This window comes from Pleurodeles waltl, chromosome 2_1 (assembly GCF_031143425.1).
Source record: "Pleurodeles waltl isolate 20211129_DDA chromosome 2_1, aPleWal1.hap1.20221129, whole genome shotgun sequence".
NCBI lineage: Eukaryota > Metazoa > Chordata > Amphibia > Caudata > Salamandridae > Pleurodeles > Pleurodeles waltl.
In genome coordinates this window covers 40,389,320-40,533,498 of record NC_090438.1, presented here as the reverse complement: position 1 = coordinate 40,533,498, position 144,179 = coordinate 40,389,320, and the positions used below count along the sequence as shown (strand labels likewise).

The following is a 144,179-nucleotide window of genomic DNA, read 5'->3' as shown; positions in this document are numbered from 1 at the left end:
ATTTTGCATTTACATATTTGGTAATTGTGTGGGTATATTTTTGAACACACATAGGCGGTTGAGACGAGTAAAACGGTATCATAAAAAGGTTGTAGGACCAAGGAGGAGAACACAATAAAATTATGAAAATATATCCATTTGGCAGGACAAATATAACTTTAGAGAATAGGGAAGAGTGGCCTTATAACTATTTCTACAAAACAACAATGAAGTACCTAGTGACCCTTATGTTAATATGTATAATGTCCAGTGGTGTTGCATCATTGTTGCAAAATCCTACCTTACATCCATTGATAAAGGTTCATGGAAAATTAGCGGAGACATTAAGTCTCACTGACTGCTGGATTTGCCGGCACTTGTCTAGACACCCTGAGGATCCTATAGGCCTTTATGAAGTACCAGTATCACCAAGCGAATATGAAAGAGGGGAAGTGTGTCTTGTACCAAATACCACTTGGAGATGTGACCAACAAGAATATCAATGGTACCCTAGGTGTGCGGTGCTCCCTAATACCCAGGCAGAATACAAGCTCTCCCCGATGCCTGGAGAGAATGTCACACTTAAAATGTTTCCCATATGTTTTGGTACCTATTTTTATGGGCAAAACCCAGAGGCAAAATACATGGGAAAGATCCCTCCTGAACAGTGTGTTTACACTTTGTTATTTGATATAAAAACAGGGAATTGGGATCTTGAAGGAGAGGAGAAAATAGATAGAAATTGGACAGCGTTAATTAATGGGACTCATCAAAATTACACTGTAAATTATTGGAACCTGACTGTGGGAGAAAATGAGATTCTGGTAGATCCAGAAGGATTGTTATATGATCCCTCCAGAGAACAAGATATAAATGGGAAAAATTCACCTGTAATATTATCCCGGGTTTTCCTTGGCCCCCTTTGGACGGCTAGATGTTCATATGTTGCACCCTGGGCAAATGTATCATTGCTAAATACAATCTGGGAGGATTACAAGTATTGCAACAATTCTGAGCATGACACCCCAGAGGGTGTAGGATTGCCCCGAATAAAATACAGCATTATAAATTCACAAATCCAGGGAGGCATGTACTTCGTATGTGGAAGAACTGCATATAAAGTACTACCTCTAAACTGGGAAGGGATATGTTCACTGGCATATTTGGCACCCAACATTACTGTGATATCAAATATATAATCTTCCCAGCCCCTTAACATGGGGAGTTTTGCACATAGGTACAAACGAGGGACACCCATACTGGAGGAGCGAAAGAACTGGGTATTTCAAGTGCTACATGTTCTTATTCCAGGATTTGGAATTTTTGATTTACAACTGGCAATGATGAATATGTCAGCTGAATTAGCCATTGCATTTAATGCCACCAGGGAGGCCATAGGAAGTGTACAGATAGAGATAAACTCTGCAGCCCAATTGGCGATACAAAATCGGCTTGCCCTAGACTTGATTACAGTACAACAAGGAGGAGTATGTGTTTTAATCCAACATCAGTACCAGCAAAAGTGCTGTTATTTTGTCAACAAGTCATCAGAGATAGAATTGGATATTGGGAAAATAAAAGAAGCAGTACAGGTATTTGAAAAGGGGGGCCAATATGAAGGAGGCGATTTGAGTTTATCATGGTTATGGTCTTGGTTTGGGGGGTGGGGCTGGTTGTTTAAAGACATACTTTTTATAATAATAGCTATTGTATTAAGTTGTTTATTAGTACAGTGCTTACCTGCTCTCTGTTCCTGTTTAAAATTGTGTAAACTTCCGCCAGTGAAAATACTAGAAACAAATCGAGCTATGATGCAGAGAGAAGAGATAAATTCCCTAATGGCTATTGACCCCACTACCCTCACTACAGATACTGGTTGCTCATACCCATTGGTTGTTTATGTCCCCATGAATGCAAATTTCAAGGAAGTAGGAGTAAAATTCAACATATATGAGGAAATTTAGAACTATTCAAACGTTTATTATGTTCAGAAGAAAAAAAACTCAAAAAGGGTCGATTGTTAGAATCCATTTTGAATTGCTTCGTTTCTTTTACACGTGTAAGTTTGAGCTTTTGTTGTCTCTGAACGCACTGTCTATCACATATGTTATCTTATGTATATTTGTTTAAGTAAAATAAGCCTGGTTCCACGCCATAGGCTTGCAGCTGGTTTCTTTCCCTAACTGGGGCACTGTACTCATTATAATTGTGTGTTCAAAATAACTAACTGACCTCGGCTGTGGTATTTTGGGGAGGGAAAGGCTGATATCTATACCTTTGAACCACGTAATCCTTTGAAGGGTCTCAAGAATGTGGGGAGTCAGGCAGCTGCAGAGGGGAGGCAAGGACAAAGCTGGGAATGGAACCGGTGTGTGGAAACTGATTAACTCCTTAAAATATCTGTATGACGTACTGTATATCATTATTTACACATTTTATGTATCCTTTGATGTATGAGTATAAATATCACTGTTAAACGCTTCATGCTAGCACACTTTACTTCGGGCCTGGGATGCCAGTGGTAAACCTGTCCTCTTTGCTGCAGCAAAAATAAACAGACCTTTGGTCATTGATTTTTCACTCCGGCTCTCCGTGTCAAAAACTCCTTTGTAAATGCTTTTGTAAGTATCTGCAAATATGTGCATTTGACAGGAGAGGTCAGATCTGAGTCCACCAAGTACTGGTGCAACAAATCAGACACACAATTATTAAGAATATGCTCTCTCAGGATCAAGTTATACAGGCTGTCATAATCAGTAACTTTACTGCCATGTAACCACCCCTCCAAGGCCTTCACTGAATGGTCAATGAAATCAACCCAGTCTTGTGAAGACTCCTTTTTGGTCTCTCTGAACTTTATCCTGTATTGTTCACTGGTTAAGCCATAACCATCCAGGAGTGCATTCTTAAGAACTTTGTAATCATTAGCTTTATTTTCTTTTACAGTAAGGAGCCTATCCCTACCTTTTCCACTAAATGATAGCCATAGGATAGCAGCCCACTGCCTTTGAGGGACATCCTATACAGCACAGGCCCTCTCAAGTGCAGCAAACCACTTGTTAATGTCATCCCCCTCCTTATAAGGGGGAACTATCTTATGCAGATTCCTGGAATCATGCTCTTTTGCAGGATGACTATGGGGAATACTGCTGCTGCCACCATGGGTTTCTAAACCCAGTTTCTGTCTCTCCTTCTCTACTTCTAAAGTCTGTCTATCCAAATCCAGCTGTTGCTTTTTGAGCTTCAGTCTGGTTTGTTCCACTCTCAATCTATTGAGCTCCCTTTCTAACAATCTGTCATCAGGGTGGGTGGGAGGGACATGCCTTGAAACCGAAGTATGGTGAGAATGGACAGAAGGAGACCTGTCCCTTACAGAGGGCACCCTAACAGCTTGGCTAACAGAAACATCAGTACCACTGTGGTGAGAATAAATGCTTTTGCTATGATGTGAGACAACACTATTTGTATGGTGTGACTCCACATCATTACCAACTATGCTAGACTGTCTAGTAATGGGCAGGCTAGGAAGTTTCTTTCCTGAATCTTTTCCTGGGGGAGTCCCTGGATCAGATTGGGAACCATTAGCTACTTTTTCAACAGATGGGGCACTTTTTGCCTTATCTTGTTCTCTAAGCATGTTAAGTAACAATTCCAAGGAAGGATTCTTCCCTACACTCAAACCTCTCTCTACACAGAGACTCCTTGCTCCTTTCCAGCTAAGGTGGTCATATGCAAGTTTGGACAGATCAACATTTTGGCCTGTGCCAGACATTTTTAGAGAGAGTTAAAGTGATAGAAAAAGAGAAAAAAGTTTGTCAGAGCTTTTAGAAAGACAGAGAAAAAAACTTTTTTAACTTTTTAGAACTTTTTAGAAAGTGAGAAGTACTTTTCAGCACTTAGAAAAGAGTGAAAAGAGGAAATGCAAAACTTTTTGGCAATGTGTATATACACTGAACTTGTTTTGTATATTTTTCTCTTATGAAAAGTACAATGACAAGAGTGGTAAGTAGTCTCAAAGCACTTATCCCACCGCTTCACAACCAATGTAGGAGGCTGGACTGGCTTGTAGTGAGTACCTAGGGGTACTTGCACCTTGCACCAGGCCCAGTTATCCCTTATTAGTGTATAGGGTGTCTAGCAGCTTAGGCTGATAGATAATGGTAGCTTAGCAGAGCAGCTTAGGCTGAACTAGGAGACGTGTGAAGCTACTACAGTACCACTTAGTGTCATATGCACAATATCATAAGAAAACACAATACACAGTTATACTAAAAATAAAGGTACTTTATTTTTATGACAATATGCCAAAGTATCTCAGAGTGTACCCTCAGTGAGAGGATAGGAAATATACACAAGATATATATACACAATACCAGAAATATGCAGTATAGTCTTAGAAAACAGTGCAAACAATGTATAGTTACAATAGGATGCAATGGGGACACATAGGGATAGGGGCAACACAAACCATATACTCCAAAAGTGGAATGCGAACCACGAATGGACCCCAAACCTATGTGACCTCGTAGAGGGTCGCTGGGACTATTAGAAAATAGTGAGGGTTAGAAAAATAGCCCACCTCAAGACCCTGAAAAGTGAGTGCAAAGTGCACTAAAGTTCCCCAAAGGACAAAGAAGTCGTGATAGGGGAATAAGGCAGGAAAGACACAAACCAACAATGCAACAACGCTGGATTTCCAATCTGGGGTACCTGTGGAACAAGGGGACCAAGTCCAAAAGTCACAAGCAAGTCGGAGATGGGCAGATGCCCAGGAAATGCCAGCTGCGGGTGCAAAGAAGCTTCTACTGGACAGAAGAAGCTGCGGTCTCTGCAGGAACACAAAGGGCTAGAGACTTCCCCTTTGGAGGACGGATCCCTCTCGCCTTGTAGAGTCGTGCAGAAGTGTTTTCCCGCCGAAAGAACGCCAACAAGCCTTGCCAGCTGCAAATCGTGCGGTTAGCGTTTTTGGTCGCTGCTGTGGCCCAGGAGGGCCCAGGAGGGACCAGGAGGTCGCAAATTGGACCAGGAGGTAGAGGGGACGTCGAGCAAGACAAGGAGCCCTCTTAGCAGCAGGTAGCACCCGGAGAAGTGCCAGAAACAGGCACTACGAGGATGCGTGAAACGGTGCTCACCCAAAGTTACACAAAGGAGTCCCACGTCGCCGGAGACCAACTTAGAAAGTCGTGCAATGCAGGTTAGAGTGCCGCGGACCCAGGCTTGGCTGTGCACAAAGGATTTCCGCCGGAAGTGCACAGGGGCCGGAGTAGCTGCAAAAGTCGCGGTTCCCAGCAATGCAGTCTAGCGAGGTGAGGCAAGGACTTACCTCCACCAAACTTGGACTGAAGAGTCACTTGGACAGAGTTGCTGGATTCGAGGGACCTCGCTCGTCGTGCTGAGAGGAGACCCAAGGGACCGGTAATGCAGCTTTTTGGTGCCTGCAGTTGCAGGGGGAAGATTCCGTCGACCCACGGGAGATTTCTTCGGAGCTTCTAGTGCAGAGAGGAGGCAGACTACCCCCACAGCATGCACCACCAGGAAAACAGTCGAGAAGGCGGCAGGATCAGCGTTACAGAGTTGCAGTAGTCGTCTTAGCTACTATGTTGCAGTTTTGCAGGCTTCCAGCGCGGTCAGCAGTCGATTCCTTGGCAGAAGGTGAAGAGAGAGATGCAGAGGAACTCGGATGAGCTCTTGCATTCGTTATCTAAGGAATCCCTAGAGACAGAGACCCTAAATAGCCAGAAAAGAGGGTTTGGCTACCTAGGAGAGAGGATAGGCTAGCAACACCTGAAGGAGCCTTTCACAAGGAGTCTCTGACGTCACCTGGTGGCACTGGCCACTCAGAGCAGTCCAGTGTGCCAGCAGCACCTCTGTTTCCAAGATGGCAGAGGTCTGGAGCACACTGGAGGAGCTCTGGACACCTCCCAGGGGAGGTGCAGGTCAGGGGAGTGGTCACTCCCCTTTCCTTTGTCCAGTTTCGCGCCAAAGCAGGGCTAAGGGGTCCCCTGAACCGGTGTAGACTGGCTTATGCAGAATTGGGCACATCTGTGCCCAAGAAAGCATTTCCAGAGGCTGGGGGAGGCTACTCCTCCCATGCCTTCACACCATTTTCCAAAGGGAGAGGGTGTAACACCCTCTCTCAGAGGAAGTCCTTTGTTCTGCCATCCTGGGCCAGGCCTGGCTGGACCCCAGGAGGGCAGATGCCTGTCTGAGGGGTTGGCAGCAGCAGCAGCTGCAGTGAAACCCCGGGAAAGGCAGTTTGGCAGTACCAGGGTCTGTGCTACAGACCACTGGGATCATGGGATTGTGCCAACTATGCCAGGATGGTATAGAGGGGGCAATTCCATGATCATAGACATATTACATGGCCATATTCGGAGTTACCATTGTGAAGCTACATATAGGTAGTGACCTATATGTAGTGCACGCGTGTAATGGTGTCCCCGCACTCACAAAGTCCGGGGAATTGGCCCTGAACAATGTGGGGGCACCTTGGCTAGTGCCAGGGTGCCCACACACTAAGTAACTTAGCACCCAACCTTTACTAGGTAAAGGTTAGACATATAGGTGACTTATAAGTTACTTAAGTGCAGTGAAAAATGGCTGTGAAATAACGTGGACTTTATTTCACTCAGGCTGCAGTGGCAGGCCTGTGTAAGATTTGTCAGAGCTCCCTATGGGTGGCAAAAGAAATGCTGCAGCCCATAGGGATCTCCTGGAACCCCAATACCCTGGGTACCTCAGTACCATATACTAGGGAATTATAAGGGTGTTCCAGAAAGCCAATGTAAATTGGTAAAATTGGTCACTAGCCTGTCAGTGACAATTTGAAAGAAATGAGAGAGCATAACCACTGAGGTTCTGATTAGCAGAGCCTCAGTGAGACAGTTAGGGGGTGATTCTAATCCTGGCGGGCGGCGGAGGCCGCCCGCCAGAATTCTGCCCCCATAATACCGCTCCGCGGTCAGAAGACCGCGGAGGGTATTATGAGTTTTTCCCTGGGCTGGCGGGCGGTCTCCAAAAGACCGCCCGCCAGCCCAGGGAAAAACTCCCTTCCCACGAGGATGCCGGCTCGTAATCGAGCCGGCGGAGTGGGAAGGTGCGACGGGTGCAGTAGCACCCGTCGCGTATTTCAGTGTCTGCAAGGCAGACACTGAAATACCTTGCGGGGCCCTCTTACGGGGGCCCCTGCCGTGCCCATGCCATTGGCATGGGCACGGCAGGGGCCCCCAGGGGCCCCGCGACCCCCCCTACCGCCATCCTGTTCATGGCGGCTTTCCCGCCATGAACAGGATGGCGGTAGGGGGGGTCAGAATCCCCCATGGCGGCGCAGCAAGCTGCGCCGCCATGGGGGATTCTGAGGGCAGCGGTAAACCGGCGGGAGACCGCCGGTTTACCCTTTCTGACCGCGGCCAAAGCGCCGCGGTCAGAATGCCCTGCGGGGCACCGCCGGCCTGTCGGCGGTGCTCCCGCCGACCCTCGGCTCGGCGGTCGAAGACCGCCGGGGTTAGAATCAGGGCCTTAGTCACTACACAGGTAACACATTCAGGCACACTTATGAGCACTGGGGCCCTGGGATACCAGGGTCCAAGTGACACATACAACTAAAACAACATATATACAGTGAAAAATGGGGGTAACCTGCCAGGCAAGATGGTACTTTCCTACAGGGAGGGCTCACGCAATGATGGGATGTGGAGAGTTGAGTGGCAGGGCCTGGCAGGAGCGAACCCGGTGTGCACTCTGTAGTTTAAGGGGGGCCGGCAGGTAGAGGTGTAGCAGGCCTGGCAGAAGCAATGTGAGGTAACCAATCATATCGTCCTTCTCTGACCCCTTCGGCACACCATAAATCCGAAAGTTATCCCTCTGAGACTGATCCTCCAAATCTGTCATATTATGCAGCAAGAAACCAATGTCCTGTGCCCAGCCTGGCACGCTGTTGTAACAACCCTCCAAGTCATCCAGCCGCCATGTCCAGGCGGGTATGAAGGACCTCTTCTGGCAGACCAAATTAACTTAAGCCATAGGAGTCATCATTGTGGCATCCAGGGCAGTGAGGGTAGAGCCAAAGGCCGGAATTTTCTTGGTGAGGGCTTCCATGCCAGGATCAGATGCAACCGTGGGAGGGTGCACAGATGATGGAGCGCAGCGCACCGCCCCAGAAAAGAGGAGTTGTAGGGCTGGTTTTCTCTGCATCAACATGCAGCCCGGCTGGTGAGAAGGGAGGTGCCAGGCTAACCCTACAAGCAAAGAAGGGCTTCCCGAGTGGCAGGAGGGGAGGAAGAGGCCCAGTGGGCAACCACAGAGATGGATGAAACAGCCACGGGTAACTCAGTTCGACAGTACGCACGGATCCTCTCAGCCCTAGAGCAGGTGATGCGCATGATCCACCAGCCGGGGCGGGGACCGGACATTGAGTGCGGGACCATGGCAGATGCAATTTGGCCCCATCAGCAGGGGTGCCAAGTGTCGGGGGGACACTCACCAACGTAGCGCTAAGATGTCGTCCAACAGGGGGGTAAGTCAGTGCCAAACGAGGGTAAACAAGAGGCATGGTGCACTTCAGGGGAGCAGGGGGGATGGGTCAGGTTCTCCCTAGCTGCAGTGGGCCCTCACCTTCGCAGTCCAGTCGGCGTGCTCCTGGTCTCCCAGCGAGATGGCCCAGTCACTCTGCGGTGCCCCTGTAAGCAGAGGGGTCCCTCGGGGTGCTGCCGACCCAGGACCCGTGCACCCGACCAGCACAAGCTGTCCAGGGTCAGACAGGAAGCGGGCAGAAGAGAGAGGGCCACGCTAGTCCTGGCCTCATCGGGTCGCCAGCAGGGCTGCCAAGGTTTCAGATCGCTATGTGTGACATTTTCATAATTTCAGTGTAATTATGAGTGACATTTCAACGACTGAGTGACACTTTATTAAAAGCAAAATCAAGCAACGAAGAGGAGGGAAACATGAAACATTTAATATTAGGAACATTGAATGGAATGGAGAGGCAGTTTAGTAGTGAGTGGGGCGGGAAGGTTAGATGTTACTGGGAGAGTTGCGGATTGGGGTATGAGAATAATCAAAGTATTCTTCATTCAGACACCTTGATCTAGAACCACAATATACTCAATGACGTAATCACCTCCTGGCCCCCATGAGGGACAAAATAAGGAAGATGAGACATTACTTACCGCAGGGCAGAGCCTCAAGCAGGTGCGAGGGGTCAGGACCGGGATACCCAAAAGAGAACAACACCAAATGTATTCTGCAGTAGGGGACAATGGATGCTCTCTGCACGGTGTGTTTGCCCCACTGAAATGCAATAAAAATGGCTTTTCAAAAGGCAAATAAGCACATCCGCATGTCCTGTCTGAAACTCTGAAATGCGCGCTCACACTGTGTGAAGTTTGACCTCTGGTCCACATGTGGCCACACTGTGAAATATAAGACCACCTGTGTCCACCAATAATGTGTGTGCTTAAAATGCAAACTCATGGTTCCATGTGCACATACCGCATCGCATACAAATGTACAGGATTAGATGGCTACAATTTAGGGAGAGTGGAGATACAAAAGCACCATATAGTAGCAAATAAATAAACATTTTACAAACTTGCAAATCAGGACAGCAACAAATCTGCACTCTAGCCTCCTCCACACCTGCACTTGACCACCCTCTTGTCCTTAACCTCTCCAGTGCCGGATGGCAGCAGAATCCCTGGGGCCTGGCCGTGGGGGCAGGATATTGAAACTAAGCATCCAGCCACAGCCTGCACCGACCGGACACCCCAGTGGCATCGAGTTGATTTAGTCCAGGTGGGACCCGTGCCAGGCGCCATTCTCCGGCGTCTATGGCACTCTTCAGAATGTGAGAGCCACCAAATTAAAGGAAAGATCACTGGGGGTGGTGGCATCAGTTGTGGCCAGAAAATCAGCAACAGCCTGGAGGCCAAGTGCCAGCACCAGATGATGCAGTTAGTGGGATCAAGCAATGCAGGCCACAGGACAGACCGAGGCAGCCATGGCGGGGTTCAGCTGAGCACACACCTGAGGATGAAACCAACGGGAGCTCTTCTTCCAGGCTGCAAGAAATTAAATTATATTAGTTGGTGTGTTGATTTAGTTAATAAACCAGTGCTGCAGATCTGACTTGCAGCCAGCAGCACAGGCATCCAGAGCAGTGACAGAGTGACAGGCATCCAGAGCAGTGCCAGGCCCCCGCAGCAGTGCCAGAGTGACAGGCAGCTGTAGGCGACGAGGCCAGCTCACACCCCTACTCCTGTCATCCCTTCAGAGCCCCCCTGCCGCAGGAGCCGGCTGTGAACCCCCCCACGCAACTGCCACCCCTCAGTGAGCACTCGGACACTGGGCGTCTGTAAATAAACATATCGGTCACCTTGTTTCACCCGGACTCAGCGCACAGGTGGATAAGGCGCTAAAAATGTGAGATTAATGCCTTTTAATGCAGTGATGTGGACCATCACATTAAAATGCGTTAGTTTAACGCCTGAAGTGTGGTACTTTGTAGAACTGCATCAGGGATGGCTGCGTCAGCACTGCAGTGCTCGATGTAGTGTGGTGGGCACGACAAGCACCGCACTCCGTCAATGGCAGCAAAGGGGCCATAACAGGCCTCGAGGTGGGCTGGGTTGTGGCTCCCAAGTGTTTGCAGCCGTTGGCGCTGTACCACAGAGCAGTCAAAGGCCCCTCCCTCCCCCACTCTGGGCACAGCCCAGCGATGATGCCGCGGCACCCGCCGCCCCTCAGAACCAGCCACGGTCATACCTCTGGCCATGGTCACACAGAGGTTGCAGTAGTCAAGTTTTGGGGGCTCCCCAACTACGGACCCCCAGCCCCAGACAGGCGATGGTGGAGTCTCCAGGCCTTCACCTGCAGCCTCGGACGGCTGCCCACTGGGGCTGGTGCTGCTGGCGGCGGGGCAGGTGGTGGTGCTGGCCACGGTGCAGGTGGCGGTGGTGGCTGCGGTACAGGGGGCAGTGCTGGGAGTGGTAGTGGTAGCCTCCAGGCCTTCACCTGCAGCCTCGGACGCCTGAAGTGCCATGGCTGGTATTCTGTGCCCCTTCTTGCCCTTGGCAGATGGTGGTGCCTCCTTGCTTCTGCCAGCTGGAGTCTTTCTCTTGCCCTTGCTGGCTGGTTGTGTCTCCTTCCCCGTGCTGGCTGTTGTCCTCTTCTTGCCCTTGCTAGGTGGCGGATCCTTCTTGGCCTTGGCAGGTGTTGCTGGCAAACTGGCTGGGATGACGGGTTCCTCTTTGGAGTCTCTGATACCTGCAGTAGCTGCAGAAACCACAGTGGCCATGGACTGGGTGGCTGAGGTGCTCGGCTGGGTTTTGGCCACCCTGGGCCGAGGTGAAGGATGGGGGTGGAGGGGTAGGGAATAGGTCAATGTTGGCGAGGGAAAGCTTCTTAGGGACACTGGGGTGGGAAGACAGTGAAGGTTTGGGAGAGGGAGTGATTGTAGGAGGTGTCAGTCTGCTGTGTTTGGGTGGAGGTGCATGGGCTGAATGCTGTTGTGAGGTGGATGGCTGTTGGGCGTGTGTGTGCTTGCGTTTGTGTACTTTGGGAGGAGGGGTCACAGACACAGTGGGAGAGGACACAGGGGACGTGTGCATGGATGTGGGGGTGGTGACTGCCAGTGAGGGACGTGTGGTGATAGGTGTGGTGGTGATGGAGGTAGTGGATGAGGATGTAGTCCATGCAGGTGTGAGTGGAGACGCTACTGGAGGAGGAGGAGGAGGGGGACACAGTGGAGGCAGTGGATGTTGGGGTGTCTGCATGTGGATGGTGCTTGTGTGAGTGCATGTGAGATGAAGTGTGGTGCTTGTGTTTGCCTGAACCACTTCTGTGTGTTGATTTGGGTGATTGCTGATCTGAAGGTGTGCTTGGGATAGGCTTGGGTTGTGGGGATCAGGACTGGGTAGTGGAAGTTGGAGGGGGAGGCTGGAGACAGGGACAATGGCTGCCATCAGTGCGGAGGCCAGAGTCTGGAATGCTCTCTGTTGGGACGCCACGCCAGAGTGAATGCCCTCCAGATATGCATTTGTTTGTTGCAAATGCCCTGCTACACCTTGGGTGCCATTCAGTATGGTTGACTGCCCAACATAGAGGGATCTCAGGAGGTCAATAGCCTCCTGACTGAGGGCATCAGGGCTGACTGTGGCAGGGCCTGAGGTGCCTGGGGCCAAGAAGATGTCCACCCTCCTGGGTGAGCGGGCACGGGAAACATGCTGAGGGGCTGCTGGGATGGCGGTGTTGGTACGGGGTGGAGGCTGTACCAGTTGTTGGGGTGGGCACAGAGGTGTCCGCCACCGCCAGGGAGCTTCCATCAGAGGAGGAGTCGCTGTCGGTAGTGTCCATCCTGTCTCCGTCCTGGTGCTCCCTTCGCCCTCCATCCCACTGGTGCCCTCACCGTCGGTGGATTCGGCCTCTAGGCCCATGTGGGATGCAGCTCCCTCCGTTGCCGGTGTAGGAAAGTAGTCTCTTTCTAGCCTTGTTACCCCCACTTTTGGCCTGTTTGTGAGTATATGTCAGGGTGTTTTCACTGTCTCACTGGCATCCTGCTAGCCAGGGCCCAGTGCTCATAGTGAAAACCCTATGTAGTCAGTGTGTTTGTTATGTGTCACTGGGATCCTGCTAGCCAGGACGCCAGTGCTCATAAGTTTGTGGCCTATATGTGTTCTCTGTGTGATGCCTAACTGTCTCACTGAGGCTCTGCAAACCAGAACCTCAGTGGTTATGCTCTCTCTGCTTTCCAAATTTGTCACTAACAGGCTAGTGACTAAATTTACCAATTCACACTGGCACACCCATATAATTCCCTTGTATATGGTACTGAGGTACACAGGGTATTGGGGTTCTAGGAGATCCCTATGGGCTGCAGCATTTCTTTTGCCACCCATAAGGAGCTCTGACAATTCTTACACAGGCCTGCCACTGCAGCCTGCGTGAAATAACGTCCACGTTATTTCACAGCCATTTACCACTGCACATAAGTAACTTATAAGTCACCTATATGTCTAACTTTCACCTGGTGAAGGTTGGGTGCAAAGTTATTTAGTGTGTGGGCACCGTGGCACTAGCCAAGGTGCCCCCACATTGTTCAGAGCAAATTCCCCGGACTTTGTGAGTGCAGGGACACCATTACACGCGTGCACTATACATAGGGCACTACCTATGTATAGCGTCACAATGGTAACTCCGAACATGGCCATGTAATATGTCTAAGATCATGGAATTGTCACCCCAATACCATTCTGGTATTGGGGTGACAATTCCATGATCCCCCGGGTCTCTAGCACAGAACCCGGGTACTGCCAAATTGCCTTTCCGGGGTCTCCACTGCAGCTGCTGCCAGCCCCTCAGACAGGTTTCTGCCCTCCTGGAGTCCAGGCAGCCCTGGCACAGGAAGGCAGAACAAAGGATTTCCTCTGAGAGAGGGTGTTACACCCTCTCCCTTTGGAAATAGGTGTGAAGGGCTGGGAAGGAGTAGCCTCCCCCAGCCTCTGGAATGCTTTGATGGGCACAGATGGTTCCCATCGCTGCATAATCCAGTCTACACCGGTTCAGGGATCCCCCAGCCCTACTCTGGCACGAAACTGGACAAAGGAAAGGGGAGTGACCACTCCCCTGACCAGTACCTCCCAGGGGAGGTGCCCAGAGCTCCTCCAGTGCGTCCCAGACCACTGCCATCTTGGAAACAGAGGTGTTGGGGGCACACTGGACTGCTCTGAGTGGCCAGTGCCAGCAGGTGACGTCAGAGGCTCCTTCTGATAGGCTCTTATCTCTCTTGGTAGCCACTCCTCCTAACTTGGTAGCCAAACCTCCTTTTCTGGCTATTTAGGGTCTCTGCTTTGGGGAATTCTTCAGATAACGAATGCAAGAGCTCACCAGAGTTCCTCTGCAACTCCCTCTTCACCTTCTACCAAAGGATCGACCGATGACTGCTCCAGCACGCCTGCAAAACTGCAACAAAGTAGCAAGACGACTACCAGCAACATTGTAGCGCTTAATCCTGCCGGCTTTCTCGACTGCTTCCAGGTGGTGCATTCTCTGGGGGTAGCCTGCCTTCACCCTGCACAGAAGCTCCGAAGAAATCTGCTGTGGGTCGACGGAATCTTCCCCCTGCTAACGCAGGCACCAAAAGACCGCAACACTGGTCCTCTGGGTCCCCTCTCATCCTGACGAGCGTGGTCCCTGGAACACAGCAACTCTCTCCAAGTGACTTCCACAGTCCAGTGACTCTTCAGTCCAAGTTTGGTGGAGGTAAGTCCTTGCCTCCCCATGCTAGACTGCAAAGCTGTGTACCGCGTGATTTGCAGCTGCTCCGGCTCCTGTGCACTCTTCCAGGATTTCCTTTGTGCACAGCCAAGCCTGGGTCTCCAGCACTCCATCGTGCAGTGCACAACCTTCTGAGTTGTCCTCCGGCGTCGTGGGACTCCCTTTTGTGACTTCGCGTGGACTCCGGTTCACTTTTCTTCTAAGTGCCTGTTGGGGTACTTCTGCAGGTGCTGCCTGCTTCTGTGAGGGCTTTCTGAGTTGCTGAGCGCCCCCTCTGTCTCCTCCTCCAAAAGGCGACATCCTGGTCCCTCCTGGGCCACAGCAGCACCCACAAATCTCTACCACGACCCTTGCAGCTAGCAAGGCTTGTTTGTGGTCTTTCTGCGTGGGAACACCTCTGCAAGCTTAATTGCGACGTGGGACATCAGTCTTCCAAAGGAGAAGTCCCTAGTCCTCTTCTTTCTTGCAGAAGTCCAAGCTTCTTCCAACCAGTGGCAGCTTCTTTGCACCTTCAGCTGGGGTTTCCTGGGCTTCTGCCCCCCCCCAGACACTGTCGCAACTACTGGACTTGGTCCCCTTGTCTTACAGGTAATCAGGTCCAGAAATCCGTTGTCAGTGCACTGCTGGTGTTTGTTCTTCCTGCAGAATCCCACTGTCACGACTTCTGTGTTCTCTGGTGGTAGTAGGTGCACTTTACTCCTACTTTTCAGGGTCTTGGGGTGGGGTATTTTTCTAACCCTCACTGTTTTCTTACAGTCCCAGCGACCCTCTACAAGCTCACATAGGTCTGGGGTCCATTCGTGGTTCCCATTCCACTACTGGAGTATATGGTTTGTGTTGCCCCTATCTCTATGTGCTCCTATTGTAACCTATTCTAATTCTACACTATTTGCATTACTTTTCTTGCTCTTACTTACCTAATTTTGGTTTGTGTACATATAACTTGTGTATAGAACTTACCTTCTTACTGAGGGTACTCACTGAGATACTTTTGGCATATTGTCATAAAAATAAAGTACCTTTATTTTTAGTAACTGTGTATTGTGTTTTCTTATGATATTGTGCATATGATATAAGTGGTATAGTAGGAGCTTTGCATGTCTCCTAGTTCTTTGCCATAGCTACCTTCTATCAGTCTGAGCTGCTAGAAACACCTCTTCTACACTAATAAGGGATAACTGGACCTGGCACAAGGTGTAAGTACCTCTGGTACCCACTACAAGCCAGGCCAGCCTCCTACAGCCGGTGCCTCTGCTACTCCACCAGATGATGCTAATGCACACAAGGACAGGGTGACAAAACAAAAGGGGGGGGGGAGAGACAGAGAATACACTAGGTCAATGCCAGCAACAACACTACCGTTGGCGTACACAACACACAGGGAACAGCCCTATGCACTAGGCCATGCACTACCAGTTACACTGCTAGTCACCAGCCCATGGGGTACAATGCCTAACGCCATTAGCTGCACACCTGAAACCCACAGGACCCTGCCCCGTAGTAGATGCCCACTAACACTATTGGGGTTGGAGTGCATCTGATCTTGCCCATCATTGAACATACCCTGCCATGTTCGCCCTGGCCTAGGGGCACCCACAGCCCACATCCCCCACCCAGGTAATGCCTTAATCCGCGCAAAGTCATGATTCTGAATCTGTACTCACCCCATTGTGGCTGCTGTGATGCCTTCGAGCGCCTATCCAACTCCGGATAGGCCACCACCAGGATGCGGAACATCAGGGGGGTCAGGGTACGACGGGTACCCCTTCCTTGTTGGGAGGCCAGCCCCAGCTGGGCGTCCGCCGTCTTCCTTGCCCAGTGGCCCAGGTCCTCCCACCGTTTGCGGCAGTGGGTGCTCCGCCTGTCAAATACCCCCAGGGTCCGCACCTCCTTGGCGATGGCACGCCAAATACCCTTTTTCTGATGGGCGCTGACCTGCAGAAAAAATACAGCAGAAAAGGGATTAGTCATACCGTCCGGACCGTCATACTCATGGCCCACCATATCCCCCCCATCCACTTACGCACATACATTGCCCAACATATATGCAGCACTCTGCCCAGGACCCCTCAGACCACCCCCCTACACGAGGCTTACACACACAGCTATCCCTACATTCGTGGCCCACGCATCATGCTCACAGTGTACTCACCTGTTTGTCTGGAGGACCATAGAGTAATGTGTACTGGGGTAGGACCCCATCCACTAGTCTCTCCAACTCCTCGGAAGTGAAGGCAGGGGCCCTTTCCCCCAGACACTCGAGCCATTGTCGCTTCCAGACACAGGTCACAACAGCACCTGCAGTGTAGGTCCTCTCCTGTTGAAGGTCGATACTGAGTGCACAGATAGAAAATGGTGGTCACATCCGCAGCGGTGCGTACCGTCACCGCTGGCGTACATTGCCATTGGCTCCTCGGACCCATAGGGCCCAATGATAACCAATGTGATGTTGCGTTGCGCAACGGCGCACAACGCCAGCGGAATTACCTCATTTCCACTTGTCTCTCCTCACAGGTCAGGCAGCCACCATTTCAGGGGGCACAGGTCATGGCACCTAACTGTGTCACAGCAGACATAGGCACATCAACTGACTTACAAGTTCACATACTGTTTTTGTAAAACAAACATAGCATATTAATCTGAGTATATGTTTGAATATGACCTTCTGCTCACCGTTTTTCACCCTAGAGTTCAACCGCTGAGGATGAATAGGAGATGGAGACATCCCCCCCTGTAGAGACCCCTGGTGGACCTGGCGACAATGGAGGACAGGCACATTACCCTGACCTACAGACTTGATAGGGCCACAATCCAAGAACTGTGTGCCCAATTGGAGCCAGACCTGATTTGAAGGCTGACTTCTATGCACTGGGACATATCCCCAACATCATTGGTGCCATTGATGGTACACATATTGCATTTGTCCCCCCCTCCCCCACCCGGAGAAATGAACAAGTGTTCAGAAATAGAAAAAGCTTTCACTCTCTGAATGAGCAGATGGTGTGTTTGGCGGACCAGTACATCTCTCATGTGAATGCCAAGTATCCTGGCTCTGTGCATGATGCCTTTATCTTGAGGAATAGCAGCATCCCATATGTGATGTCTCAACTCCAGAGGCACCGGGTGTGGCTAATAGGTGAGCCCATGGTCCCCACCCAGTTGATGTAGGTATATGGGTGTGGGTTTGGCCTTAAGGGTGAGTATGTGGCTAACAGGTATCCCTCGAATATTTGCAGGTGACTCTGGTTTCCTCAACCTCTCCTGGCTACTGACCCCAGTGAGGAATGCCAGGACAAGGGCAGAGGAACGCTACAATGAGGCAAATGGGCGAACAAGGAGGATCATTGAGAGAACATTTGGCCTCCTGAAGGCCAGATTCCGGTGCCTCCATCTGACAGGTGGATCCCTGTACTACTCACTCAAGAAGGTGTGACAGATCATCGTTGCATGTTGCACAGCCTGGCCTTGAGACGCCAGGTGCCTTTTCTGCAGGAGTATGAGCCTGGGGATGGTCGTGTGGCAGCAGTGGAGCCTGTGGACAGTGACGAAGAGGAGGTCGAGGAAGAAGATGTGGACAACAGAAGTACACTAATTCAACAGTACTTCCAGTGACACACAGGTAAGACACTAACTTCACCTTTCATTGCAGTTTAGTGTTTGACATTGAACATGGCAGCCTGATTTCCCTATTTCTAAGGCCACTTACTGTCCACTTTGGCATCTCTATTTTCAGATCTCTGTGCCCTACTCTGCCTCCTGTTGTGCTTACTGCTGCCCACTACAGGTCATGCCTATGTAAATATTACAGTAGATTTGAATTGCAATGTTTACAGTTTGTGAAACTAATATATTTGTCAAAGAATTCACAGACTCCATACTTGAATTTGTTTCAAGGGTGTTTATGTAGGTGCTAATAAGTGGAGGGGGTATTGCAATAGGCTGGGTTGCTGATGGAGGAAAGTCCATGGTAGAGTCCAGTCTATTTGTATCACAGGTGCATTGTCCAAGGGGGGCATAGGAAGTGGAGCAATGGAAGTTCAAGTGGACAGGGTGACAGAGTGGGACAGAAGGGTGACAATCAGGAGAGTCGTATTTCATGGTGGGGGTCTTGGCAATGTTCTCTGGCTTCTGCCTGGATCGCAGGGACCGTTTGCGGGGTGGTTCTCCTTCTGCAGGGGGTGGGGTGCTGGTGGCCTGTTGGCCTCCTGTCCACTAACGCTGGCGGAGGTGGAGGGCTGTTCTTCGGTTTGGCTAGTGTCAGGGGCCCGTTTGTGTGGGACTGCCTCCCTCATGGTGTTGGCCATGTCTGCCAGCACCCTTGCAATGGTGACCAGGGTGGTGTGGATGTCCCTCAGGTCCTCCCTGATCCCCAGCTACTGTCCCTCCTGCAGCTGCTGGGTCTCCTACAGCTTGCCCAGTATCTGGTCTGGTCTCCCAGGAATGGTGGTATGCTCCCAGGATGTTGGTGAGTGCCTCGTGGAGAGTCGGTTCCCTGGGCCTGTCCTCCCCCTGTCACACAGCAGTCCTCCCAACTTCCCTGTTGTTCTGTGCCTCTGTCCCCTGAACCGTGTGCCCACTGCCACTGACCCCAGATCCCTGATCGTCCAGTGTTTGTGGGGTTGCCTGGGGTCCCTGTAGTGGTGGACACACTGCTGATTGACGTGTCCTGGGGACAGAGGGATGGGCCCGCTGGGTGGGTGCTGTGCTGGTGTTTTCTGAGGGGGGAGACTCTGTGGTGGGTTGGGACTGTGGCTGGGTCACCGACTGTCCAGAGGTCCCTAATGGGCCAGGTTGGTCATCGTGATCCAGACGTGCAGAGCTGCTGTCATCACTGTGGGCCTCTTCGGGGGGGGGCTGGATGTGGCTGACACCTCCTCTCCGGTGACGTTGAGTGGGGGTGGTGTGGGGATGTAAATGCAGTGTTATTGTATCTGGGTGTGCCATCTTGTGCATGGATTTGTTTACCTCTATGGTTGTTATTAGCAAAGCCGCTTTGGCTTGTGTGAGTTGTGCATGGTTTGGCTAAGTGATTGTCACTAATGTGGATACTGTGGTGATGGGTGTCCATGCAGATCTGTGATGGGGTCCATGCATTGGTGTTGCATGCAGGGCTTGGTATTGGGATGGGTGGGTTGTGATGGTGGGGTATATGTGAGGTGCTGGGGTGATGGGGGTGAGGGTAGGGGTTGTTGTTTGTGATGGCATGCAGGTAGGGTGGGGGATAAAGTAGTAAAGATTTGACTTACCAGAGTCCAGTCCTCATGCTACTCCTGTGAGGCCCTCAGGATGCATGATCGCCAAGACTTGCTCCTCCCATGTTGTTAGTTGTGGGGGAGGAGGTGGTGGGTCCACCGCCAGTCCTCTGTACAGCTACCTGGTGTCTTGCTACCACGGAACGCACCTTCCCCCATAGGTCGTTCCACTTCTTCCTGATGTCATCCATTGTTCTTGGGTGCTGTCCCACGGCGTTGACCCTGTCCACGACTCTCTGCCATAGCTCCATCTTCCTTGCAATAGATGTCTGCTGCACCTGTGATCCAAACAGCTGTGGCTCTACCTGGATGATTTCCTCCACCATGACCCTTAGCTCCTCCTCAGAGAACCTGGGTGTCTTTGGGGTGCCATGGGTGTAGTGTGAGTGGTATGTGTGAGGGTGTGTGGGGTGATGTGTTGGGGTGTGTGCTGTGAGGTGCGTGTGTATGAGTGATAGTGTTTTGTGGCTCAGATTCAGTGGGTGCTCCTGGCTTGTCTCTCTCTCACTTGCCAAAATGTTTGGGTTGTAAAGGGTTGTGGGTGTGTGTTTTATAGTGTTGTGGGTGTGTGGGTGTGGTGTGTGTATGTGTGTCAGGTGTGTGTAGTTTGAATTGTCCAATGTAGTATAGTTTTGTTAGTGTGTGTGTATTTTGAGCGCGGCGGTCTGTACCGCCCATGGTTTACCGCGTTGAATGTCCGCTGCCGTGATTCATTTGTCATGATGCTGTAGGCGTATTTCTGTTGCCGTAACGGTGTGGGTTTTGCTACCGCCAGTTTATCAATAACTTTTGGGCTGGCGGACTTGTGTGGGTGTCTGTATAGTGGCGATTTTCTATGTGTGGGTCATAATACGGGTAAAGTATACCGCTGCAGTCATGGTATGCTGGCGGCAGTCAGCATGGTGGTAAGTGGCACTCACTGCCAATGTTGTAATGAGGGCCTTAATGTTTTAGCGATATCAATGTGGGAGAAAATGTGCTTGATTCAAAGGCATTTGGTGTGTAGCAGTAACTTGAGAATCTAAGATCATAAATTGCAAATGCATTGGCTCTGACATTGAGGGTTAGGCTGCCAGTGTCTGGCAAAGAAAGGAACCACCTGTCTTGGAGCTTAGATCTGTCAAGTCAAAATGCTTTCACAGAGAGGTTGTTTTTAAGAGACCCAGATAAAGTGCAAGTGCAATTGTGCTTCTCTCAGTGGTAGCATTCAGTGCTTGGGGCAGATTAAGAAACTCAAATCATTAAGTGCAAAATGCGTTTGTTCTACTCTTGAGGGTTAGGCTCCCATTGTCTGCCACACAAAAGGATCAACTAACTTGGTAATTAGGACCATGAAGACAAAGTGCTCTCGTAGAGAGGTAATCTTTAAGAGATCCAGATAAAGTGCAAATGGAAATATGCTTCTGTCGGTGATAGCCCTACAGCCAGTCAACGCAAGGTCACTAGATTCTATCAGAAGAAAAGGCTTTCTTCCCTAAAGTAATTCATAAGGGCCATAAATTTCATTTTAAAGCAATGCACTAAGGTTGTAAAGTGCAAAAGCAAATAAATACTCCTGCAGAGTGTTCCCCATGGCGATCAATAGAATATTGCACTAAGTATCCATAAAGGAGCTGGCATTCTACTGCGGGGCTCGGGTACAGTAGAGCTATCCTTGATGTTATCCCCCAGTATAGCTGCCCGCATTGCTCTACGTAACATGAGTTTATCCCCTTTAGGGATGCCTTCGCCATTAACTTGTCTCTACGATTATTAGCACTATGCACATAGGCGGCAGAATGGATTTGTCAACTTGGGATTTGACCTTCTCTATTAAGGTGCTAATGCTTGGTATTCCCCCAATTATTTTTCTTTTATGTGGCTATCATAGCTTATGGAAAGTATAGAAAGGCCAGATACATTTTGGCTATTTTCTCGGTCCTCTCCAGGGAAATCCACAAACCCTGAGTACCTTTAGAGTCCCCAGGATGTTAGAAACAAGCATTGGAAATGACAATAGGTCTTGCATTTGTGAAAGTTAGAGCTATTGTCATTGTAAATGACAATGTCTTTTATCTATGAGTTTTGGTTTGGAGTGGAGTGTATGCATGTGGTTTTGAGTAGAATTATGTGGATTGATTTGGAATTGTTAGTTCTGGAATTTGTGGGGTGGAATTGTGTGGTGTGCAGTGTATTTGTGTAGTGGAATTATTTCACATGGGGAATAGATAGAGATGGGAGTGTGGGAGCTGTGGGAAGCTGTGCGGGTTTTGTAGTGAGACAGTGGGTGGAGTTGGGGGCGTGTGGAGAAAAAGTAAGATAACGTGGAGCATGTGCAGTGTGAGGAGGCCTGGAGAGAGACTGCAATGAAAATGGAACACATGGAGAGGCTGTTCATGTGAGTGGAGCTATGAGCACTCAGACAGACCATGTCATGAGCTGGGAGCTTATGTACAGTGTTAGGAGCCCGAATTGTCATTATAGCTTTTAGCCTCCAGGCCGCAAACACTATCATATTTTGTGGCTACCAGGGCCCAAGCGCCAAGAAACAAATGTGTTCAAAGAGTGCGCTACACTCTATTACTCTTATTCGAGCCCTTTTAACCTCGATAGATCCATAACATCACTAATTGCTAATGACAGTGTACAGTGAAATAAATATAATATATATTAAAAAAAGTTTATCATCATTAAACCACACTTGAGTGGATTTTACAGCATAAATGTCATGAGCACATGTAGGTTTGTGAGGCATGTGTGTGTACAGTGGGCTCTATGGGGATGGGGGAGTACATTTGTGAATGTCAGGTAATTCCAGAGACAAACAAAATTATGTGGAGAAGACCTCGGTTTCCATGGTAACTGGTAGTGTGAACTCACATGTCTGGAAGTGCTTATATATGCAATAATGAAGAACCAGACTGAACTTTAAAAGACATGTAAGTGGCACAAATATTATTAGTGCATCTGTACTTATAGACTTGTGCGTTTTATCCAGAAAAAAACTGCTTGCCCTCCACACAGCTGTGCTCATTTTGTTTAACAAGTTGCCTGAGTTTGGATTTCCAAGGGCACAGACATTGTACTGTAATGCTATTAAAATATCTTAGATAACTAGAAAATGGTTGTCGTTTTTCTCTACCAGATGAACAGATGGAAAGGGGGCAGTCACTAAGTTGCACGGATGTTAGGTCTGGTTTAACACTGCCACGGTCATCTAACCTTTTACCCTACACCAACATTATTCTTCAGTTCTTTGCTTCCACACAACTACAGCTACATTCCCATTTTGTTTACGGGTAAAGTGTCACATTCATTTAAAGCCAGACCTATTGGCATTGCCAATGCTTGATTTTTCATTCCACTCCTTTTCTTCACAACTGGAGCTTACATTAGGACAGACTCTCCATACCTGTCTGTTCCTGTGGGTCTCTTGTGGAAGAAGGAACACCCGCACACACGCTCCCAGCAAGGGGAACATGATGTGTTTCAGTCAATAACAGCAGAGACAGCTGGCTATGTGTACTCAAACTTTTGTTTAAAAAACATCCTAAGGGCTCCCAGCCAGCGCGCGCGACTATGTCAGCATGAAGAAAAACAGTTGATTTGTTTATTATTATTGAGTGCTCGCGATATCTCAAGCTTCCGTGAGTTGAACAATGCTTGAGGGTCACAGGTGTGTCGCAACACAAACTGTAAAATGTCTTTAAAGTCTGGTAGTCCGACTGTTGTTTTCTATGTTTTGGCATGATTGTTTGAAACACTAGAAATGTTCATATCACACAGGAACATGTTACAGAAATTAAATGTAATCAGAAATAGACCAGGCATTCCTTTTATTACTTTTCGACTTTAAAGTTAAATAAAAGCTTTCTCTGAACTGGCAGATTGTCCTCTGACCCAGCAGATAAAGGAGCCTGGTTATTCCAGCGGTGGGTTTGTCACTAAAGGTTTATATCATGGCCCTTCCCCTCTTTCTCTCCACTCTTGCACTCTCTTTACTGTCTTTATAATTCTTTACTGTATTTCACTATGTCAAGTACCACTAAATAACCAGGGAATTTTCTACTTATATTTATGTGATATAGCTTTCAGGATGCTTTTTTGATATGTGCTCCAATATTTTATATGTGCTGTCAAACAAAATAGGTATGAAGACAAAAATGAGGACATTCGCCGTCCCAAACTGGCATCTGTGGCGGCGTTGTCGATTCCGCATTTCTCTGGTGAGATAACTGTCTCATTCAAAGCAGCATCCACACAATGGTTTATTTTTTAGAAGTTTATAACACAAGGACAATTGTGTTCGACATAAGTGATATCCAATAGAGCGCCTAAATATAGATTTCATTGTGTGCTATAAAAGCACAGGCAAAAGTATTTCTGTACGAATGGGCAGTTTATGATGTTAGAAATCAGCATTGTGTGCTTACCACAACTTCAGAACTGCGCAAATGCATGAATTTCGGATGTTGTGATGCTCACTAAAATAGAAAAGAGCTTTTGTCATTGTTACCAGGTTCTTTTTTGTAGAGGCATCATGCAATACATATTCCTTCCTCCTAAGAAGCATTGCTGAACTAAAATGTAACGTCACTTTTAGCAAAGAGGCTCCAGAGTAAGTAAACAGTGAGGCACCAAATTTACTGTTTTTCCACACTTAACAACAACATACAACACATTTACATGCACCAGAACCTCAAAACAGAGTGGGAGTTGAACATTCCACCCACTGGGTGTGTACTTGGGGGCAAGGGAGCGTGGTGGCAAGCGTTTGCCTATGTGAAGAGCTGGTTAATGGAAAACAAGATAAGTGACAAGCACCTCACCTCACTCACCACCTGGAGGAAATATTTTACAAAGCAATCACTAAAGTTTACCAAACCTTAGGCTATCCTTCAATAACACGAACAGCAGTTTCACCATGTGAAACAAACTGGAAGTTACTGTTGAAAACAAGACAAAGAGAACATGGGTGGTTTCAAGGGTCCCGTTAAAGCGGCAATGCCAGTTATATCCTTGTAGGGCCCAGAGCTGCTGTTGCAGTGTTTTTGTGTAGGTTTGTGTACCTATTTCTCGTTTTCACAAAAAATAGGTCTCTAAATAAACTGAGAGTTGCATTCAGGCTTGTGGCATCATGCTGATACAAACATCGCACCAGCAATCACTATGCAGGAGAGCACCCCCCTTGAAGCAGCTCCGATAGGTACACAGCATTTGGTCTTTTCCAGCTACCGATGCAATGAGGAAATTAAAAGGGGCAGGGTTAAAGCCACACAATTTGCCGAACTTGGGAGGTGCCTTCAATACACAAGAATGTCAGCCACATGGGAGGGAGGAATACTACAATAAAATGGAAGCTAGGGGCCATCTATGGAAGTGAGCACCCACAGTGTAACACAAGGTGGTAAAAATAATAAAATACCCCCCCCCCATGAACAGATAAAGACTACAAAGAGGAATGTAACTGTACTTAGTACTTGCCCCTGGTGTGGAATGTAACAGAAAATGAGGGACAAAGAGGCAGGACTGACACTACGAAGCAGGGTGTTATGATGTGTTATGTTGTCATGGCGCCGTGGGGATTCGATATGGAATGTGGGGAGCGAGGGCGGCGGTTGGATTGAGGACAGTGGGATGTGACTGGCGTAGAGGAAGGAGACGTTCTTGTTCGCTACAATAAATCTTACGGATTACCTTTAAATAATCAATATTGCGAGTCAGTCCCGTTACTACATTTTTGGCGACGAGGATGGGATTTTGTTTCAGTCACATCTGTGACGCGTGGACGAACAAGACGTACTCCGAGTTGCGGTCAGCTGATGGGAAGAACCGGAGTTTACGAGCGACGAATTTGAATAAAGAACTCGTTTGGAGTCCCAGTGGGTGAGGCCGGAGACTGTGCCACTTTTGGTGAAAGAGATTTGGACGGAGCGGCTCGTTGGGAGAGCGCGCAGGCGCAGTTGTTGCGCTTATCACCAGGCAACGGATCTCGGCTGCATTTTGACGGAGTGGCTTGTTGGGAGAGCGCGCAGGCGCAGTTGTTGTGCCTGTCACCTGGATACGGATCTTGGCTGCATTGGGTTTTGTTGGCGGCTCGTTTGGAGAGCATGCAGGCACTGTCAATACGCCTGTTACCTAGCAACAGAACTCGGCTGCAGTGAGATTTGTTTCATCTGTCATAAGAACCTCTGGGTAGTGGAAAGTACCGGAGCAGCTATTCTTCTGCGTATGTGTAAGAATTAATAGTGGATTATACAACAAGTGCATTTACAGTGGTGCAGTTGTGCTTGCTATTTGTAATATGGCTATGGCTTCCTCCATCAATCTACCTCCTACTTTGTTAGATTTGCATGGACAACTAGCCATTCAGTGGGAAGAGTGGATAGATTTTTTTGATAATTATCTATTAGCCTTGGATGGTCAAAATTTTTCACCTTTGAGGAAAAAAGCTTTATTATTAAGTACTATTGGTAAAGAAGCTCATCACATTTTTAAGTATTTACCTGAAATTTGCGATGATGATGGTCAACCTTTGCAGAATGTTTTTGATGAAGCAAAATTACGCTTGGAGAAGAGATTCTCTAAAGAGGAGAACATCGTCATGTCACGATATAAATTCTACACCAGACCTCAGAGAGAAGGAGAGTCACTAGATGATTTTATTTCAAGTGTACAAGAGCTTTCGGTGAAGTGCAAGTTTGGTGCCATGACGGATGAACTGATTCGAGACCATCTTATAGTTCATTGTTGGAGCAAGAAAACTCAAGAGCGCTTATGGGCGGCGAAAAACCCGTCTCTCAAGGATGCAATTGGCATAGCCAAAATTGTTGAAGAATCGGAACAATGCATGAAGGAAATTAGTAAAAAGGACATCATCTTGGGAGAGGGGGAGGTAGCACTTGTTTCAAAGAAAAATTTGGCTTCTAAGAATAGTAGCGTTGTTAGTAAACAATATGTATATGAGAGTAAACCAGCCAAAACAAAAGGATGCTCTAGGTGTGGGAGTTCTGCTCACAATAATGATGCCAAGTGGTGTTATGCACTAAACAAGGAGTGCAGGAAGTGTGGTCGCAAAGGGCATTTTGCGCGAATGTGCAAGGATATATATAAAATGAGAGTGGCTACGACTGAATCTTTTGCAGAGGAGAACGTGTTAGAGGATCGTGTACTTATGGTGTGCTCAGATGAAACTGATGTACAGCGAGAAATGAGACCGAGGAGTAATTTTCTTATTTTGGGCAGAGATGTAGAGTTGATGGTAGATTCAGGCTCATTATATACCATTGTACCAAAGTCAATGTGGTTGGAGAATTGGTCTGAGGTGCCGTTGTTACCCAAACATATCAACCCTAGAGGGTATCAGGGATCAAAGATCAACGTATTAGGATATTTTGTTTCACCTATTCTCTTTAAGTCAAGGAGCATTGAAGGGAAAGTTTATGTAGCTGATAGTGGTCCTCCCATATTAGCTTGGACTCATCAATATGATTTACATATTGTTATTGATCCCCATTCTGTGGAGAAGGTATTGATGGTGAGTGATGCTGGTCTGGATGAAATTTTAAATGATGCGAAAGATGTTTTTGGAGAAAAGTTAGGCGAGTTGAAGGGGTATGTACACAAAATAATTTTACAAAAAGGAGCTGTGCCTGTGAAACACAAGGTTAGGAGGGTGCCCATAGTAGTAAGGAGTGAAGTAAAGAAAATGCTAGATGACATGATGAGAGAGGGGATTATTGAACCTGTAGAGGCGTCTTCCTGGATTTCTCCAGTTGTTATAACCAAGAAATGTGATGGAAAACTTCGTTTCTGTGTGGATTTGAGAAGTGTGAACCAATTTGTGGTGACTGATGTGTTTCCTCTACCTAATATAAACGAACTCTTGTTATTGCTTAAGGGAGGTAAATTATTTTCTAAGTTAGATCTCAAGAGTGCATACCATCAAATTAGGTTGCATGAAGATTCCAGGCAGTTTACAGCTTTTATAACTATGGAAGGCACTTTCCAATTCACTAGGATGCCTTTTGGACTGTCTTCAGCTGCCAGTGTCTTCCAACGAGCAATGTCACATGTCTTTAGAGGGGTACGAAATATAATATTTTTTCAGGATGACATCTTGATTTTTGGGCAAACTGAAACTGAGCACAATTTAGTTCTCAGAGATGTGTTGTGCTTACTCAGAGAAGCAGGGTTAACATTGAGGAAAGATAAATGTAAATTTTTGGTTGAGGAAATAGAATACTTGGGACACACAATTTCTGGTGAAGGGGTTAAACCCAAGGAAGACTTATTAAAGGCTATTAAGTCTGTACCTATTCTGTGTGACAAAGAACAATTGCGTTCTTTTATGGGGCTCATTGAATATTACAGCAAATTTGTAGAAAACTTTGCGATGAAAACGGAGTGCCTGCGGAAAGTTTTACGTAAAGGTATTAGCTTTAATTGGGAGCCTGATCAACAGGTTGCGTTTGACATGGTGAAACAAGAGATTTGTGCTGCAGGGATATTAACACCTTTTGACACACTTCGCAAGACGATTTTAACAGTGGATGCTAGTGCGTGTGGCGTTGGAGCAGTGTTGTCGCAAGTGAGTGGCAAGAGAGAAGTAACAGTAGCTTTTGCTTCGCGCTCCCTAACGGAGAGTGAACGTAACTATTCTGTGATTGAGCATGAGGCGTTAGCTGCTACTTGGTCGGTGGAGCATTTTAGAACCTTTCTATGGGGTATAAAGTTTACGTTGCGTTCCGATCACAAACCTCTGCTGAAAATTTTAAGTCCAGGTGGGGCTGGTAAGGGCTCTGCCAGATTAGCTAGATTAGCCTCCAAGTTGCAGGAGTATAAATTTGTGATTGAACACATTCCTGGATGGAAGAATTCGCAAGCGGACTGTTTATCTAGGTTGCCGGTGGAGTGTGGAGATGTCAATGACAAACAAGTGGTATGTGGAGAGGAGGAAGGTGCTGTAGCTTGGCTGTCCGATGTGGTAGACTGTGGGGCTGGTACCTTTGGGGCTGAAGATTGGGAACGGTGTATGGAGAAGGATACTATATTGAGTGAAGTGGTACATATGGTTTTAAGAGGAAAAAGGAGAGAGAGTGCAGTCAGTATAGCAGTACGACCTTATGTAAAATTAGTTGATGAATTGACATTAATTAATGGGAAGGTATTAATGAGGAATGACAAATTTGTACCTCCAGAGGGTATCAGAAGAAAGATTTTTGCATTGGCCCATGAGGGTCATCTGGGACAGACCTTGACGAAAAAAAGAGTGAGAGAATTTTTGGTGGCCTGGTATGGACGATATGATTTCGCAATGGGTGGATGAGTGTATGGTTTGCAAGGAAAGTGAAAAGAGATTAAAAACTGGAGCCACGAGTGTGTCTGGGCACATAGAAGACCCAGGTTCTTCTTGGAGTACTGTTTGCTTAGACTTTATTGGTCCTATTCATGACTTGAGGAACAATGTTCAAAATGCCCTAGTCATGGTTGATGTTCATTCAAGATGGATCATAGTCAAATTCTTGCGGGACATCACGACGAGAAGTACCATTGATACTTTAAATGGAGTTTTTCTTGAAGAGGGTCTGCCACGTATTTTGATAACTGACAATGGGACCCAACTTACATCAAGGGAGATGAGGGATTTTCTGGACAGTCAGGGGATTATTCATCACCGCACGGCTTTATACAATCCTCGGGCAAATGGTATGGTCGAAAGAATAAATCGTTTGGTGAAAGGTACCATTCTTATGGCCATTCAAAGTGAGAAAGAGGTGACGAAAATGGTGGAGGATATGGTTTGGGCTCATCGTACCACCATTAACAAAGCAACAGGTTGTTCTCTGTTTGAAATGATGAGAGGCAGAAAACCTGGTTCGAAATTAACCCCTGCTTGGATGTTGTATGGTAATTCCAAGTCTTTTGAAGTTAAAAGTGAAATGAAAAAAAAGTGACGTAGTCGTAGGGGATTGGGTAAAAATTAAACGAGGGAGGCTATCTAGTGGTCTTTCTAAATTTATGGGTCCATTCAAAGTCAGGCAAGCGTGTAAAGGGTATGTGGTGTTAGAGAATGGTAACAAATGGAATAGACGGAGAGTAGCACTATATCAAAAAGGGAGTGATAGAGATGTGAAACTGATGCGTGAAGTGTCGGATGGCAACAATTTTATGATGATGAGTGATGAAGAATTGGGCTGTACATCCAAGGGTAGAGTGTTTGAAGACCATTCTGGAAGCAATCGCTCTCAAAGCGGTGATGGTAATCCTGGTGATTGCAACCCAGGTTTAAGTGGGAACTATCGAAGTCAAAGGTCTCGGAAACCACCTAGTTATTTGGAAGACTATGTTCAATTCAAATGAATGTATTGCTTTACTCAAAACTTATTTATTTGTATATATACACTTTATAGAGTATAGATTCTGTACTAGTATATTTGTTTTAGTTTTGTTAGTTTTTTAGAAAGGAGGGAGATGTGTTATGATGTGTTATGTTGTCATGGCGCCATGGGGATTCGATATGGAATGTGGGGAGCGAGGGCGGCGGTTGGATTGAGGATAGTGGGATGTGACTGGTGTAGAGGAAGGAGACGTTCTTGTTCGCTACAATAAATCTTACGGATTACCTTTAAATAATCAATATTGCGAGTCAGTCCCGTTACTACACAGGGATTTTTAAAGGACACAGAAACAAGCAAATGATACGTGGGGGGGGGGGGGTTAAGCCCATAGAGATGTATAGTAAAGTATTCATGCAGGAGAGCACCACCATTGAAGCAGCTCCAATAGGTACACAGCATTTGGGCTTTTCCAGCTACAGATGCAATGAGGAAATTAAAAGGGGCAGGGTTAAAGCCACACAATTTGCCGAACTTGGGAGGTGCCTTCAATACACAAGAATGTCAGCCACATGGGAGGGACGAATACTACAATAAAATGGAAGCTATGGGCCACCTATGGAAGTGAGCACCCACAGTGTAACACAAGGTGGTAAAAATAATAAAATAGCCCCCCCCATGAACAGATAAAGACTACGAAGAGGAATGTAACTGTACTTAGTACTGCTCCCTGGTGTGGAATGTAAGAGAAAAGGAGGGACAAAGGGGAAGGACTGACACTACGAAGCAGGGATTTTTAAAGGACACAGAAACAAGCAAATGATACAGGGGGGGGGGGGGGTTTAAGCCCATAGAGATGTATAGTAAAGTATACCTGAGCTCGTATGCTTAAGCTAGCCTTAAAAAAGGAAGGAGGATGGAAATTAGGTGGTAATTCCTTATGTGGAAAAAAGAGTTAAGAAGCCCTAAGCACAATTACCACAATAAGCCAAAGTAGGGCCCATATGGGGAAGAGGCAGCATAAGAGGGGTTGATCAAGAAGCACTTCTCCTGAGGACGCCTTTCTGTGGCTTTGTTCCTCCAGTTGAACCCGGTGACTTACTACCGCAGGGGGGAGGTTGGTTTACACACGAGTCACGCGTCAGCCCCGGAGCATGCCGGGACTGTGTTATATCACAGGGCTGAAGCTTGACTCCGGGACGCCGGGAGTTGTAGTTCCCTCCGTCACGTGCTCCTGCTTCTCCCGCTTCCTAGTGCCAGCAGGGAGGCTCGCGGCTCGTCATTTCCCAGCGATCCCTTCCGGGATTTGTAGTTCAGCGCGTTCAGATCCCCTTTCGGCGTTCCATGCTGAGGAGGCCGGTAAACTACGTCTCCCGTCAAGCCCCGCGACGTCAGTGAGCGGAAGTGCGTCATCACGCGAGCGTGGCGAGGCACTCGCGACCTCCTTAGTAAACAGAGACGTCAGCCAGCGGCTCAGGGAGCAAAACAAAAGGGAAAGTTCGCTCGGGAGCCGGGGAACGAGGGCGGGGAGCGGAGCTCGGGAGCAGGGAGGCCGCGGGGAAGGGGGGGCTGCCGTCAAGGTTGCGGATATTTCGTGCCCCGTGGACGCCTGTGACGTCACAAGGACGGGGCCGGCCCCTGGACCCGGGGTTCGCCCGTGCGGGGTACCCAGGGGTGCACCTGGGCTCGGTGAGGGCCACGGGTGCCTCGTCTGAGGGGTGGTGTGCAGCTACAGCGCCTGGTGAAGCCCCCAGCCTCTCAGGGCGCTAGATCGGACCTGGTCACCCTGGCTCCCGAACCCGAGCAGCTGTCAGAGCAGCGTCGACAACCGGTGCCCGAGCAGCAGCCAGAGTGTCCCCAGCGCCTGCAAGAGCACTTCACTCAACCTAAGCACTTAACCCGCCCGGGGCCTATCAGAGCCTCCGCCTGCATCCAGCACTTAACGGAAGCACTTTAGCAGAGCTGCAGCTCCCTGTCAGAAGCTAAGCACCGCCTGCCGTGCGCGGAAGCAGAGCACCAGTGGAACTCGTACATCGCAGCTGCGGCCAGGGCCTGGGCTCTAACCCCCTCTCTCCAGGGGTGTCACCTGAAGATCAGCTCCACCACCACCCGGGCCCTCGGAGGTCTGACCAGTGGACGTGACTCCAGGCCGCGCTGAACGAAAACAGAGGCACTTGCATGATAGCTCACAGCCCACCATTGTATGGGGTTTACAGCACCTGACGCTGCACACGCCTTTGGGTCACCCCGTCGCACAGATCTGGAGCTCTCCAGGCTGCTCCGCTGTTCTGCACCTTTAAAAACAGGGCCCTGAGATACTCCGTTCCTCTGTCTACCTTGTTAGCCGCGCGTTTTCACCGATCTCACTTGGTTCAAGCAAGATTCCTTTTGCCCCCGCAGGGCTAATACGATTCCTCTGTGCTGGCCATGGTGGGACCAGCCACCTACCATCGGTTAGGTTAACGAGGTGAGCTGAAAACAAGCACTTGGTCTCTCAGGCGTTATTGCAGGAGGTTCCGCCGAGATGGAGGAAGCCCTGGAGCAGGGCGGGGTGGACATTGACCCAGACTTCGAGCCCCAGAGCCGGCCCAGGTCCTGTACCTGGCCCCTACCCAGGCCGGACTTGTCAATCGTGAAGCAGGAGCCTCCGTCCGAAGGAATCCCAGTGGACGAAGCGCGGTGCGAGGGCCAAGAAGCTGTTCATTGCCCGCAGAATGATTTGGAAAGCAGGGTCGTGGCAGAGGGCATGGCAGGGGTCGGAGGAACGACCCCTCGGAAGGGCGGCTCTCGGCGCAACGCCTGGGGCAATCAGTCGTATGCAGAGCTGATCAGCCAGGCCATTGAGAGCTCCCCAGAGAAGCGGCTCACCCTGTCCCAGATCTACGAGTGGATGGTGAAATCAGTGCCCTTCTTCAAAGATAAAGGTGACAGCAACAGCTCCGCCGGCTGGAAGGTACAATTTCCCATCTTTCCTTATTTAAAAACTTGTAGTTGCTGCAGTTCTGGGTCACTGCTTTCCATTGAGGTTTCCTTGCTAAAATGTGTCTACATTTATGTCAAGTTTTAATCCCTGCTGGCCCTCTCCTGGCTTTGATACATGTTTGGTTTCCTTCAAGTGTTTTCCCTTTCGCGTGGGGCAGCAATGCTGGGACCAGGGGGTAAATCCCGTGTATTACATGGATTGGGGTCTACCAAAGCGAATCCTTTTTGGTATGTGATAGTTGAGTGTTGGAGATAAGGGGTTCTGTAGGAGGGCGCAAAAAGCAGAAACCGCCTGATGTTCAGGACACTCATTAAATCCCCTTCGCTGCTAGGCTGTGCTCTGCCTCGGTAAGGCTGGCAACCTGTACTGTGTGCTTAGCCCCAGAGCACATCACAGATATTCATGCCAGAGGGCTGTTGGCGCGGGGAAGGTAACAATTCTTCAGCACGTATGAGAACAAGCCATAAGTGGATTCCTTTATTCGGGTGATAACCGGCTAAGTGTGGCAGATTATGACCCCAAAAGGAGCACGTCACCTGCACCTCCAGGTGCCTTCAGAACCATTCATCCTTGGCATGTGAACCTCGCTAGGGAACTAGGGAGCAAGAGTGATCGAGCGCATAGTACATGAGACCACACATAACTCATCCCTCCCTTCACTGCAACAATGGGGAGGACCCCACCCCCAGGAAGTGCTCTGAGCTTGTTGCCCGGCGGATTACCGTGCCTTCTATTTACAGACGGGCCACGCACACAATTATTCCACGGTAGGGAGCGGTAATGCAAAGTTATGGCCTCACCGATGTGTAAATAAGATAAAACCAACTCTTCACATAAAAAAAGTATCTTTTTTTTAGCCATAAATCATTTCACTTTGTAGCATTAGATTGTAACATTGTGTTGAGTGGCATTTATTGGAAGTGGCTGTCTAAGCTCATGTTTATGAACCGTCCCTGTATGTGGCCTAGGTTCTTAGTCTAGATGGAACAGCGTTATGGTCTATTACAACTTACACAGCTTTGATTTTTTTTGTACAGCACACATCCTGGACTGGTGTATTTCAAGGTGCTGTCAAATGTGGCAATAAACTAAAACGAGATTTGCCAAGTTTGGCATTGGCTGTCAGCGTTTTGGGTTTGTCAATGCTTGTTTTATTCTGACATTGTATTTGTTAAACTTTATTTGGCGTGTGGGAGAGGTGGATTGCTGGACCTTGCCAATACATTTAAGAAATAATGCTAAAAGCAAAACATATTTTGGTCTAAAAAAAACACTGTCTGCTGTACCGGTCCAAGGTACTGACGGGAACCCCTTTTGTGTGCCTTGTGAAAGAGCGGAATGCTGTCACTCAAGTGGACTGACCCATTACTGCATGCTGTAGTGGAGGGAAGCACAATCTGTTTGACCCAGTAGCAGACCAGTGGGTGAAGAACGTTGTCTGATTGCCCCTATAAGTTTTTATTAGGTATTGGTGAAATCAAAAGGTCTTGCTTAACTCTAGACGTAGAAAGGCAGTGAAATTGGTGAGGGCCTAGGATGACACATTTGGTCACGCGGGAAAAAGAGATTGTTTCCAGGTTTTCTAATTGCACAATTTAGCCACAGCATGAGTGTCTTTTTCACGTTCTGCCATTTTTTAAATCCAAGGATAATGCTTTGTCTTTAATGCTTTGAGGGTCTCCATCAATACGCTGTGTTAAGTACACGTGTAAAATGTTACATCGTTAAAACCAGAAAATTGTATAGAAATATTTGGTTGAGGGAAAGAGGAGGCAGGTACCACATGAAATCTCTGCTGGTTGTTGGCTTGATGTTCAAGAGGGCCTTGAGCTGAGCCAGGCACCTCGTTCTACTCTTCAGTGACTCGCCGCCTATACTTCTAGGCCGTTTTAGTCATTATTGTTGAGTCTTGATAAGTTGCCCTAAGTGGGAAGGGTATGCCCAGCCGTGGGTCCCTTGCTCACTGTGCCACTGGATTCAAGCTGGCCTGGCTGATGAAGGGTGATACCCTGAAACCGGTCCCAGGATGCTTGTTTCCGGTCCAGGGTGGACCTGGCTTGGCAGTTCGGTCTGGACTGTTCCATGAGGAACCGGGTCAAGACTGATTTGCGTATGGCTGGGTCCAAACTGGGGTGGCATGGTGAGCAGAAGAACGATGGATTAAACCCAGATCTGTGATTGGGGGTGAGTGTTTGCATTGTTCAGCACTCCGTCCATCATCTTTTTGTTTTGCTAGAGTCTTGATAAGTAACAGTGGTTCTGATAAGCCTACCACAGCCCTGTTGTGGCATCCGGTGACCACTTCCACGCACTGCAGGCTGTAAATACCATGGTTTGTAGTCGAGGCTCCAAACATCCCTCTGAAGTGACATGACTTCTCTACCTGGTGTTAGATCGGGATACTGAAACTTGTGAAACAAGGCTAAATAAAGCAATCCATTTAATGAGGCTGGAATGGGCCCGCACAGTACGTGGCTGCATTAAAGCTATTGTAAGCCCATGAAATTGTAGTGTCGTTCCAACATTTATCAGCACTTTGCCGCACCTCCGCAATCACCGACCTGCCCCCCTCAGACATGCCTGTTAGTCGCTTTCCATACCTCCGCCTCCGTGTGTTTCTTCGTACCCTCTACCTGTTCAGTACTTAATCAGACTATGCCCCATCCTACCCATCTCCTCGCGTCACCTTATGGAACTTCCTACAGGGGCCCTTTTCCGAGCCTTCTCGACAACATTTCATTGGCCCTCCCCCCCCCCCCCCCCCCCCTTGTATTCATGAATACTGTGTATTCTGGAAAGCAGGTTTTCCTGTTTGCAGAGTGTGATTCTACCAAGGGTCTTGTAATCCATTGCCTCTGGTTCTGTTGTTAATAAGTGGAATGTCTTTAGTTGGCTTTAATTGTAAGACTCCACTGGCAATCTTGGAGATCAGAGGAGGCGTCCGAATACCAGGCACACCCTTCTTGTATTTGCTTCGAAGCCAGCTGTGATGTGCTGGGTAGCATATCGGATATGGGGGTACCGGTTACTCTCTGTGCCCTGCTTTGTGTCAGCGCCACCCCGGGTAATTATACGGTTTGTGTTTTTTGCTTGTGTCCCTCTGGCTACCAAGTTAATTGTCTTGATAGCCACTTGATGTTTGTGTTGCAGCTGTGCCGTGGTCGTTTCCTAAGCCTTCCCCTGCCTCCGGTTCCATTTAATGTCTAATGAACATCCTTCATTCATGCCTTGGACAATAAATACTCCATTTGGGCGACACTGGTGTAACCCTTCCCTGAGTTGTAGGCACATCAACCCCCTTTTCTGCTTCCAGTTCACTTGGAATCTGAAATACTAAGTTATCTTTCCTCCAGGCTCACCCCTTTGCAGTTTATTCCATGCACTGAATACCTTAAGTGACCCCGATAAGCCCAGGAAGGCGCCTTCTCCTTCCCGGCCTCCGATGCCCACAATCTGCCCCGTTTAATTTTACGCTTGTCTGTTTTGGTTGGGCAGAGAGCCACACAGTGCTAAGTGAGCATGTTTGCCATGCATGTCGTGTGCATGGACTTCACCCTGTTCAAAGCAGGCCCTCGTGCCCCTCCCCAGGGTGGCACGCCTGGCAGCGCACACACCGAACTGCCACCCGGAGCCCCTCTGTGCACCTTTACGCGCCAGGGGCTCTTCGCACACGGGTGCGATTCTCCGCTCCTGCGGTGACTAAGCCCTTCTCGGGCCGCATTCCTTGGCTCCCTGGAGAAAGGGTGCTCTGTGCCCGGCTTGGCCGCGATTGCTCCGTCTCTGAGGACGCATTGTGCCGCTGAATGTAGAGGGAGGAACGTCCTGGAAGGGACTGCACGGTGAGCGCCCAGAGCAGAGCGTCACATGAAAGGGCGCCCAGTAATCCCTGCTGACTGGCCCGGTCACCGGCGCTGCCGCAAGGCTGGCAGTGTGGCACGGGTGCCATGGTAACGCTGGGCGCCCCGGGGCCCATGCAACATCTCTAGAAGCTGCCGCCTACTTTGTTGCCAAGTTCCCCTAACTTTGGCTAAGAAGCCGATTCCCAGGGAAATGGAAGTATTATTACCGGTATGTTTCCCAGTGTCCCAGGGTTTGTTGAAGTGAGGAGTCCTCCTGCTTGCTTGACTCTTCCTTTCGGTCACCTCCCCTTGCATTACTTGAAAACGAATAGCTAAAAGGGGAATTTCGTAGAGGAACCTCCCCTATTTATTTAAAAATCCATCCAATAAAGAATTACACAAGAGGTCCCCTTTCAATAGATGATGTCCATCCTTTTCAGACGCCTTCCCTCAACCCTACTAAGTTGTAGAACATTAGCCGTACTCCTCAGAACTTATATTCTAGAGTACACACCTCCGTGTTCATCATCTGTGCACCTTCAGGAGCACTGATGCAGCAGGTGCTGTCGGCGCTAATGTTATTGTCCAAACCGAGCATCCTTTCAATCAGTCGTTGCATCCAGACATCGCCACACCCAGAGCTGGACCGCCAGACTGTCGCGCGCAGAGCTGGACCGCCAGACTGTCGCGCGCAGAGCTGGACCGCCAGACTGTCGCGCGCAGAGCTGGACCGCCAGACTGTCGCGCGCAGAGCTGGACCGCCAGACTGTCGCGCGCAGAGCTGGACCGCCAGACTGTCGCGCGCAGAGCTGGACCGCCAGACTGTCGCGCGCAGAGCTGGACCGCCAGACTGTCGCGCGCAGAGCTGGACCGCCAGACTGTCGCGCGCAGAGCTGGACCGCCAGACTGTCGCGCGCAGAGCTGGACCGCCAGACTGTCGCGCGCAGAGCTGGACCGCCAGACTGTCGCGCGCAGAGCTGGACCGCCAGACTGTCGCGCGCAGAGCTGGACCGCCAGACTGTCGCGCGCAGAGCTGGACCGCCAGACTGTCGCGCGCAGAGCTGGACCGCCAGACTGTCGCGCGCAGAGCTGGACCGCCAGACTGTCGCGCGCAGAGCTGGACCGCCAGACTGTCGCGCGCAGAGCTGGACCGCCAGACTGTCGCGCGCAGAGCTGGACCGCCAGACTGTCGCGCGCAGAGCTGGACCGCCAGACTGTCGCGCGCAGAGCTGGACCGCCAGACTGTCGCGCGCAGAGCTGGACCGCCAGACTGTCGCGCGCAGAGCTGGACCGCCAGACTGTCGCGCGCAGAGCTGGACCGCCAGACTGTCGCGCGCAGAGCTGGACCGCCAGACTGTCGCGCGCAGAGCTGGACCGCCAGACTGTCGCGCGCAGAGCTGGACCGCCAGACTGTCGCGCGCAGAGCTGGACCGCCAGACTGTCGCGCGCAGAGCTGGACCGCCAGACTGTCGCGCGCAGAGCTGGACCGCCAGACTGTCGCGCGCAGAGCTGGACCGCCAGACTGTCGCGCGCAGAGCTGGACCGCCAGACTGTCGCGCGCAGAGCTGGACCGCCAGACTGTCGCGCGCAGAGCTGGACCGCCAGACTGTCGCGCGCAGAGCTGGACCGCCAGACTGTCGCGCGCAGAGCTGGACCGCCAGACTGTCGCGCGCAGAGCTGGACCGCCAGACTGTCGCGCGCAGAGCTGGACCGCCAGACTGTCGCGCGCAGAGCTGGACCGCCAGACTGTCGCGCGCAGAGCTGGACCGCCAGACTGTCGCGCGCAGAGCTGGACCGCCAGACTGTCGCGCGCAGAGCTGGACCGCCAGACTGTCGCGCGCAGAGCTGGACCGCCAGACTGTCGCGCGCAGAGCTGGACCGCCAGACTGTCGCGCGCAGAGCTGGACCGCCAGACTGTCGCGCGCAGAGCTGGACCGCCAGACTGTCGCGCGCAGAGCTGGACCGCCAGACTGTCGCGCGCAGAGCTGGACCGCCAGACTGTCGCGCGCAGAGCTGGACCGCCAGACTGTCGCGCGCAGAGCTGGACCGCCAGACTGTCGCGCGCAGAGCTGGACCGCCAGACTGTCGCGCGCAGAGCTGGACCGCCAGACTGTCGCGCGCAGAGCTGGACCGCCAGACTGTCGCGCGCAGAGCTGGACCGCCAGACTGTCGCGCGCAGAGCTGGACCGCCAGACTGTCGCGCGCAGAGCTGGACCGCCAGACTGTCGCGCGCAGAGCTGGACCGCCAGACTGTCGCGCGCAGAGCTGGACCGCCAGACTGTCGCGCGCAGAGCTGGACCGCCAGACTGTCGCGCGCAGAGCTGGACCGCCAGACTGTCGCGCGCAGAGCTGGACCGCCAGACTGTCGCGCGCAGAGCTGGACCGCCAGACTGTCGCGCGCAGAGCTGGACCGCCAGACTGTCGCGCGCAGAGCTGGACCGCCAGACTGTCGCGCGCAGAGCTGGACCGCCAGACTGTCGCGCGCAGAGCTGGACCGCCAGACTGTCGCGCGCAGAGCTGGACCGCCAGACTGTCGCGCGCAGAGCTGGACCGCCAGACTGTCGCGCGCAGAGCTGGACCGCCAGACTGTCGCGCGCAGAGCTGGACCGCCAGACTGTCGCGCGCAGAGCTGGACCGCCAGACTGTCGCGCGCAGAGCTGGACCGCCAGACTGTCGCGCGCAGAGCTGGACCGCCAGACTGTCGCGCGCAGAGCTGGACCGCCAGACTGTCGCGCGCAGAGCTGGACCGCCAGACTGTCGCGCGCAGAGCTGGACCGCCAGACTGTCGCGCGCAGAGCTGGACCGCCAGACTGTCGCGCGCAGAGCTGGACCGCCAGACTGTCGCGCGCAGAGCTGGACCGCCAGACTGTCGCGCGCAGAGCTGGACCGCCAGACTGTCGCGCGCAGAGCTGGACCGCCAGACTGTCGCGCGCAGAGCTGGACCGCCAGACTGTCGCGCGCAGAGCTGGACCGCCAGACTGTCGCGCGCAGAGCTGGACCGCCAGACATCTCGTCCGCCACGAGACGAACGCAGAGGCCTGAGAGGGTTTTTATTTAATGGGAATGTTGGGAGCGATCCCGATAGTACCATCTCCTGCTCTGTAGTTGATGTCTGGAAGAGTTCAAAACCACCAACGCGAGTCCACCCGGCACATCTGCCCATCTGTTCAGAGCATGGTCTTTTCAAACCTTGATAGTGCAGCACGAATAAACTACTTTTATTCGAAAACAGCTCCATCTTTATCTCAAATAACATTCTTGAGAAACTGAGCAATATTCAGACTAATATTCAAAGAACGAAGCAGGTGTTGGTCATTTTAAGGTGCTTTCCACCATTGGTGAGAAACACATGGCATGTGCTATGGGTTCACAGGAAGACTAGAGATAAACATGTCGGAAAACCCTAATTTTTAAAATCTTTTTTTAAAATATCCGGAACACAGCAACTTTGTGTAAAAAGGCTTCAGTGAGAGAGATTGAAAAACTGAAATGTAGGGTTCATATGTCTGAGGCTTTAACCTAAAAAGTGTGGTTTCTTTATCACAGTTGTGGTAAGCCAGTTTGTAAGCGCTTTAAAGCTTGGCGCCGGTAGGAACGATCACGGTCGTGGATTTCTGGCGATCATATAGTGCAGTCAGATGGTAGGCGATTAACCTGTCCCCTAAATCTCATGGTCTTACTTCATGGGGAGCAGAAAGAGGTCTATGCCTTTAGACATTCAGCTTGCCTTTTGATCCTTAGGGGAAGACACTTCATGGTCAGCGCTCCATCTCCTTTGGAATGACCTAGTGCTGGTTTTAGCGATAAAATAAGTGTCTTCACAGCTGGGAATCCATGCCCCTTTTTATTTCGAGGCCTTGAGTAGGTGGCTTCGGACAGCGGCACCTAGAAGTGCCTGGTCCAGATAAACTTCTTACTCCTGGTTTTACTGAGGACTAACGAGGGAGATGACGCACAAGGTACTGTTGCTTCCATGTTCACAAATACAGTACTCCCCTTATGCAAGCTGTTATTCGAATGGTTTATACAACTTCACTTGAGAAAGAGATGACAGCTGCGTTAAAGTAGACAACAAAAAAAACCTTTTGATGTAAAACAAGAAAAAAAAGGCGTTTTGTCTTGTCACTGCCGATTTAAACCCCGTTTTGATGTAGCTGGTAATACTAAAGAGCGCTCTTGTTTAACATGCTCCTTATTTTAGCTCGCATACACTGAGGAGATCAAGCGATGCACAGGAATTGAAATGTAAGTCACAGACTACCTTTTTGCTGTGCCCAGAGGTCCCGACCAACCTGCTACTGCTATAGATGCCCTTCCGGCATAAGGAGGCATTAATTTACTTCATCCATTGCCATCCTGCTTATCCAGTTGCTAATCCTTTCTGGTGCTTTGCCAAGTGGTTCCTCAGCACATAATCTACCTTTACCTAAGTCGTTTGTTTTCTTCACTTCATTGTTTTGCCTCGAGCTTCTGAACAGTTGTGGAACTCTACACTCTTCGACTGAGAGATAGAATGGATAGAGGTCTTAAAGAGGGATTGTCTATTGAGAAGTAGACTGGATGGAGTTAGTAAAGTGGGATTGTCTATTGAGAGGTAGCATGGATGAAGTTAGTAAAGAATGATTGTCTATTGAGAGGTAGAACGGATGAAGTTAGGAAAGTGGTATTGTCTATTGAGAGCTAGAATAAATGGAGTTTGTAAAAAGGGGTTGTCTGAGAGGTAGCATTGATGTAGGTAGTAATGCGGGGTTGTCTATTGAGAGGTAGGATGGATGGAGTTAGTAAAGAGGGATTGTCTATTGAGAGGATGGATGGAGTTAGTAAAGAATAATTGTCCATTAAGAAGTAGAATTGATGTAGTTAGTAAAGAGGGATTGTCTATTGAGAGGTAGTATGGATGGAGTTAGTAAAGAGTGTCTTGAAAGGTAGAATTGATGGAGTTAGTAATGTGGGATTATCTATTGAGAGGTAGAATGAATGAGTTAATAAAGAGGGATTGTCTATTGAGGGGTAAAATGGATAGCGTTAGTAAAGAATGATTGTCTATTGAGAGGTAGACTGGATGGAGTTAGTAAAGAGGGATTGTCTTGAGAGGTAGTATGGATGGAGTTAGTAAAGAGTGTCTTGAGAGGTAGAATTGATGGAATTAGTAATGTGGGATTATCTATTGAGGGGTAGAATGGACGAGTTAAAGAGGGATTGTCTATTGAGGGGTAGACTGGATGGATTTAGTAAAGTGGGATTATCTCTTGCAAAGGTAGCATGGATGGAGTTAGTAAAGAGGGATTGTCTATTGAGAGGTAGCATGGATGGAGTTAGCAAAGAGGGATTGTCTATTTGAGAGGTAGCATGGATGGAGTTAGTAAAGAGGGGATTGTCTATTGAGAGGTAGCATGGATGGAGTTAGTAAAGAGGGATTGTCTATTGAGAGGTGGAATGGATGGAATTAGTAAAGAGGGATTGTCTATTGAGAGGTAGCATGGATGGAGTTAGTAAAGAGCGATTGTCTATTGAGAGGTGGAATGGATGGAGTTAGTAAAGAGGGATTGTCTATTGAGAGGTAGCATGGGTGGAGTTTGTACAGAGGGATTGTCTGTTCAGAAGTAGAATGGATGGAGTTAGTATTGTTGGGTGGAGCATTAAGAGGAGAGTCAGTAAAGCAGGATGACTTGTGTAACGAGTATAGCTAGAAGGAAGGTAGTAAATAGAGGTTCAGTGTACGTAGAGCAGAGGTGGAGTGGGCAGTCTATAAAGATGCAGGGCAAACGCAGAGGGGAGCGGTAGAATGGTCTTGGTAACTGGGTTGGAGGGATCAGAGCTCCCTAGTGCATCCCTGCAAGTGACAGAGGGGTTCCTTCATTGAAGCAGGAGGCTTGAGAAGCTCTTGGGCGCTAGATTCAAAGCCTTCTAAATGGTACACAACTGAGAGCTGGGCTTTGTTGGAGCTCACACTTATTTTTTTATCCGTGACAATTTTCTGGTATTCACTTGTGACACCGGCACCTGCGAGCCTTCTCAAACTATGTGTTGCTGCTTCTCAGAGCCATACAGCAATTCTGAATTTTTTGGTGATATTCAGAGCTGTAGGACTGTAACAAGAGTTGCACCCGAGCAGATCAAGTTTTGAGTTAAACACCTGGTGTTGTCTGAGCGAGACTGGAGCTGTGGTAATTCCAGACCCCGGCTGTAGAGGTGCTTGCTGTAGATTCTGTGCCAGGATGTTGCATTGTATCCGCAACAATATGGCCGCCTCGGACCGGATGTTGTCAGTGCCCTCCGCCTCTGCCACTTAACCTCCACAGCACCCTTAGGACTGCTCGCATGGCTGCGCCTGTTCATTGTTCTTGGCAGGTAATCCATAGCCTGGAGCTCCCTGAAACCAGCAGGTGGAGTCTGTGTTTGCACCTGTTACCTTGGCATGTCCTGAAGAACTGCTCCGGTGTTTGTTTCTGTTGGTATGAGTCAAGGAGATCAGGGCGTGGGCTGGGGATTACAATCCTCTTCACCCTTTCAGGTGTTCATTCCAATACGAAAAGTAGAAATTACTGGACATTGTAGTACCAACTGCACACAGATTACTTTAAAAGATTCCACTGAGCTAAGACTAAAATAGTATTTTTTTGTTTTGGGTCCACGTTTGTGCACGTCGTGTACATGCTGAAAAAGTAAATTTGTTACTTCTGTTTGTTGCCTGTCTTGATAGCAATCTGTTGCCTCTTGTTTCTAGCCAGAATTTTAAAGGATAAATGCTAGTTCATTCGATCTAGAAGACGCGGATTGTGGAGGTTCTCTGGTTCTGCCTAGTGAATGTGAACAGAAGATGGAACAGACAACTTGGCTAAAATGGCTGTACTTGCTGGACAGGATGTTTGTGTTTTTTTTTTTTCGTTTTTTTTAAACTATAAGGGTGTTCCTCAGGTTTAGGGGGGAACTCTCTATTGGCCTCCAAGAGGATGACCTCTGGGTGAAACAAAAATACAATTCTAAGCAGCATTTCACCAGCTGAAGCACTAGGGTGACAGTCACCTTGAGTCAGGACAGACAGTTTCTTGAACCCATGGAGGGAGCTGCAAGTTTGATTGCCAGAAAGTGGCGTCCTTCAGTTTGCTAGGAGCGTGAGGAGGAAGTCCATCCTCCCCTCAGACAGTAAATGGTACACTATCCTACCCTTCGAGCCTCTGCAGTAGGGCTCTCTTGGGCCTGGTGTGGAGGAAGGCCCCCTGATTGTAATGCAGGTGGAGAACATCATGCCTTTGGCGGTAGCTGCTCTCGGAGGTTCTAAGGTGGGTAGATCCCTCTGGGTCATGGAAGCAGTTTCTCCTTTTCTAGGGCTTGAGCTCACAGGTAGAGCCTGCTTTTTTTTGTATTCCTTGTTGCTGTAAGCTGGGGCATAGCTGCCAGTACTGAAAGGAAGGACCCATGTGCTTCTGAAGTCTAGGCTAGCAGAACTGCTTCTGTACGTCGCAGGGTTCTGATGCCGGCCATAAGAGCCCAGAGCCCCAACATCTGCTGTACAAATCCGCACCCCTGTTCTTTGTTCGCTGTGAAGTAACCATCACCTGTTTCAGCTATTGAGCAGCTGTACCCACTTTAGAAGCATATTGTTGCTAACCAGAGCTGGTCTGCAGCTGCTGCTACATTGGGTTCTGAACTAAATTTTTGAAAAATTAAATCTAAGCCCCTGATAAGTGAAAGAAGATCTTAAAATACTGATGGTTTCGCTGCAGATGTCTGTGCGCCACCCCGGAGGAGACTGGGGACCAGCTTAGAATGTGTAGGTATGGCTAATTAGACCTGGACCTGTTCTCGCATCTGAGGATGATTAGGGCTCACATTTTCTACATAAATTTAGTAATTGGCTGAGACTTTGACATCTGCGTATTGGCTGCTCTAGACCAGCATGTCTAACATGTCACAGGAGATGTTCTCTAGCCCTTATTCAACATAAGACATAATGAAGATTGTCTTGGCTCACAAGGGATAGTGAGACACTGGCAGAAATTCAGGTCTAAAATGTCGAGTTTACATGACCGGGGCATTTTGATAATGTATGGAGGATATAGACCTAGGAGCTAAGATGAGTGCTGTATGCTTGGAACTATTATGGTACATTTCACAAGACGTGCTCTAGTGGCAACACATGGGTGAATTGAGATCAAATGTGCTCGTGGATTTTAAAATGAATTATTATCTGTAGGAAAGTACCATCTTTCTTGGCATTTTACCCCCAATTTCTTCCTGTTGTTTTGACTATGTCACTGGGATCCTGCTAGTCGGCACCCCAGTGCTTATGGTTTGTGGCCTACATGTCAGTATGTTTTACTGTTTTGTCAGTATGCTTGACTGTCACTGGAATCCTGCTAATCAGAACTCCAGTGCTTATACTCTTTCTGTTTCCAAATTTCTCATTGTAGTCTAGTGACTACTTAAGTCACTAGTATATGGTACGTAGGTACCCAGGGCATTGGGGTTCCAGGAGATCCATATGGGCTGCAGCATTTCTTTTGCCACCCATAAAGAGCTCATACAAACACTTCTTCAGGACTGCCATTGCAGGCTGAGTGAAATAGTGTAAGCACTATTTCACAGCCATTTTCACTGCGCCAGGTCACTTATAAGTCACCTACATATCTAACCTTCAGACCCTGAAGGCTAGGTGCTTAGTACCTATGTGTGAGGGCACCCCTATACTAGCAGAGGTGCCCCCACATCACCCAGGCCCATTTTCCGGGGCTTCGTGAGTGCGGGGACGCCATTACGAGAGTGCACTACATATAGGTCAATACATATATGTAGCTTCACAATGGTAACCCAGAATATGGCCATGTGCGGTGTCTAGGAACTGGAAATTGTATCCCCATTCTGATTCTGGTATAGGGGGGGGGGGCAAATCTATGCACCCTGGGGGCTCCACCATGGACCCCCAGTACTGCCAAACCAGCTCTCTGAGGTTTCCACTGCAGCCTCAGCTGCTGCCACCTCACAGACAGGCTTCTGCCCTCCTGGGGCTTGAGCAGCTCAATCCCAGGATGGCAGAACAATGCATTTACTTTAGGAGAGGGGTGTTCTACCCTCTCCCTTTGGAAATAGATGTTAAAGGCATGGGAGGGGTGTCCTCCCAGAGCCTCTGGAAATGCTTTGAAGGGCACATTTGGTGCCATCCTTGCATAATCCAGTCTACACCGGTTCAGGGCCCCCCAACCCCTGCTCTGCCGTGAAACTCGACAAAGGAAAGGGAAGTGACCACTCTCCTGTCAATCACCACCCCAAGGGTGGTGCCCAGAGCTCCTCCATAGTGTCCCTGTGTTCTGCCGTCTTGTTTTCAGGGTGGTCAGGGAACTCTGGGAGCATCTGAGTGGCCAGTGCCAAAAGGTGACGTCAGAGACCCCTACTGATAGGTACTTATCTGGTTAGGTGACCAATCCCCCTCTCAGGGCTATTTCGGGTCTCTCCTCCGGGTGTTTCCTCAGATTCGGATTGCAAGACTCCACCAGGAATCCTCTGCTTTACCTTCTATCATCGGGTCAACCCCAGAACTGCTCTAGGAACTCTACAATTGCAACGAAATATCCAAGAAGGCTACTGCAACTCTGTAACTTCAGCTCCTGTCAGCAACTGTAACAGTTTCCAGGTTGTGCATCCTCGGTGGACTGCCTGTCTTCATGCTGTACCAGAAGGACCGAAGGAATCTCCAGTGAAGTGATGGAGTCACTTCCTTGCTTCAGCAGGCAGCTCTCTGCAGCGACGACCGGTACTCTGGGTCCCCTCTCCTGACAAGCGTGGATCCTGGAACACAGGTGGTGGACCGAAGTCACCCTGACTGTCCAAATTTGGTGGAGGTAAGAGCTTGCCTCCCCGAGCCAGACAGTACCCCTGTGCACTGTGTGATCTGCAGCTCCTCGGGCTTCTTTGTGTAGTGCTGCGACTACCGCGATTTGAAACTCTTTTGTCTTTGTGTCCTGGGAGTCAAGGGGGTGCTGCCTGGTCTTCTGGGGGCTCTCTGAAGTGCTGAGAGCCCCCTCTGTCTTCTCAGCCTGAGTTGAGACCCCCAGGTCCTGCCTTTTCCCACCAAACGTGTCTTTTGTGTGAGCCAAGGCTTGATGGCGGAATCCAACGACGAAAACCAGTCTGCATACATCTACTCGACGTGGGACATCTCTTGCACCGAGCAGGAACCCACAGCTGTCTTCTTTGGTGCATTTCTGACTTTTCTTCTAACCAGCGAATCCACTCTTACACCTCATCCGGGTTAGCAGGGGCTCCTGTTACTCCTGGACTCCTCAGCGACTCTTGAACTTGGTCTGCTCTCTCCGCAGGTCTTCAGGTCCAAGAATCCGTTGTTGGTGTCTTGCAGCCTTGCTTGGTTTTTGCTTAATTCTTTATCACGACTTCTAGTGTGTTGTGCGGAAACTTGCTGTATGTTTACTCCTGTTTTCCTGGGCTCTGGGGTGGGGTACTTTACTTACCTTTGGTGTTTTCTTACACTCCCAGCGCCCCTCTACACACTACTCTTGCCTAGGTGAGAAACCGACATTAGCATTCCACTATTTTAGTATATGGTTTGTGTTCCCCCAGGCCCATTGCAACCTATGGTGATTTTCACTATTTGCACTATTCTGTGACTCCTTACTTGGCTGATTTTGGTTACTAGTGTATATTTTGTGTATAATACCTCCTAAAAGAGTATAGCATCTAAGATATATTTGGCATTGTATCCCTAAAATAAAGTACCCTTATTTTTTAGTAACGCTGAGTATTGTCTTTTTTGTGTGTGAGTACTGTGTGACTATAGTGGTATTGCAAGAGTTTGCATGTCTTCTAGTTCAGCCTTGGCTGCTCTGCCTACAGCTACCTCTAGACAGCATGGCTTCTAGACACTGACTGCATTTCACTAATAAGGGATAACTGGACCTGGTATAAGGTGTAAGTACCTTAGGTACCCACTACAAACCAGGCTAGCATCGTACACTATCTGTGATTCAGAGAGAAGCTAGTAATGGCATAACCTGAGTTGGGAGAAGTACACAATGACATTTCAGAGCTTTGAGTAAAGCGAGCTCTGTTATTTACCATTTTCACTTATGAGTTAGATGAGCGAGTAGGTAGATTTCCATTATTGCTCTTAATACTTATCTTGGTGGACACATACAATGTTGTTTGTGCAGATTAATGGCAGATGCCGTTTGCATTAGAGAGAAGTGGATTGATACCCTTATGACAAGGATCTATTGGAGGGAAATCTGAAAGTAGGAGTGGACTTTTACCTTGTTTTGAGTTAATCTTCTTTAAACATTTGTTTCTTTGGTTCTTTTGTAAACTGGAATAAGATTGACAATATTGTTGGATCGAGGAATGTTTTCGGTATCCTGGGTTGTGTAAGTGAGACCTGTTGTCATGTGTTTCATTATTTTTTGGTGCATATTCGTCTCTATTGTGCTGCCATGCTTATCTGTGTTCTGAGAGCCATCAGAGATGCTGAGCTTTTCAGCCAGGTACGTGGGGCTGGTGGTCGTGGTAGCTTTGTAGATGGTGCAGCTGGTTTTGAAGATGTTGAGTCTGGGAGCTAGTGGAGTTCCATCAGGGTGGAGGTGATATGATAATTTTTCTTTAGGTCCTTAGTATTGTTTTGCTGCAAGTATGCTGTCATGAGAAGCCGTGGAACAACTGACGTCAATGGGGAGCCTGGGAGGCCTTGAATGCTAAAAGCTCACCGAAGGCTCAGACACCCCATGTCAGATGTAGCGGTTCAAGAAACAAACGCAGGCATAAGGACTTGTAAAAGAATGACACTTCTTCAAAAAGCTGAATGATTGAACTGATCATGGAAGATGAACTGAGCCAGGGATCTGTGGGGCGAGACGGTTAAGAATGCATGAAGACCTAATCTGTGATGCAGGAATATGAAGCCACTGCAGAATGGTGCCAGCAGACAAGAGAACCACTGCATGTAGGACAGGATTCATATGATTCATAAATGGCAAGGCCGCAGGAAAGACATTCTTGCCTGGATAAGAGATTGAGCGGTAATGGATAGTGTGATATATAAAGAATGCAGAGTACGTCTTGGGACCCAGTGTTAATAAATGTACAGATGGAGTCCTTGCAGAATATTAAAGGACTGGGCATAAAAATAAGAAACACCAAGGCAGAAGCCGCAGCATTGATCGACTGATGAACAGTAACTGTGTTTGTCTTAAGCCAGCGGGGCGAGTGGTGGAGAGTAGAGATGGGAGATGTATCCCTCATGGTGGACCTGGGATAGACTGAAGAAGCTGTTGCAGCAGCGGTAGAGCGCCCGGCAGCAGGCACGTTTGTAAGTTCTGTACATAGACCTACGTTGAAGCACCATGTTTACTACAGCAATCTCTGGTACCGGTGATGCTGCAGCTACGGAAGAGAAGTAAACAAGCCAAGACCCCTAATGCTGCGATTCTGAGGGATTCTGAGGCTCAAGGCAGTGTTTTGAGGGGCTAACATGAGCTGGGAAGGATGAGGTGTACAAGGTACCCGCATGGAGGCCTCACCACTCCATCTGCATGTTCTGGTCTCCTTTATTACAACTTTTACCGGACTCGCTTTACCATAGCAGCCCTCTAACCATAGCCACGGGGAAATGGATATCCCATTTCCTTCTAGCTGCAGGTCTGGAAAGTACAGCCGGCCCCACAATTTAACATGTGGGGGGCTGAGTTATGGTCTATTCTTGCGATGGAGAAGCTGCCGGCTGCCGTCCACCAGCAAGTACAGACATTACAGAGAACCTGGAGTCCATTTCTCACCTAAAGGAAGACCTTGGATGATTGATGGTGACAGGCTGCGTGACATGTCTCCTAATGGGGGAAGAGGTGGCGATAATGGTTCCGTTCTCTCAATTATGAAGCGGACTTTGGCCAGCTAGTCGATTTACCCAATGATCAAAATAATCTTACTGGCATTCTGGTGTGTCTATAATTAGGACTTTAGCGTATGTCAGTGCTTCAAGTGCTGGTGTCCGTGTTGAAACATTTAAATAAAGTGGTTTAAAAATGACGAGGGGAGAAAGCGTTGAGCAGGATGGAGAACACATGAAAGACACAGATACTCCTTGGTGTAACCTGGGGCTGATACATTACATTTCTTTCAGTACACTGCTTCTTCCCTTTGTCACTAGATCGCCCTACAGGTACCCATAATACAAGCAGACCTAGGTTTCTGAGCCTGGGGCCGTGTCCTGGAAACAAGTAAGGACAAATTCTGCATTCTGGAGCCCTACAGTCATACTCTGAAAGAACAAGATGGATATCCATCTTGCCCTCTTTTATCGTTTAGATAAGGTCTGTGTTCTTGGTTTTGATGTCAGGCTTTTGATTTTAGCTTTTATTGCTGCTTTATTCCAAACACTAATGACGCTCACACCTACGATGTCACACAGAGTAGCGCCTTTTATGATTCCCCCCCGCCCCCCAAGCCAGAAGCACTAGTGATTTGCATCCCAGCCAATAGTTTCTCAAATGGATGCGCTTTCTCAGGACCAGGTATTTGTATTTATTCTTGGAAAAAAATAAAAAAAACAATGTGTATTCAGGCTTTTCATATTAGGCAAGCTGTTGAGTTGTATATAGAGGAGACCACCACTGTGAGCACCAGTGTAGCCTGGACTGCCCTACCAGGAATTCTGGCTTCAGGAAATATTTGGTGTGCTTAATTTGCAAAACTTAATTCTGTTTCTAAAAAAAATCTTAGCTGGAGCTTAGCTGAACCTATGTTATGGTTTGGGTGATGTAACAGACTCCTGGTTCCTTATGACAGAGCTATACATAACCTAAATTTTATCTGAAAGTAGTTTCTAAAAGGAGGAAATTGACGTCTAGTGTGGAAATGATTCTTAAATGGTCGGATTGTTTGTCTGTGTTCCAGTGAGGAGCTTTGATTAAAGAAGTCAGTCATGAAATCACCTGCCACAGTCCCTCCACACACACACCCAAGTCTCTTAAATTCAGGAACACATTTACAACATAGTCGTTCAGTAGATTGTCCTCTCCGTTCTTTACTTTAGTTATGCCCAAAGTTTTCTTATATCTGCCGTTGTGTTGCTATTCTTTGTCGTGAAGCGCTGGGCAAACTAACTTGGCCCTCTTCCTTTTGCAGCTCTTTTCTTTCTCTTTTTGTGTGTGACCCCTCAATTGGTGAAGCTCTATGATCCTGCACTGTAGGTAGTTGTCGAAGAATCCACATAATGTGCCTTCTGCGTCCAAGGGAGAGGAGTTACTTAGCTCCTGTGTACTGTGGATGTGGGTTACCCATCATTTATGTAGTCCCAGATAGACCCTAAGCATGCAGTCTCCATGAAATCAGACTGGAGTGTTTTGTTACTTTCACTGTCAGAAAATGTCCCTGGACCTTCTAATGGAAAAATCAGTTTGTCAACAGTATTACCATGTTCAGTACCTTCTGACTGAAGGAGCTCCTTATCACCACTGCTACCTTGTTCAGTACACTCTGAAGGTAGAAGCTTTTTGTCACCAATACTAACGTGCTCAGTACCTTCTGATAGAAGAAACTCTTTTCTAACCACTACTGACGCATTCAACACCTTCTGACAGAAGTAACTCTTCATCGCCACTACAGATGTCGTTCAGTACCTTCTGACACAAGTACCCCGTTGGCTCCGTTACTGATGTATTTCAGCACCTTGTGTCGGAAGAGCGCTTTGTCACCACAACAGGTGTGTTTCAGTACCTTCTGTCAGAAGTAACCGTTGGCCAGTATTAGACATATTTCATTACCTTCTGGTGGACTAAGCTCTTTGTCACTACTACTGACTTGATGTATTACGCTTCGTCACCACTACAGGCTTGCTTGAATACTGAAGGAAGTAACGCTTCGTCACTACTACAGATTTGTTTCAGTACTTTCTAACTGAAGAAGCAATTTGTATTTCAGTACCTTCTGATGAAAGAAGTTCTTTGTCACCACTATAGACATGTTCACTGCCATATGATGGAAGAGGCTCTTTCGCCAGTGGCTGATCCCACCGATCTGAGAGCTCTCATCACTAAATATGATCTTCCGCAGGAATCCGCCTTGTAACCGCTATTCTGTGAGTATTAAAGCTGTCCTTTGACCCACCGCATTGGTCCTCTCTGGAAAGCTTTATGTGCATCCTGATAGAGAACATCGTAATCAATTTAAGACATTTCAACGGATGCTCAACTCACTAGTTGATTGTGTCGAAAGATGCAGTGCGTGGAACAGGACCAGAGCCAACCTCCCTCGTCTACTCCCTGTGCAGCTCATAAGAATATCAATGACAACGCATTCTGTGCCTCTTAAAGCCTCTGCCCTTTGTACAAAGCATTGATTTGGGGTTGTAGAATTCTGCAAAGCAGCTTCCATGTTCTTCCTGTTCACTTAAATTCTAAACCAAAACAACAGATACTGTGATTCTTGTGGATATGACGCTCAGTGACAGCACATGTGTCGTAAGCTACACAAATAGGCGTTCTCTTATGACAATTGGCAAAACCTCGTTTGTAGGGCCCACTCCCTTCTCGCCCTAGCAGTAGTGCTTATTCCCATTCACTAAAGGCAGCATCCAGGGTAAGACTCACTAATAGTCAGTCAAAGGTGTTCCAGTACTGAGGTGCTATCTAGTAAGCAAGTTGCCCTGGGGCCACCCGAGTTCAATCTTCCCTGCACTTGCAGAGTTTGAGCAACTGGAGTTCCTGAGCTTGACCCTTCTGTGGGTGCTGGAGCAGCAGTGGCTACTTCAGGTGACTTCACTGCACACAGTCCAGATGGCTGCGTTCACTGGTCCTAGAGGTTCTGACACTGGTTGAGCAGCTGCAGCGACCCGAGGTTCTTCATGGCTCCTCGAAGATGGGTAAGTTCTTTGGTCTGTCCCTTGGTGCCTGGGGAGAGAGGGGTAGTGTGAAGGTCCTGTTGCTGATCCTCCTTCACGGTGCAGGGCCGCAGAGGTTCCCATTGCAGCCTTTTTCCTTCAGTGATGATCCCGACTAGGTCGCATTTCTTGCTTGGTCCTGATGACCCCCCTCTGGCATACAAAGTGAGTGTCTCTCCACTGCACAGGGGCTTGGACCTGATCGACACATCAGATTTCTTTATGGTGGCCCCTCCTGGCATACTGGGGCACTGGCTCAACAACATACACAGGCTATGGCTCACTCAGCACAGCAGTCTGTCCACTGCAACCCCATCCCCCCCCCCTTGCAAATGGGGTCGCCCAAACCTCACTGTGCACAGATGATGACCCCTTTGGCACAGCAACCATCACAGCTCACTTCGCAGCAGTCCTCCTCTAGTGTACGAGGGTCGCTGACTTTCCCCTGCACACTGCAACAACCTGATTGATGTTACAGTTTTACTCACAACTCACTAGGGGAGTCCACCTGGCAGGATTTCCACTGGACCTCGCTCCCTTCATCCAACGCTTTCCTCTTCCTCAAATGGCACAGTGGTCCTGGCAAATAGGCAAGTGCTGGTCCTCCAGGCTTTAGGGCAGGTGGTCTTGGATTCCCAGGTTGATGTCCTTTCACCCAGCAGAGAGACAAGCAGGACTTGGCCTGCAGTTTGGGTCTCTAGCAGAAGTCTTTCAGAGCTTCTGCTTGCACAGCCCGACTGGTGGCTTGACAGTGGACAATGTTTAGTTCTCAAGCTCTCCCTTCTGTAGCCCATTCCCAGACACCAAATGTGATTTAGAGTCTTTAAAGTTTATGTTGGGGGTCTGCTTCCTTTTGAAGTGCCCACTCCTCTTCCATTCCTCTAGAAAGGAGTCTGTCAACTGCAGGAGCGACTCTAAAGCTGATAGCCCCATAGCATCTGGATACCTCCACAGTGATTTCTGTTGAAAGGTTAGCCCAGCGCCTTAGCCCTACTCTTAATAATTCTCTTATCAGCCCAACCTCCTTCCTGAGATGCATCCAGGCCCCTTTCTTGTGGCCTTTCTATGAATCAAAGAGCACCCTTTGTGTAATAGAGGAGCCTGTCTCTCCCTTTGCCTGTGTCCCACCAGCTTACAGGAATGTAGCAGTGCACAAATATGGGGGGTGGATTACTCTACCTCCTCATGTTTCACCCTGCAGTCCGAAATGGAACCCAGTCAGCTGTACTGTTCACGTCCACCCAGCATGCGCATATACCGTGTATGCACTGCACAGCACTAAATCTTTCATGTATTGTACCACTTGCAGGCACACATACACACAGCACATGTACACCACACACGCACTACACAGCAAACCAATGTAGACTAAAGGTGAATTAAGGACACAGCAGCAGAACTTTAAATGAGCGAGCCTGAAGGCATCACTCCAGTGACACAGGTAAACATGACCTGTTCTCTCCTACTGATCACTATACTATACTATACGCTGCTGCTACCACTGCGCTTGTTTTGTTTAACTCCTGGTAAAGGCAGTTGGCTTTCAGCTCTAGGAGGGCAGCGCTTTGGGTGGCCCTCCCTTTCCAGCAAGACCACAACGTGTGAGACAGGCCTGTGTCAAGGCACACAAGCATGGTCCATATTTGCCTATGACAACAAAAATTAGCATTAAGGATCCAGACATAAGTACAGTTGGAGCATTCAGGGCAGAGGTGCACATCCATTACCTTACAGAGGACTTTTCTGTCCCAACAACACTTCATCTCCTCAGTAATGGAGGGGTGACAGATGTTCTGTGCACAGAAGTCTTTCTCTATAATAGCCGAAAACCCCCTCCAAGTTGCATTAGAAAGGTGTGGTATCGGAGTATTTATTGCGGGCAGAGAGTGTTTGTGGGCCCTGATGCTCTGGCTCGAGAGCAGTATGCCATGCATAGATGCCTGGTTAGCCACACTGGTGGACAGCCTGGCTGCAGCAGACATGGGGCCCGCCCGAGGGGCGGGGCCTGTGGTGTCAGGATGCACAGACACAGGTTGGTGCGCTATATTTCAAGGCCTCGCAGGATGTGGCCGCAGCCTGCTCTGAAGGGCTGTGTGCCGGGATGTATTTACATATCGAAACAGCGTGCTGTATTTTTAGCTACGAGTGGCCTCGTGGGGTTTGTTATTTCTCTCTTTTATGTTAGCGCCTTAGAGGGTCCAAACCGCATGGACCGGCAGCTGCTGCAGAGACTTGAGCCAGGCAGAAGGCGCGGAACCCGATCCACCAGCTCAGCTCGCAAGGCACAGAGGCCTCTTCGGTGCATTCTGCAGGCCCATGGCCAGCCCTAGACCCGGGTGGCTAGAGGGGGGGGTGTAGCTGTGCGTTGTACAAGTCTGCATCGGATCCCACACCTTGCCTCGCGTCTTCTGGGCTTTACTTAAACTGGACTTGGGCTGTTAGTTGTCTGAGATAGGATATATATCTTGCACTGCAGTCTGTATTCTACATCTCAGTAGAAGCTTGACTGATAAGATAGTTCAGCGGTTTGTGCGTTTTTTTGCAGAGGTGTGTATTTGGATTATTTGATTCCTTGTGGAGCTGGCTCAGCCTTTCATCTTTCTGAGGTTGAATAGTTGATTAAAGACATTTATTCATAGGCACCAAGATGCATTTCAGTAGTGGTGTGTGCTGTTAACATTAAAAGCATCAGTGTTTAATATCCGCCCTTTGTCTGTTTGCTCTTTTTAGGTATGGCTTGATAGCTGAGCTCTCGCTAAACGTAACGTGAAACTTTAAAAAAGAGCTTTCGGAGTATTCCAGTGGGAGCACCCCCAGCATGACATGTTGGTGCTCCGGAACATGTTCTGGTTGGGCACACGTTGTGTGCTTCCAGAGCTGTGATTAGAGTGAAGTATTGGCACTTAATTACACTTCTTTAAAGAGACCCATTTGCTCATGTATGCTTGTGGTGACAAAACGGGAATGATAGACAAATGGGTGCAGGAAATTATTATTATTATTTTTTTTTTTCCCTACAGCAGATTGCATTATGGAACTTGCAGTTTCACCTTTTTAACATTCGCAGTATGAACTAAAACATCCCTTCTATTGGGGATTTCTGGATAAAACAAGAGGCATGGATATGGGTGCCGTTGCATTTGTCACTTATGGCGCTGGTAGCCCTAATTTCCACCTCTCCAAGTGGAAGTGGGCACTAAACAATGCATGGCGGATATTGTAAACAAATGCACCAAGGTCAGACGATTCTAGTGAGCATATACCTTCGCTCTTTGTGTCTGTGATGAACGCGATTCCAGTTCTCGTGCGAAGCCTGGTGAGAGTCCACACTGGCGCTTTGACTGACCTGGCATCATTTCACGGCCGTTCCATGTTGTAATGTCACATGATTGGCAGTGGTGCCAGGTGACGTCATGTCATAGGTCACCTGCAACCCTCCTAGCCTTATTAGCCACAGTACCTTGGATTCTGCGACTTGTAGTTCTGATATTGAAATTGGACGTCCACTGTGCAAAGGACCCTTGGATGAAATTCCATCACCCACTGGCGGTGTCGTTCATGGCAGAGGCCGCCTGGCAGCCATCTGAGTGCAGGGTGTGGCATGTGTCTTGTAGTTGGACTGGAGAGTGACCTGCACTGCCCCCAGGCGGGCAGGATGTTAGTGAAATGAAGACCTCTCCATTTCCAGGCTGGGCCTCCGTTTGGAGCGGGGGCTCTTCTTGAACGGTAATCCTGGGCGGGGGGCACAGCTCTGCTGACCTGTTTGCTGTGTGTGGAGCTTGGCTTTGCTAACAGGCCATAAACATGAGAGAAGTGGGTTTATCCCTATGGGTGCGACTCATTCGTGGAAAGCAGTGGGTTTCTTTCTGGGGCAGGTGGGATGCTTCAGCTAATACATGATGCTCCCTGCCTCAGGTGCTCCTCCTACACTTATGTGGAGACAGCCCAGTAGTTAGTGACAGGGATACCCCTCCCGCTCCTTGCATGGAAGTGCCATGATGCGCACACTGCCAGTTGCATCATAGGACTTTTTTATTTTTTTGGAGGTAAGAAGTGGTGCGGAGAAAAAAGCACTGGGACCTGGCCAGCGGTGTTTGCATCTTAGCAGCTGTTTATTGCTGGCGGGGAGACAACAGTGTGGGTGGGGTAAAGCGCTGTGCTGTGGCCAGCTGGGTCCGCATAATCGCTTATGGTTTTTTTTATTTTATTTTTAAATGTCTGTCTGGCATATGCACCAGCGAGGGAGGGTGGGTAGTTCGAAGGGGCCAGAAACATGGACAGCAGCAGACAACGGAAGGAGAAAGGGCAGCAAGGGGAAGAAGGGGGTGGCGATGGTCAATCATCCCAGACCACATTGGAGAGAGGGTGGGGGGGCAAGAAGATGAACAGCAGAGGGGGAAGTATACGAGGAAGCCAGCGATAAAAACACCCTCTGGCAGAAGGCCGAAACAGAAGGAAGAAAGTAGCAGCTGCGAAAATGAGCACTGGAAGGAGGCAAGAAACATGGCAGTGTCTACCAGCGCTATTGAGCGTAACCTCTATGACCTCTTGAAACCTCCATGAAACCAGGCTGTGTCTACCAGCAGTATGGAGTGTGACCTGTATGAACCCCTGAAACCTGACCATGTCTGCCAGCGGTATAGAGTGTAACGTCTATGAACCCTTCAAACCTCCCTGAATCCTGGCAGTGTCTACCAGTGGTATAGAGCGTAACCTCTATGAACCCCTGGAGCCTGGCTATATCTACCAGCGGTATAGAGTGTAACGTCTACCAACCCTTGAAACCTGGCTGTATCTACTAGCGGTATAGAGCGTAACCTCTATGACCTCTTGAAACCTCCCTGAAACCTGGCTGTGTCTACCAGCGGTATGGAGTGTGACCTGTATGAACCCCTGAAACCTGACCATGTCTGCCAGCGGTATAGAGTGTAACGTCTATGAACCCTTCAAACCTCCCTGAATCCTGGCAGTGTCTACCAGTGGTATAGAGCGTAACCTCTATGAACCCCTGGAGCCTGGCTATATCTACCAGCGGTATAGAGTGTAACGTCTACCAACCCTTGAAACCTGGCTGTATCTACTAGCGGTATAGAGCGTAACCTCTATGACCTCTTGAAACCTCCCTGAAACCTGGCTGTGTCTACCAGCGGTATGGAGTGTGACCTGTATGAACCCCTGAAACCTGACCATGTCTGCCAGCGGTATAGAGTGTAACGTCTATGAACCCTTCAAACCTCCCTGAATCCTGGCTGTGTCTACCAGCGGTATGGAGTGTGACCTGTATGAACCCCTGAAACCTGGCTATATCTACCAGCGGTATAGAGTGTAACCTCTATGAACCACTGAAACTTGGCTGTGTCTACTAGTGGCATAGAGTGTGACCTCTATGAACCCCTGAAACCTGGCCCATGTATACCAGTGGCATAGAGTGTGACCTGGCCCTATTTTTCCTGTTTAGTGGTTGCTCATCTTTGTAAATGAGTTTTGCGGGCAGACTTGCATGAGGGGCTTTATCTCTTGTCTGCTCTTGCATTCTAGAAAGGAACTAGATGGAAGGTGATAAAATGTGGTTTGTCACAACCGTCTACGCACTGCTGTCACTGCGGAGGCAGGCACTAGGGCAAAGGGCTTGGTGTTCTGTATATTGCTCTGTGGTTAATTTCAGGCTAGGATCAGCCCAAGGTGCTTGAATGCATCATCCTTTCTTGAAGGCAAACTCGACTTATCAAAGCCACGGGGGGGAAACCATATTCAGTCCATCCCTTTTTTTTTTTTTTTAAGAGCTTTGTTCCACAATTCGATTGATGGCTCCATGCTAACAATGAGTCTTGATTTAGGCTATTTTGCTCTGGCCAGTATCTCTGGCCAGGTTTAAAATTAACCGTAGTCGCTTGAATTCCACGGAGAATCGAAGATTTTCTTTTAATGCTTTTTGTTGATTATGAAACTTCTACAGTGTAGGCCCTCAGACTTGTAGAGGCGGACAACTTCACATTTGATTCATGCTGTTGCAAACATTATGTCAAGTATTGTAGAAATACAGGTTCAGGGACACCTAAATTGGGACAGATAACCCTCCCTTCTTATTTGTATGTTGATCTACACTGAAGAGGTCGCCAGTGCATCAAGTGAGAGCCCTGGGATACATATTTGTATACATTCTAATTCTTCATTTAATGCCACATGCCGAAATATCGACTCGAGAGTGCTTTAAGATAGCCAACTTAATGAGTGAAAGGATGGTAGCTGAGAGGAGGCCAAATAAATCATGGTGAAGTAAAAGATGGAAAGGCTCTCTGGTGGCTGTAATAGAGCATAAAGAGCAGAGATACAGCCTCTAGAAGCCCCGACCTTTCAAACAAAGTGCTCCACTGGTAGTAAGTCCCTTGTAGCTGCCTACCGTAAGCTAGGTTGAGACAACCAATGTTTCAGCTGGGTATAATGTAAAAGCTTAGAGGCCTGTAACTTTAAAGTCCCGGCAGCAGTGCTCAAACATTAGGAGATCTGTCCATGGAACAAATCTGAGATCTCCCTCGCTCTACACATCAAATGGATCCAGGAGAAGGGCTGGGGGAAAGGCCAGATTGAAGTGGATAGGTGTACGTGGAGAGGGAAAAGTTGCCCACTGATATGCCTTATTCACTGTGTCCCAGACTCTAAGTGTGGTTGCTGTTGGTATACTTAGATACGCATTGCGTGAACAATCTTGCCGGGTCTTCCACAGCACATCCCCTATTGTTTTCCCTATCACAGCTCTGTCCATGTGAAGCCATAATTCATCTGACTCCCTGAGTGACCGTTCAGCTATTATTCGGAGTTGCGTTGCGCAATAGTAATTTTGAATATCTGGTAATGCTAGGCCCTTTGCCTCCCTGGGGTGAGTCAGAACTTTATAGGAGAGTTGCGCTCTACAGCCCAGCCACACGAACTTCGTTATCAGGGTGTATAGTGCCATAAAAAAAAAATCCCTAGATATTTCTATCGAGAGCCCTTGAAACAAATATAAAATGTGTGGTAATACTGTAATTTTGATTGCGTTTATGCGACCCATCTAGGCGTTTTATAGCCTTCAACTGTCAGACTACAGGAGGAAAGTTTGATTTACATAGGTTCTTTATTTTGGGGGTGAGCTTTACCCCCAAATATGTTATCTCTGTCTTGGCCCATTGGAAGGAGACCTGGGAGGCGATGGTCTCCATTTCCTGTGCGGGCATTGACAAGCTAAGCAAATAAGATTTATGGATATTAACTTGGAATCCTGAAACTTCCCCATAGGTTTGCAGCTCTTGTTGGAGAGCAGGAAATGAACAGCGGGGATACCGAAGAGCCAATAAAATGTCATCCGCGAAGAGGCAGAGTTTGTTAGTCAGCCCGAAAATGGATCCCTTACATTTCTGGATTGGTTCTGATCTTAGCTGCCAATGGTTCTATACTGAGCGCAAATAGCAAGGGGGTCAGAGGACATTCCTGTCCCATCCCCCGCATCAGCTGAAAGGGCCCGAGGCAGTACTGTTTACCATAACACGGGAGCTGGGGCATGAATATGCAGCCATTACCCTGTTGATGAACCGTTCCCCAAATCCAAACCGCCTTATTGTAGCCATCAGGAAAGACCAGTCCACCCAGTCATAGGCGATCTTGGTATCTAATGCCAATAAAATTGCAGGGATATTTTTTTTATTCACCTTGTCGATCAGGTGGGTCATACGTCTCAAATTGTCATGTGTTTGGTGGCCTTTGATAAAGCCTGACTGATCCAGATGGATCAAATCAGGCAAGAGAGATTCCAATCTTGTGGCCAGAATTTTGGTATAAATGTTAACATCTAGATAAAGAAGGGCAATTGGCTTATAAGAAGCACATCTTTAGGGGGTCTTTTCCCAGTTTCGGGAGGAACGTAACCAGAGCTTTGCTCATGGATGGAAATATTGCTACGCCTTCCCCTATGTGGTTGAACACAGTGGTTAAATATGGCATCAGTTCAGAGCTCAAGGTTTTATAAAAGTGAGCGTTCAGTCCATCAGGACATGGAGATTTATTAAGTGTGAGGGAATCTCTAGACTCCTGTACCTCCCCTCTCGTGACGGGGGTTGTTCAAGTCATCTACAACATCCTGAGTAACCAGCGGCAAATTACCTGAATTGAGATAAGTTTGTTCGCTCATCCCTGTTGACTGGGTCAGCGGTATAAAGTCCCTTATAGATCTCCCTAAATGTTTGGGCTGTCCCCTCCTCTTGGTACTGCAGCCTACCTCTTTCATCCCTGATCAGCCCTATATATTTCTTCTCCTGCTTTCTCCTTAATTGCCTCACCAACAGAGGACCTACCTTGTTGCCCTTTTTATAAGTAGTTTGCTTCAGGCATAACAGTGTGTGTGCTCTGCCCTATTGGCATAAATTACATAGAGTTTTGCAGAGGCAGTGACGGTGTAGTTTTATGGGCTTTATCAGCCAAGAATAATTCATTTTCTAAAGTTATCAGCTCAGTAGTCTTTTGTGTATGTAGTGTGGCCATCATCAAGATACATTTGCCCCGTATCCCCTCCTTGAAGGCATCTCAGGCTGTGTTATAAGAAATATCTCTGGGATCATTTAGACCAAAACTCCCTTACCGGCTTTCTAAGTTTGTGTCTGAATTGTCTGTCTCTCGTAAGAGCATTGGGAAAGTACCATCTAGTAAACTCTGATTTCAGATCCGGCCTTTCAAAGATAACCTCGAGGAGGGCATGATCAGATATGAAGATGGGGTGAATGGTGGCAGACTTGGCTGCAGGTTGGAGACGTTGGCTGGCAAATATGTAGTCAATCCTGGAATATTATCTATGCGTGTGGGAAACAGTTTAGTCCCTTATGGCAGGGTTGCAGGTGTGCCATATATCTAGAAGGCCTAATTCTTGTAGCACGGCCTTAAGGAGTTGGAAAAGCCCCTCCTGAAGATCTATGGGGATGTATGAAGTACAATGCCTGGTCCCCACTGACATTAAAATCCCACATTAAAATTATGTCCTCTTCTTAGAAAAAAAAAAATCCCTTCCTTCTTTGCTAAAAAGGGCCATAAGAATATGGACTGTCCAGTATAGTGTAGCTATTGTACATAACTTCCCTCTGAGAAAGACCTTGACTATGAGATACTGTCCCTCCTTGTCGATCTTGCTACCCTGAATCTGAAAGGGGACAGAGGTGTGGAAAAGTAGTGCCACCCCATTATATTTAGTGGTAGCCTAAGGACGGTAAAAGAGCTGATTCTCCTATGATGGAGGCGCCGGTCGTCCACTGGCTTAAGATGTGTTTCCTGGAGGGCCATGATGTAGAAATGATGATCGCCTATATATTTCCACATTTGGGAGCGTTTGGCGCATTCAACCCCTTTACATTCCACGTTAACATATTCAGGGCCATATTAGTGATCCGAAGTTATCAATTGTTGAGGCAGGCCTTTTAGTGAGCCAAATAAGATATTGAAAGGTATGTCTATTACTTTGTTTCTACTTTCCCACCTGCGGCCTCCCCTGTCACCTCCCCCCGGCACACACACATGCCCCCATCCCTCCCCGCCTCCATGCAGGAAACATCCATAACAGTGAAATTAATTTTAAAACTATTGAAAAACATAAAACTCTTAAATCTAATAATTGTGACATTGTCTAACATTTTAGTATAGTAACTAACTTTCTTCTAAGCGGACAGTGGACCATTTCCCGCTTATGTGCCCCACTAGTTGCCATAGGATTTCACCGGCCTGTTACCTATAACTGGTAGATTTAAAAAAATGTGCTCTCTTATTGTGAGCATGAGTACAGGTCCCCCCCCTAGAGGTCCCTGAGTTCAAACCTCCCAGATTTGAATAGTCCAGCATCAGCAGCTGGCTTGATAGGCTTCTCCAAGTGAACAAGAAAGTCTTAGCTCGTGCAGGTCCTCAGCGGCCCCCCCATCCAGACCAATTTCTAAGGTTCCACCGTCCCTGGGTCTCCCCAACTTGATGCTGCCTGCAAACATGGAGTGGTCAAGATATTTGCTAGTGGTCAGGTGTATGAATTAATTAATAACTAAAGTGGAATCTAAATTCCCTTCAGGGCTCCCATGCTCCTCCAATATTGAGCTTCTCAAAAGTAGGTTTATTTCCCCTACTTGGACATACTGAGAGTTTTCTGAAAGTAGTAATTGAAACCAGGTGAGCGCCATGCCAGAGACCCCATCAGCCAGAATTTCCTCATGAAATGTTCTCTGTCTAGTAAACAGTGCACTATCTTGTGACCAGTACTGTGCTCCAGTTAGGGGCACTGAGAGGGATAAGCATCAGCTCAGAGACATATCTGTCACATTAGTGATTGCCATCTTTGGAAATAGTTTGACATATGGAATGAGTCAAGATGTGCTGCAGGCCCTTTCATTTATATGTATGTTGGTTTAGTTCGAAGGGAACCTCTCGCCTGTGATTCTGATGTTGATCATCAGTGGCTGCACATACACCATATCCTAGCTAGGTCTGCTGGGTCTCAATACTGTACTCTATTCTTAACCTTTTCTTGGTGCTTGCAGTGGAAGTATAATACAGCCTGGGCATATAGGAGTGATTTGAGCCGTATAGTCATTGCTTTACTGGCTGATAAAGTTGGAGTGCTCTTGTCGTTTAAAGAGTGAAACTAAACTCATGCTTTGTACCCTACTGGGAATACAAGGATTTTTGTATGCCCTGTACATCGTGTTGGATTTGAGGACTCCCTATTTGGGAGGACTCTGTTTGTGATGTCAAGGCAGTGCCTTGTAGGTGCCTTTTCCACGGGCCTCCACATGAAATGGGTGCTATAGCCTTCTGGAATGTGGTTACAGCCATCTTATCCTGCAGCCAGGAAAGGAAGTAGAGACCTCCAATCTGAGGGAGAGAATTTCTGTTTAACCCCTTGCAGTAAGCTGATTTCTGTTTTGGACAGCTATAGGACACTTAGGGAGATGATGGCTATGTTAGGAAGGGTGCCACTACTGAGGTGTAATACCTTTGCTGAAAAGGCAGTGAAGTCTGGTGGTGTGGCAGCTTCGTTGGGCATGCATCAAAGGATTGGTGACATGTCAGCTATGCTTGGCGGTCGAAGGAATAATTGGAGCATAAACCCAGTTGGACGTCTAGTGCAGTCTTGAAGGCACAGTCTTCTGTGTTGGAGGCACTGAGGGCTTTTGAGTAGGACAGTTGTGCTGGGAAGACAGTGAGGGCTTGGTGCAGTGATACCTTTTGACATGGAGTGTTGGATGTGGGACAGCTGTGTTGGACAGGCTAGAAAAGCGTGTGGCATGAAGAATATGTTAAAGGCTAGGGCACGCAACAATTGCATTGCACATGTATTGGAGTGTTAGAAGCTTGACAGTTTGGTTGGGTGGCAATAAGGTTTGGGATGTGACTGCCAAGTTATGCAGTGATGGTCTTGGAGTGTGTCAGATATGTTTGACAGTGTGGATTCATTCATACAGTGGCCCTCTCCTCAGTGTTATCACAACTGTTAAGATTTTTTTTTAACTTAATGTGTCCTTACAGTGCACATACGGTGTTATGTCCATGTTATACGTACTGCTGATTAATACTTGTTTCCTTAGCATTTAGTGGCTTGAATCCTCCCTTAAATGAAGTGACCTCTTTGCCCAGCGTACCTTACTGTATACCTGGTTTATTCACGGTGCAGGCAAGCTTCAGCTTCCCTGCACCGACCCGCATGTTTAATGTTGGCAGACCTTTTAAAATCTCCCTCTATCAGTCTGTCTAGTGCTGACAGACCCCTATTTTACATTCCCGCTTTACTGGTCTGTTTAGTATTGACAGGCCCCTGTCCTAATTTTCCCCTATACTGGTCTGTTTAGTGTTGGCAGACCCAGTCTTACATTCTCCCCCCTCCCAGTGTGTGTAGTGTGGCTAGAACTGCAGATCTTGGAAGCTGGGAATGCAGGTTCAAATCCTGATCTCAGCGCTTGGCTCAGAATCCTGTGATTCTGGGCAAATCTCTTAATCTCCCTGTGCCCCCAAAAATACGAAAATGTATCTGTGTAATTTCCCCCGATGTGCACGATCTTGTAGATTTCCTCCCAAACCCCATGTGTTGTACAGCGCTCTGTTGCTTTCTCACTGGGTTCACACTATACAAATGCTAATACATACACATTACCTACTGGTGGTTGCCAGTAGGTGGTTTTAGTTAGGACCTAGTTTCCATAGAAGAGTTTCTTGTTTTGCCGATAACTTTGGTTTCGTTTGACGACGACTCCTGAAATTTAAAAACTAATTTGCTACTCACTTCAGATGCTGCCTTGAAAGTTCAGTGGTGTTCTGTCAAGCTGGGGCTGAGAAACATGAGGGGGTTCCCAAATTCTGTATCCCCCTTGGAATTTCCATTAGGGATTTTGAATATGGCTATAGTCTGAACTGCTGGACAGAATGACACCAAATTTGTCAGAAAGCTAGCTCTTGGTCCAGAAAGCGGGACATTTGTGATATATATTTTTTTTTTCGTGGTGTAAATCCTTTCAGTAGTTTTAGAGGAATTGAAGAATAACAACATTTTATATCTAGGGACACAGAGCCTCCGTGGATCTCCCATGCTGAGATCTCATTGTCTGCCTACACTTCAACTAGGAAGTGTTGGCAGCCATTTTGGGACTCTGACTAAATGGGGCCCCCTCCCCACGTGCCATATACAGCCTCTGGGACCACCACCTACCCCAGGCTTGCCCATGCAAAGTGAAAGGAGGGTGGCCGTGGGGCCCCCCTCCTGGAGCCACTTAAAGCTCTGGGGACTGCTCCCTATATCCCGAGGAGCCTACCCTCGGGAGATAGCAGTTTGCTTTCATTTGGTGAAAGCTTTGACAGCTTCCCCCAAGGGAGAGTAAACAGTATCTCTGCTCCCATCAAGCAGGAGCCAGAAAACTGCACCTGCTTGCCGGGAGTGGAGTTTTCATCTGTTTCTTTGCCCGCTGTCTAGCGGGCAGAAAAACAGATAAAAGGATTGCTCCCGCACACAGCTGCATATTTAGCTGGAGCAGTGCAGGATCCCCCAGGAGGCTGGGAGCTAGCAGGGACCAGGGAGCCTTGAGGCTCCCCCTGCGGTCCCTGGTCCATTCCGGACCATTTCAAATTTCGCCAAAATTAAACCTCATCAGGAAGCACTTACAAATATAAACATAGTAGATGCCCCAGTTGCTTCTGTAAAGGACAGATCCTTCCAACTGCTTGAACTCATCCGATGCAAAGCAAGGGTTTTCTCTGCAGTTTCACTTCGAAAAGCAATCTGAAATCCTTGATGGCAGTGAATGTTTTCTTGCTTTGTTTGAGCGCAGCCTCTTCTGTAGTGACTGTGATGAATGGGATCCTTCCTCTTCTCTCCTGGTGAGAGCAGAGTCCATCATTCATCCTTTTCATTAGTAAGGTTATGCAAATGTGCAAAACAACCTCAAAGGTCTGCCTGTTTGGCCCCGCCCCGTGTATGTTAGTGGTATGTAATGGTCTTCCCGCCTTTTCCAGCTTGTTGGCTAACTTACCAAAAGGCCCAAGAGTTCGGAATACAGAGAAATATGAGCCAGGGGTGTGGAATTTATTAAAATATCTACATGTCCATGGGACAGGTTGCTTCTTAAATCTACTTGTCCCTTTGGGGCCATGTAGTGCTGCGATATTATAGCAGCAATCTCATTATGTTAGAGCTCTGATAAAAGCCTGTCTGATTATGCTAGGGCTAATACTATTGTAGACCTTGAATACTAGCAATTTCAAGCCTTACTATAGTAATTTCTTTATTTTGCCACCTTTCTGCAGAGCTACATACTGGTGCTGGAGGAAGCATTAAGCAATAGTTCCAGGAGTGCAATGCCTTTAAGTCTGTGCGAACCTACCTTTAAGAATTCGCCCCTCATTAGGTCTAGTGTTAACCAAGGCATTTTGTTTTTATTAAAATTCTATTTCTCTCCATCCATCTATTGGCTGGCTTTACTGTTAGTGATAGCATTCTGCTCTTCCACAAGGAGCATATTGGCACACACAGTTCAGTGCCAATAACAACTGTGGCAATGTGAGCTTTTTGAGACCAAAAACATTTTTTGCTTTTTGCCAATGTTTGTTATAGATAGTGAGGGCCTGCCAGCTCCCACAACAGTCCAGTGTTACAAAAGCCATGTTAAAAGAAGACACACATTGACAAAACCAAAAGCCTGACAAACAGTGTTGAATCGGTTGGCTTTGCGAGTGCTTGTTTATTTTCATGTTTCCCATAATCTTGATGAAAATGGTTAGTGATTTTCGATTATTGAAATTTTTGTAAATAAACACATTTTACTAAGTGGTGCTTCAAAGAAATAGTACATAAAATGCCACAGTAATTTAGCAAAACGTTTTTTTTCCTACTTGGATTTTATTTCTGAACATTTTATTTTGAAACAAAGAATCCCCAATCTTGCTTACAAGTTTCTGCAAACATTTGCATCCAATCGGATAGCATTCTGGGAGCATTATACTTGGCTACATATTGTTAAACTTTTCCAACGTCTCTACAGGTTTTTTTTTTTTTTTTTTTTAACCGGGGCCACTGTCAGTAGTGCAGTGTGATCTTACAATGTTTATTTCGTGCCCTCAACCAAACAATAAAGGCTTTAATGAACCATAAATACAAGTTCGAACAGCATTAACATATGGTCCCAAATATTACCTCAACTGCAGACAGTTCCCTTGCCTGTAAACTGGCAGCCAAAATGCTTTTGGTTCAGGGGGTTGGGCCTACTTGTCCCAAGGACAAAATAAACATGAAAACCTGTTGTCCTTTACCCAAACAGTATGTCAAAGCGTCAGGCTATAGGAATTCCCCGCCCCTGATGAGCACATCTCCACCAAAAAAAAGCACTTCATATAATTAAGAGGAAGCACCCTTGTTTGATGGAGATTCAACTTTTTGTAGTCTTTCTGTCTTACGTATACAAGGCTTCATGTTGTCGCAGATTTAAATTTTAAGACTCTCAAGGCACAGTCACATTGCCAAAATTATAAACACAAAATTTGAAACGCACAAGGTCACTGGAGACATTACCTTGGGGTAATTAACACAGCTGTAGTGTGGAATATGCACTATACATTTACCAACTGAGTTAGAGCTTACAAATTAGCAAGTAGAAAGTACCTGTTTGGTAGAGATTTTGTGCAAAATTGTGGCCTCTTCTTGGATAAATAAGCAGGTAAGGGTGCATTCTGGCACCAGTGTTCATTTCACAGAAATTATACCTCAAACCCACTCCCCACCCGCTTCCCCCTCAATGCCTAGGAGGGGTTGCCCGCAGTCCCGGCCCTGTGACCATCCCCTGTTGTGCATGGCTAAAGGCCATGCATGGGGCAGAGTTAGATGCATGGTGGGGGGGGGTTGGCTGCAGGCCATGCATGGTGCATAGTTGGATGTCTATGGATGCCTACGGGGGTGTTGGGTGCAGGGCGCCTGTCTCCTAATTATGATTTCTGATCATGACAAGAATGATGTGTGGCACTCGGAATGAGTTTTAACATGTAATAATGTTTTATGGCCTTGTCATCTTGATTTATGACTGACCACTGTGATGTAACGTAAGCGTTCATGCATGTAGTAAAACTGTGGCCAAGTATTCCCACAGCAAAATGCAAACACATGGCTGCTGTAAGTTTATTCATAAATGTATGTGTGTAATTGCATGAATTGGAGTGGGCCAAGTGTTGGAGTTATGTGTTGGTAGACACCCTGTCTTAAATTCCTCATTTACTGGTCTCTTTGGTGCTGGCAGACCCCTGCTTTTGTCTCGCCTGCGACAGCTCATGCATTACATACGCTCGAACTTGCAACAGCTGTTGTATACAGCAATGGGCTTGCAGCCTGCTCATTGCTTAACATTTTTAGACTTCATTGTCACTCTTACTTGCTGCTTTGTAATTGGCAGGCGTTTGCTGGCTTCACATCCTCTTCTTTTGGCTGGAGCATCGACCGAGTACTGATTACTTCTTCTTAATTGCTATGCTTCCTCTTATTGTGTGTGTTTGAACCACTACTTTTATTTTTCTTTCATCCTTGTCATTCTTTTTAACTTCTTGCCATTTGTAGCTATGTTTTACTATGCCACATGCACTTCAAAGATGCCATTTTCTTTTTTTAAATGGATGTTTATTGTCACAACAGATCTTAGCTGTTTCCAAATGTATTCTCACTAAGACATGACATTGGTGCAGTTTCTCTTTTTATATAATGTAACTTCTTGCCAAATTACTTTTTTTTTCCGCACATGGGGAGGTTAATGGTTTTGCTCAAAATCACAGGGGTGTTGTGCCGAGACCTAACCAGCACTGGCAAAGCTAGTCTGTCTCACCTTTCAGACTATTGACTCTGCCATTGCCTTTTGTTCCTGCTGTACAGCATAGGCATTGCTGACTTTGGCAATGATTTTAGCCATGCGATATGGCAGTGTGGCTGCTGTGTAGCTTAGCTAAAGATAATAATTTAAAAAGGTCTAAGATTCATCCACCTCTAATGCACTTTATAAAAATGCATTAGCCCTTATTGCAACTTAAAATGAGTTTTAGCCATACTACCAAACATCAGCTCAGCTATACAGCATGGTTCCAAAACATTGCAAAGGCCAATAGCGCCTATAGGCAAGACCTGTTGGCTTTGCTACAGCTCGTTTTAAATTTTCTGCTCATCTAGTGTGTTTAGTGTTTGCAGACCCACATCTTAAATTTGCAGTTTAACTCTCACTGCAGCTGTGGCAGACAGTGTAGACCCTCCTCCCCCCCCCACACACACACACATTTTTGCTGCCCTCTATCTTTGTTAGGACAAATCTTCAATAGAAATGACACTACTGTGTTTGCAGTATATAAGGTATACATTGGCGATTTGTGAGGTGCAGGTCATTGCCTGCTCGTTGTGCTGTGTAGTTCTGTTTTACTTTAAGTTCGTTTTCTGTTGATTTGTGTTTTGTAAATGTCACTGCACAGCCACTTAAGAGCGCTACCCCACCAGATAGGTACTGAATAGATCTGAAACTGGCTTGGAAGGCGGAGTGTTTTCTCACTGGTGGGCGGTAGGAATGCTTCACGACCGGAGTCTAATTTTGAGTTCTGTTTACTCCATTCTCCTGGCTATAAAAGCTTACACACAAGTTTGACCTATTAGTATTCACCCCTGCAAGAAAATATAACCTCCCCAACTCTCATAGCCGGTGCAAGCAGTGTCCTGTCTTCAAGATTTGCATCATGCCGCCTCTTGTGCTTTTTCTGTACAGGGTTGCTGGACTTCACCAGTTACACTTCTAAATTAGGGCAGACTCCTTGTGGGAGCCCTTCCACAGAAGACTAGCACATAGCTTTGTGATCCTGCTGGAGACATCACCGAGCTAGCTGCAACCCGGTGGAAGTCCAGGACCTGAAGTTGCTCTCTTAGACATTAATTCAGTCACTCAACCACATCCATTCTCCCCCCGCCACCCTCCCCCCCACCCCCCTTTTATTTTTCTGCAGCTGCTCCGTTGCACTAGAGCAGCGGTGTGAACCGAAGTGGCATCATTCTCCTTGTTTGGATCTTTTATTTTTGCTGCACATCTATGGTTATGTGATACTTGAAGTGAGTCAGGAGCAGGTGATGACCAGTGGGGAAGGAGGGTGTTGGGTAGCTAAAAGCTGTAAATGTGATGGCAGCGTATATGATCAAGAGTGGTTGAGTGAGTCAGTGCCTACTGGGGGACATTTAGGAGGTGGCGTAAAGGATTTTTCAACCCCTCTGGGTTCTGTGGAGGCTGATATTTCCGACCTTGAATGGAAAGTGGATATGGGAAGAGTGAGAAGGCGTCCTTTACCTCACCCGAGGTTGGATGATTTTCTGGGTTGTCTCCACTGGTTCTGGCCCATGGGTTGTCTTGTTTGGTCAGTGTCTGCTATGTTAGTGGGAGCCCATGCAAACCTCAGTCCAATGGATATGATCATTACCCAAACCCCTAGTGATTTCTTTATCATTTGGTTTTGCACTGACTGCGTCTGCTTCACGTACCCCATGAATATACTAATGTATTATATTCTTAGTAATACTTAATTTACCCCAATCCAGTTGGTTTACCTGGTGTTTTTTTGGGGGTTTTTTCCCCCCCACTTTTTCAGTCGGCAGGACTAAATATGCTAAATATTTTCCAATTTCAGTGCTGACCTTGGTATCCAGGTCTGGCTGTAGTCTCCTAGACATGGCAGATGCACTTTAACCAGGTACGGTACAGGTGTTAAGCCGGGGGAGGTAAGCGTTCTCTTGCGCACAACTCCATTGGATGGTTTAGCACGAGGAGACTCTGCCTCCGTAATGCTCCGAAATTGAGTACTACTTGGACCTCTTGCCCTCCTACTAGTGTCCTTATTAAGACTTGTGACTGTAATTTGTATAGCACTTCTTAACCTGGAAGGCCTCACGGGGCTGGTTGTCCTGTGACCCAGAAGCTGTGTTCAAGAGAAAAGCTGAATATTTCTTGAAGTCTGCTGAGTGGATGGTGTTGAAGAGCACCCGAGGTAAGGAATTCCATGTGGCTCCACCTTCTGTGCTGATGTCCTTTCTCTTCTGAAAGTACATGCTGCTTTTTAAGGCTTGCCTACCAAACCTGAGCATTGCAGCACATGCTATTTTATCTAGGAAAGCACTTGACTGAAAAAAAAATAGAAAAAGACGTTGAACCGATTTCTGCTTCTGTTTGTCTTTGGTTGGGTGAGACGAATGTAACTTAGAGAAAAAGCTGAGAGCTGTTACACCACGATTTCCCTGAGAAATCAGAATGTCATGTACATGATTGCCACAAATCACCCCGTTTCTAGGTGTTGGTGAGGTACTGCTAGCTGGCCGGAAGGGTTAGACTCACAGTTGCCACACAATGTGGAGTTGGACTTAGTTCCCCACAACTTGGTGGTGCTGCTGCCCCAATACAGCCGTCTCATTAGTATGATAGCCAACATGACAGGCGTAATGTACGTACTAGTAGTGTACCTGGCCTGTCTGCTTCGGCATGTACTTTCTAGATGTATTGGCTATAATTTACAACCCTAAGGCGTTCCAGGAGTTCTGCATATTTTACTCTGGCTTCTTGTAATTGCAGTCTACTATCAGGGTTGTGAGATGCAGCTTGTTCTTTGGGGCCCAGGGAGTCCTCTACCTCCTTCAATTCCTGTTATATCACTCTGGTAGCCCCCACTGTTGTGCTAACAACTGTGCCCCGCACCACTAGTTTAAAGGCCTCCCTTTCAATAGTTAGTGGAGACAGTGTCTGTATTTTCAGCGAAGTATGTGTCTATAGTAGTCGCTAGCTTATCTCGTAGTACTTGATCTTCCAGTAGCGAGAGTCAGAGTCTCCAAGTGGGGATTGGGGCAGAAACCTGGCCCCATTGTAATGATATTTTTAAAGGGTTATGGTCGAAGATTGTTTTGCCTAAATAGGTGGTAATAGTAATCTGTGGCTGCATTTGTCTGTGGCATAAGAATCTATCCAGTCTTGAGTGCAGTGTGTGTGGGTACGAATAAAATGAGTACTCCCTTAGTCCCTTGCTGCAGCCATGGCAGGTGTCACATGGATTCTACCCTTCTAGCCATTGTTTTAAAATATGGGGCTGGCATATTGGTGTCGTTCCCGGGACGGGGGGCTGGGATCTGTCTAGGGTGACATCAAGGACTGCATTGAGACCCCGCCCCCAGAATCCATGTGTATTGGGCGCAGTCTGATAATGGATAAGTGGGAATTAAAGGCGTCTTGGTCTCTATTAAGTGTGTAAATGCTCCCTAGGATGACTGTCGCTCCATCAAGGGATCCCAGTACTACGACATACCGCCCTTGTGTATCTATTCTTGATTCTAGTACTCTGAAGGGAATCCCTGCCTGAATCCATATTGCTGTCCCTCTTACGTATGCTGAATATGAATTGTTTATTAGTTGACCGCGCTATCTGTTACGGACTTTACTGGACTCTCTTATAACCAGGTTTGTTTCCTGTAAAAAGGCAATGTGTGTCTGCCGTCTTTGGAGTTGTGTGAGGATCCTTTGGTGTTTTTGGACAGTCCCCATACCCTGTATGCCCCAGATTATAAAATCATAATGTTTTAATTTTGGTGGCATATTCTGGGAGTACCTATTTGAACTCTCCTTCCCTATCCTGTTCCCTATGACACAGCCATATAAACTAAAATATTCCCCAAATATGTGGTCCAGCGAGTTAACATTGCTTGACCAAACTTTTAATCATAATTGTAACTTTACAAACATCACAAAAAAACATTGGCAGTTGCAATGGGGTCGTTGGTGGCCTGTTAAGCAAGTTGCTCCTGCGGTGATGGGCAAGCGCCTGTCGATCAATAGAACCTGGGCCCTGGCCAGTTTCGCCTTGCCCTGACAAATGTTCTATAGGAGTATTATGAGAACTCAAGTAATTGCTCTAGTATTAATAAGCCTGTACAGTAAGATGGGGGAAGGGGTCTATAATCTTCTTCCTCCCCTGAGTATCTGCTGCGCCAGACCGTTTGTCTGTTTCTCAGCTACATCCAAGTCTATGGCCTGTACTCCATGCTTGCTGTGTTCTTACCTCCGATGTTCAGATTGCATATGGACCCTCATTAGAGATTGTCTGCTGTTTGTGGTGTTGCCATGGGGAACAGCTCCACACTGCCATTTGTTTCTGAGTCTGAGGTGCTGTCTTGTGAGGTGCTGGTACTAATGAGCAGGCGTGGTAATGTGTTAGTAGTTGCCGATCCCAGTGCTCCCTGTCTGCCTTCCAGGACCTGTGGTGGAGCCGGATCCCTCTAATCCGCGACATTCGCATTTGGGGGCCTGTTTTATTGTAGCAGGGAGGCCTTTGCTGTTCTTCTGCAAGAGCATCTGGATAATGCTGTTCTAACCTCTGTAGTGCTTCCTCAGGGGTATCAAAAAGATGACTTGCTGCTTATGTTAAATTTTCAATTTCCCTGGGAACAGAAGAGCATTTGTAAGGTTTGCCCATTGGAGCAATCATTTAACGTTCTGGTAGGATGCCCTTTTTGCATTGAACAGCAATCATGAAATCCGGAAAAAGCAAGACCCTCATTCTCCACCATTATGGGCGCTCGCTCTCTGACTGCTTCTACAAGTATGTCCCGATCTCTATAATTTAGGATCCTGGCTACTGTCAGATGAGGGAGCGTTCCTGGAATCTGTTTTCCTTGTTGGTACTCTGTGGGCCCGTTCCACCATAAATTGAGCTGAAAGACCAGTGGGAGCCACCATCGTTCAGAGCCAGCCTTCTATAAAATGTGTGGCTTTCATGCCCTCGACCCCTTCGGAAAATGCAACAATTTGTAAATTGTTGCCGTGGGCTGCTTCTTCGGTGTGGTCTTGCAATTGGTCTACTCGTTGTTGCAGCTGTGCTACCTTCGCCGTTAATTCTTCGTGTCCGGGTGCAAGTGTAGAGATGTATGTTTCTGTAGTCTTAACTCACTGAGCTAATTCACGGTGGTCATCTTTGAGAAGGTTTACTTCGGTTGTGATCGCCCTTTTTTTCTGTTCCGTAACTGTTTGTTTTGTGAGCCTCTTATTTCTTGTGATATTAAATTGAGCTTATCCATTTGTGGGGGCTCCACCACGGTGGGCGTTGTGAGAGTTGGCGTTCCCGCTGCAGAACTGTCTGATTGGGGAGCTAACTCCTGGGGTAGTTTCTCTTGTCTGATCTTTGTGCACCCCATATCTATTGCAGAAAGCCACAGCAAGTTGTAGGATTAAGGGTAATTTAGCATCCAATCACTACAATTGTATGTCTTTCTGGTCCATAGAAGCTCAATGGGTAACTATTTTCGTCTTTGTTAGTTCCAGTGGTGCTGTCTATTCCTCAGGAATAGTCCTCTGTAGGATAAGCCCACTGGGGCCCGTATAGGTGGGGCGCTCTCAATTAAGTTATAGCGTTGTTGGTATCATTTGAATATTTGGTGGGAGTAGACTGTCAACTTGAGGGGGTGAGTGATCACTATGAGAGAGCCGACCTGCTGAGTGCCCAATACAGCGTTCCTGGAGGTTATTGTTTCACGACTGTTTCCATTATGTTAGTTAGACTCAGATTTCATGGAGTGGGGGACTCCTCAGATTGTGCTTAGATTGTTTCTGAAGTTCTGGCTTGTTATTTCACTTCCATGAGAGTCAATACAGTACTCTAGTCTTCTGTCCCACTTGAATTACGGTGCAGTGTCTCCTCCCTCGCTGTTCATTGGCTGTGGGCGGCCCAGGAGGCTTACACAATCCAGTAGGGAACTAGGGAGTCGTGGGGCCTAGCCCTCTGTTCAGTGCCATGTGCACGGCTGCCCTGGGGCTGCTTGCCTACGTGCAGGCCGGCGGGGTGGTGAGTCCACTCACCTCCCGCTCCAGTGTGGTGCACCGACTGCTATTGCGCTTTGATGCCAAGTAGGCTAATTAACCTGTATCCAGGCGGTGTGGTTCTCAGCGACATTCATTGGTCGCCCTGGCGTTGTATTCCTGAAGTCAGCCTGCTAGTTCCTGTCAGCTCCTCCTCAGTGCAGAGTGCCCAGTGTCCCTAGAAGGCGCTTGGAGGTTTACACAGCCCTGCGAGAAATCAGCAGGTCTCTAGCCCGGTACTCGACTATGTTGGGAAGGCGGAGTAGCACTATTGCTATCTCTAGTGCTCGACAGGAGGGTGAGCCGCGGTAGTGGGTGCTACCCATTAATTTGCAGTCCCTGTTGCTGGGTGCCCTGCCTCTTATGTGGCACTTAGCTCTCCATCCGCCAGGCACCACATTTCTCCGGCTGAACGTTGGCTCTGTGCCGTTCGCATCGCTACCTCGGGGTTGTGTTCGTGTTAACGGGTCGGGTAGGGAGCTCTCCCAGCACTGGCTCACTCACCTACCATTCCAATGTTTGGTGCCCTTTGCCGCTCAGCCCCGGTGTCTGGCAGGCCCCCCCATCCACGCTTGGACGGCCAGTTGTTCAGTCCCCGCTGGCTGCTGTTTTTCTGCTTCTCCGAGGCTGGCCAGTTGGCTCAGGTCTGTGCCTCTTCAGCACAATGCTGCTCCTGGATGAGCTGTCAGTATGCCGCCCGGTGCAGACGACAGAGGTCGCTATCTGTGTCCTCAAATTGTCAGATTAAGCATGTTATCGCCTATTCTGGGGCCCGGGCCATGGAGCTCTGCCCTCATGTGTTTGCCGTTGTCAGCTGCTGGCCACACCCACCCACCCACGCCAGTCTGATGGTTGTTTAATTACCTGGAGTTCTATTCCGAAATGGGTTGCTCCTGCAACACTCCTTTCAGAAGGGAGTTGACCTAGAACACTTGAGTGAGGAAGTTGTTAGGCCACTCATCAATCAGGTTTCTCCATGGCATACTATTCAGGAAATGTACGGTCTCTCTGGAGATTCTTAGACCTCAAATCAGGAAGTTGGTGACTCACAGCTAAGTCAGATAAGCTAAGACCATCACCCGTAACTATAAGGCTGGGGGATTCCTTGCATTGAGACATAGAATGTACTGTGCTGACCTACATGCAAAGGTGTGGAACTTTATAAAATCCAAGAGACGGGTATTTCAAAAACATAATTGTCCTATTTAAAAAAAAAAAAAAAAACACTTGTCATTTTTGATGACCTACAGTAAGGTGACAAATTATCACCGTCTTTCCTATAGGAGCTTTGGCAGTTGCATGTGATAGTGTTTGGGCAAGTTTGGATTCTAGCAGGGCTCTGATTTTCCCATCTTTCCACAACTCTGCCCACAGGGCCTGGAAGTAGGTGGGAAGCAGTAGTTGGAATGCTGTTTGAATCTATGCACAGCTACAAGAATATTCACCAACTCCTTCCAGTTGCTTCACACACTGGGAAAACTTTGAAATTTATTTCAGACAAAAGCAGGAGTGAAACAGGGGGAAATGGTTTTTAGGTGAATTTGCAATTTCTCAATAGAAAAGAGAATAAATGTGTATATTTGCTCATGCAAAAATGGAATTCACAAACGTTTGCTAGGAATATGCTGGAACGACTGCCAGTAATGTAAGCTGAGGTTGCTGCATTTCTTAGCGCACCCACACTAATAGTGAAGGGCTTGCATTCATGAATCTTATGTAAGAGTTTGGACAGGCATGTCACTGGGTTGGGCACACCGCTGTATGCTTTCTGGGGGATGTTTGAATGTGATGTTTATTCGACATTGGATTAGTTCTGTACCCCTACTCCGAGTTGTTGATAAACGATGGGTCCTTAATGGTCGTATGATGCATGATGCAATGGCTGTTTTGTGGTTCAATAAAAAGATTTTTTTTTTTTTTTAAAGAAATTCCTGCTGTGGTGTTGGAAAATGGGCTTTTTGTTGCTGTCGTTGACTAGTCCAATAGATAAATGGTGTGGTCCTTGTTACGGATCAGTATGTCCTGGACATGGGGGGATAGTGAGCTGGAGGCCCTAGCGTCATTAGTCTGAGCTCTTCCTCCGTGTTTATGCCCTCATCAGATGTTGGTGCAGGTGGACCGCTCGGTTGAAAGGTTGTGTTCGACCACTGAGTCTTGTTCCCTTGCTCAGTACAAACATGTGACATTCTGTCCAACATGACACGGAATAGGGAGTTTGGGCCCTGACTTCAAATGAATGTTGGGGTCCCCACCTCCCCTAAATCAGAATCACGAATAAGCTTGACATAGTGCTTAATTTAAAATGGTTTCTTGTAGCGCCTTGTTGCAGGACGCGTTCTGAGTGTCCTCCTGCCTTACCAAAGTTCACCCATGGGTTGTGTGAAGGCACGCTCACAAGACCTGCCTTGCCTGCAAAACCATACTTTTTAAATGTACCCCCTACCTGCTGAGTTCATCATCATCTCATGTGGCCCAAGACCCCTCAGCAGCAAATGTGTTTGGAAACCACTCAGATGTAAGACTTCACGAGCGTTGGCCCAGACTTTCTCTTGAACCGCCATTTCCTCCTTGAGCTCCTTCCCAACAGACTTCAAACCCAACCTTCATTTCCATTTACCTGAAAGACTTCAAGCCTGGATTCCAATCCCTGGTTACTGTTCCGAGATGATTGCTCGTTATCCCTAGTCTCACTACAACCTTCTACTGTCCTAATTTTTGTTGTGTGTGCTGCTCCCCTCTCTATTCTGTGAAGGGCACTGATGCCTTATCTTGAAGGAGCACTATATAAGACCACAAAATAAATATATAAAGCCAGCTATTCTATTCCTATAAAATGTGTGACCTCGTCCACTGCATGCTTCTAAGCACTTCAGAGGCCATGTCCCTGAACACTGCAGACCTGCCCTAAACACTGCTTGAAACACCTTCCATTCTGTGGCACAAACTCTGGGCCCCTCCTAGAAGCCATATCTCACAGCAGCATGCTTCCCTGGGGCCTCCTTAGCACCCCTTATCTCCTTTAGTCAAACATTGGCTGGATAAGGGAGAGTGCTGAAGGCCTTCGGGGTGTAATAGGTTACAGATTGATCAGCTGTAACGGAGCACTCCTGGCAGGCGAGTTATACTGCCCCCAGCTCCTCTTGCTGGTACCCACAATCATCATTCATTACCCAAGTATTACAGCTCTGGTTACGTGTCGCCCGTGTAGCCTAATCTCTTTCTTCATCGTGGAAATTACAATCAGTCTTTACTATTTCTGTTCACATTTCTTTTATTAACACGATTTAAATGGCAGAGTGCGAAATCCTCGCCATTAGTTCACCCTGAAGTGCCTTGCTTTTAATTTGATCTCTGGAAACTCTCTGATCTTCTGGTTGACATTTGAGGGAGCTGCTCTGTTCACTTCCTGCATCTCTTCTGTGCGCTCGGCACCCTCTGTAGAGACTTTTCAAACATCTCTGCACATTGAGGTCGGCCTCTGCACACTTTTCCACACGCACCTAGTATGCCTGTGCATTGCTGTTGCATTCACTCTTAATCACATACTTGTGTACCCTCGTGGCTACATCCAGGCTCCCCTGGCGTTAGCTGCTCACATCTGAAGCTGAATCCATACTCCTAACTGTGCCCATGACCTTTGAGCTGCGGTGCCGTACAGTTGCCAGCAAATGTTTGTTTGTGCACTTTTGCTAGTTTTGCACACGCTTGAAAGTGCTTGCATCATTCTAGTATCATGAGCCGTGTAATGGCTGTTGTTCGCACACAAAGTGGCCTGAGATGTTTGTGTCTTCTCTGCAATCAGCAGGTTATCCCGGCCCACAGTTGGAACTTTGTGAATCTTAACGGCCTGGTCTGAGCATGGCTTATATACCATGAACACCACTGCATCAAAGCATTAATGGTGATGTTTACCTGTTCCTGGCTGCATCCCCTTACGTCTGGTACTGTCCACACACTTCATTTTGTGACTGCATGATGATGGTGTGTTCCTTACCACCTTTAGGGTATCTGCATATTCTTGGCTGTGTCTTTGTCACCCTGGCGGTGCCTGTGCATTCTTTACACTGTATACACAGTAGTTATGTTATGTGTTCACTCTTGGTGCTGTCAGCAGAGGCCCAAGTGCCCATCTTTAGCAGCCTCGCACTCTTGACAGGGTTGTGGAATTTAATAAAATATTTACTTCCTAAATCTACTTGTCCTGTTAAAAAAAAAAAAAAAAAATCTACTTGTCCCTCTGGTGTCATATAGTGATACTATTGCCATAATTTGACACCACACTACATAAGAGCTCTGATAATAGCCTCTGATTATTCCAGGGCTAATACTATAGTAAGGCTTGAATACTAGCAGTTTTCTTTATTTTGTCACTTTTCCCCAGAGCTATATACTGGGGCTAAACGAAGCAGTAAGCAATAGTCCCAGGTTTTAAACACAAACCTAATAACTTGCATGTTTTAAACACAAACCTAATAACTTGCATGTTTTAAGGATTTCCACCAGCTTTTCTCTAATCTTTCCCATACTGAGAGAGGCTGGAAATTTACTTCTGATAAGAGCAGAAGTAGAAGTTCTTCCAGGGCTGGGGAAAAAAGGTGGTTGGAGGGAAAATGAACTTGTAAATAATCAATAGATTTTTGCATGAGCAACTTTACATGTGCTCATGCTAAAAACAGTTCACAAACATTTTCTAGGAGTATGATTTCCTGATCTTCTGTAAATACGTTTGAATTCATGAAAGCCATAATTCTGCACTAATGCAGACACATACCATGGGTGCACTTTTGTGACATTATTTAAGAATTGAGCTCCTAATTCGATCTGCCGTTAACCAAGAACGTTTTGTTTTTATTAAAATTCTATTTCTCTATCCATATTTAATGTGAATGACGGATAATATTCTGCTCTTTCACAAAGACTGTATTGGCACACAAAGTAGTTTTGTTCAGTGCCAGGAACTAATGTGGCAATGTGCGTTTTCTGGGAAGAAGCAACTTAGTTTTATAGAACCCATGCCAAAGCAAGACGCACATTGACGAAACCAAAAGACTGAACACCAGTGTCAGATCGGTTGGCTTTGCCAATGCTTGTTTATTTTCATGTTTCCCATAATCTTGTTGAAACTGGTTACGCTAGTTTTCCATTGAGAATATTTTTTGGAAATACTAGCATGATTCAACACATTTCACTGAATGATGATTCAAAAAATTGGTACCTAAAATTTCTCAGTAATACAGCAAAACATTTATTTTTCCTAGTTGCATTCTTTTTCTGAAGATTTTATTTTTTAAAAAAAAATAATCATCAATCCTGATTACAAGTTTCTGCAAACATTTGCATCTAATCTGAGAGCATGCTGGGAGCATTATACTCATCCTCATAGTGTTACACTTTTCAAAGGTGTGTACTTTTTTTTTATTTCTTATTTTTAATTTAACTGAAACCACTGTCAGTTGTTAAGTCCGAGGTTACCTCATTTTTTTTTTTAAAGCACTCACCCTAGTAATAAAGGCTTTACATTTATAATCCATAAATACAAGTTCAAACAGCATTAGCGCATGGACATGTATATTACCTCAACTGCAGACAGCTACCTTCCTTTAAAACTGGCAGCCAAAGAGTTTGTGCTGCAGAGTTAGGCCTAGTTGTCCCAAGGACAAAATAAACATGAAAACTTTTTGCTCTTGACTTTAAACAATATGTCTTGGGTGTCGGGCTATAGGAACTCCACACCCCTGGTCAATACTGCGCTCCTACCAGACCCATGTGTGAGCAACTACATTAAGGCATCACTCCTTGATGTCATTGATGGCCCATCAACACCCAAACCCCAGAGGGTTTGCACTGTATTCACAAGAGCCCCAAATGCAAGAAATTGGACAGCACCCAAGTCAAACTCCTTCCGTATTAATTCAGAGGAGCAGAGTATCCCATCCCTCTACAAGTTCTCCCACCTTCTCGATCACCACATCTGACTATGCTGCCTCATTACTGGTGCCAGCTCCACCTCTCCGCCTTCTAAGGATCCATAAGAGTATCCCAGGGGAGTACGCTATTTGTATGCTGATCTGCATCAAGTATCTTATCCAGTACCATTGCGCCGTATGCAAGACCCCTAGGGTTTGCATGTGTTAGTTGCACACTACCCAACAGCACTTCAAACATTGTCAGACCCCTCAGGGATTTTCTCACCTCCGCACCCTCCACATCCATGGCTTCCTCTGTCCATCGCACAGGCTGTTATAAGTGCACCAAGAGATAATAACCTTCATAATTAGAAGCACTCATACCACCCTCATTGTATGGCCGAATAGCCTTCCCCAGCGCCATCCTAAGCCTATCTCAGCTCTATATCACAGCACCAAGAAGTGAATTTAGTGCTCTGAAAGGGAGAACCTAAAGTGCTAAAACAAGATACAGATTGTCTCACCACCATCAAGGACTTACCCAGATTCCCTGCAAATGGCCTCTCATTAGCGTGTACATTTGGACACCTAAAAATTACATTGAATCTGGTTCCCTCTGAAATGCATTGCCCACTTGGGCCCAGCCATCCGGAGCAAAACTCTCCAGTGGCTGTATCCTCCTATTCTGAACATATAACAATATAGAAACTCAACATCCAATCAACAAATCCAAGAATCCTATTAAGAGCATATTGTTCCAGTGATCACAGAAGCATAAATCAATCTTGATTTCAATTATAGGAATTCGTTGTTAACCTCACAGTTGCATAGTTAAATCCAAATAGTCATCATCAGTTAACCTAGGAAAAAGATAGCTCCAATGTTTGCCAGTTCACCAAGAAAAAAAATCTCAGAATGATCAAGTCAACTTCAAAATTAAACTTTGTGGAACAGCGATGACTTGTGCTTCAAACTTTCAGCGGTGCCGAACAACGCTCAAACTGCTACAGCTGCAGTGTTGACTCTGCCAAAGTAACGGCATTGAGAAGAACGGCTATGACTGTTCTTCTTGTGTCCCTCTTTGGTGGCATATTCCAGGTCTACAGCCACTACCAGTAATTAAACATTTTTAGAAGATTGATATACTGTCTGGCCATGTATCTTCTATAGACGCCCTCACCTTCCGGCTCTCGACCTGACAATTCCTCCCTTGTAATGTGCAGTCTAGTATGTGCAACATGCCACTCTGCATCTGGAGACGTAGTCCTGTATTTTTTTGTCTCTGACACTGCATGAGTAGTGGGTTCAGTGGTAGTGATATGACAGGATTTGAGGGGTGGAGTGGGGGTTGTTTCTTCCAAAATAATTTGGTAAAGGATGGGTTAACCTGCAAAGCTCTCTACAGACATGTTATGTCCTGCCACCAATGTCACCCTTGCTGTAATAAGAGTACTGCTCCCTTTCTTCAGCTTTTTGTCAAGCAACAGTGATAGTCTGGTGGTAAGATCTTAAAATTGCAGTCTCTTTTTCCTTACAAGTGGAAGCTTTTAATTGAGGCCGTCGAGGAATCGCCTCAAGCTCTTAGGTTCTCACAGAATATATTTCCATTTCACAATAGACAGCACTTGTGAGTCATTGACAACAGAAACATGTTGAAACCTGTAGCACTGGGAAGGAAAGGCTGCCACAGAGCATGTAACTGATTGGGCACAGTTTACATGGTAATCTTTGGGTCAGGAGTTGCTGATGATGAGGTGGCGCTAATTGTGGTTTACTTCAGCTGACCGCAAGTCTGCGTACTCCTATTCCCCAACTATGTTAGTAGTCCCACACAGGCTGATGCAAAGGAGCAGCCATCTCTAAAAACAGGGTGGGGAATGATCTGTTGAAGGCCAGAATTCCTAGTTCACTTTGTGGGTGTCAGCCCTTGGCAGTGGTGAACTTATTTTCCACTTCCACCTTGCTCCTTGAATTGTGCTTTCTGCCTTTCCGCTGGCACTGTTCTGGCCTCCCTACTCAAAATCCTGGACAACTTCTTTCCCCGGTCCTTGGTATGGTCCTAATTTGACTCTTGATGACCACGCAGTAGCCTCCACTTATTGGTTGACTTTCTTTTGCTAGTGTCCTACTTCATATCTTCTTCATGACCTTAAGGAAGACGATAGAGCTGTATCTAAACTCCTTGGTAAGACCACCTCTTTGAATGTCTCACCAGTTCATGCTGCGAGTCAGGCAGTAAAGGACCTTAATCTTCTGCTGCAGTTTTATCTATGACCCCAGGGAAGGGAGCTACCACTGAAGCTGTGGGAGGTTACGATTACTCTGCTCCCCGTACTGTACAACACTTCCCTCCCGCTTCTCGTGTTTTATACACTCTTCTTTTAGGGACTAGCAGCGCGGGGAGTAGATCTGTGCCCCACCCAGCTGTTTGCTGCTCTTCAAGTCACTCCACCTTGAAGAGATTATGCATAGCCATGTTGACATACAGTGTACACATTCATGGAGATTGATGATTTCGGATCTCTTGTAATGCAATTGTTTTACTCTCTGTTTTAAATCCAATTTATTGAGAGACAAGCATTCATTTTATGTCTCTCCTACATAGTATTTTAACTGCCAGTTACTAAAAGACCTAATGCCAGGGCCGCTGTAGCGATGCAACAGGGTTGACTAAATTATGTGCAACAAAAGAAAAATAATGCGTCATAATGCAGCACTTGACTTTTTTTTAAGCGTTCATTATTTTCTCAATTTTAGACATGGTAATATAGTCTGGGCGAAGGTTTCACCTCATTAGTGCCACTTCAACAACTGATTATAGAAATAAGCAAACAAAAGGTGACCAGTTAATATTTGCGGACATGTCACTGCAATTTTAGTCATTTTTAATCCATTTGAGCTAGAAACATTTTTTATTACTAAAAACTGCAGATTCTGTGGCGGATGATGGATTATGCAGCAAATGTATAATTCTGCGAAAAGGTTGCACAATTGTATAATTCTAGTGGCCCTGTCTATTGTGTACATCACCAGTATTCGCTTTGGGTCAGCCCATTCCCCACCTTTGTCTGGCTTACTTCTCATTCAGTGGCTTTCCTTCCTCTTCTTGCATTAGTCTGTCTCCTGCGGGATAGTTTTTTGCCATCCTAGTGATTGGATGGCTTGTACCCTTCCACTGCTTACAGCCGTAGAACTACTTATTAGGTCTGGCATTTGGATATTATTAAAGTTATATGAGTAATATATGTATTGATTGGGGCTTTCACTCATTTCTCTTTATACATTGGTCTGTTATTGTCCTTCACGGTTTTATTTTGCCCACACAGCATACATAATGGGGCAGTAGGTCATCCACTTTAGCCACTGGCTAACTTCACTGTGAGCGACGGCATTCTGCCTTTTCACAAGAAGCACATCCACAGTCAAAGTAATTCCCTTAAGTGCCACCAGCTACTAGGCGACTAGGATATATTTGGAGACTAAGATATATTTTTTGATTTTAGCCAACTTTTCCCCCCACTTTTAAAAATAAAAAAATTATTTTATTGAGGCCCCCGCATCATCCCTAGCAATAACCATGACAAAACAAGCATTAACCAAGCCAAAGAGAGGCTGACCTGTTGTCTTTGGCAGCACTGGCTTCTGTTTTCACCAGTGCATAGGAGTGCTTGTGCTTTCTTGATCTCTCTCCTTCTTCCCTATGGTGCTTTCTCATTCACATCCCCGCTCCTGCGCTCTCCATGTTACTCTACCACCCACTAGCGCATTCGCTGTCTCTCTCCACCACTGTCTTATTGCCCCGCTCTGTACTCCTCACCCCTTTTGGCAGCGCTGACTGCCCTTTCCCCTCCTTGCTTTGCTCCCCATCCCTCTGTATCCTATGTTTCTTAAACACTTCTAATAAAACTTTTGTAGTACCCGGCAGCTGCGGTTTGCCACAGCTGCTCCTCTGTAGATGCGCTGTAGTGCAGCTTTTATTTATTTTTATTTACTGCTCCCAGATGGAACTTCTTGGAAAAGTTAATTAATTAAAAACCATGAGGTATGCGCATACATGCCTCATCATGATGGGGCCAAGATGGCCATGGGGTAATGTCCTCCTTTGACACCATGTTTGGTAATTAACATCACCAGTCCCTGTTCCATCATAATTGTTGACTCTTTAGTATAAACCTGGTTTGTCTCGTCTCCGTCCATTGCGTATTGTTAAGCTTTCTATATTGGTCCCTGAACATTACTCTATTGCCTATCTTTGAAGTGCCAAAAACAAAGTATATTTATGCAGGGTATAAATTCTTGACAGATTTTAAAAAATGCACTTGTTGTACTATTTCCCTAGGTCTTATTTTGTTTTTCGTTTTCTGCAGAACTCCATCCGACATAACCTGTCTCTTCATAGCAAGTTCATTAAAGTCCACAACGAGGCCACTGGGAAGAGTTCATGGTGGATGCTAAACCCAGATGGTGGCAAAAGTGGAAAGGCCCCCCGGAGACGGGCTGCTTCTATGGACAACAATAGCAAGTTGCAAAAGGCAAGGAGCAAGGTGTCACGGAAGAAGGCCACCATGCCAGCTTCTCCTGATGGTACGGCTGACAGCCCAGGCTCTCAATTCCCGAAGTGGCCCGGCAGCCCTTCCTCTAGGAGTAACGATGACTCTGATGTGTGGACAAGCTTCCGGCCCCGGACCAGCTCTAATGCAAGCACCATCAGCTCCAGACTGTCTCCCATCATGAATGATCAGGATGACCTGGGCGATGAGCACCTTCATCAGTCTCTGGTCTTCTCAAGCACCTCTACCAATGTCCCTCCGACAGTAACTGAAGAGCTGGAGCTCATTGATGGTTTAAATCTCATGTCACCCAGTTCCTCAATTCTTCCAACCCAGCAATCCCTGAACAGCAATCTCATGCCAAGGAGCGCTAGCTTCTCTTTGCGACAAAGTACAGCCAGCCATGCTTCATCATTTGGTAACTCTTTGTTTAACCCTGTAGATATCTCACTGCAGAGTTCTGCCAGCCACTACTCTGGCTCACAGACACTGGAAGCTCTCTTGACATCGGATTCACCCCCTCCCGGTGATGTAATGATGACCCAAGTAGATCCCCTTTTGACAGGGAACCGACTCAGCAGCCAAAACCTCATTTTATTAAGTGGATTTGCCCCTGAAAGCAAACAGAGCCACTTGGGTAGTATGCAAGGGCAACAGCAGACCTCCTTGGGTGTTCTTTCTCTGCCAACCACCCTTACGCTGTTGGTGTCACCTCAGAACACAGCAAGCTTGTCTGTTTCAAAGGGTTCTCCCAGTCCAGCAGGTACCTTGGGTGCCTTGCCCCCTGTGTCGTCTGCCGGTGTGATGTCCTTTAGCAATGCGAGAGAAGACAAGCTGCCCACAGACCTGGATTTTGATATGTTCCTAGAGAATTTGGAGTGCGACGTCGAGGACATCATCAATAGTGACCTCATGGACGGAGATGGAATTGAGGGGCTAGACTTTGAGCCCACGCTGCACAACATGAACTATCCCAGCACTTCACAAGCCTCCACTCACAGCTGGGTCCCCAGCTAAGGCTTGGGTGAACGTGAAAGGTAGGAGTCAGATATTTGATCTTGTGTTAGGAGTGTGGAATCGATGGTGATTTAATGGAGTCCTGGGTTTGCTTTTGCTACAGCTGTTGAAACCTGCAGCCACGTAGCAGGGCCTTTTTTATGTGGAAACCACAAGATGCTCCTTTGAGTAGAATTGTGGAGGCAGATCATAGACCAAGCAGGGGATGCTGTGAATATCTAACCTAGACTCGTAGGATTTGGACAGCAGTGCTCTCCTCATTGTTCGAGTTCTCTTCATCTTCATTTGATTTTATTTTTAGTGGAAGATGGGAACATGCAATGCTAAGTTGTTTTATCCCTTTTAATTATTTGCACATTGGGACTGTGCACATACAAGTGAACCTTCCTATTCCCTGACGCATCGGAGTGAATTAACTCTCAACCTGAGAAACTACAGAAGTAGGCCTAACTCACTAACTTCACCCATGAGACGGTCAGTAAATATGGGGCTGGCTAGCTCATCACAGGAACTGCTCCAGGGATAGTGCCTGCAAGTTGTTGCTGACCTGTGCCACTTTGAATATGCTTTGAAGCAGTGGTTCCCAACCTGTGGTCCAGGGACCCCTGGGGGTCTGCGAATCCTCCTTGGGGGGTGGGGGGACAAAATATTGGGACCAAAAAAAAGCATGCTTTTCAAAACTACCCTTTTTAGGAGTTTACCTTTTGATTGCTAAAATAATTTACTGTTTATTAAAAATGTGTGTTGAGTTATACTTTTGCTGTGTCACAACAGCCTGTGACTTCTAGGTAGTTTGGAAAAGATAAGTTGTTGCTCTGGCTGTAAGACCACTCAGATCTTCAGAGGAGTAGGGAATATAACTCGGGCGTCATAGGACTGATGATTTTTTTATTTATTCTTTTTTTTTTTTTTTAAAGTATGACCACGATAATTTTTTTTAAACAGTGCTTCACACTGGTAATTTGCCTTCTTCCAAGCACGTCTAGTGTGAGTAGATAAGGTGGTAGATATCCTGCCCCCACTAATCAACTGCAGCGTGGTTCTTCGGACACTTCCTGTACCTTCTGGTTATATGCAACCAAGGGCTAAATGGTTGAAGCCATTTTTTGTAGTCGCAAAGGGTGCAGATTACAGAATCAGACAATTTGCAACCACAAAAAGGCTTAGTTTCAAAATGAAACTGACACTTTTGATTTGTTTCTTTTTTGTTTCAAACTCATCCCGTTTTCCTTCATCAAAAACGTGTTCCATCAAAAAAAATATATATAGAAAGCAATCACGGACATGGTCGTCTGCTGACCTCAGCAAGCCACCGCTGTTCGTAGTGGGTCTCAGTTTGCAGCCTGCCTCATTGATATTCATGAAGTAGGTCCAGTTGGGAGCCACTAGGATCGGCAGTTTGTGAACTGACCTATTAGCACATAGGTTGGTCCTCGAATTACTACACTGGTCTTAAAAGTACTGGTTGACTAATTTTTGAAACCCATTGTTACTCATCTGGACCCAGCTCCAAAATTGGAGCGCAATCTTCCTTGTGAGCAGAACTCGTACCTGAGCATTGTCCCCTTCTTCCTCTCAAGTTACTAGAGAAGGACATCGTAGAGCTTCTCAAAACACTAGAAAACTACATGAAGTTTGTTTTGGATGGTTCTAGTTTCTTGTTAAATGTGACGCTATTAAGAAGTTTTAAAATGCACCAGAATGTGCACTGCTTCAGCATAGGAAGCATTACGCAGTGTAGATGTTTGTAGCGCTCAGAAGTGCTGCCCTCAGAGGCTGAAGTGCTTCAGAGCCTGTATTTCACATGTATGGTCCTCTGTCTCCAGTCTATTAAATCCACTCTTGCTTGGTGGGAATGTTTTGTGCCTTTCAAAGTCCTAGAACATTAGAGGAGCCTCGGACCGGCAGATTCATGCCCTTTCCTGCAGAACAAAGGCAGATCTTCTGGCCTTCCAAAGCTATGTAGGCCACGCCACATGCGTTTGGATTGATCTTATTTTCATGAAGCCTTGGCCGGCAGCGCTATGTACCCCTCGCAGCATTAGCCATAGCGGCCCATACGATTTGGACATAAAGTATTCAGCAGGGAGTGGGAAATGTATCTAGAAGGAGATTTCCCAACAGCCGCCCTTTTATTTAGCATGTGCTGTGCTGTGCTGGAATATTGTGTCCAAAACGCATGTAAATTGGTCGCGCATAGCTTTGGGATGAGGCTCACGTGAACAAAGGCTCAAAATGTTAAGCTATGTCATCCTTTTTAGAGATGTTTAAAAAAAAAAAAAAAAAAAGGCGACCATCTTAGACTGTGCTACATACTCGCTGCCTGCCTCATTCCCACTTACTGGTCAGTGTCCACATTGTGGCTAGTAGGTCTTTCTTCTAAGTTACTGGTGTTGGTTAATAGTCACTTCTTGCTGCCTCTGTTTTTAATGCTGTCCTTAAATGAACAGAAAGTTCCACTCATCAGGAAAATGTACATTTGGCTTTGCTAACTGAATTAGTTTTAGTTCGGTGACCTCTCACCCTATTACCAAGAGGTAGAAAGGACTAGAGATGTTTAACAATTGATACTTTATGTTAATGCTCTTGTTTTTGTTTTGTTTTGTTTTTTTCTTCTGAAGATTTCATCAGACCATCCCTGGATCAACTATTTCGTCTTCGCTTCTCAGACTCGAAGTAAAGTCCTTGGAGAACTCGACAGCATCTATGGCAGTGACATGGCAAGTGTTGCTGCCGTCTAGCGGCTTTAACCCAGTTGGCAGGTCCTGCAGCCTAGCGTCCGTGAGATTTGCTCCAGATATTGTGTGGGTCTTCCTGTAGCCACCTAAGAGATGAGATGAAAGCTTGGGTGGCTCTCAGAACGCACCTTGGTTTATAAACAGCTCACCATTGCGGTGTATGGGTGGCTGCTGACCCAGGCCCTCCTGCTCAGCGGTTCCTGACTTTCTTCTGCACAAAACAGCACCTGCCATCGTCTTTGCCTAATGCACTTAGGTGGCGACCGGGCACCACCATAAACCAGCCCTTGTCCTCTGAGCGCTCCCCTCGTGATCCATGTCCTAGAGGAAGAGTGGCAGTTGGGGATGTGTCAACAGGAGCTGACCTGAACGATGAGTCTGTAAGGTGCACAGATATATGCGACAGTGTCTGGTGAATCTGCAGATGAGTGGGCTCATGTGTTCGGTGTTACAAGCAGACACTGGGCAGACGGCATTACTTGCTCAAATCATCCTCTTACAGGAGATGATGGGAAGACATGCTCGCGTGGCACCACTTGCCTTCGCCTTCTGAACCGCCTCCTGCTGTCCGATTGCCATGGACTGGTACTTCCTTGCAGGCTCAGAGCCACACCTACAGTACATTTCACTTGTTCGCAGGACACCAGGCGCTTTTCACTGGGTCACATTTTGGTTGTGGCTGAGGCATCCAAGACTAATGATGGGAAATGCAGAGGTGCATCCTCCGAGGCACACGTGGCTACCCCATGGGCAGCCAGTTCTGATCCAGGATTGGTGATTTCGGCTGCTTTCAGAAGTCCTTCCCCCCCCACTCTTGTGTGGAATTGGAGACCTTTTTTATTTTGTTTATTTTTTTTAGAATCTCCCTTGTTAATCGAAGGTACTGAGGGCAGGCCTGCCTGCCACAGCTGCCTCTTGTCGGTGCGGTGTTTGTAACTAACTATAGCACCAGGTTTAGAAAATGTGGTGGGCGTGGGTGCAAATCTGCAAGTGTGGCTTTCGCCCCTCCCTCCCGCGTAACCTGTTGATTTGTATTTTTTTAAAGATCTAGTTTGAACATTACCATGTAATCTAACAGTAAAAGTAGCTGCAAATAACCAGAAAGCTTTTTTATAAACTTTTAAAGCTATAGAACACCTATTTTAATTATGAGCATTATTAGGCAGAAATTTAAGAGAATGAAAACAATTTTCTACTAGAATTTTGTAATTTTTGTGTAGAATACCTTTTTTAACTTTGATAATGAGGTGAACACTACAGAGAAGCTTGTCAGACATAACCGAGGGGTACAGACAGTAGGGGGTCTCGGAAAATAAGCTACGGATAGATGCAATGAAGTTCCTAGTCGGGCAGTAGGAATGCTTGCTGGCTAGTGCTTTTGTAGGGTCGTCAAAACCTGTATCTGGCTTCTTTCTATGTTTCGTTTTTACTTGAACCCTTGTACATTAGTGCCTGTATTTCCTAATGGCTGCTGTGACATGTTCCTTCCTTAGAAATCTTGGAAAATAACTGTGTTGCCTCCCCTCTTGCTTCCCTTGTCTCTGATCTTTTGTACATCAAGGGCCCCCGTGTCGGCGGGTTTGCTGGAGGTGCTTTTAGGGTCTCACCCGTAGCGTCACAAAGAACCTGAAAGTGTGGCCGACTCTAGGTCATTCCGAAAGCCCCATCATCACATTTAAAATGACTGGTCAGAGATCAGGCTTAAGAATGTCACTCCAGATGGAGTTTATAATTCATGTGCACAAAACAGTAGGTTACCAAATCCAGGATGGATGAGTCGGTGAGTAGGAAGCAAGGCAGAAGGTGGTTACTTCCCACTAGGCATACCCCACTCTTAAGCCCTTCAGCTATTTCCCCTGACACAGTATGATAACTGACAAACACCTGAGCCTCTCTAGCCCTTGAGGAGCTGTGCCTTAGCTTAACTCCTCTTTTCACGGTTTCTTCAGGATACCCATCGCCCTGTGGCTAAACCTTTCTGCTGGCCTGAAAATCACTGCACCTTTCCTAGAGTACGAACCATCCACCTCCACTCATTATTGGACCACAGGCTATTTCAAGTCACAATCCCAACCTTGTAAGACCTTTAGGATTTATTGTACAGTGCACATGAAATATCCGTTTTAATTTTGTTCATCCAGGGGATTATAGCACTTCAAAAAACAATATGTCACAGCAAATAAATCGCTAGTATTAAACCATTCTCCATGTTCATTCTCAATACAGAACCTTTCTAAGCTTGTCCAGAAGACTCGCACTTCAGCAAATGGATTTTTCAAGTTGGCACAAGCTCCAGCCTACAGATCTGTGAATTTAAACGTGTTATTACTTAGCTTTCCTCGATGCTGTGTGGGAGCCTACACTGTGGCTATTAAAGTCCACTTTCATTCCATGGTGACCTCGACTCCTGCTGTAGTTTCCCATGTCGAGCATCACAACTTGGTAGGCAGATTAGTTTCTGGTTTCAGCAATCGTCTTTTTATATAGGTTCCTCTGCTGCAAGAGAAAAAATGTGTTAAGGTTTTTAAGCTTCTACCTATAATAGATTCACAGGCTGTGCATCATCCCACCAATTAGTTAATGAGCTCGGAAAAGCTTATATGAATAAAATCTTGTTCGTATCATGCATGGTTGTTAATATGGATGCTCTGCATACTGCTACTAACAAGTGTTGGGCATGAACGTTTGCAGCTTGTTTTTTTTTGTCAGAGTTTTTTTGGTCACGAGGTGTCATAGCTCCTCCTTCAGACCACAATTCACCAGGACATAGACTCCACCTCAGATTGTTTTTTTTATTTTTTTTTCCCCTGCCATCAGTTTTGGATGCTCAAGTGCTAGTCCCAGGACAAACTGCAAAGTTTCTCTGGTCTGACCAGCATCATATGTGCAACCTTTTTCTCTCTAACTGGAGGAGTTCATATGCTCAGTGTAGGCAAGGCGTTGCGGAGCAAAAAAAACATCAGGTACCAATGCAAATGAAGCTGGGCATACGAAAATGTACCATGTCAAGGTTTTCCAACACTGGACATTTTATGTCCAGAGGACATCATCAGTGCTGAGGGAGAAGAGCTAGGCCCGGAGGCAGCAAGTCGGCTTAAGGGACGCAGAGCCTGGAAGTGCCGTCCCCCGAAGCTTCAGAAGCAGATGAAATGCAAGAACTCCATTAACCAACCCAAAGGCCTCAGGACAAATACCACTCCTGGAGCCTCCATTCCACCACAGTTGGTAGAGTGTCAACCCTCCAGTGACTGACATCGTAAGTGCCCTCCCATCAAGTACCGAGCACTACTCAAGAATGAGTTGAGTGTCAAGCTTTTAAGATAAGACACAAGAGGCACCAACCCTCTGGTTTTGTTCCAGTCTCTGAGCCTTCTTTATCCAGAGAGACCACCTTGATGCCAGCAAAGCCTCTGACAAAGGGCCCCAAGCCTCGGATCACACAGAAGCTGGCCCGACCCCATTGACCTCCACAAACTCCACTTCTGTGTAGACATCTGCTTCAGAGCCGACTCAGAAACTAATCCTGCGCTCTGTGCCAAGAAGCCTCAGTGCCGACGCTGGACTCTGGCAAGGCCCCCCTCTCACTCTTAATCTCTGTGAGGTCAGGCTGTGGAAGATCTTTATTCACTCCTCAGCGGTGCAGGTCTTAGCTTGCCATCCCCAAAAGACCAGCTTCATGTCACATGGCAAAGAAGCGAAGGCTCACATTTGATGAGCAGATTTCAGTAGAGCTCTAACCCAACCGAGACAAGGCCACCAGAGTGCCACCACAACCTCCTTCTCCTAGGCCTAACACGCTTGCAGCACTACTAGCACCTCCTCAGCCATGCACACTGCTACGTCCTGATTTACCTCAATCTTCCTTACATTTTCATCACTCAGACTCTGACCACAGAAGGCGTTACGTCCCACAGGACCCATTACATGACTGTGTAACACCCGGGAATGGTGACAACCATTGCAAATACCACCAGGTAGATTCCCAAGGTTACCGCAACCTTGAGCTCTATCCCGTTAAGGCCTCCCAACTGCATGAAACTTCTGTGTAGCATCAATTTATTCAAAGGACAGCACTACATCACAGAGAAATCTTTACCTGGTGGAAGAAGACAATTTCTTCATTGAAACCCTCTCCAGGACCAAAAGATTGGTTACGCACCTCCCCATGCTAAAAAGAATGATGAAATATACCACTGAGAACTTGAGACCTGGTCTAGGTACAAGCTGTAACCTCGGAGGCTGTATAGGAATCAGAGGTGGTCCCAGTGTACATCAGGTGGCAGATTATGCCAGGCTCTGTTTGTGCATGATGCAAGATGAAATGGCCTCAGTGCAGGTAGAGCAGGAAGATTGAAATGGCAGGGAAAAATGGCTGTGGGGGCATCCATGCAATGGAGAACCGTATGTTTAATTTAAGGCATCCATGCAATGGAGAACCGTATGTTTAATTTAAGGCATCCATGCAATGGAGAGTCACTTGTTTAGTTGGAGGCATTGGTGCAATGGAGAATCGCCTATTTAGTTAGACTGCTCTCTGGATATGCTTTCACTACTGGGACGAGATGGAGTCAGTGATCAAACACCTGTATGAGGCCTCCCACAAAAGTGGGCAGGAAATGACCCGTGAAGGGAATGTGATCTCCAAAGCAACCATTCGGTGCACAGTGAAATGTGCTGCCACCACTACCTGAGAATAAACCCCAGTGTGCTCCTCCGACGCCATGCCTGGCGTAGGTTATCGGGCTTTAGGCCAGAGGTGCAGCACCACCTAATCAGTATCTCATTCGACGGGGAGCACCAGTTCGGCTCTACAGTCGATTCCTTGATGGAAAAGATGAAAAAAGGACAATGGAATGCCTGAGGTGGTTGCTGTGATGCATACTTGGATACCTACATCTGCCTTCTGAAGACTTGGGCCAAGAGGACTCCCAAAGTCATTAACCCCTATTCACAGACCAGTACATGCAAGGAACCAGGTCATAAGGCAAAGGCACGTATGTGGTAACAGCTGGGGCTCCACCTCTGAACAGTGACTTGCCTGTCATTCACCTCCCGATCACACAATACCTGTTGGGAGAAGATTGAGGTTCTTCACGTCAGTGGCAGGAAGTAAACTCTAACAAATGGGTGCTCTCAGTGGTATAGTGGGATGCTTCTTAAAGTTCCACGCCACCAAACATACGACCACGGATGCAGTGAGCCAAGACCACCCATGACTATTGCAGAAAGAAGTGCAGGTGCCCCTGTCCAAAGGTACCATAGAATCTGTACACCCCACCACCACCAATGGGGTCAAAGAGTCTACTCCCTCTACTTCCTCAGCCCCAAAAAGGATGGTACTCCACTGCAGATACTCAGGCGCTTAAACAGGTATGTACTGTTAGAGCTCTTCAAGATGCCCACCCTGTAAGACATTTCGCCCATGGTGACACTAGACATGGGCGCATACTTTCTCATCTCCGTTCATCCAATGCTCAGCAGCTACCTATGCTTTGTGGTAAGTGGACAATACTACCAATCCAAAGTACTTCCCTTCAGTGTCTTGATGGCGCAAGGTAGTTCATCAAATGTCTAGCTGTCATCACTGCGCAGAAACACCACTTGTGTTTTCTTACCTAAATAATGGGTTGACAGTGCCTAGTACAGGTTCTGGCAACAGTGTCTCTGTTACATAGGCTAAGTTTCTCAACCAATGTGAACCTTTTATTTCATGCCACAACAGATCTGACCTTTTCTAGGAGCTCTCCTGAGAACCATCAGAGTAAAAGCCAAATGAAGAGACGTTGATGGAATTCCAACAAATGCTTCCTCTTTTTCAGACATTACATCCTCACCCGATGAGGATAGTAATGGGCCCATGTGCAATATTGGGTGTGGCTTTATGGATATGTATGATGGCACCATCCCAAACAGTTGCATCAGAAGTGTGCTTAGTGAGTCAAGGACCACAAGAAAAGCATCATTGGGAATGTTTAGTGTTGGCAGGGCCCAGAACTCAGAGCACACTTTTTTATGGTGGAACAAAGCAAATGTGTTGATGGGCAAGCCATTCCTGGACCTAGTACTGCAAGTGACCATTACCACAGATGCTTCACTCATAAGGTCGAATGCACATCACTGTTCAAGGAAACTGCATGCAAGAGCAACAGGCAATAAAGTTTGCACTTTGTGCATTTCTCCCTCTCATTAAAGGCAAAAGAGTACTCATCAAAACAGACATGACCGTGATGTAATACACCTAAATGTTAAGTGAGACTCTGTCATCTGTGCTAGCTGTAGAGTGGACAACATTTTTTGGATCTGTTAAGCAGGACACATCACTAAGCCCAGTGATGTGAAATGAATCCCCAAGTATTTGACCAGTGCTTTAAAAAAATGGGCAGTCCCGCAATAAATCTATTTGCCACTGTGCAGAACCCTAGATGCCAAAACGTAATCTCCAGGTTCCTACACTCAGTCCATGGGCAGTGCAATATGGATGAACTGGTCAGGGATGCTTTTCTACTCCTTTCCTCTGAACCCATACGTAGTGGGCAGCAAAAAGCACAAAGTATCAGTGACCCTCATTCTTGGTGCACCAACTTGGGCAAGATAGCGATGGTATCCAGTGCTACTAGAAAAGCCATTACAACCCCACAAGCAGTTACTACTCTGAGCCTAACTGCTGACTCAGCAAGAGGTTCAGCTCAGACCTTAGTCAGTTGATACTAGAAATCTGCACTCAGAGGTTCTAGAGTTTGCATACCGTAATCTCCCAGAGGAGTGAGTGCAAATCTTGCAGGAGGCGTGTAAAGCCACAACTCATTCCTGCTATGTTGTGAAAGTGAAAAGGAATACCGATAGACCCTATGACAGCTTGTCTTCCGATTATTATCCACTGTTAATTGCAGTTCGATGGTATGTGTGGCTGTAGAAACACATGCGTTGCATATGTCTGCCATCTAGTGTTTGGGCTCGGAGTGTTGGAAGCTATTTTTGTTCAAAGAATCTTTTTGAGCCACGAAATTGAGTGAGTCCTCCTCTCTGTAATATTGTGCATGGGCATCGAGTCCTTTGTCAGATTGTTTTCTCTCCGCCGTCTGGTTCGGACGTGTATTCCTCTTGCACTAGTGCTCTTCGGCTCGGTCTATTCCGAACTCTTCTTTTCTGTCTTTCTTTCAGCGATGTTATTCCCCAGGACTTAGACCCATGGGACTCATGCAATACAGATCCCATACTTCCAAATGACACTGATTTATACCCTGCACGTCCTTCACCTCCTGAAGATGCAGCATCATACCAGCAGGTCAGTGCAAGGGCAGCTACATATCATAATGTACAAATATACTCTGACCTAATTGAGGAAGATTTTCTTTTTGACACACTGACTACCACCTAAAAAGAGTCAGTTTCTTCCCATGCTACAAGGTATGCTCAGACATGCTACAGACATTTTTAAAGAGCCTGTTAGATCCAGAGTTATTACACCAAGGGTTTACAACAAATATAAGTCAGCTCCTACAGACACTATATACATTTGATCACAATTGCCCCCCCGCCCGATTCTGTTGTTAGTGCGGCATGTAAACGTGCCAACAGTCAGTCAACCGGAGATGCACCTCCACCTGAAACTAGATGCCACAGAAAAACGGGTGGGTGCACTAACAGCCGAGGTGCCAATCCCCGGCACCTCTAGCACTGTACGATAGGGCCCACTGGGACAGGATAGAAGCCCTTCTTCAGTATCTACCAGAGGAACGTCGTAAAAGGGGACAAGAAATGGTTTGAGGGACAAACTATTTCCAATAATGCTATTAGGTGTGCTACTGATGCAGCTGACACAGCTGCACGTGGCATTAATACCAGCATTATCGGGAGGCATGCTTTGCTCAGATGTTCAGGTTTCAAGCCTGAAATACAACAGGCAGTTCTTATATGTCTTTCGACAAAGAGCATTTGTTTGGGCTTGAGTTCGGCATCACTATAGAAAAACTGAAAAAAAGATTCAGAAACAGCAAAGGCCACAAACTTTCACACGCACATCTTACTCTCTTGAAAGAAGAGGTAGAATCCCTTCTTCTCAAAGGGGCTAAAGAACCTGTTCCCCATCACAGCAAGGGTTAGAAGTATATTCCCTATACTTCCTTATACCAAAGAAAAATAGGTCACTAAGTGCAATTCTAGATCTCACACCACTCAATCTATACATTCTCTCAGAGCATTTCCATATGGCTGCTCTCCAAGATGTCATTCCCCTACTACAGCAAGGCAACTTCATGGCAGCTTTAAATCTGAAGGACAACTATTTCCACGTTCTCATTCATCTAGCACATTGCAAATATCTCAGATTTGTCATTGGGGGAAAACACTATCAATTCAAGGTTTTACCATTCGGGGTAACAACCGCTCCCTGAGTATTCACAAAATGTCTAGCAGTAGTTGCTGCGTTCCTCAGAAGACACTATATTCACATCTTCCAATACTGAGACGACTGGCTCATCAAGGCAAATATCATCCAACAATGTCAGAATCGTAAATTAACCTGTCCAAGGGGTGGCCATTTCAAGACCCTGTGCCTCAGATCACTCTCACTGCAGATGCATCACTGATAGGTTGGGGGGGTGGGCTTCTCTCACTAGCCTTACAAAACAAGGCAGGTGGGATCCCATTCAATAAACTTATCACATCAACTATTTGGAGTTATTAGCAGCCTTTCTAGCGCTCAAAGCATTTCTACCACAAATGTCCAACCGTGGTTCTAGTCTGTACAGACAACATGACAACCATGTATTATCTGCAGAAATGGGGGGGACACACTCATCTCAGTTGTCCCTTCTTGCTCAGACAATTTGTAAATGGGCAATTCACAATCAAATTTGGTTACTGGCAGAATATCTCCCAGGAATGGACAAGCAGTTTGCAGACCTCCTAAGCAGGATGCAGCAACAAGTCCACAAATGGGAACTTCACCCACAAGTACTTCACCAATACTTTAATCTGGGGGAACACCAGAAATAGACCTCTTGGCCACCTGCAGAAAATTCAAAATGGCAAATCTTTGCGTCCAGATACCCACACCCTCAGTCCAAGGGCAGTGCTCTATGGATGAATTGGTCAGGTGTATTTGCTTATGCGTTTCCGCTTCTCCAACTCATTCCATTACTTGTTCGCAAACTGAGACAAACATCACTTATTATGATCCTTGTAGCCCACCACATGGGCACGTCAGCCTTGGTACACAACACTGTTGGATCTGTCTGTGGTTCCCCACCAGAAACTTCCCAACAGACCAGACATTTTGACTGAAAAGCAAGGTCAAATCAGACAGCCATACCCCAGAACACCCAGTCTTGTGATTATGGCTTCTGAAGTCATAGAGTTTGGATACTTACAACTCCCCTCTAAATGTATGGACGTTCTTTGAGAGGCACGTAAACCTACAATTAGACCGTATTATGCTGCAAAATGGAAAAGTTTTGTATGCTACCGTCACCCTAAAGACATTGATCCATTCAAAGCATCAGTGCAAGACATTGTTACCTGCTACATTTACAAAAGGCAAATTTAGCATACTCTTCTATTAGACTTCGTTTAGCTGCTTAGCTCCAAAACAGACAACATACTTCTTTGTTCAGAATTCCTGTAATCAAAGCATTAATGGAAGGCCTTAAAAGGGTTATTCCTCCCAGGGTTCCTCCAGCTCCAGTATGGAATCTTAATGTTGTCCTTCCTAGACTCCTGGGCCCACCTTTTGATCCCATGCACTACTGCTCTTTGCAATTTCTTTCATGGAAAGTTGCATTTTTAGTGGCTATCACTTCCATAAGACATGTAAGTGAAATACAAGCTTTCACTTTAGAAGAACCTTTTTTCCAAGTACATAAAGATAAGAGTAATCCTTAGGACAAACCCTAAATTTCTGCCAAAAATTGTTTCACCAATTCACATTAACCAATCAGTCGAGTTACCTGTCTTCTTCCCACAGCCAGACTCAGTTGTTGAAAGAGCTTTGCACACACTAAATGTTAAAAGAGCTCTTATGTATTATATTGATAGGACTAACAGTTTTAGAAAATCCAAACAACTTTTAGTAGCGTTTTCAATGCCTCACAAAGGGAATCCAATTTCAAAAAATGGGATGGATAGTCAAGTGTATTCAAGCTTGTTACCTTAAAGCTAAAAGACAATTTCCTTCAGGTCATTGAGCACATTCCACTAGGAAAAATATGCTTCTATGGCTTTTGTTTTTAGGAAACGTTCCAATAGCAGATATTTTTATGACTGCTACTTGGTCTACACCACACACATTAAATGTGCATTATTGTGTAGATGTTTTAGCTTGTCAACAATCAAAAGTTGGCCAGGCAGCGCTCAGGACATGTTTTCAAACTGCTCCAATTCCTACAGGCTAGTTACCACTTAATGGGGAGAAGACTGCTTTACAGTCTATGCAAAGTAAAGTATGTGTATCTACAGCCACATGCCACCGAACTGAAAATGGCATTGACATAATTTTTCATAAAAGTCCATAAACTACCTACCTGTCAAAATATATATAATCCTTACCTCATCCACCTGCGGGAAAACAATCAAAGGACTTGATGCCCATGCGCAAAACCACCGAGAGGAGGAGTCACTCGATCTCGTGTACTCGAAAAGATTCTTTGAACAAAAACAACTTGCAACACTTCCAGCCAAACACTAGATGGTGGACTTATGGAAAGCATGTTAATCTACACTACTACATGCCACGAACAGATGTCTACTGGGTAAGTAACATTTTCCTTTTCAGGTACAGTGTTGGCGTATGCTTCTCTTTAGTTGCATTTGGCATGCCACTGGCAGCATACATGCACAACAGGAAGCATTTGTCACTTATTAAATAACTGCAATTGAGGCATTTAAAGAAGACATTCCTCCAACATCTCTTCCTTGCCCCCTGGAGTTTGAATATAGTTTTAACAAGGTTGATGGGCGTCTCCTTTTGAACCACCTGATTCTTATGCTTTTGCAGATCTTCTCTTAAGCAGTATCGTCACTTTTAGCAGCTATCCCTCACTTAGCATAATCAGTGAAGCAGTAACAGTGGAGGAACCTTTCATACAAGTACATGGAGCCCCAGCTCATACAGAACTGCGTTGCAGCACCTGTAACCCACTTGCTGTCTTACCTCTAAAAACAGAGGAAAGCATAACCTGACAGGTTTTACATTATAAGAACTAAAGAAGCACCCTGTTACTTTAAGACTCCCGAGACGTCCATCCTACTAAATGGGTGGCCCTGGCAGTTGCCTCACAGAGCTGGTTCTTTTTCAAGCATATGGTAAGTCAAGGGAAATTCTTGTCTTTCACGACGTTGTCTTATGGCAGAGATGCACAAAGCTGGAGCGGTCAAGGGGTTGTTTCCATCTTCAGTGATGATCCCTACGATGCTGAGCAATGGCTGCCATCGGTAAATAACATTTATCTTTTACATTGGAGGCTCGTCGCTGATTAACTTAAGTGTTACAATGGAATAGCAAGCATAGCCTTCTCTTTAGTAGCTGTTTGCCATAAATGTGAGCAACCTTTTATGAGGAAAATTAACCCTTCAAGAACAGAATTAGCCAAACAGACTTTAAGGTAGTGTGACCAATACTAGAGTCAGCTAGACGATGCAGAGTAGTAAAAGCATGTATTGAATTCCATATAGCTGCCTTGCTAAGATCTATCTTTGGAATGATTTGATGTCTCTTTCCCTAGTTGAATGCGCTTCTGGCTTGCTTGAAAGAGGTTTATTTGGGACTGATAACTAAGGTTGAATACTAGAGATAACCCACCATTGGTAGTGATTGTTTCAAAATGGCTAAACTAGTACATATTGGACCATAAATCATGAAAAACTGGTTTGTTTTCCTTAATGTTTTTGTCTTGTGAAGGTAAAAGCTTAAACCCTCCTAACATCCGGGCGATGTTCTGCTGAAGTTGACTGGCAGAGTGATGGAATGAATAATGACACTCAAAGACCGCCTTACTTAAATACAGAGGTGCATATTCTCATCTCTGCTATATTGGAGCTACAAATGGCCTGTAGCTCACTAAGGCTACGTGTTGTGCTAGTGTTGAAAAAAAGGCTGCCTTCCAATCTCCCTCAACTGATGGGGCAACAGAACTTCGTGAATGGGTCAACACTTGCAGCTCCCCAGAGAAAAGTAAAGTTAGCAAATTGCATCCTACTGTAATTTCACATAACTTCATGTCTGTCTCAGTGACTGACAAACCACAGTCTGCAGGTGCAGTCCACAGTTTCAGCTGCTTGTCAGCATCCTAATGATGTATATGAACTGTGCCGATGATCTCCTCACCTACAAAAACATGTTACTGTTAATGCTGTGCTTTCCGGTGATGGGTGGTGCACAACATGTGAGTCTAGAATTACCTCAGGCTTCAGAAGAGTTTTGTTTTCATTAGACATGTGATGTAATAAATTGGTTTTGACGATCCAAAATTTGTTGTATGTAGCAAACCAACTAGCCTTCAAGTAGGTAGGAGTGCACTGGTTACCAACAGCATAAATGCATCTAGGCAGGAACCACAAGGGATTTTCATTATTGCCATGTGGACGGGTTTTGCAGCGTGAATATTTTTCTGGATTCACATGCTGTGCATTATTCCGCCATCTAGAGGTTTGCTCCGGAATTCTCCACTATGTTATAGTTTTGTTTTATATGGTTTTCATTATTATAATGTCAGCTAGTATTCTCTGGTTTACACACAACTTCGTTCAGTTTACATTCTACTAGCAAAACACTTGAGCATCTTAGGAGTTAGTTTTTAATGGATTTTTCATCTCCAGCTGGCGTTCGACATCAACCATATGTCCCTCAAAATGTCCATACCCCAACAATAATCCATTGAACTGCAAATATTGCATGGTAGGCGCATCTAACTTCATTCTTTCACAAATCTGTTTAGCAGCGGCTGGCAAACTCTCAGCTTACTCATGAGGCATCCTTTGTCGGCTGCAGTCTGCCTTGATCTTTTGTCTGAGTTACAAGAGCAACGTTTCAGAACACTCCAGAGATCATGTGAGAGCATTTTTGTAATCTCCCTTCTGCATCTCAGATTGACTAACCTCCCATTGAGCTGTGAAAAATCTCTTCGACCTCATGAAGCAGGAGCCCTGCCTCACTGAGGTAGATAGCTTGTGTTCCTTTGCTTCTGTTATTACGGCGCCTGTTTACAAAGAAGCAGTTTATTTTTTTATGTTTTGATCTTTTTCTTGGTCCTGTATTTGGCTGTTTGTTGTGCCAGTAAGTGTAGATTGAAAGTGTTTAGGGAATTCTAAGGGTAGCTTCCTGAGTCCCAGGCGCAGGTGACATGCTTGCTTTTGCAGCGGCGGTGTTGCACGGTTGGGTACCGGATGGATGCTGCTGCTTCTACCAGACAGAGCTAGCAAGAGCTCCTTGCTCCCATCAGGTGTGATTTGGAGGTCACTGGTTAGAGCAACTCAGCCTTTCATCCATCCAAGTTTGATGATTTGAGTACTATTAAATTGAGTAATGGTACAAATATTACTTATAACACTTAGAAAGGCCAAGACTATAGTATTTACTGCTACATAAAAATACGTTCTTGTTGAGATCAGGGTTTATAATCGGTAAACAGTAATGTGCCAAGTCCAAATTAAGGACCGATGCCAGATTTGGCCCAGTTTTTATTTCGCCATTTCTCCCCTCGGTGAAGCTGTACCTCCATACCCAGCCCTCCTGGCTGCTGCGCTGCTGCTTCATCTGGTGGGGATTACGGGCAGCACATAGATGTTATGTTGCAGCTGGTGTCCACTAGAGGATCCCTGTTCCATTCCTGCGGTGGCGGACACTCTTCTTACATCCTTCATGAAAATCAACAATGCGAGGCAATGGTAGTGAGTATTCAACATTTAGTGTTAGAATGGCTCGGTGTGATGTCACACGAGGCTCTGACGCCATTGTGGAAGCATCTCTACCCGAGTAGGTTTGTGGGTGGTGGAAAACAACCCTAACATCCTTCAAATGAGGACTTAGGAGTTAGTTATTTTCACCCCAACTTGATAAAGTTCTTTTCTCTTTCCAGAAAAGTCTTTGCTGGTCCAGCTTCAGCATACAGTGAATGATTGACCATATATTACAATCATGTTTTTGAAAGCAAGTACTCCTCTTTAAAATTGGGATTCTTTGCGCAACCTTTCTCTTAAATGACTGATTAAGTCTCAGGGGTGAGAAAAGTCCTCCCCTATCTTCTGATAAGGACTTGAAGTTAGTGACTGCTGTTCAGTCTTGACAGAAAGGAACATGTATTGGGCCCTACTGTGAAATTGTGTGGCCAGGTTTTATCTGCTTGATTTAAGCTGGAAAGTAATAAATGTTTTAAGTCCTTTTTGAACCAAGAGATCCACAGTGCAGTAGTTTTCAGACAGTAGTATCTCATATGTTTGTATTTTGTGGCAATACCTTCATTGTGTTCTTGTGTTCTAGCACAGAGATATTGCTATGACTTTGAATGTGTCTGTATTTCACGGTGATGACCTGTTGGGGGCACTGTGGGAGCCTTTTTTATTGGCAGCAGGATCCCTTTACATCACATGTAACTTGTTCACTGACTTAGTTGCATTATAAACCTTGTTTGTCTCCAGAAAGTTAAACAGTTGAAAATCTGTCACGTTTATATTGATAAACTTGCTGGGAAGTGTTTCAGTGGTAACCCTTGGCACAGAATATCAGAATGAAAGCTTCACTCATCAGTGCAGGTTTTGATGGCATGCAGGTTACTTTACTGGAGAAAACATTGTCTCCAACATGAGGCGGATCACTTTTACTATGCCAAGGCTTTCGTTTTGAAGTGCTTGCAAACCTTGCTTATTTGAATTTCCAGTTATATGACCTGTCACTTAGCAAGTAGGTGGGCTGGTGAACATCCTGTGCGAGCATTACATAAATTATCCCCTAGAGAAATTTGTTGCATGTATTCTCCAAAAATTAAATGCCTTTGTACACGAGTGAAGAATGTATTTTTCAACTGAAAACCTGTGATATTTGGTACTTGTGTTGCACTTTATTTTCCTATTTGCCCCAACAAATCACAGATTTCTCTTCATTACAGTCACGACCAATTGTCGTCTTATCTACCTCGGCAGGACAAATGCCTGAGCCGACTTAGCTAGTATTTGAAGACTCAAATGCTGGACATTTGTGTAGTCCATATAAGCTTGTGCTACAGACCTCCTTATGTTATCTGCACATTTGGCTCTATGTAATGCTACGTGCCAGTGGTTTATCTGTCCATAGCCAATTCTTCCCAAGTTCTTGTTTGCTGTGGCATAATATCAAGGTGTGCGTCTGCGGTGGCCGAACATGGATTAGCAGTAAAAGATGGACATAAAGAGTTTTGGAGGCCCTACCTAATGGGGATTTGTTTGGGAACCTTAAGGAATGTTTTTAGTGATATTAAAGAGCACATCTGGTCCGTTCAGAGAATTAATAGAATGTTGGGGCATGTGGGGCCAGTTTGACCGTAAGAAACTGGAAATATGTCCACTGCCTCACATGATATACTGAATCCAGTTCTGTCGCCAGGTTAGAGCTGCAGAGGTGGTGTAACCTCTGTCAGTATCTCAGAAAGAGGGAGGTCATGGCTTGTTTCTGTGTTGACTAGAAGGGAAGAGATGTAGAGGGTTACCACAATTGAGAGACTTAAATACTGAAGAAGAATTAAAATGTATGAGGAAAGGATTATTCATTCATAGTGGAGTTTCTATTTGAAATGAGTTCGAAGATCAAATTTCACGGAGGAGAGGTGAAAAAGTGGCTTTTTGCAGAATTTATGGTAGAAAACTCTGTAACAGAATCTGTTAGTCTGTGTCCGAGGGATGACAGTCTGTGCTGTCAGTCTGCTGTCACTATGTCAAGTAGAGTCTTCACTTCTACAGCAGGTGCAGATAAGTGTCAGTCCGTTTGTCCTAGCCTGAGAAAATCTACCATCAGTTTCTGTTTGCGTTCATATAATTGATTTACGCTGATGAATACAGAACTGAGAAAAAAAAAAAACCTCTGGCGTGTCCATAAATGTAGAGACTGATATAAGATGACCAACTCACTGTACAGAAATGAGAGCAGTATATTGTTGTTTTTGTTTCTGTTAGATTTTTGGTATACCTCTCCACAAACATGTATCTTGTCTTGGGTTGCATACAGTGACATCTGAGGCTGCCTACTCCAGAAGCAGACACCATGGCTTTCCTCCATCACCTGCTGAAGTCAGCCAGATAACTGGCCGCAGTAATCCATCCACATGGCTGTTCTATTCCTCTTTATAGAAGAACGTTTTCAATTTTGCTTTTTTTGCAGAAAAGTGAACCAAAGCAAATGTTCCCTGACTACACCTCACCATCAGAAACGCTTATTTTACTTGTATACGGACGCAAATATGTGGGGACAAATATATACATTGCATTGATGTTTGTAATTCAAATTGAAGCATATTCACAAACTTGATGTATGATTTTATGCATCACACGTATTTGTCGTCTTGACATAGGAAAGATGGTTTTATTTAACAAATGGATATATCGCCCTTTCTATCCTTACATCCGATTCTAGGCCACGCTGTTCATGCCTTGCTGTTGTATTTTCAAATATGTGTTAACTGTGCTGCATTACACATGAATATTTGCCATATGCACCACGGCGTGGGGGTGTATGCACACTATAGGACACACTGTATTTGAATTGCAAACTTTGATTCCCATGGAAGAGGTTTACAGTTACCTATCATGCACCCAGCGTAGATTTTGGTCTTTTGAAAAAATGTCTTATGAAGCATCAGCCATCTGTCCAAGACGCTGCAAGGGAGGGAGCACCTCGGTCAAGCTCTCAAAACGCCTGTACACTTGCAGTTTAAAGTTTAAAATTGTTTTCAGCCTCTAAAGAAAGAAATCCCAAAGAAGACGAGTAGCGGCCTTTTTAAAGAAGAGGTTGGCTCGGTTTCCATATGTAGTGGAAGGCTTGATGGGTTTTTTGCCAGTCTGGACAGTGGTGAAGCACCCTGTTTTTTTTTTTTTTTCCTTTCCTTTTTTGTCATTTTAGTTTTGATCTTGTACTTTGCAAAATAAAAATCATATTGACACGTTCATTAAATGTTGTTCTGGTCATATCTGTTCTTATGCACCCTAGTGCAGTCTTGATTGTAAAGAGACGAAAGGGACATAAAAACAAGCTTCTGCAAGGCTGACAGTTTGTAGCTTTAAAATGCTGTGTTATTCTTTTTGTCAGTGCTTTTTGAAAGCTCATGGGGGCACCGAAAAAGCGGGGGGGGAGCAGGGAAATACTTGCATACACATGAAGGGTTAAAAAAAGAAAGTCCCCGTCGTTATTAGCGGAAGGACACAACTCATCCATTCAACGCGGTCCAAAATGTTCTTGGGTGGGATAAAAAAACAATAGGTAGGAAAGCCGTGAAATCAAGACCCGACAACTAAGATAGACACCGAATTGGCCCTAAAGCACACTCAAAGTATTTTATGTATTGGAAACAGGCCTTCCCTCAACAGCTGAGACCTCACAGAATCTGTGAACTCCCAAGTATGCTGCAGTCCCGTTTGTTAAGCCATACTGTAATGCGCATGTGTTTCAGACTTGAATCTGACATTGCAAAGGTTCGAGTCTTTCCTCTGCCAGATGCAGGAGTTTCGTCATCAAGTGGTGCCAGTGAAGTAACCGATCTCTAACTGGATATGTTCAGTTGTTTCGTGTTTGATCTGCGTTCTCACAAGTTTACAGACCAGGAACATCGTAAACCACTTGTAGCGTTGCCAGCGGAGTGGCCAGGGAGTGAGTGAACCCTGAATGAATGCTCCGACATCAGACTGGATCTTAATTGGTGCCAGTGTACAGCTATCCCTGGAACTGCACAGGCATCACCACCCGAAGTGACTCATCGCTCCTCATCTCTGGTGCTCTTGTGACACAGGTGCTAGATGCTTTTTAGCATTTATTTTTGTGAGTGTCAGTGATGTAGGAGGTCCTTTCATACTTTAGGGGAGATGTACGAGAAGGCGTGACCTCGGGCTTTGTTTTTGTGTATGCGGGTACTTGCCCTAGTGAGTGCGGCTGTTGAGGTAGGTGGGGCTTATGTTGTGTATTACATTGTATGTGTGTGAGAGGAGCTTGAACTAAGGGTGTTTGTGTAGGGGGAGCCAGAGAAGTCCCTTGAGATATGGGGTGATGAGGATACAGCAAGATAGATTGAGGATGAGTCTTGCTGCAGCGTTTTGCATAGTTTGAAGCCTTTTCAGGAGCAGTTTGGTGATTCCTGCGTAGAGTTTCCTTAGTCAAGTCTGATGGTGATCAGAGCCTGTGCAACTGTTTTACTAGTGTTCTTTGGTATCCAGTTGAATATCTTTTCACAGCATCAGAATGTGGAAATAGGTGGAAGTCACTGCTTTTACCTGGGCTGTCATGTCGCTTCTTGTCAAGGATGATTGCTAAGTTTCTGGGGTGGGATTGGTGTGGAGCAGTGTTCTAGCTGCAACCAGGTGGAATCCCAAGCAGATGATGTTTTCCTTCCGAAAATCACCACTTCAGTTTTGTCTGAGTTGAACTTGAGCAGTTGCACCTCATGCAGGTGACTACCAAGGTCATGGAGCTGGTGAAATTGTTTTTAGTCACTGGGGTCTTGTACATCGTGGGAGTATCAGTTGAGTGTCTTCTGCCTAGGAAAGTATATTGATTTTGTGCTATTCGATGAGGTCAGTAAGTGGGGGTCATATAGATGTTGAACAAGGCTGTACTGAGAGATGTTCCTTGGTGAGATTCTTGGGTTCTGACATGTAAGGTGACATTCTGACTGTGTACAGTGAGGAGAATGCAGATCCAGTTGAGGGTGGGTCCTTGAATGCCTACTTCATGTAGTCTTATGATCAGGGTGGAAGTTGAGGCTGCTGAGAGGTCAAGCAGGATGAAGGCCGCTGTTCCTCTTTGTTCTAGAATCCTCCTGATGTCATCTGTTGCTGCAATTACAGGAGTCTCTGTGCTGTGATTAGGTCTGAATTTTGATTTTGTGGAGTCTAGGAGATGGTGTGTTTTAAGGTAAAGGGTCAGTTGCTTGTTATGGCTTTGCCCATGATCTTGTCTGAGCTGGACTGAGATGGGTAGGGTAGTGGGGAGATCAGGTGGTAGTTTGCTAGCTGTATGGGGTCTGCTGAAGGTTTCTTTAGAAGTGCATAAGCCGCTGTCCATTTCCCAGCTTTCGGAACGTAGCAATGGTGATGGAGGTGTTCAGAATCTGGGTGAGTACTTCGCTGATTACGGTGGCACCCGTGTTGTAGATGTGATGGGGCACGGGTCCAGCAGTGCCCCAGGGTGGATGGTTCCCATAATGTTGGCTTTTTCTTCCGTGGTGATTGTTTACTGTGTCGTCAGGGTGTTTCTGAGGTTTTTAGCCAGTAGGCTGCATGTGAGGCTTCAGGGGTTGGGTTGCGAGCTGAAGTTGTTGAAGATGATCTTCATTTTGTTGTTGAAAAATTCCTGTATGTTTATCGTATAGGTTTTGTAAGTGGGTGTTTGTGGTGGACGCTGGTGTGTTGAAGTCTTAGGTGATCACAAAGATTTCTTTACAACTATTGGAGCAGTTATGAATGCGATTAGCAAGGGCCTTCTTGGTTTCTCTGATCTGTTATGGTAGCATCTTAGTGCTGCTTTGTAAGTGTTCTTGTCAGTATCTTTGTGGTTTGTTCTCCATTTCTTTCCAGTTGTTTGCCCTGTTGTTTTGTTGAGCGGACTTCCTCAGTTTACCTACGAGTCTGCTTCTGGGTTCTCTTTTGGGCCTTCGGTTTGCCAGCTCCTAGGGAATCAGTGCATTCTGTGATCCACTTCTTGAGCTGTTTGTTGCTGTTTCGGTTGTCGTGTGCTTGAGCTGATTCATGAGAAGTGTGTGGCACCAGTTAGATTCTGAGAAGCTGCGCCAGCTGCATCTGGGCAGGTTGGTGGTAGCGTTTTTTTTTTTGTTGATTCGAAAGTCGGCAGAGGTGTGATTGGTCCAGGTGAGCGGTGATTTTTGATGCTGTTGAAGGTGCTGAAAACTAGGTTGAGGGTGTGTTCTGGTGAAGTGTGTGAATCCAGAGACATGTTGTGTCAGTTAAAGGTTTATTAGGCTTTCGAGGAGTGCGATAGAGTTGGGGTAGTTCCGGTCTTCCAGGTGGAAGAATGAGGTCTTCGAGTAAGATGTAGGCTTTGGTGTCAATGGTAAGTGGGGGGCTGGAGGGGGGGCGACAAAACCTGCAATGCTGTTAGTGAAGGTAGCTTGTGGTCCAGTGATTTGTCCTCCTGGTTTGCGTTGGTGGCTGTGTTGTGTGATCTTTTATACTGCTGGGATGGTGGTGGCTGACACATTTTGATAAAGAGGAGGAGACTCTGTGTCATTGTGTAGGACATCCCATATTTCTGTGGCATCTTCGCTGAATGAGTGGGTGTTCAGCAGCATGCATGATAGTTTATCTTGGGGTGCATGGTTGATAGGAGGAGTGGGAAGTGTGCTTTGTGTAGGTTAGGGTGAGTGTAGGCGCTGTTGGCATGGTGGGTTGAATGCAACCATGAATAGTCAGCAGCTGATGCACAAGAAGCAAGGGGGATTTTCTAATGCAATGCTATGAAAAATCATACGAAAGTAGGTACAGGCCTGAGAGAGCTAGAGAGCCATGGAATAACAACAGTGCTGCTCAGATCGATGCAACACACTCATCACCCTAGGAGAATGATGATGAAGAAGATTGCACCTACGAGAAAGAAAAAGATGATCTACATTTGCCCAACAGGTAAGAAACAGCAAGCCCCAAAAATCAGGTGTACCTTTTAAAGATAGTCAATAGTTTAGATGATACTTTCTCAAAAACAGTAGCAGTGCAGTGTTGTTAGAGGCATGGAAGTCAGTATCAGCAGGTCAGACTCTCAGAAACTGAGTCTCTGCCGCGTACTTGCTATCGGAAGGTCAAAAGTCTGTCTGCAGAAGATTAAAAACAACTTATTTCTGTGTGAGAAAAGCTTATTCATTTGATCAAGGTCTGTAGGATTTAACCCTGGGCCAAACAAGAATTTCAGAAGCCATCGCTAGAGAAGGGGACAATGCTACCTGCAACATTTTAGAGTACTTTGCACAGTAAGTAGATAAATATAGCCACAAGCCAGGAACACCAGATACAGGTGCAGCAAATAATTTACAAGCAAGGCCAGGCTTCTGAAAATCACAAAAGGTGGGCACTGTGATAGTAATACATTATAGTGAGTGTCCAAAGGAGTAAGGCATAAAGGTGTGCCAATAAGGACACACGCATCTTTACATAAGCAATTAAATTTATATAAAAGTTCCCAGTGACATAGGCAATATGTATTGTGTATGGATTCATATCATCCTATATACATTTGTTGTGCACAGCCATAGAAGTGAGAAGTGGTGATGGGCAGGGAAATAGTCCCATGACCCAACCACACTGTCACATTAAATGATGATTGTAAGCAGGAGAAAGGGGTAACCTTTCTATTGGTTAGCTAAAAGATTGCAAAACGTGTTCTTTGTTGGCACAGTACCAAGGACACAAACTGAGATTGTACGGAGCAAAGAGAGCAGGTCCATTAAAGAGCGACCAAGGCACCGCATCACATTCAAGCATTTGCGAAGCCCAACACAGAGGTGCAAAGTCACATGTCTGAACTCATTCTTGACGTAGCATATATATGCTCTCCTTAATTATTTCCAAAGCTGATGGAGTGCTAGAAGGGAGAGTACGGACATGTTTAGATATTGTTCAAAAACTATTACCCACGACCCAAAAGGTGCCCAGTAGCACTTCCCCATCTCTATCTTCAATACAGCTAGAAGGTTATTTTCCAGAATAAGTACCACTCGCTTGAAGTATACCATAAATCAGAACCAAAACAACGTTTTTCTTCTTTTTTCCCTCATTGGCGCGGGACCTAAAAGAAAATGAGTTCAATTGATATCTGCTTCTATTCTTATTATGTGATTTTTCACTAAATTCAGGTCATGTTTTGATTATTGTTGGCACACTACAGGTGGTGACAGTAACAGGTGAATACCTAGGTCAGACCTAATAGCAAATGAACGAGCAGTTTGTAACACAAATCTATGTGAACACTGGTTATTGACGACCGGTCATAATGCAACACCATTTGAAGCATATGATGATATACATAAATGTACTGTTATAATCATTTTATTAATAATTTCATCATTGCCTAAAGCCCTTCCTTATTTTCAATCTGGAAAGTGTATATAATCAGATGCAAAGCGAATGGAATTTTCAAGTCTTTCAAGTGAGGCAAAACCAAAGCAGGTGATCTGCTGTACAGTTTCATTGAGGAAAATTAAATCTCTTGGGCATAAACAAGTAGAAAATAAAGTGTCTAATCCGTAAACTGCCAGGATTCGGTGCCTCAAATTCTTTTCACTTGTATGACATCATGCCAATGTGTGTACCCTTGTTCTTCCAAAAATACAGGCAAATACACATCTTGTGTAACTAAAACTATTGAAAACCTTTTCAGGATCTTGCAAATGTAGATTAACCATTTCAGAGGGAGAGTTCCTTTTGGGAGAAATTATACAATTAATGTTGGCCAGTTGATTGATGAAATTACTGGTGTATGTGGTTATGAAAACAAAATATATATTCCTATAGGGGTCCAGGTTAAGATATACAAATATTCATTGAATAATATTCAAATCATGTGGAAGCTGTCGGAGTGTTTTTATATCTCATGGATTTGCAAATGTACCTAGCATAACTGTATCAGCCAATGAAATGCGCAGAATGTGCGGTATCTGAGCCCACTGTGGTGGTCCCAAAATGTCATATGGAACTCTTTCCCAAAAGTGCCATCATGCAATGGGTATGTCATGTTGGTGGTGAATACTCCAGAAGTTAGTACCCATGCGCCATAGTTAAGATGATAAAAGTATTATATTCCACAAAAGGAAGGACGAAGTAGCTGCAAAAATTCAAATACATGACCATGGTTGACAGATGGGCCCCTTACTATCCCAGCAACAGATGATCATCCATTTAGATCGCCGCCTGCTGACTTCAGACTTTGTACTATTGAAAGATAATCCTGAAAAAATTAGATGTTCTACCATCATTTCTGGAAATACCAAAGTCTTCCAAAGGAATAGAATCTTTCACTGGAAGAAATCTTTGTAACTGCACTGCGGATGTAGTCGATGATAAAGCGGGCTCAGTAGATGGTCAGGTTTATCTGGTGTACAGCTGGAGACTCAGCCATTCATCTAACTGGGGAGACGATCTCAAAACAGCTGATTACTTCTTGGGGTAACACCAGACTAGGGAGAGGACGTACTGGTCTAATAAGAGAGCACTTTTGCCTCAATGGAGGGCTCCCGATCAGAACTGGCTACACAAGGCTTCTTGATGTGCTCAGCTGACAGTTTTCTTTTTCTTAGCAACAGGCACAGGTGACGGCATTATGGTACCGGATGGGCAGATTTACTTCAACTGCAAGAATCGGCACAGGTGTTCCTTATGGGAGTGTACATAGGGTACTCGGTCAGGGTATCATTTCTTGAACTAGTTCTGCTACTGTCAGCAGCTATACCTTTGACGGCAGAGGAGTGAGAAAACCTTTTCTTTTTCATAAGTTTCCTTTCATATCTTAAGAATGCTGCAACAAATTGACACAGAGATCAGGTTAATGATTTTGCATCTTCACCTTCCTAGGGAGCAGCAAATGAGATACACACGTTGGTATATCTAGAAGGTGGTCATACGATGAGTGGCCATCTCGTACTACCCTCAGGAAATTGAGTGCTCATCGTTGTAGCACCATGACAATAGTGTGTCCAGCACCCTCACAGTAAAGGTTGGTCCACTCCGGATGGAATGGATGAGAGAAAAGCAGGCATACTACCAGAACACACATAGCATTAGCAAAACACCTTAGTAGAAAAAGCTGGACTGTAGTCTGAATGAAGGATAAGCATTGTTACTAGCCACTGCAAGTCTTCGATGACCGTGTAAGCAGCGCCAGCCACAACCAAGATACAGATGTAATGGATAACAGGCAATGAGCCAACATGGTTTAGGTAGGACACTAAAACGTTCATCAGGTATCTTCAAGGACCCTGGAAGTGACTGTGCAGTAGCAGAGGACTTTGTTGACAAATGGTACACTGCTCTACATACTTTTCAGTTGCGTTGAACATACTCAGCCACCACCATTGTTGCTGCAACTTTGATATCGACCCATTAATCGTAAAACAAGTGGGAGCAAGGGGATCCTATAGAGCCATTCTATCAACAGCTCCCTATTCATAGGAACTCAAAAACTAACACGGCTCTGTTGCTCTTTCATAGAGCAACCGTCATAGTTATTCAGAGAAGTTGCTCATTTATATACCTCAGGATTGTAGCTTTTGTAAAGTTTTTTTAAAAAAGGACCTGAACTCCTCGTCCCCACTTGTGCCACGCGTCATCCTATGGGTCCTCCTTTGCCGGCACCGGGTGACGCTTAGCCAGTCCATTCAGGGCTCTACGAGTAAATATTTGTCTGGATATGGAAGGGATCGAGGATAATGTTCAAACTGTAGGACAAACAACTATTTTAGTAAATTGGGTTTTTATCTTATGCAAGGTTAACTAAAAAAAAACAATAGGTGAAAGGTAATATTAGAACACCTGCGTCACCACTCTAAGAAGTCAACATGGTATCGCCCTCCCAAACGTCTGACATCACCAGGGTTTCATTGCAACCCAACCCTTCCCAACCTATCCTGTCCCATCTTTTAAATTGTAGGTTAGAATGAAAAGAATGATCTGCCAGCAAAAGCTTTACTTATGATACTGTCACTTAAAAATAAATCAAATAACGTGCACTCCATTCCAAAAGCAAGCTTCATATCATCATCTATTCTGGCTAGATGTAAGAAGTCCCCAGCAGTTTATACTTCTATTTTTATGCCAAAAACATTTTTGTCTTTATCAGCGATGATGTCTGCATCACACTTTCTTTGCGATCCTGTTACAGCAGCAACCTTACAGGCTTGCATAGCTGTCTTTATAGGTAGGTCAGCCACACAGCTCCCTATACCAGCAATTCCTCCACTTTTAGGAGCCACTGTATACTGTCCATGGAGTAAGGGAAGCTTATCCCGCATGGAAGCCCTCTAGCGCCAAACCCGTCTAGTCTTCATCAATATAACTTTTCAATCTCTGAACCCTTTTAAGTGTCAATGGGTAGGTCAACCTTGTAGCCCTGCACACAAAAAGCTGAATCCAACACTACGCAAGCGTGAGAATTGTTTTCATAATGGCTAAGAAGGGTGCCTACATCTCCTCTATCTGTGCAGTGAAATCACCTAATATTTTAGTGTGAGCTTGTAGTGGCTTGAAGCCACTATGTTTAAAAACTCCCTGCACTGCAGCACAAGCCAAGGAACACTTCTCCTACATGTCAACCGCAGGCTGCACAGAGCAGTCAGCATAGTACATGATCTTATACTCCTGTATGGTAATAGGCGAGGAGTTTGTGGTACTGCCTCTTGATAGCGTAGCAATTCTTGTTTTCAGAATGGAGGATCGTATTATCATTTTATATAACTTAAATTGTTACTCAAGACCCCCTACACCCAGTGCAAGTGTAATGTAAGAGCATTCAATGGGCTCGCTTTAGTAAGTGTCTCTAGAGTGAGTTTTGGAGTAACTATCATTACTTGTTTTCCCTGTACAACTGGCTTTTCCTTCAAGCATGGTCATCATCTCCATTGTTCGGGTGCTACACCGCATGGCTGATGAGGAAGGAATGTGAAGCAACAAGTAGTATAAGGAGGCGTTGATGCTAAAGAAGTTGATGGTAACCCATAAAAGTAACTGTAACACACACAGGTGTCCGGGGAGGAGGGTGGGAGCATGTGAATCTGCAGCACTACATGCCATGAACAGATGCTAATCTAAGTAACAGTTTCCGTTTGAGGCACGTGTGGCTGTAGATGCACATGCTCAGCACTGACTAAGCACTACTCCTCCGTAGGCAGTGGCTAACCTGTGTGGGTTACAGTTATTTGAAATACTGTACGTAGAACTGCTTGACCCACATTGACTTGTTGACGGGCCGGCACATGTGCACAATTATGTTTTGTAAATGTGTGCAGTGTAGACCATGTAGCTGCTTTATGTATGTCAGCTACAGGTATACTTCTTCAGAAGGCCATTGAAACTCCTTTTTTTTTTTTTTTATACGAGGAGTGAGGTCTAGGAGGGAAAGGTGAAGGTTTTTTTTTTTTTTTTTTTAGCTTTACAGGGAGTGCAGAATTATTAGGCAAATGAGTATTTTGACCACATCATCCTCTTTATGCATGTTGTCTTACTCCAAGCTGTATAGGCTCGAAAGCCTACTACCAATTAAGCATATTAGGTGATGTGCATCTCTGTAATGAGAAGGGGTGTGGTCTAATGACATCAACACCCTATATCAGGTGTGCATAATTATTAGGCAACTTCCTTTCCTTTGGCAAAATGGGTCAAAAGAAGGACTTGACAGGCTCAGAAAAGTCAAAAATAGTGAGATATCTTGCAGAGGGATGCAGCACTCTTAAAATTGCAAAGCTTCTGAAGCGTGATCATCGAACAATCAAGCGTTTCATTCAAAATAGTCAACAGGGTCTCAAGAAGCATGTGGAAAAACCAAGGCACAAAATAACTGCCCATGAACTGAGAAAAGTCAAGCGTGCAGCTGCCACGATGCCACTTGCCACCAGTTTGGCCATATTTCAGAGCTGCAACATCACTGGAGTGCCCAAAAGCACAAGGTGTGCAATACTCAGAGACATGGCCAAGGTAAGAAAGGCTGAAAGACGACCACCACTGAACAAGACACACAAGCTGAAACGTCAAGACTGGGCCAAGAAATATCTCAAGACTGATTTTTCTAAGGTTTTATGGACTGATGAAATGAGAGTGAGTCTTGATGGGCCAGATGGATGGGCCCGTGGCTGGATTGGTAAAGGGCAGAGAGCTCCAGTCCGACTCAGACGCCAGCAAGGTGGAGGTGGAGTACTGGTTTGGGCTGGTATCATCAAAGATGAGCTTGTGGGGCCTTTTCGGGTTGAGGATGGAGTCAAGCTCAACTCCCAGTCCTACTGCCAGTTCCTGGAAGACACCTTCTTCAAGCAGTGGTACAGGAAGAAGTCTGCATCCTTCAAGAAAAACATGATTTTCATGCAGGACAATGCTCCATCACACGCGTCCAAGTACTCCACAGCGTGGCTGGCAAGAAAGGGTATAAAAGAAGGAAATCTAATGACATGGCCTCCTTGTTCACCTGATCTGAACCCCATTGAGAACCTGTGGTCCATCATCAAATGTGAGATTTACAAGGAGGGAAAACAGTACACCTCTCTGAACAGTGTCTGGGAGGCTGTGGTTGCTGCTGCACGCAATGTTGATGGTGAACAGATCAAAACACTGACAGAATCCATGGATGGCAGGCTTTTGAGTGTCCTTGCAAAGAAAGGTGGCTATATTGGTCACTGATTTGTTTTTGTTTTGTTTTTGAATGTCAGAAATGTATATTTGTGAATGTTGAGATGTTATATTGGTTTCACTGGTAATAATAAATAATTGAAATGGGTATATATTTGTTTTTTGTTAAGTTGCCTAATAATTATGCACAGTAATAGTCACCTGCACACACAGATATCCCCCTAACATAGCTAAAACTAAAAACAAACTAAAAACTACTTCCAAAAATATTCAGCTTTGATATTAATGAGTTTTTTTGGGTTCATTGAGAACGTGGTTGTTGTTCAATAATAAAATTAATCCTCAAAAATACAACTTGCCTAATAATTCTGCACTCCCTGTAGTATAGCACGCCTGGATGCTTTTAATAATCCAATGTGCAATGCCTGACTTAGAGATGACAAAAACATGGTCAAGACCGATTTGCATATGTCTGGGTTCAAACTGGAATGGTGTGGCGAGCAAAAAAACAAAAAACTGGTGGATTAAACCAGATCTGTGAATGTTTGATTTGTTCAACATTCCATCCATAGCCTGTTCTTTTTGCATTTGTTGCCCAAAGTGGAAAGGGAATGCTCAGACGTGGGTTCGCGTTTGCTATGCCACCAGAGTCAAGATAGCCTGGCTGAAGAGGGGCGATATCCCAAAACCATTCCCAGGATGCTGGTTTCTGGTCCAGGGAGGACCTGGCTTGGCAGTTCGGGCAGGACTCCAAACAGGAATCGCATGGCAAGCAAAAAAACTGATCGATTAAACCCAGATCTGTGACTGGGGAGAATGTTTGATTTGTTCAGCATTCTGTCCATGAATTGTTCTTTTTGCAATTGTTGCCCAAAGTGGGAAGGATATTTCCGGACGTGGGTCCCGTGCTTGCTATGCCACCAGAGTCAAGCTAGCCTGGCCCCTGTAGCCCCGAAACCGGTCCCAGGATGTTTGTTTCTGGTCCAGGGAGAACCTGGCCTGGTAGTTCGGGCTGGACTGTTCCCATTGGGGAACAAGGTCAAGACTGATTTCCACATGGCTGAGTACAAACAGGAATGGTATGGCAAGCAAAAAAAAAAAAAAAGACACAAATAAAAACCACTGATGGAGTAAGCCCAGATCTGCGACTGGGGCGTGAATTATTGATTTGTTCCACATTCCATCCATCATCTGTTCTTGCATTTGACTTTGAGATGGCCCTTTCTTTTGTGAGGTTTTAAAAAAGCAAGAAGGTTGTAATTTCCTAAATGATTTAGTTATGTCACTATAGTACATAAGAGCTCTTTTTACGTCTAAGGTATGTAAAGCTCTTTCTGCAACTGAATCAGGTTGAGTAAAAAAAATGACAAGCAATTCAATAGACTGATAAACATGGAACTGAGAAACCACCTTTAGCAGAAACACAGGATTGGTACAAAGCACCACCCCATTTCTATGTAACTGGAAGAAAAGTTCTTATCTGAATGCCCAAAGCTTATCGACACGCCTGAGTGTAATGATAGCGACTTAAGAATGTTACCTTCCATGATAAGAACTGGCGGGGACAGGAGAGGAGGGATTCAAATGGAGGGCCCATCAATCTTGTTAAAACAATATTCAAGTTCATTATAGGATCTGGTGGCTTTCTAGGTGGAATTACTTTTTAAGGCCTTTCAAAAATGCTTTGATGGCTGGAATTCTGAATATCTAGGTGTAACCTTCTAGATGTAAAAGCTAAACCAGAGGTACACAAATTAAATAAGTAGCAGAATATGTCTTGAACCTTGCCTGCTAATGGATATATGTGTTTTAAATAACAATAGTGAACAAATCTTTTCCATTCAGCAGCATAACAGGCACAAGTAGTAGGCCTGCACGCTTCTTTAAGAATATCTATACACTGCATTGGGAGATTTAAGGAACCAAACTCAAGGACTTCAGAAGCCAGATTACAAGGTTAAGGGACCTGGGGTCTGATTTCTCAATGGTTCTGTGTGAGAAGGGCCTGCTGGTTCCGCAGTACGCAGTTCTAGGAATGTAGTGAACCATGGTTGCCTCACCCAAGTGTAGTCACTAGGATGAGTGAGAGATGCATGCCAGTGTTTGTGAACCATAAACGGAAGCAGTGGGGAAGGTGGAAAAGTACAAGCAAATATCCCGGACTGGTTCATACATAGTACATTGCCCCTGGACTGCGTGTGCCTGGAGGCAAATTTATTCTAAGAAATATATGGCCCCAAGGGTGGTGGTGTAGGAGGGGGATGAGTGTGCCCTTTACTCCCACTACAAGTGACTTCTAAAAAAAAAGAACCTAATAAACCCAAAAAGGTCAAAGAAACTCATGAATATATCCCTTTTATTAATTTAACATAATTTAGCAAACTTGGGTGCTCATAAGATAACGGCGCAGTGAAACGTGTTATCTACAATATATAGTTTGTGAGTTTGTGGTTAAAAACATGTAAGAGAAAGAGTGAACTTCTAGGGGACCCCTTCAGTCCAGGTGTCCTGAAGTCACTCATTACATTCTGAAATAATCCACAAGAATTAATGTCGACGTTTCGACCCCAAAAGGAGAACCAATAAAGGGTTATCATCAGGGCAAGAGTCCTGTGTGAACAGGTAGCGCCTAAAATAAAATAGATTCAATCAGTCTTGGCACTTAGCAGAGACTTGTATATGTGAACAAACGGGGATATTCCAACAGGGACTACTTACCCTCATCATAACAAAAATCAAGCTTTTCTTTGTGTTTCATCCAATTCACAATCAATGATTTCTGTACATGAAAAACATACAATAATCTATTATACTGCCTATTGATCAAACTTGTTAAAAAGATAAACGGGTAGTGAGTCAAATCTGTTTCCATCCACAGACCCCAGAATCCGAGCCAAATTCTTATATAGTATATGCGAAATAAATATTATTCCATTTGTTTGCTTTCACACATCCGTGGGAATTGTTGTACCATTTGCAAAAACAACCCCTGCGTCCACCTACAAACAGCAATGATTGTTGCTTAGTGGTTACCAGCCGCCATCACTATGTACTATAAAGCAGCCAAGAGCATGTGCCATCTGCTGAACATGTTTCATGGGTTGTCAATAGGCCACACTCCACGGGTGGCTTCTCAGTGCACTTCCTTGGTGATGATACTGGCAGACCAGTGAAAGCTAGCCTAAGGACAGCGGTATCTTTAAAGTGGTGTAGCACTGTGGCTCTTTCGCCAGAGAGCCTGGGCTGCCCTCCCTCCAGGACCAGCCGCCCTCCAACCACCCTGGGCCTTTGCAGTCCCAGCTCCTGCGCCTTGAGGCTCTCGACCCTCGCTCGTGCCTTTCACCTCGAATTATTCGCTCAGTTTGCCTCTCACCCTTTTCACTTGTTGCCCTTTTGCCTCTGTTCCTTTTTTGCTCTTTTGGTCTTTTACTTTTAGCTCTTTTGTGCCTTTTCGTTCTTTTGCCTTTTGCACTTGTTGCTTTTTCAGCATTTCCCTCTTTGCATCTGTGTGCTTTTTCTCCGTTATCTTGTTTTTTCCCACCGCCCTTTGTCTCGTTACACTCCGGTGCCGTCTGGCCAGCACTGGTGCCCTCTTCTAAAGCTCCGTTTGTCGCCTCCCAGGGCCCAGGCCCTGCCCCCCTGGACTCCCCTGGCAGCGCCCCTCAGACCAGTCTTGGCCCCCGCTGACCCGCCCCCACCTCTTCTCGCTCTTGTGCACCTTTCACCTCGGGCTCTTTCTGCCTCTCACTCTTGGCTATTTTCAGCCTTTTAGCTCTTTTGCCTTTTTCATTCGTTATTCTTTTTTCCTTGTTACTCTTTCAGCTGTTCAGTCTTTGCTTGTATTCCTTTATACTCCTTGCTCCCTTTCTCTCGTCACTCTCCTTTGACATTTTTTGGTGCCCCCTTCCAGCGCTCCATTTCCCGCCTTCCACATCCCGTGCCCCCACCACCCATTTCTGACCTGTTCCTTCCCACACCTCTGTTGTCGTGCAACTAAGCCCCCCGCCCCCCCCATAGAAACCGCAGTGCAGATGCGCCAGAGACTAGCCTCTCAGCGCTTCAACCGCACCCAGTGCCACGAACCCCGTCCGTCCCCCATTACTCTGCAGAGTTCCTCGAGCCACTCAACTCCGGATGTCCATCCCCATGTTGCATCCACACCGCACCACTAAGGAGCCCTTGCTTGCACCCACTGTAGGACTGTACAGCTGCCCATCTTTGCATCTGCTTCCAGCGGTGCACCTATACTTGCCACCAAGGTATGGCTTGTGCTGACATCTCCGTCGGATTCAGTGGTCCTGGCTCTCCTATTGCACCAACACAGTCAATGATGACTTGTTCAACTGCACCTAATCTGATCCCTTATTCACCTGCAACATTCTAAGCACAAGGAAAACCCAATCTGTCACCAGTGTGTCCAAAGAGCTGTTAGTGACTTGAGCCAGCACATAATAAATGCTACATAAAGCCAGCCAGAGAAACAGTTAAAAAGAAATGTTATTCATATACAAGTAGAAATGAGTAAAAAGTATATATTTTTTGTTTCTAGGTGATCCCACGATGTGCAAAGGTGAAAAACGTTTTGTATATAGAATTAAAAGCATAATTGAAACAGTGATTGGCGTTTTGGATTTGGAGGTTCCAGGCCTCTCTGTGACACACAAACAGTTAGGAGCACACCTGCCTAACATCCCAGCAAATGATCAGCCCCATTGCATCATGATAAATGTAGTTTCCTCAAAAAACGAACTCTGTTAATTTTAAATATTTCACCTCTAAATAGGTGCAGCCTTTGCTGTGCATCTCTGGACACATATATGTGTTTCTGGGTTAATCCCTTCTTCAGCAGAGAACAAATAAAGAACATTTGCGGGGTGCTGGAAATGCTTCCATTAATCATCCGGTTTCAATACCTCTTCACTGGCATGCCGGTGCCTGCTCCAGAGCTCGTCAGCCCAGTGGCTCAAGGGAGCCTTTTTAAAGTCACAAACAGTTAGGAGCACACCTGCCTAACATCCCAGCAAATGATCAGCCCCATTGCATCATGATAAATGTAGTTTCCTCAAAAAACGAACTCTGTTAATTTTAAATATTTCACCTCTAAATAGGTGCAGCCTTCTCTGTGACACACAACCTGGTTCAAAAATTGGACAACACTCAGTGGTTTCTGCTGTCCCCCATATAGCGTTTTCCTGCTTTTCCACATACTTTTCGTTGACGTTTTGCACCTCGCCACATAGTCAAATTAGAGTAAAAGCCATTGCTGTGTTTAATCATTTAGCAATGTGTGTTTTAGCGTACTGACCTATAACCAGTTTTAATGTTGCTTACAATATTCAGCCGGGTGTGGGGGTTTGCATGAATCTGTGTTGCTAGTGGTGTCAACCAACTGCTCTAAACTTCTTCTAACAGTTATTCTGGGCAGGATCTTTGTGTCGGAGATATTGAGGGTTAAAAGATTAAAAGTTCCCTACATATTCCTAACACGATCACCAGCCTGGGACTCAGCCTAGTTTTATAGCTGCCTAAAGTTAGGTTGGACCCAGGGGTGGAAGAGTCCACCTAGTGGGAGCCAATGTCTAGGCCATCCAGTGTTGCATCGGCCACCTAGGATGTCGCCAAAATATCTGATACGGGCTTCCAGCAGGTTGCTGAGAGAGAGATTTATTATCCTAATAGGAGCAGCCATGAGGATGTTGTCTACCAGAGAATCGTCCAATAAAACAGTCCAGTGAACAGTGCAACATGAAACTGATGGAAGGCACCACTTGTGCCTACCACATGATTAGATTTACGAGCACCAGCGGTTAAAAGATTGTTTTATTTCTTACCCAGCTGGGCAAGAGCTGTGTCTTATATCCCCAAAGCCTCATATCTAATCTCAACCAATTTCATTTTGCTGTTTTACCAAAATAATATCTTACCAACGCAGGTGTCCCATATGTAAGCTTTAAAGGCTTCCCAGAGAATAGACAGTTTCCAGAAAAGGATAAGATTGATGCAGAACACCAAATGAGCCAAGGGTTTAAATACCTTCATGCTTTGGTCATCGATTGGTCCTAGCTACGACCATTGCTAGATGGGGGATGACCATAGAGAGCACAGGAAGCAGCTTACAGTACATCATCCAACGCACCCCCTTTTCGACGGTGAGAATCGTGTGCAAGGACGTTCATGCGGATCTACGTATCACCCATACTGTGACGTCAGCCTTCTTACTGAAGCAGTGGCTCTGGAGGGTTTGCATCCACTCTTTCTCATGCCAGTCCATATCAACGTAATGTAACATTCATGGTACCTGCTGGACTAGTGTGGACTGTAGATAAACATGGGCACTAGCCACGTTATACTCGTAGTAAGAAAGGCTCTTAACACTGGTACATGAAAGATTGAAATGCATGCCAGGCAGAGGTCCTTAGGAAACCAGAGACTGTTTCTAGGGCACCCTTCTTCAGGGGCACTACCTTACACCCTAGGAAACCAGAGACTGTTTCTAGGGCACCGTTCTTCAGGGGCACTACCTTACACCCTAGGAAACCAGAGACTGTTTCTAGGGCACCCTTCTTCAGGGTCACTACCTTACACCCTAGGAAACCAGAGACTGTTTCTAGAGCACCCATCTTCAGGGGCACTACCTTACACCCTAGGAAACCAGAGACTGTTTCTAGAGCACCCATCTTCAGGGGGACTACCTTACACTCTAGGAAACCAGAGACTGTTTCTAGGGCACCCATCTTCAGGGGGACTACCTTACACCCTAGGGAGTTGCATGAAGGCCCCCTTCTTGAAGCGAGGATGTCTTGTTCCTGAAATGATTGACGGTAACATTGGTCATTCATGTGTGGTAACATGGGTCATTCATGTTTGGCCCCTTGAAAGGAAATAGCGCCAGAAGGAAAGCATCAGAAGCTCCTGTGTGACACGGTGCGTCAGGACCAATTCTAGTATTAAAGTCTGCATAATTATAAGAGTTGGACTGGAAATGCAGGGTAGAAACTTGGGGTGAAACAACTGCCAGGACTGAAGCTGAAGAAGATTAAGGAGGAATAACTGGAGCAGGCTGGATTTGAAGACTGCTACTGAAAAATGGAAAGAAAACCCTGATTGAGAGTTTGGTCAGCCACCCATCGACCCAATCCGTGAACCCACAGACAGTGTCTTCGTAGTAGATTTCAACCTCAACTGGGACGGTAGGTCGACGACTGTCAACTTTCACAACCAGCCTCCCAAACCATGACCTTGTATATCACAACACTCAATATACGAGAAAGATTCAGCTCTAGATACAATGGTAGTTAATCTTCTCAAGGCCCATTCATAGTGGCCTGGTCGGGCCATCTGCATGTGCCATGCAATGTTTAATTAGTGAAAGAATATGTCCGTGTCCAGCGTTTTGTTCAGAAGCCCACAGCCAGCGCTCTCCAAGGTCTGGATACAAAATCTGAGTAGTGTTGATTTCACCTCATGCCTTTTTCATCCACCACCAAACACTCCCTATCCCTTTATCTCACTATCGCAGGTTCTCTTTCATCCTTGCCTCTTTGTTATTAGTTTTGTCATTTTCTTCCTCATCCTTTCCCTCTTTTGTGTTTCCTTCGTTCTTGCTCTGGCTCAGAGTCTGATGAGAAAAAAGTAAGTGTTGGTCCCAAACAATAAGGGCTAGAAGCCTCTTGTGCAGCCACTGGCTCAAATTAAGTATTGGTTATATCAAAGTTTTTTTCTGAGGGTGCTTTTTAGGGCCGAGCCTGCGTTGCATGCGCTCGCGCATGCGTATTGCAGCGAGACGCTTTAGGGTTTAGAAAAGGGCTCGGAGCCCTCTCGACGTCACGTCCGTGTTTTTCATTGGTTCGTGGGCTTGCCTAATAAAATCTGCTTGCTTTCATTAGTCGAAGGCATGCATACGTCATGCCTTTTCCGGTGGCTAGCCCTCCTCGAGCGCATCGACCAAGTACAGAAAACATGCGAGGCTCGCTGTTTTCTGTCCGGCTCGTGGACTACTTTTTCTCTAATTTACTAGCGCGATTTTGCTTGGCAGAAGTCGAGCGCTTTACACAGTTAATTGCACTTTTTCGGGTTACGTACATAAATGCACTTTTGCCGATAGGTGAAAAGTCGGGTTAGGAGTTTACAACGCTATCAGCTCTAACATGAGCAAACGCGAGACCCGTTGCATTGTAAATGCTTGTTGGAGTTGTATCTAGCTTGAACTCGACACAAAGGTATCGGAGAGCTTGACATGGCCACATTACACCAGGACTCAATCATTTTTTAGGTCACTACCTACCAGACACCAGAGCTGTCTGGCTTGCTAAAGACATCTTGGGGACTTTCAGAAAGTTGGCCTAGCAATACATTCTGCCCGTCGCTTGCTGTTGCTTTGTGACTCTCGTATTCTTCCTTCCCATTTTCTGGTTGTATTTCTTTTCAACTCTTCAGGTTCAGTTTGTCCCGCCCGATGAGAAAACTGTGTTCACTGAATACTTCCACAAACTACTTTTCTGTCAACCGGCCTTTAAATCATGTTCCTATCTGTCACGTTTGCTGGGCATTCAGAGACTGAGGTCCAATGTCAAGCTGTGTTTTCCTGGGAGCCTGGTTATTTTTGTTTTGCTTTCTGCTGACTTCAAAGTGGCAGCCTTTATAGTAAAAAGAAATGCAGCCATTCTCCATGAAGCCCATGTTTGCCTTTTTTGTTTTATTTTAGACATAGCTATCAGAAAAGATATCTCTTTCTTCATCTGCACAAAACATTTGCACGTATTTTTGAAAAATTCTTCTTCTTTGAGTCCATTTAATTTGTGAAACTGCCTTTTTAGGAACAAAGTTCGAAACAGCATTTCAGTCTCCACTTCAGCCTAGCATATGGTGATCTTGGTCAATTTACACTGTTTATGGCCAGCCACATTGTAACGCAAATAAACAATGCTTGGTTTTCACTTTGGTGTGTTAAGTATATGCTTTATTAATGACATCTATGGCATCTTGTTTTGGAGAGTTGGACAATTTTGAAGGCACTTTTTATGAAAGCTTGTGTTTGTTTACCTATAAAATAATGATGTACTCCATCTGCAACTGTGCCTTTTTCGGAACAGATACATGACTAGAGATAACTAAACAATTTCCTCATATTACCTTGTAGGCACTAGGGCCATGATTTGGATGGTGCAGCAGGTGGTGTGGAACAGGGGCCAAAAGCTCTAGGAAACCGGCAGAACACCAATTACTGCTATGTCACCACTAGGCAAGCGATCACAAGTGTGCTTACCTTTCAGGCACTAACGTCATGATTTGGATGGTGTGACGGGTGCAGTGTCACAGGGGCCAAAAGCTCTAGGAAACCCACCGAGCATCGATTATTGCTGTAGGTTACCAGAAAGCAACCAGTCACAAGCGCAGTTACTTTGCAGGCACTAGGGCCCATGATTTTGATGGTGCAGTGACACAGGTGTCCAAGGCTCTAGGAAACCCACTGAGTACCGATTACTACTGTATGTTGCTACTGAACAAATGACCACAAGTGCAGTTAACTTGAAGACACTAAGGCCATGATTTGGATGATGCAGCAGGTGCCGTGGCACAGGGCCCAAAAGCTCTAGGAAACCCTCTGAGCACAGATTATTGCTTTGTTACCACTAAACAAGCAGCTAGGACTGCCGATTGATTCTTTTGTAACCACTGCATCCAGAGTAACACCTAGCCTAAAGCATCACTGTAATAAAAGCTGTAACCTATTGGACTTTTTTGTCTACCTACAACTTATGTTCCATTCAGCGCATCTATAGCACACATTTTGACAGTTTTTGTGTGGTCCTAAAATGCTTCTGAATCTGGACACAGTAACACCTTAACAAGGACATTCTCCATTCTATAACATTAGCACTTCTGTTGTTGTAAACACTATGTAAATACTTATAACTTACCATATGGCATTCCATGCCAAGCACTGGCAAAGCCAATAGGTCTCGCCTATGCAAGATCTATTGGCTATGCCAATTTCTTTAGCCATATTATACAGAAGTGTTAGCTTCAGTGCAGCATAATTGAAAATTAAAAAAAAGTGGTACAAGGTGGACAACACTGGCTGTCATACAGCTTTTTAACATTACCTTCAGCCATTTGCAGCATAGCTAAATAACATTAGCAAACCCAATAAATCTCACAGAGGCGCGACCAGAGGAGAACGATGAATAAGATGACTCGGGGTCGAAAAGAGCTCCAAGTTTTCTCCCGGGCTTCTTGGAAAGTGTTTTCTGTTAGAAAATGCTGGAGGGGATTGAAAATCTGTCTGTTCGACTGAGCCCCTTAAGATGCGCAGCGCCTGGATACCCCCGAGTGATTAGCTGTGGTATATAAATCCATTGAATGATCAAGAAGCTTGCAGCAGCTGATACGTGGGACTCCCAGATGCTTCAGTCTGAGCAGAGCTCCCTTGTCTGAGGCATGTCTTGCTAAGAGTCCTATGAGCAGAGGTGACGTGCGCCCCCTAGTGGTACAGTTGGACAGCGCACTTCAGAGGCTGCTGAATCCAACCCACTGCAAAGGCAGCTGGTGGGCATTGTGTGGGGGCTGTGGCCTCCTGCTTGGAGCTGCAGTATAGGATACACACCTGTAAACCTGTCCACAGTGATGCACCTCACAGGTGAACCCTCCATACAAGGCCTGGGGTTGGCTTGTTGTCTTGAGGCAGTGCGAGGTGGTGCTTAGGGTGGGTAGCCTGAACTTGGAATGAACCGCTTGGAGGACCCATAGACTCTGTTGAAGTACTGGCTAGGAGGGGCTGAGGCTTCTGACCACAGGAGGTCTGTGGGTGGACAGCAGGCAGATACAAAGCAGAGCACATGGGCCAAGGAGCTCTCATCACACTCCGGGGCATATTTATGAGCCCCTTGTGTCACTTTTTGAGCTGCTGTGGTGGTGCAAACCTTGAAATCATAGGGCATATTTACAAGTGGCTTGCACCACCAGTATGCCACTTTGTCTCACCGGCAGCACACCCATATCTACAACAGACCTGCTAACATGAGCAAAAAAAACTCACTGTGGGGAGGGGACGGGGCCATGTGCCGAGAAGTACCTAAGAAGTACTTTTGCACTAACCCCTGTTGTTGATGCCCTGCCCCGCCCCTCCTGTGCCCCCTCACCCTGTCCCTCCCTTATGTACGTCAGCAGTCCAAAGCTTTGAAAAACGAGCTGGAAATCCCTATTCACAATAGTTTTCACCCTGTTTTTCCTGCCACCGTGTGGCATCGGCTTCTCACCAGGTGACCATGTGATAGGAGCCGGTAGAGTGTCATACGGTGGCGCTGTGTGAGTAGGCAGGTCTGCTACAAGGCCATGCAAAGCCACTTTGCGCTGCTTTCTGTGGCCTTGTAGATATGGAGAAAGGCAAGGCAGCGCAAGTCGCAATCTGAGACAAAGATGTTCTCATGCAACACCTATGCATTTTGACACATTCCCAAATTTACAAGGATTTGTAAATCTTGGAATGTGTCAAACGCCTGCACCTCTCCCAGGGAGGCACAACAAGGAGAAATAACTTTATTTCTCCTGTTTTTCCTTCTTTTATGTGCGCTGCATTCTGCAGCACACATAGGAGGAAACGCCTCCATTGATTGTTTTTTTGCAGGAAAGTGTCTCTTCCTGCACAAAAACAATCATTCCTACAATGCAGACACCCTTGCGCCATGGTGCAAGTGTGCCTGCATTGGTGCATGAAAGTCAATTGAACGCCAGTGCAGTGGAAGAGGACAGGAATGTGCCCTATCTCATAAATACGGTGCATTCCTGCCTTTTTCTTTTGACTCAGAACAGCGCAACAAGAAGCCTTGCAGCGCTGCCATGAGCTAAAATGTTGTAAAGAAGCCCCAATATCTACGAGGCCACGCAAAGCCACTTTGCGTGGGATATGAAGTAAGGCAAGGCTGCGCATGTCTCTGCGTTGCCTTACTCTACGCAACGGCGGCGTTCCATAAGTATTGCGGTGGGTGTTCCCAAGCAACACCCAGGGATTTTGATGCTGCCCCAGATTTATTTCACGTAAACCTAGGGCAGCGCCAAAACCTTAAGCCTCTGTAACAAAGAGAAATATCTTTATTTCTTCCCGTTTTTAGGTCAAGCGCACAAGGGCTTAGACCTGTTGTAAGGATTGTGGGCTTTTAACCGGGCCCACTGCACACCCATCACTATCACTTGTTCATGGGTTGCCCTTTCGAAAATCCTTCATCATCATTGGTAAATGCTTTACGTTTGTCCCTCTTTGGGGTGGTTGTTGCAGGCTGCCCCTGTTAAATGGATGATTCCTGATACGTTTGTCTGCGAGCTAACTTCTTTTTCCTGTTGTGTCTCTTCACGCTGATGCTCATGGCGGCCGCGGCGCTGTGAATCGGCACGCTTATGTCAACTGTTTTACTTTTCATTTTCAATCTATGTGGTAAGAAAAGTCCAGTTAGGAATTTACAACGCCAATAGTTCTAACTCGGGCAAACGCGAGACCTGTTGCATTGCAAATGCTTGTTTCCTCTTTGTGTGTGCTGCATTCTGCTGCACACATAGAGGAAAACGACTCCTAGGATTGTTTTTGTGCAGGAAGGTACAATCTGCCCTTTCCCTTTGATGCAGCGCAGCGCAGGACGGTGCCGTGCACATGGGCCCCTGTGTATCCAGCGCGCAGTGATGGCAGGTCCCTCCCTGCAGCTTCCATCCGCTGCCAGCCTTGGTGCTGCATGGCACGGCTCTACAGTGCTCGCCCTAGCATGGTGGTCTGTGCCAAGCTGGCCGGTAGAGATTGGGGTAATCAGGCCTCTACCCCCTTACGTTATGTTTGTAACGCGCCACATCTGGGACCTGGAGTGCATGAGGATGATCTTTTTGCCCAGGACCACACGGTGCAGTAAAGTGGTAAAACTGTGCTTTACACCCCGGTCTTCTTGGTCTACAAAAGCGACCAGCCATGTATCGTGCAGGCTTCCTGCAGGTGTCTAAACGCAAGGGTGGTCACTCCCTACCTGCAGTGCTTAATTTGAGCCAGTGGTTTCCGGTGCGGGGCACCGGCACTTATTTTTGAGCGGCGGCACTTATTTTTCTGTCTCAAGTGTTTACTGCGAGCAAAAGGCACATATTTGAAAGACGGAGGGAGAGAAAAACAGAAACGCATCACAATGGGAGAAAGCAGAAAATTGAAAGAGTGAGCTGAAGGGGCAGGGAGTGGCAGTAAATGGATTAAAGAGGCCTGAGATGGCTTCAGGATTACTCCGCCTCAGTATTCTGTTCTGGCACATTTAACTGCAGCAGTCGCATGTTTCAGAGGAGAGTTTTGGGCAACGGCACGTTTTTATTGACATATTAAACACTGCCTACCTGGCACCCTGCCTGGTGACCCTGGCATCCATTCACCCTCTCCCTGACCTCCAGGACCCCCAATGACACCCTCAGTGCCTCTCAGCAATCATTGACAAATCCGCACAGTGCGGAAGCTCAGAGGGGGCTGAATTCTTCAGAGTCCATCAGTTCCCTTCACACTCGCTATCAGATCTGTGAACCGGGAGAGGGGGGAGTAGGTCACGCGATTTACCAGATAACCTTTCAGCACCTCTCTACACAAGACACGCCCAGGTACCGCCCTTAAGCCTTCCATCACCCGCTATAGTCCTCTGAGGCGAGGCCAAGGATTGAATGGGCACTGACATTCCGATTCTTGGGTAGGATTTCCTTCACAGAGCGCTTCATTATAGCCTTAGAACCTGCCGTAGCGGGCTCTACCGGCTATTAAAGGCCCGCTCCCCGCGTTAAATGCCCGAGCCGAAGGCGAGGGCATTTAACAAGGGAGAGGGACTTTAATAGCCGGTAGAGCCCGCTACGGCGGGTTCTAAGGCTATTAGAACATTCTGCCACTCAGGGCAGAATGTTCTCTTAAAAAAAAAATGTTCACGGAGCACGAGGGGATTAAAATCCCCTCGGGCTCCGTGAGGCTTTGTTCACAGCTGTTGCTGTGAACAAAGCGAACATTGGAATGTTGGCGCTGCGGGCTTTTACCGGCCAGTAAAAGCCCGCAGCACTCCATTGTTTTCAATGGAGCCCCCGGCATTCCAATGTTCTAATAGAAGGTGGACACGAGGACTGGTTCTCCCTACGCATACACACCGGAAGTGACCACATCCCGGAGCCGTGTTACCTCTTTCCACGGCGTCATCACCTGCACTTGTGCTGTTGTTGGCAGACTGCGGAGACCTGCTGGCTGACTGCTAGGACTCGAGGCGCTCTCCCACATCCAGGTGTCTGAGCCCAAAATCCGAGGGCACTCCACGGGGCTCTGTAGCCTGTACAACCGGCCCAGGGGATATAAAATATAACCCCTCCCGCCCCCCCACCTCCCTTCCTGTAGCCATCCACTCCCAAGGGTGCCTTGAAGTATTATCTGTGGCCCTATCTGCATTCTTTGTGAGCCCCTTGTGCCACTGGCGTGTCACTTTTTGTTGTGCTCCGGCGGCGCAAACCTCTCAACCATATCTATGAGGGCATGCAGAGCCGCCCTGCGTGCTTTTAAATGGCGTCATAGATGTGGAGTAAGACAAAGCAGCGCTAGTCGCTGCGTAGCGTTAATCTGAGCCAGGGGGCATTCCATGGCCGTTGTGGTGCGTTTTCCCACGCAGCACCCATGGATTTTGACGCTGCCCCCAGATTTACTTAATCACGTAAACCTGGGGCAGCACCACAACCTTACGCCTCTTGCGGTGAAGCGCAGCAAAGAGAAATATTTTTGTTTTTCCTCGTTCTTTTCCTCTCTCTTAAGCCTCATTCTGTAGCACACATAGGAAAAGGAATATGTATCTCAGGATTGTTTTTGGGCAGGAAGGTGCCCCATGCAATCCTGCATGCAACGCAGGCGCCCTTGCACCAGTGCAGGGGGAAAGGACAGGAATGCACTGCATTGCATAAATATGTGCATTTCTGCCCTTTCACTTTGGCGTAGGGCAGCTATGCCCTACGCCAATACCCCATTAGGATGTCCCTTTTCGTGTTTACATGTATACATTACTTGTGTTTCTTTTTTGTCTATGCTCACAAGTGCTGATGTATTTGTTAGTTTTTGTGCATGAGTGCCTGCATGTCTGTTGGACTGTTTACATGTGTGTTTGTGGCTGTAGGGTTCTGTGAGGATGGGTAGTCCGCGTGGACACTCGTTTGTTCATCGGTTCTCCTTTTACATGAATGTCTGTGGGTCTTTGTGTATGGTGATGTTCTCTCTGCATGTGTTTACATACATGCCTACATGTTGTTCTGTGCAAAAGCCAAACCTACTGACTGTCAGCGCTTGTATTGTCCCAGACTTTTTCTGAGGATGGGCCAAGCAGAAAGGAGGTCTTTGGATCAAAATAGGGAAACAGCACAAAAACTCCCAAAGAGCTTGTTTCAGAAAACCTTTCTAACATACGTTAGGTGATTGGTTGAACAGATCCACTCAAGGGAACCAATCAAAAAACAAACACGATAATACAAAATAGATTAAAACTGCAAAAGGTGTACTCAATGCTGGGTTCCTAATAAAAATATTTTTTATATATTGCCAATGTGTAGGAAGCTGGCCTGGTGTGTGGTGGGTACCTGTGGTACTTACACCTTATTCCAGGTATCCCCTATTAGTGAAGTGTAGTCAGTGTCTATAAGCCAGGCTCTCTAGGGGTAGCTGTGGATGAGCAGCCAAGGCTTATCCAGGAGACATGCAAAGCACATGCAATACCACTGTAGTCACACAGCACTCACACACATGAAAGAAAACACTCAGCGTTACGAAAATAAAGGGACTTTATTTTTGGTCACACAATACCACAACATATCAGAAGGGCAAACTTCCACTTAGGAGGCAAGTAATACACTAATTATATACATTAGTAAACAACAATAGGCATAAAAAAGGTTAGAAAACAGTGCAAATGCAGTAAAACAATAATGACCCTAGAGCAAGCCGAAACTATATACAAAACAACATGGAATGCGAACACAGAACTCCAACCTAGGTAAGTGGAATGTGTAGAGGGGTGCTGGGAGTACTAGAAAACCAAAGAGGTAAGTAACACAGTACCCACCAGCGACCAGGAAAGCAGGAGTAAATCACTAGACTTTACCCCAAACCACCCAAAAGGAAGGAAAAGAAGAAAAGAAGACACCCAGGGAAGACTGCAAGAAACCAGTGGTGGATTCCTGAAAAAAGAAGACCTGTAGAGAGAGGGGACCAAGTCCACCAGTCACAGTGGAGTCCAGGAGGAGTAGAAGCTATTACCCACCCAGCTGTAGCTGCAGGAGTTGGTCGACAGTGATAAAGAGAAGGTCAGCATTCCAGCCCTGGAGGTGGAGATAAGTTCCTGAGGGAAGCAGGAGATGTCCCACGCTGGAAGGAAGACTGCAGATGGGTGTCGGTGCAGGAATTGCACCAGCAAGCCTTGGAAAAGGCAAATATCGCGGTTGGCGGAAAGTGGTGCTGCCGGGGACCAGCAAGGCCCAGGAGGACTCAACCCTGGAGAGGGAGTCAGAGGGGACCCTCAGTGACACAGAGAGTCCACAGGCAGCACCCACAGGAGGGGGACACAGGGGTTGCAGAAGAGCCCATGCAACATGACTGAATAAGGGTACCAGGCCGCAGGAGAAACACGCAAAGGATTGGGTGTTGCAGGAAGGAGTGCTGGGGGCTGAGGCTACATGTAGCCTGAAGATCACTTGGTGAAGATGCAAACAAGCCTTGGCAGGTGCCAGAGACGCAGTACACAGGCGTACTGCCCTGCATGGGAAGGCAAGGGCTTACCTCCACCAAGGTTGAACAGCTGGCAGAGAGGACCAAGAGGACTACTCCGGACCACCACCCGCGATGCAGGATCCACACAGTTCAGGATGACAGGAGATCCATGCACAGCTGGTCGTCGTTGCAACAGGTGCCTGCAGATGCAGGGGAGTGACTCCTTCACTCCAAGGGAGATTCCTTCTTCCTTCTCGTGCAGACTGAAGACTTGCTGCCCTCAGAGGATGCACAGCCAGGGAAATGTTGCAGAAGCTGGAAGGAGCTGTGGAAACAATGTTGCTAGAAGAGTCTTTTTCGTGAAGGCAGATTGTCGGTTCCTGGAGGGTCCAGTCACAGTTCCATTGACCCTAAATAGCCCTGAAAGGGGGATCTGCCCATAGCCAGGTGACCATCTATCGGGAGGGGGCTACTAGGTCACCTGCCTGGCCTGACCACTCAGATGCTCCCAGAGGTCCCTGCCATTCTTGGATTCAAGATTGCAGAACCCGGGGACCCTCTGGAAGAGCTTTGGGCACCACACCTGGGGTGGTGATGGACAGGGAAGTGGTCACTCCCCTTTTCATTGTCCAGTTTCGCGCCAGAGCAGGATGGAAATGGATGAGCTATTAGAGGGCCAAACGGAGAGAAAGTTCAATCACAACTAACAAGGCACATGCGCAACCTACCCAAATATATAATCTGTATGCGCTCCCCGTCGATATACTTCAGTGTAGGATTCCTATGTCCTCCAGACAAATTCTAGCTCATCCATTTCTATGGGCTCTTTGGAAAGGTAGCGGTTATGTGGGTTTTTGGGCCACTCACAAGAACCATATACGGCCACATGGTTTGACGTAACACATTGCATGTTTTTCTGATTTTTCACATGGTTTCACATCCATATCCTTTATTTATTCCTCACCTTAAATATACCACATGGGAGACCCTTTTGTGTGTTTTAATCCATAATTTTTGGATCTTTATGTTTTTCTGTAGCTAGTATGACAATCTGTTTTTCCATGTAACACCTGTGATGGTACCATTACATACCTTTTCTTTGTATGTACTCTGTTACAGCCTTGAGAAAGTCTTTTTTGACGAAACACGTGTCAACTGTACTCGCATTTGAAGGAGCTATTTTCTCATTCGGAATAGCTGGTGTTCATATCGGAGATATACGAAAGCAAACAAATTAAAACCTTCTTGATGAACTATATCACAGGGCTATACGTTTCTGTGTAAATTTACAAAGGACTTACTTACCTTATGGAATTTTTGGTGTGCCATGGTACATTGTTGTTATGAAATTGGGTTGTTTTTTAACCAACATTTATGCACCTGAAGTGGTTGGGTGTGATACCGCTTGGCACCTTTGAGACAACGCAGCACAGCACATGACTAATCTTGTTACTAAAGGAAGTGCGAACCTTAGAGCACTGCCACTATTGTTTGAATAACATATTTAATCTTGTGCGGTTCTACACTCCTTACATGTGTAATTTTCTAACATTTCGATTTTGTGCATACATCACTGCCATACAATAGGAAGAATTACCACATTTGAGGATAATAGAGATTTAATATTAGGAGAACTTTTTAATATGAATACTCAAGGGATGAACTCTGTGGGCCCATCAACTGTTAGCACAGGGGGTCTGAAAATGAAGTTGGTTAAATTAGAGCATTTAAAGAAGCAGGAACTGTCTCGCTGGTGGGACTACACTATTCTGGAGAAATACATTGAGAACAAACAAATACCAAGGGGCTTACGGGTTGTGCTGTTTCCGTCCTTTGAGGACCTCAGTCCGGGTTTACTTGAAGAATGGGAACAACTGCTAGTTACATCCTCTTTCGGTATGATGGACAATCTAATCAGAGACGCCAAATATAAGAGAGATAAACTAATTCAAGAAATCAACACTTTAGAGAAAGAGATAAAGGAACTTAACTTATCAGAAGGAACTGAAAAAAATTATTCTATTTTGAGAGGTGTTCTTCAGAAACACCAAGAGTATATTAAGGAGAAGAAATTGCGTAAATTAAAAAGAGACACCAATGACTATAGAAATGGTAGAGTCTTTACATATGCCCGTAAATTTGATAACATAAAAATTGACCAACGGCAAGGCACCAGTGGTAATCAAAATATTGTAGTTGTATATATGGTAATACAGGCGTATCCTCTTGACACCACAGTTTATACATGTTTTCTTTAATTTTGCCATTTTTTAATTTACATTTTATTTGCATTCTGGTGTCTCGTACTTTGGCATTCCTACGGGCCTTTTTATCAGCAGCAGCTCAGGGCCGGTCAGGTGCAGAGGTCAAAGAGGTGCCCAAAAACACATAGGCGCATATGGGGAACAGGGGTGCTCTGGTTCCAGTCTGCCAGCAGGTAAGTACTTGCATCCTCGGGGGGCAGACCAGTGGGGTTTTGTAGAGCACCTGGGGGGACATGAGAAGGCACACAGAGTACACCCTCAGCGGCACAGGGGCGGCCGGGTGCAGTGAGCAAAGCAGGCGTCGGGTTTTAGATTGAAAACAATGGAGGGACCCGGGGGTCACTGCAGGGGTGCAGGCACAGGGGGGCTCCTGGGGGCAGCCACCACCTGGGCTAGGCAGAGGGTCACCTGGGGGTCACTCTTGCACTGAAGCTCTGTTCCTTCAGGACTTGGGGGCTGCGGGTGCAGTGTTGGTTCCAGGCGTCAGTTCCCTTGTTACAGGCAGTCGCGGTCAGGGGGAGCCTCTGGAGTCTCTGCAGGCGTCGCTGTGGGGGCCCAGGGGGGTTGTCTCTGGTTACTCACGGGCTCGCAGTCGCCGGGAAGTCCTCCCTGAGGTGTTTGTTTTCTGCAGGTCGAGTTGGGGGCGTCGGGTGCAGAGTGTGAAGTCTCACGCTTCCGGTGGGAAACGTGCAGTCTTTGAAAGTTGCTTCTTTGTTGCAAAGAAGTAGCTGGTTTTGAACAGGGCTGCTGTTCACAGGAGGTTCTTGGTCCTGTAGTCCAGGGCAGTCCTCTGAGGCTTCAGAGGTCGCTGGTCCCTGTCGGATGCGTCGCTGGAGCAGGTTTTCGAAGTTGGAGACAGGCCGGTAGGGCTGGGGCCAAATCAGTGGTCATCTTCCTCCTTCTCTGCAGGCTTGTAGGTCAGCAGTCTTTCTTCTTTCTTCAGGTTGCAGAAATCTAGTTTCCTAGGTTCTGGGGAGCGCCTAAATACTGAATTTTGTGGTGTGTTTAGGTCTGGGAGGGCAGTAGCCAATGGCTACTGTCCTTGAGGGTGGCTACACCCTCTTTGTGCCTCCTCCCTGTGGGGAGGGGGCACATCCCTAATCCTATTGGGGGAATCCTCCAAACTCAAGATGGAGGATTTCTCAAGACAGGGGTCACCACAGCTCAGGACACCTTAGGGGCTGTCCTGACTGTTGGGTGACTCCTCCTTGTCTTTCTCATTATCTCCTCCAGCCTTGCCGCCAAAAGTGGGGGCAGTGGCTGGAGGGGCGGGCATCTCCACTAGCTGGGATGCCCTGGGGCGCTGTAACAAAAGGGGTGAGCCTTTGAGGCTCACCGCCAGGTGTTACAGTTCCTGCAGGGGGAGGTGAGAAGCACCTCCACCCAGTACAGGCTTTGTTCCTGGCCACAGAGTGACAAAGGCACTCTCCCCATGTGGCCAGCAACATGTCTGGTGTGTGGCAGGAACTGGTCAGCATACACTAGAAGCTGGGTATGTATTCAGGGGGCATCTCTAATATGCCCTCTGGGTGTATTTTACAATAAATTGCACACTGACATCAGTGTGCATTTATTGTGCTGAGAAGTTTGATACCAAACTTCCCAGTTTTCAGTGTCGCCATTATGGAACTGTGGAGTTTGTGTTTGCCAAACTCCCAGACCATATACTCTTATGGCTACCCTGCACTTACAATGTCTAAGGTTTTGCTAAGACACTGTAGGGGCATAGTGCTCATGCACATATGCCCTCACCTGTGGTATAGTTCACCCTGTCTTAGGGCTGTAAGACCTGCTAGAGGGGCGACTTACCTATGCCACAGGCAGTGTGAGGTTGGCATGGCACCCTGTGGGGAGTGCCATGTCGACTTAGTCATTTTCTCCCCACCAGCACACACAAGCTGGCAAGCAGTGTGTCTGTGCTGAGTGAGGGGTCCCCAGGGTGGCATAAGACATGCTGCAGCCCTTAGAGACCTTCCCTGGCATCAGGGCCCTTGGTACCAGAGGTACCAGTTACAAGGGACTTACCTGAGTGCCAGGATTGTGCCAATTGTGGAGACAAAGGTACAGTTTTAGGGAAAAAACACTGGTGCTGGGGTCTGGTTAGCAGGGCCCCAGCACACTTTCAAATCATAACTTAGCATCAGCAAAGGCAAAACGTTAGGAAGGTAAACATGCCAAGGAGGCATTTCCTTACAATATGTATCTGGCATTAGAATTTGTCTGGAGGACATAGGAAACCTACACGGAAGTATATCGACAGGGGCGCTTACAGATTATATATTTGGGTAGGTTGCGCATGTGCCTTGTTAGTTGTGATTGAACTTTCTCTCTGTTTGGCACTCTAATAGCTCATCCATTTCCATGGGCTCTTTGGAAAGGTAGCGGTTATGTGGGTTTTTGGGTCACTCACAAGAACCATATACGGCCACATGGTTTGACGTAACACATCGCATGTTTTTCAGATTTTTCACATGGTTTCACATCCATATCCTTTCCTCATTCCTCACCTTAAATATACCGCATGGGAGACCCTTTTGTTTGTTTTCTTCTACGTTTAATTTTTAATCCATAATTTTTGGATCTTTATGTTTTTCTGTAGCTAGTATGACAATCTGTTTTCCATGTAACACCTGTGATGGTACCATTACATATCTTTTCTTTGTATGTACTCTGTTACAGCCTTGAGAAAGTCTTTTTTGACGAAACACGTGTCGGCTGTACCCGCATTTGAAGGAGCTATTTTCTCCTTCGGAGTAGCTGGTGTTCATATCGGAGATATACGAAAGCAAACAAATTAAACCCTTCTTGATGAACTATATCACAGTGCCATATGTTTCTGTATAAATTTACAAAGGATTTACCTTATGGACCTTTTGGTGTGCCGTGGTACATTGTTGTTATAAAATTGGGTTGGTTTTCAACCAACATTTATGCACCTGAAGTGGTTGGGTGTGATACCGCTTGGCACCCTTGAGACATTGCAGCACAGCACATGACTAATCTTGTTACTAAAGGAAGTGCGAACCTTTGAGCACTGCCACTATTATTTGTATAACATGTTTAATCTTGTGCGGTTCTACACTCCTTACATGTGTAATTTTCTAACATTTCGATTTTGTGCATACATCACTGCCATACAATAGGAAGAATGACCACATTTGAGGATAATAGAGATTTAATATTAGGAGAATTTTTTTAATATGAATACTCAAGGGATGAACTCCGTGGGCCCATCAACTGTTAGCAAAGGGGGTCTCAAAATGAAGTTTGTTAAATTAGAGTGTTTAAAGAAGCAGGAACTGTCCCGCTGGTGGGACTACACTATTCTGGAGACATACATTGAGAATAAACAAATACCAAGGGGCTTACGGGTAGTGCTGTTTCCGTCCTTTGAGGACCTCAGTCCTGGCTTACTTGAAGAATGGGAACAACTGCTAGTTACATCCTCTTTCGGTATGATGAAAATTCTAATCAGAGATTCCAAATATAAGAGAGATAAATTATTCAAGAAATCAACACTTTAGAGAAAGAGATTAAGGAACTTAACTTGCCAGAAGCAACTGAAAAAAATTATTCTATTTTAAGAGGTGTTCAGAAACACCAAGAGTATATTAAGGAGACCAGTGGTAATCAAAATATCAAGGCTTTCACACGGGTGTCGTGACTCTCATATTATTTATCCTTCCGTAATATATTATTACCCTCAAAGGCAACATTTTTGTTACAAAAACATAAGGTATGTTTTTGTTGTTTTTCAACTAGTTCATTTATTGGTGGCTTCATGTTTGTCTTATTGCTCACGAATTGTCACATTTAACATTTAGGGTTTCTCACAAAAGTCACGTGGGTGTTGTTGTTGGATCTCCATTGTTGATGAGGGTTTAATTATAATTGCAATTACAATTGTGTCTTTTACAGCCCTGATGAAGTCTTTGAGATTATTTTCTCACAGGACGAAACACGTGTTGGCTGTTGTTTGCTTTAATGGATATCTCGTTTGAAGAATAAATTGAACCATTGTCAATCTTCCTGGTCCGGCTTATGTTTGATGGCTCTGAACAAGACACCAAGACATAAACACATGGATGACTGAACTTTTATTCACGAGTGCCTTGACATCTGTTGCCCCTTTACACTACTGACAGTGCTCCTAGCAGGCCTGTGGGTGCACCAAGGTTTTGACTGATCCTCCAGAGGTGTGTCCTCACCCACCTCAGTGGCTAAATTCTCTTTTTCTAAATCTGGAGTGGCTTCATCCTCCTCCCCCCGGCTACCAGCATGTTCCTGGTCATCCTGGTGGAGCAGGCCTAGAAGGAAAGGATATGGATGTGAAACCATGTGAAAAATCTGAAAAACATGCGATGTGTTACGTCAAACCATGTGGCCGTATATGGTTCTTGTGTGTGACCCAAAAACCCACATAACCGCTACCTTTCCAAAGGGCCCATGGAAATGGATGAGCTATTAGAGTGCCAAACAGAGAGAAAGTTCAATCACAACTAACAAGGCACATGCGCAACCTACCCAAATATATAATCTGTAAGCACCCCTGTCGATATACTTCCGTGTAGACTCTTGTTGGGATTTCTCCCAGCCTTCAGCTTTCTTTCTACACACCTTTCTAAGCTCTTGGAAGGTAAGGAGACTCCATGACCTGGGTTGTGTGCTGTGCTAAAGAAGTCAGCTAGCTGGAGTGGTGTAGGGTCCCTAACTACTCTAAGTCCCCAAAAATGAAGTTTGGAGTAAGAGCTATGCCTAATCCCTTCTCTTACCCAAACCCAAGAGAATGTTTCGCTGTTACTATGTATAGTGTAGACCCCTAGCTAGTAAGTGGTCTTTCCTGTGGAAAGTACCAAGTGACAGAGTGGGAAGGGAATTGCAAGTGCGTATCCCACCGCTGCATGACCAATGTAGGAGGCTGGCCTGGTGTGTGGTGGGTACCTAAGGTACTTACACCTTACATCAGGTCCATGTATCCCGTATTAGTGTAGTGTAGTCAGTGTCTTGAAGCCAGGCACTCTAGAGGTAGCTGTAGCTGAGTAGCCAAGGCTTATCTAGGAGACATGCAAAGCTCATGCAATACCACTGAAGTCACACAGCACTCACACACATGAAAGAAAACACTCATTTGTTCAAAAATAAAGATACTTTATTTTTGGTCACACAATACCACACAATACTAGAAGGGCAACCCTCCACTTAGGAGGTAAGTGACACACTAATTATATACAATAGTAAACACCAATAGGCATAGAAAATGTGAGAAAACAGTGCAAATGCAGTTAGGCAATAGTGACCCTAGGATACCCAAAGCATATACTAACAAATGGAATGCGAACACAGGACCCCCACCTAGATAAGTGGGATGTGTAGAGGGGAGCTGAGAGTAGCAGAAAACCACAGAGGTAAGTTACGCAGTACCCACCAGCAACCAGGAGAGCAGAAGTAAATCACTGGAATTTCCCCAAACCACACAAAAGGAAGGAAAAGAAGACACCCAGACAAGACTGCAAGAAACCAGCGGTGGATTCCTGGAGAGGAAGACCTGTGGAGACAGGGAACTAAGTCCAAGAGTCACAGTGGAGTCCAGGAGGAGTAGGAGCTATTACCCACCCAGCTGTAATTGCAGGAGTTGGTTGACGGTGATGAAGAGGTGAGCACTGCAGCCCTGGATCCAGAGAAGAGTTCCTGAGGGATGCAGATGATGTCCCACGCTGGAAGGAAGACTGCAGACTGGTGTCGGTGCAGGATTTCCACCAACAAGCCTTGGCAGAGGCAAATATCGTGGTTGGCGGAAAGTGGTGCTGCTGGGGACCAGCAAGGCCCAGGAGGACTCAACCCAGGAAGGGAGTCAGAGGGGACCCTCCGCGACACAGAGTCCACAGGAGCAAAGGCAGCACCCACAGGAGTCCCACAGGAAGGTGACACAGGAGTTGCAGAAGAGCCCACGCAGCACAACTGAAGAAGGGTCCCACACCGCAGGAGAACCACACAGGGCTGTGCATCGCAGAAAGGAGTGCTGTGGGCTGAAGCTACACGTAGCCTGAAGATCCCTTGGAGGAGATATAAACAAGCCTTGGCAGCTGCCGGAGACGTGGTGCATGGGGGTACTGTCCTGCATGGGAAGGCAAGGGCTTAACTTCACCAAAGTTGGACAGCTGTTAGAGAGGACCAAGTGGACTACTCCGGATCACCACCCATGATGCAGGATCCATGCAGCTCAGGATGAGAGAAGATCCACGCAGCTGGTCACCATTGCAGCAGGTGCCTGCAGATGCAGAGGAGGGATTTATCACTCCAAGGGAGATTCCTTCTTCCTTCTCGTGCAGACTGAAGACTTTCTGCCTCAGAGGATGCACAGCGGGGAAATGTTGCTGAAGCTGGAAGGAGCCGTGGAAACAATGTTGCTAGAAGAGTCTTCGTGGAGGCAGATTGTCGATTACTGGATGGTCCAGTCGGGGTTCCAGTCGCTAGAAGTTGAAGTGGTGGTTGCAGAGGAGTCCTGCTGGAATCTTGCAAGCCGAATCTGAGGACCCACCAAGAGAGAGCTAAATAGGCCTGAGAGGGAGATTGGTCACCTAGCCAGGTGACCACCTATTGGGAGGGGACTCTGGCGTCACCTACCTGTCCTGGCCACTCAGATGCTCCCAGAGGTCCCTGCCAACCTTGGATTCAAGATGGCAGAACCCAGGGACCCTCTGGAGGAGCTCTGGGCACTACCCCTGGGGTGGTGATGGACAGGGGAGCGGTCACTACCCTTTCCATTGTCCAGTTTCGTGCCAGAGCAGGGACTGGGGGGGTCCCTGAACTAGTGTGGACTGGTTTATGCACGGAGGGCACCAAATGTGCCCTTCAAAGCATAACAGTGGCTTGGAGAGGATACCCCTCCCAAGCCAGTCACACCTATTTCCAAAGGGAGATGGTGTTACCTCCCTCTCCAGTGAAATCCTTTATTCTGCCTTTCTGCGCTTGATCAGATCAAGCAGCAGGAGAGCAGAAACCTGTCTGAGGGGTGGCAGCAGCTTGGGCTGCCTGGAAAACCCTAGAAGACTGGTTGTAGCAATGCTAGGGGTCCTCTAAGGAGTCCCCAGAGTGCATGGGATCGTACTGCCAATACTTGCAACAGTACTGGGGTATGATTCCGACATGTTTGTTACCAAACATGCCTAGGTTCGGAGTTACTATTATGTAGCTGGACATTGGTAGTGACCTATGTCCAGTACATGCATAAAATGGCCTCCCCGCACTCACGAAGTCCAGGAAAATGGAGCTGGAGTTTGTGGGGGCACCTCTGCAAGTGCAGCGGTGCCCTCACACACAGGTACCTGCACCCTGCCCTCTGGGCTAGGAGGGTCTACCATAGGGGTGACTTACAGTGACCTGGTGAAGTGACCTTTAGTGGTAAGGGTGCATGCACCCTTTCACGCAGGCAGCAATGGCAGGCCTGCAGAACATTTAGCATGGTCTCCCCATGGGTGGCATAATGCATGCTGCCGCCCATGGGGATTCCCTGGTACCCCAATGCCCTGGGTACCATATAATGGGGACTAGTATGCCATATGTGGGGAGAAAAAGGTACAGTAAAAAGGGTTTAAGGAGAGAGCATAACCACTGGGGTCCTTGGTAGCATGATCCCAGTGGACACAGTCAAACACACTGACATCAGCCAGAAAATGGGGGTAACCATGCCAAGAAAGAGGCTACTTTCCTATACAGTGCAAAGTCTGTGAAAGCCAATAACATGAATAGAAATCAGTAGCAGTCTTTTCAATAATATTTTACAATAGAAAAATCAGAAATCTCATCAAACATTTTAAAACGATTTCTTTGTAGGGTCCAGTGCTTAATTTGTGAACATTTAAAAGTTAGGGCCCAAAGTATTCTGCTGCGGCTGGTGCAACTCAAAGCCCTTGCTGCTGAATACCAGTGACCGCATTACCTTCTAACCATCACATTAAAACACGTGTGACATTTTGCACTATTGTTGGTCACCGACGCCCAAACCTGTAGGAATGGGTTGGAAGTGTGAGTTTTATCATTTTAGAATACATTGAATTGCTAAACATGCATGCTGTGCTCAAACAATAGGCGGAGAGTGCCACCATGTGGTGTACTTTCATAAACAAGTGCCAAACACTGGCACAAATTAAGCACTGGTAGGGTCACATTGACATTTATTAGACAACAAGGTTGTCAAATATTTCCATGAGTATTCCTGAGAATACACCTTGCATTATTGAGAACAACCGCTCAATCGAATCACAAAAGACCCTACGCCTGGAGTAAATGTGGTACTTTTCTCTAAATTGTAAAGGTTAATCTGCGGAAAAAGGTTGGCATTTCGGTCTCCTGGTGATTTAAATACATGAGACCATCTTCAGTTGAATAGGTCTGCACAAAAAGCAAACGTTTCATGGATATAAGTTGTGGGTGCAGACGCAGATATTTTTCTTTAGCAGGACATGGTATGACTCTAAATCGAATGGAAAGGCCAGATACACTTCTTTTAAATATCGAGTTAGCATGTGCATCAAATTGTTGTGATGACCGTAGCTGAACAATCTGCTAACAGCAAGCTGCAAGA

General features: G+C 46.5%; 1 protein-coding gene across 1 annotated transcript; it reads left to right on the top strand.

Annotated features, from left to right (window-relative positions):
- Positions 1-31,245: 31,245 nt before the first annotated feature.
- FOXO4 (forkhead box O4) lies at positions 31,246-91,730 on the top strand. The gene is made up of 3 exons (XM_069209433.1): positions 31,246-32,771; positions 85,167-86,386; positions 88,988-91,730. The coding sequence occupies exons 1-2, from the start codon at positions 32,343-32,345 to the stop codon at positions 86,364-86,366; spliced, it is 1,629 nt and encodes a 542-aa protein (XP_069065534.1). The 5' UTR covers positions 31,246-32,342; the 3' UTR covers positions 86,367-86,386; positions 88,988-91,730.
- Positions 91,731-144,179: the final 52,449 nt, after the last annotated feature.

Coding starts and splice junctions, on each gene's coding strand:
- FOXO4 (XM_069209433.1), top strand. CDS start 32,343: ATGGAGGAAGCCCTGGAGCAGGGCGGGGTGGACATTGACCCAGACTTC. Junction 32,772..85,166: donor ACAGCTCCGCCGGCTGGAAG/GTACAATTTCCC, acceptor CGTTTTCTGCAG/AACTCCATCCGACATAACCT.